The 138,427-nt window shown below is 32.9% G+C and overlaps 7 protein-coding genes across 8 annotated transcripts; 3 read left to right on the forward strand and 4 right to left on the reverse strand.

The window, feature by feature from the left end:
* Nucleotides 1-16,508: 16,508 nt before the first annotated feature.
* On the reverse strand, nt 16,509-18,344 carry LOC132725702 (uncharacterized). Its single transcript, XM_060710887.1, has one exon. It carries the CDS (start codon nt 18,342-18,344, stop codon nt 16,509-16,511), a length of 1,836 nt encoding a protein of 611 aa, XP_060566870.1.
* Nucleotides 18,345-29,438: 11,094 nt separating this feature from the next.
* LOC132725622 (uncharacterized) lies at nt 29,439-30,935 on the reverse strand. The gene is made up of 2 exons (XM_060710772.1): nt 30,730-30,935; nt 29,439-30,602 (listed from the first exon to the last, which is right to left on the reverse strand). Exons 1-2 carry the CDS (start codon nt 30,882-30,884, stop codon nt 29,870-29,872), a joined length of 888 nt encoding a protein of 295 aa, XP_060566755.1. The 5' UTR covers nt 30,885-30,935; the 3' UTR covers nt 29,439-29,869.
* A 3,266-nt stretch (nt 30,936-34,201) lies between these two features.
* On the forward strand, nt 34,202-38,685 carry LOC132725623 (zinc finger imprinted 3-like). The gene is made up of 2 exons (XM_060710788.1): nt 34,202-34,388; nt 36,972-38,685. Exons 1-2 carry the CDS (start codon nt 34,325-34,327, stop codon nt 38,144-38,146), a joined length of 1,239 nt encoding a protein of 412 aa, XP_060566771.1. The 5' UTR covers nt 34,202-34,324; the 3' UTR covers nt 38,147-38,685.
* Nucleotides 38,686-43,016: 4,331 nt separating this feature from the next.
* On the forward strand, nt 43,017-90,824 carry LOC132725666 (junctophilin-1-like). 2 transcript variants are annotated; one of them, XM_060710846.1, is made up of 6 exons: nt 43,018-44,336; nt 71,306-71,329; nt 76,373-77,174; nt 85,602-85,720; nt 87,609-88,609; nt 89,604-90,824. In XM_060710846.1, the coding sequence occupies exons 1-6, from the start codon at nt 43,952-43,954 to the stop codon at nt 89,688-89,690; spliced, it is 2,418 nt and encodes an 805-aa protein (XP_060566829.1). In that variant the 5' UTR covers nt 43,018-43,951; the 3' UTR covers nt 89,691-90,824. The 2 variants fall into 2 exon arrangements, with proteins under 2 accessions (XP_060566835.1, XP_060566829.1); XM_060710852.1 differs by lacking the exon at nt 71,306-71,329 and having other exon boundaries at nt 43,017-44,336.
* Nucleotides 90,825-95,297: 4,473 nt separating this feature from the next.
* On the reverse strand, nt 95,298-97,915 carry LOC132725627 (galactose-3-O-sulfotransferase 2-like). The gene is made up of 2 exons (XM_060710801.1): nt 97,494-97,915; nt 95,298-97,060 (listed from the first exon to the last, which is right to left on the reverse strand). The coding sequence occupies exons 1-2, from the start codon at nt 97,514-97,516 to the stop codon at nt 95,608-95,610; spliced, it is 1,476 nt and encodes a 491-aa protein (XP_060566784.1). The 5' UTR covers nt 97,517-97,915; the 3' UTR covers nt 95,298-95,607.
* A 4,738-nt stretch (nt 97,916-102,653) lies between these two features.
* Nucleotides 102,654-114,428, reverse strand: LOC132725684 (large ribosomal subunit protein eL13-like). The gene is made up of 5 exons (XM_060710863.1): nt 114,296-114,428; nt 112,096-112,346; nt 111,810-111,983; nt 107,541-107,700; nt 102,654-102,763 (listed from the first exon to the last, which is right to left on the reverse strand). The coding sequence occupies exons 2-5, from the start codon at nt 112,339-112,341 to the stop codon at nt 102,696-102,698; spliced, it is 648 nt and encodes a 215-aa protein (XP_060566846.1). The 5' UTR covers nt 112,342-112,346; nt 114,296-114,428; the 3' UTR covers nt 102,654-102,695.
* Nucleotides 114,429-123,938: 9,510 nt separating this feature from the next.
* LOC132725636 (snake venom 5'-nucleotidase-like) lies at nt 123,939-136,188 on the forward strand (the record flags this gene model as incomplete). Its single annotated transcript, XM_060710814.1, is given in 9 exon segments — nt 123,939-124,049; nt 128,988-129,193; nt 130,242-130,328; nt 132,043-132,182; nt 132,756-132,881; nt 133,459-133,581; nt 134,101-134,266; nt 135,419-135,514; nt 136,021-136,188. Coding segments are annotated over 8 exon segments (1,075 nt in total), but the record flags the coding sequence as incomplete, so codon positions are not given.
* Nucleotides 136,189-138,427: the final 2,239 nt, after the last annotated feature.

The following is a 138,427-nucleotide window of genomic DNA, read 5'->3' on the forward strand; positions in this document are numbered from 1 at the left end:
ACAGAATTATGGCCCTTTGTTGATTTTTTCACTTTATACCATATAGACATTTTGTAAACGCAACTCTTAAACCGGATGGCAGATTTTGCTTAAACTTCCAGGGATGAACAACCTTAATGTGTAGATGGAAGTAAAGGAAGGAATTTTTGCTGTGACCAAATTTAACAGAATTATGGCCCTTTGTTGATTTTTTCACTATATACCATATAGAAATTTTGTGAACGCAACTCCTCTTAAACCGGTGCACATCTGCACAGTGGGGGCATCCGTGTCTTTATTTTCACAAGGGAAGAAACAACAAAACGGTTTATTGTTTAAATATTTGATTTATAATGTTACCTTTGACTTCTACAAATATTATAAGCATGGCTCGGCTAGTTATGATGATTTTTGACAAGATAACACCTAGTAAAAACGGTTGTGCTTAGCAGAGGTAGATGGTTATATCGGAAAAAAGGGGGATAAACTGAAATTTAACACCTACAACTGAGAACATGGACGCAACTTAATGAGTTTTTCAATAATGCAATCATTGTGTTGCTTTGCGGTCAAGGTCATTAACGGTAAATATAGATTTATCTTTATTATCAAAAGCTGTTCTGAAATAATAGACATCTTGGGTCAAGGTCATATGGACTGCATCATAATGTTCGTTTAAATCTTGATCTTTCCTAAACAAACCTAATTCAATCAAGAGTTTCAGAATAATGGTCACTAAGTTGGCCAAAATGTTAATATATCGACATGTAAGATAGAAGTTTCACAGTGAATGTATTTGCACAACAAATATTACGAGACTTAATCAAGGAGACTTAGGTGAGCGATTTAGGGCATAATGTCCTTGGTGAATTAAGTAATTATTTAAGCTCGCCTTGCTTTAGCGACGTACTTTTGGGAGGACTTCGTTGCCATCAACGATATATTACTTATAATAATAATAATAATATCTTTATTTAAAGAAGGTTACACATTAAGAATATACAATAACAATCATATATATCTTATTTCCAATGTGGCCTTCTGAAATAGAAAACAACAACAACAGGACATGCATAGGTAGAAAAATGAATGTATAATATGTAATTTTTAGAATATTACAACTCATATACTTTCGACAGACACTCAACAATTTGTTTTAACATATACGTATATTGCATCATTCGTTCGTTCGTTCGTTTTTAAAATTTAAAGAAAAATACAAAGCATATCTTGATGTTCATATGAATGAATGAGTGAATTAATGAATTAATTAATTAATTAATAAATGAACGAACGAATGATAAAGAAGTAACAGTAAAAAATAGTATTTTTTTTAAGGAAAAGTCTAAGTTCAAGGGGAGATAAATCTGAAAATATTGGTGCTAGAGATATGAACCTTGTCACATAAGATGTGGTTGATGATAAGGAACATATATTTGAAGTTTGAAGTTGATACCTTAAGAAATGACAAAGTTATAGTGAAAAATATTTTGCTGCACCAAAACTTTAATCTGAAATCTGGACGCCGACGCCGGGGCGAGTAGGACAGCTCTCCATATACTTCGTCGAGCTAAAACATCAGTTTATGAAATCTACAAAATAAAATTTGTCCGAGATTCGAACTTGTAACTTTGTGGTCACAATTCCGTCGTTCTTATCACAAGGCCTCCGAGCAGTATTAATTGATTAAAATACTGAGATCTAAGTCACTATCATTAAAATCCAACAAATTGCAGAAACTAACGAATAACCTCCAGAAAATTAATGAGTCACAGGTCAATATATTATCAAACAATATGTACAATGTTCATGATGAGGTAAAATCGGGAAATGCTGAAATAGTGTACGAACATGTACCTGCCACTTCTTAATCACCATTCTCCGTTGTTGTTGGTATAGTAGTTTTCACTCCAGATGACGCCAGTAAGCCACACTGAATTTAATAGAGCTCAGTTCAACCACTGCATCGTTCCTTGCCAGACTGTCAACCAGTTACCCTGTTATTTTATATAGCTGCCCTCCCTTTCGCAAGGAAACTGATAACTTTTGAACATGCCAGGGCAGGGGTACTGTGCGAATGATCGTAGAAAGGATGACATGATGAATCACAACCAAAGTGACCTGCAACTGGCCACCCGATTCACAGCCCAACGCTCTTTCTATTGAGATAACCGGACGGTACATAAAACAGCTAAACAACAATGTGTACTTTGCTAGATACGATTTCAAACATTCTTTTGTTGGGTACAGTTTTGAACAGATCATTAGAATAGGTCTACCACAATGATGTAAAGTTTTCATGACACACATACAATGTACGTATATTCATGTTCCTAATAACTTTTCCTCAGTGGTCATTTAGTGCCAAATTAATTTGTATTTGTTACTATATTGATTTAAGTATAATTCCATTTTATACCAAAAGTACACGTCCATTTTAACTGAAGTATTACTTTACCATATGTCAACATTGTTATTATAGCCCCATAGTGACCGAAAAGCCTGAAAGTATCACCTATAAGTATATTGAAAGACAAATGGGGACGATTATTAAAATACAGAATATCTCGAAAACTAAAAAGAGTCTCGGACTTTTTGTGATCGTTTCTACAGTGTGTTTCTTGGTGTATTTTAATAAATATAGAGTATCCGAAATAGAATTGAAACCTTGCAAATTGATGACGCTTAACCCATGGGACGAGTCTCTCAAACCCTTTATGAAAAAGGAGCCATCAATTATTTGTTCAAATCGAAAGCAGCTAATGTTTGTTGATAAAGGATTTCTACAATTTAATGAGACGGTGATGGAAAAATATCATATAGACACAAGATTTGTGAAATGTTTTTACAGTAACTTAAAAAGAAATGGTGGAGATAAAGATGTTATATTTGAAGATGAGGTTAAATTTGTGACCCCAATTTTCATTAAAAGTCACGTGTTTCGCGTGCGCTGTTTAGATGTGAATGATAATGAATTTTATGATTATTTACACTTTAATCCTGTCTGGAACAATGATGTTAAAGTGGTAGACGATGTTGAAGATGAGGGCGAAAGTAAGCTCAGTGTGATCATGGTTGGAATAGATTCTGTTTCGCGTTCGCATGCTATTCGTAATCTACCAAAGTCTTATAAGTTTCTGTTAGAAGAATTCCATGCCTACGATTTTGAAGGTTGCAGTAAAGTTGGTGAAAACACAGGTCCAAATGTATTTCCTTTATTGACTGGTCAATCTAATAGAAATTTCCCGTTCGTGCTTCATTTGCGAAAACATGCAGATGCTTTACCCCTTCTATGGAACGAAAAAGTTGTAAAAAATAATTTCTGAATTAAAAAAATAATAACATACTGTTGCAATGGTTAAAAGGCTTTTCATGGGTTGTTCTAATTTCAAAGCATAATTATACTGTTAATACATTATATGTTACTGTAATCTCAAATAAAGAATCAGAGCAGTGAACAAAATATCGAATGTACGATGACGAACAGGCAAGTACACGCCGACCAAAACTAAAAAGTACGAACAAGAAAATTATATGATGTCGCGTTCTGGCCATTTTGTTTCCGTCGCCATACCTTCGTGTTTTTTCTTGTTTTTTTTTTCGGATTCCTTCGTTCAAAAGTCTACTTCTTATCATCTAAAAGTAACCCTTCAGCTTATTGCGTAAAATTGTTGCCTGCTTGTCGTTTATCTCCCCTGAACTGAATGGTATTGTAATCATCGGCTCTTCTCATGCGAAATTGCTGTTCGACGTCACTAATGATAACAATACAATACAGTAACATTACGATACGGACACGACACGATACGTTACGATACGATACATAACAATACGATACACTATAATCCATTACAATACGACACGATGCGATACGACACGACACGGTACGATAAGTTTCGATACGATACGATATTTCTTTATTTCGTCAAAAACAGCAGACAATGTTAGATAACATTTTGTTCTAATACATGTATAATATGTTTATTACATGCTTTTCGATGGTTTATAGAAATATATCAATAAATTAAAACAATTTGATAATTTCACTGTTTTGAATTTAAGCCCCTTACGTTGTTTCAGTGAAATACCAGCGTACACAGAGCTGGAAACCAACTTAATAACGTGACGTCGTAAATGACGTCACGTTGTATAATTATTTGGCGCGCTATTCATTTATTATTAGGTAAAAATGTCCTTTTTAACGTTTGATTGCATGTAATAAAAAGAAAATTTGTTTAGTTTAGTGTAAGATCGAAATATATTTCACCTCGTGAACACCAAAAGTTCACGTTTCACTCGTGGCTGCGCCACTCGTGAAATATACCTTTTGGTGCTCACTCGGTGAAATATATTCCGATCTTACACTGAACTTAACAAATATCCTCTATATAATCTATTTCCATGATGCCCCCACCCCCATGCAGAAAAAGTACTCGGCCGAAGTTAAACTACTTTTACTTGCGTAGGTTATTTTTGTAGGTTATTTTTGTGGTTTGTATACATGATGAAATGATAGCAGTGTTTGCTTAAAGAAACTAAAAAAACGACAGTTATTATTTTTTTCAAATTCTTAGTAGCTGAAGGACTATTTTAAACACGGAAAATAAATTAAAAAAAAACAACTAAAATTAATAAATCTTCAACGTAGAACTCACTTCCTGTTTTACAGTATTTGTTGTACATGTGCTTAATTATTACTTTTTTACATTTATATTTACAAAGGACGCCCCTGTTTATAAATAATTCTATGCAGCTTATTTATAATATCTACTGGTAATGATCGAATAGGCAATCATAAACTAAACCTCATGTATGTCATTTTAGATGAAAGCAGAATTAAATAAAGCATAACAAAATACTCATACTTCTATTGAATGGTTAGATCTAAGAAGCACCGCAAGTTACCTTTCTAAATGAAACTGTCACGTCTCGGTATGAATACCTTACATTGAATTATTGATACACACATTAATATATGCTCCATTGATATTTAAAATGTAAGGAAATTGTGACATTCATATTCAAGGAACAAATCAATGATCATAAAGAATTAAGAAATTATTTTTTTTCTCAAAAATGGGCATGGAAATAGAATTTAAAGAAGCCTAAAGGTGTCACCTTCCCACTTAGTTTTTATCACGCTACATGTTCGTCTAAGGATATAGATCTATTCACAATTAAATTATTATCATTTAAAATTTATTATAATGAGAAAACAACAACAGCAAAAACAACAAAACAATCACATTAACTATAAAAAAAAGATGAGAGGACAACAAGAACCCACTAACAAGAAGTTGATATCAGTATATATACATAGGACACCTAGATGTTAGGGGCCTCCGTGGCCGAGTGGTTAAGGTCGGTGACTTGAGATCACAATTCCCTCACCGCTGTCTCACCGCTGTAGGTTCGATCCTCAACCGGGTCGAAACGTTACATGTGAGGAAGCCATCCAGCTGGCTTACGGAAGGTGGTTCTACCCGGAGGGGCACCTGGGGTCTTCCTCCACCAATTAAAGCTGGAAAAATCGACGAAAAAAATCTCTGCGGGACGCTCTAGGGTGGCTCGACTTGAGTGTACGGTCGCCCATTTGGGCTTTCCGGCGGCGACCTTAAATAAACGCATTAAAAAAAGTAAAGAAAACAAATAAAGTACATGTTATTTATCACATACCGTGGCGCTTTTGCGACTCTATAGAAATGGTATTACACTGCTGTGAATGTTACTTTGCACTTTAAATAGTTTTTATTTTGGGTATTGATAAATAGAATATAAGAGGTTCGCATAATATAATCTTATTTAGCTCATTCATTAAAATTCAGATTAAACTTTCACTTATTTAATATCCTCTATTTACGCTACAATTCACACGAGGGATTCTACATCTGGGATATTTGACCTTTACAAGCAAGCTGATGTACCTTTTAACGTTTTGAGTAAAATCTGCTTCAAACATGAAAAAAAAATACTGGGCAATAGTAACACTTTTATGAAGTAAAGCGTTATTGTTCTTTTGCTCCTGACACCTCATCTATGAAATCTACCAATCAATTCTTCCAGTAGAGTTTTGATATATATATATTCCGATGGAGTTTTTATATACAATTGTCTTCCAGTAGAGTTTTGATACATATATATTCCGATGGAGTTTTTATATACAATTGTCTCCCACTAGAGTTTTGATATATATATATTCCGATGGAGTTTTTATATACAATTGTCTTCCAGTAGAGTTTTGATACATATATATTCCGATGGAGTTTTTATATACAATTGTCTTCCAGTAGAGTTTTGATATATATATATTCCGATGGAGTTTTTATATACTATTGTCTTCCAGTAGAGTTTTGATACATATATATTCCGATGGAGTTTTTATATACAATGTCTTCCAGTAGAGTTTTGATACATATATATTCCGATGGAGTTTTTTTATATACAATTGTCTTCCAGTAGAGTTTTGATATATATATATTCCGATGGAGTTTTTATATACAATTGTCTTCCAGTAGAGTTTTGATACATATATATTCCGATGGAGTTTTTATATACAATTGTCTTCCAGTAGAGTTTTGATACATATATATTCCGATGGAGTTTTTATATACTATTGTCTTCTTATGGAGTCTTGACATATCTTCCAATGGAAATTTTATACATTTTCCAGTGGAATTTTCATATATATTCAATTGGAGTTTTGATATATCTTTCGATGGAGTTTTGATAAATCTTCCAATGAAGTTTTAAATTAGTATCCCTAAAATTTTAAGTCAAGAGTAACTATTCTTATGCAATGCAGTCATTTTAAAGAAATCTATCCATCTATGAAGTTTAAAGTTGATACGTCATATACTATTCAAATTGTAATACTGACGAAAATTATGCATAAAACATAAACAAAATTGTACATGTGCCTTGCTGCAGCAATCGCATCTCCCCGGTCCTTTCCGTCAGACTTCGGACCTCGAACACAATATCCAGTAACGCAGGAATATGGAAAGTCTCGACTGTAAACGTTGTTATGTCCAAATAGCAATGTATTGAGTCAGCCTTATACAATATATTATGTGGAACCATCCTGATCTATAGTCAACTGAACAATATATGATGTCAATGTGTCTTTATATGATGTCAATATATCATTATACGATGTGCATTTTTAAATATATTATGTGGAACAACCTTATATAAGGTCAAAATAAGTTTATATTATGTCAATCTGTCCTAATATGATGTCTGTCTGCCATTATAAGATGTGGAGTTATGAATATATTAATTGGAACCATCTTTATATAGAGTCAACAATATATGATGTCAATGTTTCCTTATATTATGTCAATCTATCAATATACGATGTGCATTTTTCAGTATATTATGTGAAACCATCCTCATATAGAGTCAAAATACCAGTATATTATGAGGAATCATCCTTATATAGCGACAACTTAGCAATATATGATGTATATAGAGTCAAAACAACACTTTATTATGTAGAATCGTCTTTATATAGAACCAACTTAACAATTGGTCAGCAGTTTTGACCTCAAGTCTTGAGATTTTTATCACGTACGCTTCAACAGTCCAATCGCAACTACTCGGCCCTTTCCGTCAATCGCAACTACTCGGCCCTTTCCGTCAGTCTTCGGATAAGGACCTCGAACACAATAGTATGAATACACAGAACGGATGCGGTATTCCGTTGTAACCTACGCTAAGAAACTAAACATGTAAACAAACAGTAATTTAATGCTGGGAGTTGTTGACAAGTTTATTTCCAATATATGTAGTAATAGTCCACCTAAAATAAGTGAATTCATAGGTACAAAAGCAAACAATACATTATTTATATTTACTTATATGGCTGTAGAAACCGAAAGTACAAAAAACCAAACCTGTTGACATTCAGTCGGATTTGTTTAAAATTGAACATCAGTGGGCATATTTAAATTACAAATTGTTGTCAGACATGTTTTCAAGAATAAGAGTACCGGAACAGACATAAGATGTTAAATATATACATTCGTTTTACATTATCTCTGTTTCTGTTTACATCTGTAAACCACGTGGTAGAACTACTTTCAATCCGTATTGTTTCCGAGGTTATTATAGATAATAGCCGAAGCAGTTCCGAATGCCCTTTCCGTCAGTCTTCGGATTATAGGGGGCAGGGGACCTAAAAATGAAAAATTTTGTATTTCAGTGTGACCAGAAACACAATTCCAAATATTTCAAAATCTGTTTCACAGGCAGATAACCAGTTGCACAGCATTATTCAATGATATATGACATACATTGAAGAAAATAATAGTTTGCATGCATAGCTCCTTCAAAAAATGACTGACAGCAATTTATATTTACCCCCACCCAGCCAAAATCACACCTAAAATATACCAATATAGGCAATCTTCATGAAGGTGCAGCATACTCCAGAATCCGCCCCATTCCTTTAAAAATATCAGTAACACGCAGTGCAAGCTATGGCATTTTCAGAAATGACAAATAAAGTGTCTGTCATACGTTTAGATTTTTCACAAAATTTATCTGAAGTTTCTTACTTGTTTGGCGCCAACTGTCAAAGCTTGATTTTTAACTTTTTCAGCTCCATTCGGAGAGTCAGAAATACATACAAAGCTACCAAAATGCTTAGTTTCGGGTAAAAACCCATAAATATATCTCATTTCCTACACACAAACAAGAAAGAATTACAATGACAGAGAAATATCAAAAGTTATCAGTACCTTCAAAACACCATGTCTGAGTTATTAAAAAATTTGACCGGGGCCATCATTCGAATATGTCCCCTGCCCCCTATAGATAATAGCCGAGGCAGTTCCGAATTTTCAACAGTCCCCGCCACGAACGGTGCATAGTGAGATAAAACCCGGTGAATTTAGTCCCACCAAGCACACGATATAATGATGTTTGCACTTCATATAAAGCAGCGGTTGTATAATAATAGATTCACATCTTATTCCAATATATCGTATTACAATTTATTAAATTCATGCATATAGATATAAAAGTAAACAGTACATTATTTGTTCCCTGCGGTCTGGAGACCGCAGGGTATTGGTACGCGTTTAACTTTTGAGGCATGGAGGAGCACGTGACCTGTTTTCGGTACATGGAGGAGCACGTGATCTGTAAACCGTATATGATTGGTTAATTGACCTTTTCGAAAACCCAGCTAAATACCGTTTGCCGGTACGTTACGGATTTACCTGTAGGGAATTAGTCCGAATTATACCTAATTGAGAACAAAAAACTATTACGTGATATTTCTAATTTTAAATAGAGATATTTTCTGCGTAAACTTGTGTGTTTACTTTATTTATTTTTTGCTCGGAATTATTCATAAAATGGGAGGCCTATTTAATCATTTTCTTAAAAAGAAATAATTGTTTTATGTTCGACCTTCTCCGGTTTTCAACGGTCACCAGTTTCCAAAGACCTTATTCTATATTGATCGATTATTGTCAACTATATTCCTGATACAAACCCCCCAAATAATGTTGAAAATAGTTAAATGAAATATCTTTATATCATTAAAATGTTCACCGCAGGAAACCATTTTACTTGTACACCTCTTATTATGGATTACAAAATGTGTACTTGTTGGTACATCAGTGGGCGCTTTCAGTTTATTTAATATTGTTTGATATATTTTCAATAATAATCTTACTAAAATATGCTTTATTTATTTATTATTTGTTTATTCTTTTGGATGTCAAGTATATGCATATATACATGTATTATGCAAAGATTACACTACATGTAAACCACGTGGTAATATTAACTCGGAGATTATTATGAATAACCGTCGATGTGTTCCGATTGTTGCTACAGTCACATTAATTATAACTGTGTGCTAGATTTTATTTGTATGACGCTTGACAACGCACAATAACCCAATCAAAATAACTAATTGCTAAAGAAATACCCGTAATAATACATTGATCAATGTGAATGGCTCAGTATTACAATTAAATGTAAAGATCGGATTACAGTGCGAAAGAGACACACGCGTTTATTTACACGGGCGACTCGAAATCGAACTATTTAACTTTTCTTAAATATTGCGGATCGGACTGGCTTCTTCTAAATGTGGAATGTTAAGAAGTAAATGAAATATCACCAAAGTTTGAAGAATATAATAATTTACATGTATTATGTAAATGTTCTAATTACATGTTTAAAGGGATACTCAGGCAAAATAATGACAAAAATATTAAACTGATCTTATGTACTCAAATCACACTAGAATGAAGTTGCAGGATGAATTTCTGTTTAAACTCCATATACATTGTATTTTGGGTTTAACTCGTAAATATATCTATTTATGTTGAAAAAAATTTAGGGGCCAATAGAATCACCGAATATTTTTAAAACAAGTCATGTGACTTGAACAAACCACAGGTATTGTGGATATTGTATGATTGAAACAAGTCTAAGACATTCATTTGACATGTTTTTAACGTTTCCAGAGTTCACTTTGATGACTATTATGAAATCCTATCTCTCTAACCTGACCCACAGGGGTCAAGTTAAGAAACCACCATTTTATTCCTTATATGGAGAAAACAATTGTTCCTTTGACTGTCTAATGTATTCATTTTGAGGGCATTTACAGAATAATGAATGAAAAATTCAAAACTAAGAAATGAAAATTTTGCCTGTGTCTCCCTTTAAAGAAAAATCAAAATATTAATTACGCTAGTGTGTCTCAAGCAAAAAAGTATCAACCCGAAGCCTTCTCTGAAAAGTCGCCATATGACCTATACTATGCTGGTGTGATGTAAAATTCAAACAAAAATAAAAATAATCTTTAGATGACATAGATTGTATTATTTACAAATTATTGACAAAAGACTGTAGTCGGAATATTGGACAATTTTTCTAATCAATAAGGATCAATTAAAACCTTATTGTTAATTCACTGAGATAGGACACCGTGAAAATAAGCCTAGTGTACACAATATTTATACAATGTATCCATGGGTTAGTCATGGGTGAATGATCAGATGGTAATGCAAAACCATCATGAATTTTGTAAATTTCTTAAGTTTATATAGAAATTCAAAAGAAGGCTTATAACTGTCCAAACATCTTGAAATGAATGGGGTAATCCTGTTTACTTTTATTCACACACATTATTTTGAGAGAAATAACAGTTTATACAGTTAACCCTTTCCATGCTTTTTATCTTAAACTGAAATGTCCATCTTTCAATCTGAACAAAATCATTATTAATGTAAAGGGAACATTACAAATGAGCCGCGTCATGACAAAACCAACATAATGGCTCTGCGACCAGCATGGATCCAGACCAGCCTGCGCATCCGCGCAGTCTGATCAGGATCCATGCTGTTCGCTTACAGACCCTATAACAAGTAAGAAAACTGATAGCGAACCATGCTGGTCGCAAAGCCATTTTGTTGGTTTTGTCGTGACACGGCTCAAATATATGCTGTCTTGAGACTCTGATCATAAGGTACTGATCGTATGGGTAGATTCAGTTTAAAGGCTCATTGTTGACTCGTCGACTACTAATTGGCACGCGATTTATCAACCTTGTATATTAAGGTTCAGCTTTTAACTGGCCAGTGTCAAATTTATAAGCTATAGACAATCTTAAAATTTTGTACAGAATATTTGAGCTTCAAAAGTTGTATCTTGGTTTATTATTAAGTTTCAGTCGCTAATAGATTGCTTCTGCTATTTAGTTGAATTGACTTATGAATAAGCCTGTTCAGAAATAAGTAAATGCATTTTTATCAAGCATATTATATATAACCTTAACTGAAATTGTTAATAACAGAGACATTTTTCATTATTACTATGAAATAACTTATTCTTATTTCAACAAATACCAATGCCGAGATAAAAACTCTCTTATTTCATTGTATATAATTCAAACGTCAATTTATATGAATGTATTTTAACAAAAACTTCGTAAAAATAATATAAGAGCAAAGACGCATATATATAGTGCTGTTATGATAAGTAAAATGCAATGGCAACGTACGGGGTAATCGATAATTTAGCAAATTTCACCAATCATCTGAACAATAGTGTTAATGGACCTTTCCGGTTTTTCGTAGCGGAACATTTAGCCACACCTTTTCCATTCATTGCTAGGTTAACTGCTCACACACAATATCACAAACAATGCACGTGTTCTTTTGTGCAAACCAGGTCAACCAGTGACTATGTATTATCTCAGTGTAGCCATTGCCAATTTACATAAAACTGTAAACACTGGAAAGGTCCAAACGGCTGATTATGTATCATAAATACATGTTCTCAACTTTTTACGCAAAGACCAAAATAAATATACATGTACTTGAATACTTTAAAATAGCTCGCGGCTGTTATTATATAGAATAAGTCCTATTAAGAAAAGAAAAGAAAAACGCCAGTCCGGATTCCCACTCTAAATAGAATAAAAAAAAATTGTCCGAAAGCCGCCCTATTAAGTATTAGCACATTGTTTATTTGGCTCTATGGATTGCATTTAAACACAGAGCCCTGTCTATGAGGCATTATAAATTCGTTATTAATTGTGTGGTTATATGATCGCGAATAAACAGCGTTAACATAGACTTACTTTTTATACATACACATAACATTTTAGTGTAATCGTAAACGATTTTGAAGCAGTATGATCACCTCAGGCACACTTTCCTAAACAATAAAAACTTATAAAATATAAGAATGACATGAACATGAACATCACTCTTCTGAATGAAAACGAAATTATTCAAAACGAATGAAAATGTATTCGTCATACATTATGTACAATATACGCCGTGTAGGATGGTCTTGAATTCTCTTCGTAGCACCGCGGTACTTAATTCGCTCGAAAATTGTAATTATTTTACTGGTATTAACTGTAAAAGCTCCAGATCTACAACAAATCTAGGTTAGTCGGACGTATTCATATAGCCATATCTTTCCGCGAAAAATGCTGCCTTTGTAAATTGAATACCCATTATGTGTTAGCATAGCCAGAAAATATCAATTTTCAAGGATCTTCTTTGTTTAAATTTGTTAACGCTTCTAAATATTTTATTCAAATCACCCAAATTTCATATTTCAGTGTTGAACCCTTTGTTTACTTCAGACTAGCAAAACAGAAAACGGTATAAAGAAAATGTATATTTTAACCAAAATTGGTATGGATATGATATGATTGTCAATGTATTTGTGTTTCTTTCTTTCTTTCCTTTATAAGGAAAATACATAAAAAAACAAAAGATAAAAATACAACTAATATAGAATATGTACTCTTTCGCTACACCAGACTTTTAATTCAAGACATTTTCCTTCTATATATTAATTATATGGTATTTGTGTCTGTAGCAGTGACATATAAGGATCATTCCTCTGTCGTCCGTCTGTCCGTCAGCCCATCGCCAAAACGTGTCAGGACTACTCCTTAAAACTGCTCAGGTGCATTTATATAAAAAACTTTATAGGAATGACCAGTGTCAAATCTAGTTGTGTATATCGTAGGCATTTACCAGTTCGATGATTTTTGTTACAGTTATGGCCCTTTAATATTTTTTTTTAAAAGACTTTGTCTGGACTATTTTTTCTTAATTTGAAATGAACTGTACAGAAATGATCGGTACCTCAAGTACTTGCGTATATAACGCTGATATTCAAGTCGAATAATTTATGGATGATTTATGGCCCTTGAATAAAAACGCGTTTGGGCCCGTTAATGGTGTTTGTGTCGTGTGATACACAGTAGTTGATGCATGCTACAATAGATACCCTCTTCGTCGCCTGTCTATCTGTCCGTCTGTCTGTCTGGCCATCACAAAACTTTGATTTTATCATAGCTATAACCCTTTTACTATTTTCATGTTTTAAAGTTTTATTCGGACTTCTTCTCTTATACTACTAATGCAATTTGAGTAAAAACTTTGACAGGACTGGCCGGTACCTCGAACTTGTGCGAATTTTACAGGATTTGCGATTAAAAGCTTTTTTGGCTGAATTATGGCCCTTGAATAAAAAAGTTTACGCCTGTAAATGATTTTTGTGTCTCCTGCAAACTGTTATTTGCTATTATTTTGCGATACATGTGATCACTGATTTACTCGTTTATAAGAAATCATGCGATACATTGGATCATTGATTTTCTTGTTATAAGCAAAGTCTTTTAGGGTCTATGTAACAATGTTAAAGGAGCATGCCTCAAGATTCATGCTAATTTTCGTGAAAGATTGAAAAAAAAAGTTTAAACACTAACATATTGTGAAATAAACGAAAAATAGAAATTTACACATTGCAAATGACAATAAGTTACAATCCACGTAAACTACCAATAATTACCAGTTCAAATTAAGGAATATTTGGTGATATATGTATATACTGCAAATTCAGTCATTAATCGCACATAACATGTACATTATTACTTGAATCTTGATTCTTATTTCTTACTTTAAAATCATCGTACATTTGTTCTCAAATTTTTTTTTAAATTAGTTTGGCTCATCTGGAAGCATGCAACTTTACGGCTTAGAATTACCATTTTAAAGCCATATTCTTAAGGTCTTGGGATAAATGTCGATTTTCATTACAATTTTCGTCACTTTTCTTTTGATGACAAAGGATGACAATGATATTTTGACAATTATTGCCATGCGCCTGAGGAATGAGGAAAATTACTGTACATGCCTATACACGTAGTCGTGCTAGATCGCCATTTATAGCTAAAAACATCCATTGTTATACAGTATCCAAACAAAGCGTTTCCAATACTTTCTGTTTACGATAATCGGAACTTGAAAAGTGATCTAACGTAACATAATGCCGTACTATTATTTACGTAGGAGCGTATATTGATCAGTTTCAATAGGTCCGACTTTGGCCTTGAAAATACAACAGATTGCTAATTGGAACAGAACATAATTTAATTTCAGACTTAAGAAAATTGTTGTTCGTCGTGTAACAATAAAAAAGAATGAAAATGTTACAACATACAAAATTTGCATGGCATATTTTACCTTTCATATAAATAACCATTAACCTAATGTCTTAATGAACTTATCTATAGCTAATACTAAAGACCGGTGGGGACCGGTTTCAACTTCATGAATTCACGATTTCAAATTCACGAATTCACGATTTTAACTCCATGAATTCACGACTTCAACTTCATGAACTCACGGTAGTTGCAATAGCTTCCACATTTGGAGTTGTACATTATCACGTTTGGGGATATTAAAATAACAATTTGAAATTGTTTTTACGTAAAAGTATAAAACATGGCCAAATTGAACGGACATACAGTCTAGCCTGACTCTGCAATGGTAGCAAAGGCGTAGGAATATAATCATGAATGCCGATAGGCCCAAGTGATTAATTACAAGGTATTTGAATGAATAAGCAGTGCATTATTATACTATAAAGCAAGATTTTTTTATCTTTCTGTTCTAACTACATTGAGCGTAGAAGACATGTGGTTTATTGACGCCTTACTGACGTCATGACATGTACGCATCCTACTTTTGCATATATCGTGTAATAATTGCCTTGATTGTCTGTTTGGTGAAGCGTGTTAGAATCTGTGAAAATTAATCAATTGTTATAACGATTTTTAACATGTTATATGGCACAGTATAAACTGTAGTAAGTTTATATGGTCTGAGCCGTTTAGCAAGGGTTAAATAGTACAAATGCTTACAAAACCGTTTTCATATACATGACCATATAAACGTTTTAACATCTCGATAAACTAATTAATACGTGTATATGTACATGTACGTGTATAGAATATTAAAATTGTGTAATATAGCACGTGGAGCACAAGCAGAAAAGTATTACTGAAATGTGTACCCTTTGAAACAGTTCCACTGCGTATCATTACTACATTTGAGCCGTGTCATGACAAAACCAACATAGTGGGTTTAAGACCACCATGGATCCAGTCCAGCCGCGTCACGACAAAACCAGCATAGTGCGTTTGCGACCACCATGGATCCAGACCAGCCTGCGCATCCGCGCATCCATGCTGTTCGCTTACAAACCCTATTACAAGTAGAGAAACTGATAGCGCACAGCATGGATCCTGATCAGACTGCGCGGATGCGCAGGCTGGTCTGAAAACCATGGTGGTCGCAAACGCACTATGTTGGTTTTGTCGTGACGCGGCACATTTGTATATGTACGTAGTTGTCCGTCATTATAAGTATTCTTTAACAATGACTGATAACTTCCATTTTAGACATAAAGTGGACATTCATTACAATAGACCGTATTCCTTAAAGGGCACATAATAATAATGATAACAATAATAATAATAATAATAATAATAATAATAATAGTAATAGTAATAATAATAATAATAATTATAACTACATTTTAAATATAAATGTATGAATTCCCTTTGTATATTTTTAGATTTATTGTACTATTATAGGACCTTGAATAAAAGCATCAAAGCAAATATTATATATAGATGACGTCACAACATAACAATTTTTCCACTTTGAAAATGTGTCACTTGATGGATGTCATGTGTATTTAAAGTTCTTGCAATAACAGAAAGGTTTCAAAAAGGAATCTTCAACACAATATGATTGATTACCATATCTATCTAATCGGAACGGTTCTTCAATCATCGTCATTTCGTCCTTGATCCCTTTCGGGCCAAATTCCGCATAGTCTACAGTTCCTTCAAATAAAGCGTTTCCATGATTCGTATGAAACAAAATGAAATAACGACCAGTCTGGTCTTGTTTTGTATTAAAATTTGATAGTAATTTATTAAGTATTCCTTTAGGAGCATTTGGTATTCGACCAAAGGTGTCCTTATCACTCATTGAGTACGTAACTGAAGCTTCTGTCACATTATGAAGAGAGAGGATATCACATTCACTTTGATATTTTGATAAAATATTATTTATTTCGTTGACAAGAAACTTGGCTAAAGAATAAATAAATCCATTGTTGATGGAAACAGGCACTTTATCATCGCACATGCAATACCTTTTTTCTATACCGGCGTCAAGACATGTTCTTTCACGAGGTATCTCATAGAATATATTCCTTCTAATGATATTACCGATCATGGTTGTGTTCTTTTGTTTGGTGAAGGCAACATCATGAACTAAATCGAATGTGGTTTGATATATATCATAAACAGAGAGAAGTCGTTTGGTGTTCTTTAACATTGTTTCGTGTATCCAACTGTATTTTCTTTTCAAATATTCAGGTACGTGTATCATAAGCCATGGTTTGTTACTTTCGGCCCTGCCAACATGGGTCAGCGAAGGTCCGCCACCTCGATATCCATGGTCGCTTAACAGAATCAAAATGGTGTTCTTTGTTTGGTTTTCATATTTCAACCATTTAAGAAAACCCAACAATCGGTTATCCTCATGACGTAATGTGGTGAATGAAGAATGACTAGCTTGGTTATTCCATATAAATGCATATTTTCGTTTGTTTTGGTATTTCACTAAAAATCCTTTCAAGTATTCTATTTCTAATTCTAAGTAGTTATTCACACCATAACAAAATTGAGATGCTTTCCGCAAGTTCTCGATGATTTTTGGCACAAACTTGTCCATTCCGAGACCAAATGGACGGAAATAGAAGTCTGTTGGTTGATCCTTAAATCCACTTTTTCCAGTTCCTGAAAAGACCGCAATGTTGTTCCCGTCTTCTGCAAAAAACGTGGCAATCTGTTTTTTAACAATGTTTTCATTCCATATGATAGGCAAAGAATCTGCATACTTACGCAAATGAAGCACAAATGGAAAATTTCTGTTAGACTGACCAGTTAATAAAGGAAATACATTTGGACCTGTGTTTTCACCAACTTTACTGTAACCTTCAAAATCGTAGGCATGGAATTCTTCTAACAGAAACTTATAAGACTTTGGGAGATTGCGTATAGCATGCGAACGCGAAATAGAATCCATTCCAACTATGATCACACTGAGCTTATTTTCGCTCTCATCTTCAACATCGTCTGCCATTTTAGCATCATTATTCCAGGCAGGATTAAAGTGTAAATAATCATAAAACTCATTATCATTCACATCAACACAGCGCACGCGAAACACGTGACTTTTAATGAAAATTGGGGTCACAAATTTAACCTCATCTTCAAATATAACATCTTTATCTCCACCATTTCTTTTTAAGTTACTGTAAAAACATTTCACAAATCTTGTGTCTATATGATATTTTTCCATCACCGTCTCATTAAATTGTAGAAATCCTTTGTCAACAAACATTAGCTGCTTTCGTTTTGAACAATTATTTGGTGGCGTAATTTCTTCTATATATCGCTTTAACGATTGATCCCACGGGTTAAGCGTCACCAATTTGCACGGCTTCATTTCTAATTTCGATAATCCATGTATATACGTATATTCGGTGAAATAAACCAAAAAACACACAAAGCAAACGGTCAAGGCAATTCCGAAACTCTTTTTAGTTTTAGAGATTTTCGGTAGTTTTAAACACATTCCCATTTGTCGTTTCTCAAATAACAAATACCTGGTGCTGAAATATTTATACACAACTAACATACACGATACCGTTTATATATCGTATCCGTGTGCTAAATTTTAACTGCCTGTGTAGCTGAAATTAGTCGCATTGTATTGGTATAAATAGAACGTAGTCACAGTAAATATTAAAAACTTGGTCAAATTTAAGGGTTCACTTGTCGTGGGTTGACATGTGACAACATATAATATTACCCATCCTACCCTGTTGTATTATTTACAAAAAATATTAGTTTCAGTATTTGCCGTAACTTGAGATTTACATTTTTATTTATTTTCTTCAGCTTTGTACAAAATGCGTATTATATGCATGTATATATGTGACATTATTTGTAGAAGTAATTATTGACTCTGAAAAATCAAATTATGTTTTATTGCCATTCATTCTTCAAATATTAAGGTATTATTATTATTATTCTCCGCTGTAGTGGAAGAGAATTCGGTCACAGTAACAGTAACTCGTACAATATGTTAATATATAATCTCCACGCAGTAACCTCCCCTTCTTTTGTCGTAATACTTATAATCCGGAAGTACAAAACATTTATTCGGATTTGGATATAATCGTATTTAAGTTAGCATCCTTAAAATTCCCTAAATATAATTAAAATCAGCTCCTAAATCACGCTACGCATAAGGATCTAACATTCACTGGCTGTCTGATATTGTTCTTTTTCAATTTATGTAACCATTTGGATAATATATAAGTTAGGTTATTACATTATATGATACCAATTCTTCAATGTATGGTACCAAAGTAGCCATATATGGAACCAGATGTCCTGATATGAAACCGAATTATAAATATATTAATTCATTTTTACAATATATGAAACCAATTTATCAATGTATGGAACCAAAGTAGCAATATATGACTTGATTATCACTTTATATGATACCAGTTCTTCAATATATGGTACCAAAGAAGCCATATATGGAACGAGATGCCCTTATATGAACCGAATTATCAATATATTATGTCATTTTTACAAAATATGAAACCATTTTATTAATGTATGGAACCAAAGTAGCAGTATATAAGTTGATGTTACATTCTACGATAGCAATTTTCATTATATGGAACCAAAATAGCCTATTTCAAGTCAACATGTCAAAGGCCGAGGTCACTGGGTTCTGTTATTAATTACAATGCATACACTTTTTCATGAAATCAATTATTATTTGACTGGTTTATTTTTAAACTTTGTGAGTAGATTAACCTTGATGTGTCCTACTGGCCATGCCTATTTTTGATCAAATATAAAGGTCGAGATGAACTTATTATATTTTCTGATCGGAGATCAGTAAATACAAAGCGGACATTCAATCCCTGACACAGAAGTTTCACGACAAACCTAACAACAAGTAGTTCTCAAAAAAGCTAAAAACTAGCGATTTAAAAGAAAGAATTATATTTTTATTTTGTTACAAGTATCCAACAAATTACAATGCATTCAAAGTTTAAAAGTAGCGTTAAGTTATAGAATTGTCAATAAATGCACAATCACAAATTACGCGGATGAATATGATTTTCATCAATGAAAATGCTATTTTTAGCGATGTCGATTACCGAATACTACACAAATAAATCTGACTGCCGAGTAGTGGAATATATAGATTCTACATGTCGGACTGTTTGGGCGAGAAGATTTTCGCTAAATTATTTACTTCAATTTTAAACAGTAGGTTTATCCTGAATAAAATACCTCAAAATTAATAAGGATTACAAACCCGAAATGCAATGGAAATTCTAAATTTAGAATCACTTGATTTTATTCAAGCAATGTCTGTATAACTTCTTCGTGGTGCAGGGATTAAGCGCTCGTTTCGTGTGTGAGATATCTGCAGTTCAAATCCCAGTCGAGGCAACTTTTTTTAATTCTTTTTTAAGTGTCTTTGTTAAAGAAGTAGTTAGATATGCAAGGATAAAGTGTGGCTGTCATAAAAATGAACATAAATTATTTTTTGATGCAACTCTAGTTATGCAAAATTCCGTATGTATCAAACTCTGGTGCCTTGCAAGATGAATTATTGTAATTAAAAATAAACCTATACAGGAAAATACATACGGATATACAGTACGATTTAGATTACAAAGATCAGAAAATACCACAGAGCTTGCAGCCCTTTGATTTTTTAATGGTCAGTACGACCCAGTAGCTTAAATTATGATATACAACTCGTACATATATAACGATAAGTTTTGCCTGCCCAGCCCATTTTAAGTGAATGTGACGTTAAATTCAAATATTTCCTTATTTAGAAAATGTGCAGTATGCAATCAGTGAAGCACGCTGGTCTTTTGACAGTTCAACAAGGAATATTGGCGCGAAACTGTAATACCGGTGCAGGGATGGAATACAGCCTTTAAAAAGGTCCCATCAATATAATGACATTTTGGTTCCATATATTGCTACTTGGTATCATATATTGAAAAACTGGTATCATATTATGTAAGAATCAACTTATATATTGCTACTTCGGTTACATACATTGATAAACTGGTTTTATATATTGTAAAATTGATTTAATATACCAGGTATTGATAATTCGGTTTCATATATGGGCATCTGGTTCCATACATGACTTACTTGGATCCATATATTGAAGATCTGGTATCATATAATGTGATAATCAACTTATATTTTGATACTTCGGCTCCAGACATTAATAAAATTGTTTCATATATTGTAAAAAGGAATTAATACATGTATATTGAAAATTCGGTTTCATATAAGGACATGTGGTTCCATACATTGCTACTTTGGTACCATATATTGAAGACCTGGTATCATATAATGTAATAATCAACTTATATATTGATTCTTTGGTTCAATAAATGGATGAAATGGTTTCATATATTGTAAAAGTGAATAAATATATTGATAATTCGGTTTCATATAAGGACCCCTGGTTCCACACATTGCTACTTTGGTTCCATATATTGAATAATTGGTATCATTTATTGTGATAATCAACTTAAATATTGATACTTCGGCTCCAGACATTGATAAAATGGTTTCATATATTGTAAAAATGAATTAATATATTGATAATTCGGTTTCATATAAGGATATCTGGTTCCATACATGACTACTTTGGTACCATATATTGAAGAATTGGAATCATTGATTGAGAAAATCAACTTACATATTGCTAACTCGGCTTCATGCACTGACGGTATATGGTTTCATATATTGTAACTGTGGATTAATATAATGGATTCCCGTTAAATAAGAAGGTGTTTTCAAGTCATATGTAGTCGAAGTGAACTTATATATTATCCAAATGGTGAAATAAGTTGAGAAAGAACAATATCAGACAGCCATGGCTTTCCATATTCATCCATATCATGGTCTTTGTTTGTTTGTTTTGGGTTTTACGTCACATCGATACAGTATAGGTCGCCATGGCTTTCCATATTCATCCATATCGTGGTCTTTGTTTGTTTGTTTTGGGTTTTACGTCACATCGACACAGTATAGGTCATATCGCGACGTTCAAGCTTTACTGGTGGAGGAAGACCTCAGGTGCCCTTCCGTGCATTATTTCAGGCACGAACGGGCACCTCAGTAGAACCACCGACGTTCCGTAAGCTAGCTGGATAGCTTCCTCACATGAAAGAATCCCTGTCGGAATTCGAACCCACAGCGGTGAGGGGCAAGTGGTTTGAAGTCAACGACCTTAACCACTCGGCCACGGACACCCCAATATCGTGGTCTTTCAAAGGCGGCCTATCATTATTTTGAAAGCGATGCGGTTTCTAATATAACAATTGGAAAACCAATACTGAGTAGGTAATTTTCACGATGACGTTATCCATATAGTTGACAGGTATTTTTTTCTGATATTTCAACATTTTTTTTCTAACAAAAAACAAAAATTTGGTTTATTTCCACGGATAACGGTATTAAAATAGTTTGATTGCGCATGTTATTCGCCTATATGACTGAAATACTGTTGGAAAAGGCGTAAAATGAAACAAACAAACAAAAAATTAAATCTTACATATAACTGTTATATAATATGAATTTCACAGGAATCTCAAATCCATTCAATGAGTCACAATCATGATTGTTCAATGAAAAAAGAACTAAATTTCATTTTAACAGTTGAAATTTAATAATTTAAACTGAGCTGTACTATATTTTATATATTGCAAAACAGGAATTCATCATGATATTTTCATTTCTCATAAATTTACATGTTAACAAACGAAATGTCAGCAGCCCTCTGTTAGGATGTTATACATATTCTAGAAGGTGTACAGACATAATCCCCTTCGGACAAAATTCCCTTTCGCATACCCGGACAAAATCCCCCTCATGGGCGGACATTATCCCCTTCATGTGTTTGCACGGCTGGACAAAATCCCCTTACCTACCCAGACAAAATCCCCTTGTTTCATAGGTTTCTAATGTATTATTATGCTCTATAAAAATTGATTTTGTCTGACATTCATTTTAGAATGGTAAGGAAACAGATTGAACAAAAATATTCATTTAAAGGCATTTATTTAAGTAACTTATGGTACATTATGCATTTAGAAAATTGTTAATAGTCTTCTTCTACCTTATATACAATCTTGAATAACTAATACATTTAAACTCGGACACTCCAACTTGTTAAAATCTTGCAAAATAACTGTGATGATAAACCATTTTGTTGAACATGAAAATACAAAATCTACAATGTACTGCTCCGCAAGTTTAAATTATTGCTCCGCGCCCACAGGCGCGTAGCTATTTGTGTTTACTTTTTTTTTTGTCCATGGGCCCGGATTTGATCAATAAATCCTTTCGATTTACAGCTAAAAGTAAATCCGCATTCAAGAACTCCTTTCGATTTCTATATTGTTTTCCCCGTCGGTGATTCGCAGCATGTCATATAAATGAATGAGAACCGGAAAGCAGTTCTGCTGTACATGAATTCGATAGCTATAAATGTTCTGATTTTTGACACTTAGGTTATAAATTTGTTATTTCCCTTTTTTAGTAGTACATGAAATTATAATTTGTTACATTTTGAATTACATTTACACGCAGCAAGTATACTATTAGTAATTGAATTTGTCAATATAAAGAATATTTCAGGCATAAGACTTTAACAATTTTGCTTTTGATAATTATTTTTAATTTATATTTATGAAATTAAATGTTTAATAATAACATGTTGATATATTGGTTGTTTTGAAATTTATATATTCATATAGCATACCACTTTGTGAAAAAGAAAAAAATTAAGGTTATGACTGGTGACATGTTTGGGGGTCCGTACTCGACAGCGAAAGCTGCATTTTGTGGCCTTACGAGCTGATGGACCCTCATTAAGCATAGGCTATAGATAGATATTATGATAACAACAGAAACTTTGATCTGAAGTGTAATGTTTTTTTTGAATGGTTTTAAAGCAATTCAACAAAAATATATATTGATCTCCCAATAAATTAATTAACAATTGTTTTTTTTTATATATTACCAATGTCAAATAGCTTTCATATCTTTGTCTCGCACGAACATGATGTTAGTGAATTTCCTCATACCTGCCTAAAATTCAGGTAACAGTCTTCTATTATATTGATAAATACTGTATCACCATGTAACGCGTGTATAACAAACAAAAAAATTCCTGAATTTGGTCTTTTATAATTCATCCCATTTTTTCATTCAAGAGTGTGTTCTACTTTCAGTATTGAAAGAAACCATTTTTTTTTAAATTTGACATGAAAAAATGCATGTAATATTACTATATTATAGTATTAGTCCCTTTTGTTACTATTTGTATATTTGTTACAATTATAATAATAAAAAAAAACAACAGACTTTGATATTTTTATCATCTTATGTTACTGACTACAGTAGTGACACAAACAGAACACAGTACAGTCATGTCACATAACATTTACAAGTCTTGTAAGTCTTGTTTGTATTCAATGGAATTACTTTCCTTACCAGGTAGGCATCAGTGAAAGCATTTTTATATTAAATATCTTTCCCCTCTTTTTAATTATGGACAGTGCATAAGATAAGTATAATTATGCAAAAAATGGTTTACAAAACATTCGGAAAAAATCTACAATAGTACTTAATCTGAATATAACATGACCTGTGCGTAGGAATGATTTTGTAAGGTATCTGTAATGAGCACATTTTTTTTTGCGCGGAGCTTCTCAATTGCTGCATTGCAGCAACATTTGTACTTGTAATGTAAGTTATTCAAAATTGTATATAATGTAGAGGAAGAATGTTAACAAATAAGTAACGATTCGCCACAATAACGATTCACCACATAAGGATTTGCAGCAATGAAATAATGATTTGCCACAGTTAAACAACGATTTGTCACAATATTATTATGATATGGAACGCCTGGACTGTCTTATGTGTAGAATGACTGATATACATGGTTAAATGCCATTCTGTTGAGTCCGAGATATAATATGCTGGGTCAAAATCCCAATATACTGGGTGGAAATCCAAATGCGCTCAGTTATTGAAGTGTAATGTTGTGTGCTGATTACATTTTATTCAGTCAAGTCAATGTATTGTCGGGTGCATTAGTCGTTCTGTTCAGTTCTTAAATCAAACAGGCATGTGGTAACACAATTATGTTGAGCTAAAAAGATATGTTGTAGGGTGTGACAGTTGTTATGTTCGGTTAAAATAGCTCTTCTCATCATGTTCAACCATGAAAATCAACAGTTGAGTGGTACTATCATTTCGTTTGGCTGAGGCAGTGTATTATTGGGTGATACTTTTATTATTTTCAGTTGCAATGACATGCTGTTGGGTGCTTTATTCAGACTGTTCAGTCGTGAAATAGAACTCTTGAATAGTACTATCATTATGTTCAGTTCAGATGATATACTGTTCGGTGCAGAGGTCATTCTGTTGAGTAGTGAACACAAAATGTTGTGTGATACCGTTATTATGTTCAGTTCAGATGATATACTGTTTGGTGCAGAGGTCATTATGTTCAGTAGTGAACACAAAATGTTGTGTGATACCGTTATTATGTTCAGTTCAGATGATATACTGTTCGGTGCAGAGGTCATTATATTCAGTAGTGAACACAAACTGTTGTGTGATACCGTCATTATGTTCAGTTCAGATGATATACTGTTCGGTGCAGAGGTCATTTTGTTCAGTTCAGATGATGTACTGTTCGGTACAGAGGTCATTATGTTCAGTAGTGAAGACAAACTGTTGTGTGATACCGTCATTATGTTAAGTTGAGATGATATACTGTTCGGTGCAGAAGTCATTATGTTCAGTAGTGAACACAAACTGTTGTGTGATACCGTCATTATGTTCAATTCAGATGATATATACTGTTCGGTGCAGAAGTCATTATGTTCAGTAGTGAACACAAACTGTTGTGTGATACTATCATTATGTTCAGTTCAGATGATATCCTGTATGGTGCAGAGGTCATTATGTTCAGTAGTGAAGACAAACTGTGGTGTGATACCGTCATTATGTTCAGTTCAGATGATATACTGTTCGGTGCACAAGTCATTTGACAATGCGCTGAGTGGTCAAACAATTATGTTGGTTTCATTCGGATATCTTCGCGCTAAACAAGATGGCGGGCGGGGGCACCTAATATCCATAGGTCACGTCGAGGCTTATGACCACTAAATTGCCAAAACAATTTTCTTCCCCGTAAATACCATCGGGAGCTTAAAAACGTTATTTCCATAAATTGGACAGATCGTATGGCATATTTAATACCCAATGGGTATTTTATCAAGTTAATTTATGACTGTACTATACTTTTACAGTCATAATGGGCACAGTTTATAAACTTAAAATATGGGTAAGGGTAGCCTGTTCAAGTCACACATGACCACCGTAAATAAAACTTGAAATATATGTGTTGGTAACTTTTTAGACTCACAAGTCGACATATCAAACGAAATTTAAAATATGAAACATAATATACAAGTAAGGCAAACCTATTTGAGACACACACGGCCACAGTATATGAACGTTAAATATAAGTATGGAAACCCCATTTGAGACATACATGACCACAGTAAATGGAACATTATATATAAGTAAGGGTAGCCTAATAAAGTCAAACATGGCCAAGTATAAAGAAAACTCTATATAAGTACAAATACAAATAATACAAATAACAGACATTTATATAAAATGTTCCATATACTTTAGTCATATGTGACTCATATAGATTTCCCTTACTTAAAGGAACTCAACTGAGGTTTATAAGCCTAGAAACATGAAGTTTCATTTTTTCACATAGATAAACATGAGCACTTAAAACATAAATATTAATAAAATATAACCAAGAAATATAGAAGAAATACATTGAAAATCATATGTTTGTGCTATTCTCAGTCCGATTTGAGTGAAAAGCGGTTAAACGCTTTTCAATTTTGGGTCATTTTTCACTATTATAATAATTATTCTGGAAAAACTGAGCAAGCTTATGATCTATAATTGTGCACATAAGTTATTAGTATAGATCTACATCAAATGGAGTAATAATCTCAAAAAATTATTTCCAGTCCCATCATGTCAAAAAACCTCAGTGGAGTCCCTTTAAACATAATGTTCCATATATTTTGGCCTAGTGTGACTCAATAAGGTTATCCTTACTTATATAGAATGTTCTTTATATTGTGGGTATGTGTGACTTTATTGCGCTATCCTTACTTATATTTAATGTTCCATATACTGGCCATGTGTGACTCAAATAGGTTTCCCTTACTTAGATAAATTATGTTCCATTTATTGTGGTTATGTGTGACTCAAATGGGTGACCAACACATATATTTTAAGTTGCATATGCTGTGGCCATATTCGACTTTAATAGGCTACACTTACTTATATGCTCCATATACTGTGGCCATGTGTGATTCAAATAGGGTTCCCATACTTGTATATGATGTTTTATATTTTAAATTTCGTTTGCTGTGTCCATTTGTGACTCTTATAGGTTATCAAACAGATCAATCTTAAGTTTTATTTACAGTGGTCATATGTGACTTTAACAGGCTACCCTTACCCATATTTTAAGTTTTTTATACTGTACCCATTATGATTAACTAAATAAAATACCCATTGGGTATTTAAAAGTCCAATTAACGTTCTTAAGCCCCCGATGATATTTACGGGGAAGAAAATTGTTTTGGCAATTTAGTGGTCATTAGCCTCGACGTGACCTATGGAAATTAGTCGCTCCCATCTTTTGCCCGAAAATATCCGAATGAACCCAACATAATTGTGGTATCACACAACAGTTTGTGTTCACTATTGAACATAATGACCTCTGCACCGAACTGTATATCATCTGAACTGAACATAATGATAGTACCAAAAAACCACTGAACATAACGACCTTTGCACTGAACAACGCATTGACTTGACTGAAGAAGATATAATCAGCACACAAGATAATGATAGTACCATTTAAGATAATGATTGTACCATTTAACAGTTCTATTTCACGACTGAACAGAAGTAATAAAGCACCCAACAGCATGTCATTGCAACTGAAAATAATAAAAGTATCACCCAATAATACACTGCCTCAGCCAAACAAAATGATAGTACCACTCAACTGTTTATTTTCATGGTTGAACATGATGAGAAGAGCACCAAACAATATATCATTATAACCGAACATAATAACTGTAACACCCTACAACATATCTTTTTAACTCAACATAATTGTGTTACAACAAGCCTGTTTGTTTTAAGAACTGAACAGAACGACTAATGCACCCGACAATACATTGACTTGACTGAATAAAATACAGTCAGCACACAACATAGTACTTCAATAACTGAGCACATTAGGATTTCCACCCAGCATTTTGTATCTCGGACTCAACAGAAAGACATTTAACCAGGTATATCATTTATTCTTAACATAAGACAGTCCAGGCGTTCCATATTATGACCATAATTTTCTTAGCTTGACTGGTCTTTAAGTTCAATTAAATCAGCATTTTTGAAAATAATTTGACAATGACAATGATCATGTTTCTTAATATTAGTAATATGAAGTTATGGCCACCAGCGGGAATTTTCAATTTTTCTAAGTAACAGGAGTACGAGAAAATTACTACATGTTGAAATTGATATTGAATTAAACCTATACATGTACATTTGTTTTAGGTCTTGTCCATAATACAATATCTTTTCGTGACCTAGATCTTAAGTTATATATTTTGTTGTCGGATAAAGTCATCAGTTCTGTCATAAGTCGGTGCCATGTTATTTAAAGTTTTAAAAACAAGCACCGCCGTGTGGTATTTACATCTGTCAAGGAACGGTAACCAGTTAAGAGTTTCGAATAGATTTATTGACGGAGATCTTTGTGGTTGCTGTAAAATGATTTTAGAAATTCGTTTTTGTAATTTACAAACATTATTTATGTAGTTTGTGTTTCCTTTACCCCATATAATACAACAATAGTCCATAATGGGCAATATATATGCATTGTAAAACAATAATTTCATATCAAAGTGCAAAAAATACGATATTTTTTTCAATAAGGCAATTTTTCCGTTAAGTTTTTTACAAACAAAGTATTTCATGGTCAACCAAATCAAAGGCTTTCTTTAAGTCTAAGAATACAGTCCCGATAATTTTTCCACTGTCAACATCTTTTAACCAAGTATCTATTAAACTTAAAAGGTGGAATTGTTCACCATCATTGTAAACGGAAACCACATCATAAATGAAAGTTATCCATAAAATCGACAACATTGTAACATTAATGCAACTGTTGGTTTTTTTTGTTGTTGTTTTTTTGTTGTTGTTCTTTTTTGTTTTGTTTTTTTTACAAAATTTGCATTAATTTTTTTTTTCAACCGAAGCACGTGTAAAATTCTTTGTTATGGACATAGGAACACGGCAAGGCCAATGAAATAAACGCTCTGAAAACCGTTAATGAAAATTATCACACATGTATTAACCGAGATATATTTACATGTACTTGTTCACCATTAAGATATGAACCAATCACAAAATGAATATTATGTCAATTCTTGGTTGAGCCCCTTTTCAAAATTTTAGCTTTTTCAAAAGGTACAATTATGTCAAACTTTGTAAAATGGATTTTCACTGTACATATTGCGGACAACTAATCAGATGATATAAATAAAATAGATGGTGTAAAGCTATCAATCAATAATCGATATGAGCTCGATATTTGAATATATTGGTAAGATTTTAAAATCTCATAAAAAAAAATCTTCATATAATCTACAATTGAAATTGAATATGTTATCCTGAAAAGACAAGGCAAAATATGCCTAAAAATGGAGCTCTAGTCGAATGCTGGAATTTATGCGCATGATGAGATGTCGGTCTTTTTTTACTTCAAAAAAATCTAAGATCATCAATAAGTTGCCACACATATCTGTCTTTATCTTCCAACATATCGATGACATCCTCGATCATTTTATGCTGCTTTGCATTTTCAATCTCGTATACAGAAATCTGTTCAGTGGTCATCGTCAGATACTCTCCCCAGCGACGAATGAGCAACTCGGCTGTATATTGTATCAACGTGTTTAATTCCCTCTCAACTTCTGCACATCGGTTTACCGTTTTCCATTCATTTTTACTGACCGATTTGATTTCATCACATTTTTTTGTCCTTTTCCCCTTTCGTTTTCTTCCCTGCTTTTTTGAACGAAACCTGGTTAGTTCTGTTAGACAATCCTTAGCTTTGTTGCTTAAAAAATCACTATCTGCTGTAGCATTCTTATTCCTCGAAACACCTGCGCCCCCTTTGAATCCTACTGTAACCACCTTTCCACTTTCACTATCAAGGTCTTGATTTTGAGTTTTATTACCTGTAGACGGTCCTGGTAATTCATCAACAAACTTCACTTTCCTGATGGTTGATTTTGTTTTTGCAGAAGATAAGTCACGTGAATCTGTATTAGTTTTTTGTATGTTTTCCTCATATGTTTGGCCATTTATTACATCCAAAGACGTCATGTTAACCATACGTTGAAATACTTGTTGAATAGAATCGGCGTTTAGAGAAGGCACATCGTCTTCATGGTAAGAGTTATCATCTGATGAGTCGTCTATTTCATGTGAACTAAAAAAAAACCAAATCATTTTATAAATGTCTGAATTGTTTCTATATGTGAGTTTAAGTTCAAACAAACGTATAAGAAGATTATCAGAATGAACATTTGTATCAAATAAATTAAAAGTTGACTTACTCGTTCTGTTTGAAATCTTTCGAAGTGTAGACATGGTCGTTGTGAATTTTGTGCAACAGTTCTGTAGCGGGAAACAATGACGCTATTTCTTCTTTTGTAAACTCTTTCAACCCCTCGTCTGAGTTTCTGTTAGCATTTTCTTTCAGTACCCGCATCTTCCTAATTCAATATTTAACCGTTAGATTTGGCGCGTTAATTGCTGTGTCAAAACAAATTATCACTACTGACGTCAATGACATGCGGACGTCGTTAATTCATGTGGAGCTATATATCGCTTTTCCGTGCTCGATTAGTAGGGATTACAGTCCTGGGTGTGGCATTTATTTTCATTTATGATTTGATTGAAGGCAATGATATATCTGACGCATAAGTCCGCAATTACTGACTCGAGGGTGTTAAGCATGATATGAAAACGTTCGAAATTAGCATGTTCATTTATCCAGAATACTTGAATTCACGTAATTATCTGCCCCCAGATATTGATGAGATTGATAAGTTTATTATTCAAATTCGACAAGGTCTCATGACTCGTGAGGATATAAAATACAACATATGTATATCACAAGACACTGTGCAAAGATAAATATGCAAACAAAATTTTAAAAATAACAACGGAGAATATTTGTACAATCAATTGCATGTTAAAATATCTTGGTAATAATAATAGCCTACTGTACATTTATAATAGTATTTAAGGTTAACATATGTATGTGGTGTATTCTATAAACTATCCTTGCTCTTCAATTTCACAAAATAACTATGTAAATTAGATCTGTTAAAAAATTCATTACAAAATAGGAATGTCCTGAGATTGTCAAAACGAAACACAAGACCGTTAACTGGTGCTTATCTACATAAGACAAGACAAGTAAATGATACCATATTTAAAATTTCATTTCAAGCAAGATGTTTCATTTTATTTAACATGAATACAACATTTTCTAGAGCTAGATGCTTTTTTAAAGATTTTATCATTATTTGGAATCGAACGTAAACCTTTACTGCTTTTTTAAAAAGCTCTTGATCCAATATTATTCTTGGTAATTCACCATTTTTGTCTTCAATCTGATTCCATTAAATACCTCGGGCTTTACAGTTCACACATTTAAGTAGAACATTTTTAAAAGGGCAAAAAAGAGGAAAATTAAAACTTGCGCAAAGCTATTCTCTTAAACTTTGCTAGATTAAAAAGAATAAAAAAACCCCAAATAGGTCTAGATGAAAAATGGATGAATTATCCAACTCTTAACCCTTTCCCTCATGAGCATATTGTGAAAAATGGCCGTTTTCACTGAAAAGCCTCCTGTTACAAGTTCAAATTGCTATGAAACTATGAAAAATGCTTCAATACTAATCAAACTTGGCACAAATGTCGACTGGACCATTGCCTTTGAAACGACATGCTCAGTCTTAAATTTCCTGTTACCATGGCAACGAGGGGACATCTCAAAATTGCCAAAAATCACTATTTTGCCTCGATTTTTTCCAACAAAATTTATTTCAAAGTGCTGCAACTTCTCAAGGGATTGAGATAGAGTCAAAGGCTTTTCAGCGTTGGTTACACGTTACCTCATGATCGACCTGGGGTCATTTATAGCCTCTCACAAGTCCAAAATTTTCTTTACGATGAGGGGGACTCCGCCCCCCTTCAAACCCCCCAAACGGCGGCGGCGCCGAAAAAGTGCTCACTTTTTAAGCAACATTTCTCAAACCCAAATAGATTTTTTTTTCACTATTTCAGGCCTAAAAAAAGGGGGGGGGGGTCGAAAGTGCGTTGTTTCGCGTATATATGAGGTGAAGGGTTAAAACTTACAAAATCAAGCATACCAACACTTTACTTTAAATTATTTTTGTTCCTTCATATTCAGTCAAAATGTTTTGCAAAGTTTAGAAAAATTATGTGTAAAAGATTTTTCTGCTATGATTCATCTGCTGATTTTTTTCTCCCAAAATGGGCATAGCATAACTCGAAGAAAATCATTTCGCATAAGCTACAATATAATGAAATATGTCACATAGAATTTCAGCAAATCTTGTATGTACCATCAAAGGTAATAAAGTAGCAAACACAATTTTGAAATAAAGCCATGGATTTTTTAGCTGCTCTTTCAAGAGAGCAAGAACGAAGTTGACCCTAATTCTGTTCATTAACTTATTTCAATTATAGATCCATATTTCTCTTTAAAAATTCATGAAAAATTTAAAGCACCATGCCTCGCTCCAGATTCATGCTTATTTTCATGAAAAGTTTGGAAATGTTTTTTGAATGTGTAATATTGTGAAGTAACCAAAAGGACGCAATTTACATATATTCTTTTATATATTCTTTTATTTCCTCCAATATTTGAAGAGCATAACATATATACATATAAAATTACAAATATTTACATGAAATGATAAAAAAAGAAAACATTTTATGATAACATAACATTAATAACAAGTAAAAAGAGGAAATTTTTTAAGACTGCACATGTCGAAAAGAAGTACAGGGTGAAAAATTAAGGAAACTTTAATGTTATACAACAGGTGTTATATTTGCTGTCATATTTTCCAAATATATCATATAAGCATGTTTCTTATAGTAACATTAGGCCTATTTACAGCATTGCCTTAGATATAATTCTAACATATACTGTGACATAATCATGATTGACACTTACAAACCACGTAAATATCTAACAGTGGTCAAAATATGCATTAATAGCCCTTACTGCGTTAGCAACTCAGTAGAAATATAGTTGTAAATACCGAAAAATCAGTCATTAATCGCACTTGATATACTGTTAAGTATTACTTGAATCTTGAAACTTCTTACTTTTCCTTTCATTTTTATACATTTTTTTTAAGTTTGATCTTATTGAACTATTTTGACTTATCTGGAGGCATGTAGCTTTAAGAAAATTCTCTCTTCCTTCTTTGCTTTTTTTTAAAATATGTATCTTTCGTGATCCCGAGCTGAAATTTGAATAATTTGAGAGATCTAGATTAGGGACTCTAATATACTACAATATTTCAAAAACACACACAGTTGTCACTTGATCCCTAGTCGCGTTCTAAGCATTATCCATTACAAAAACTGATCTAGGTTTCCTAATTATTGGTCAAACATTCTCTATAAAACTGTCATAGGTATAGATCTAAACGTTCTTTTTTTTCAAAAAGCGGACATTTTTACTGCATCGTTTTACCAGTCCATCACCACTACCATCACGTTACCTAGGTGGAAATTAAGGCGAGATGGCTTTCTCGTGATTACTCATTTGACTCATGAAACGGCATGATTGCAAAATTTTTATAAATATTATATGGTTAGATCTTTACGTATCTTTATTCTTACAGAAAAACTTGTAGTTAGAGTGAATCTTTTAGTAACTTAAAAATGTTTTACAAGAGATTTAACCCTGCTTCGTATTAGAGCTTAAATTATCAAGACCGTTGTATTTGATGACGTCATAACTATGTGACGAATTATGCCGCGAGAATCTGTATGTCAAAACAAGTGCTATCGTTAACGAACAATTCAATTCAGCCTGAAAAAAAAAATCAAAAGAAAGGACTGTTTTAGAAGCAAACTAGGTCGGCTTATTATCTCAATATGCCGAAAAGTTTTCTATTCAGTGTCAGAGATTACAGGGAAGGAAGTTACAGCGGAGGAAACGGTAAATATAAAAAATACTCTATTTTAACATTAACTTCCGGTTTATATTTGAACAAGTGCCCGTTATATATAGTAGAAAGAAATTGATCTAGTTTTTCTCAGGATTTTGGGAACATGACAAGGGTCTCAGAATTGGAAATTTTTTATTCATTTTAGATTTAGATTTTAAAATTTGGAAAACTTGCGCTGTGTTACATGTAGATCTATCAAATAAAGTACAGAAATCAAATATTTGGCTCCTTCAAGTTAGTTCAACTCCAAAAATACAGTATATTTCTCTTGAATAAGTCTACATTTCAATATTTGGAACATACAGATCTCTTGAATAAGTCTACATTTCAAAATTTGGAATACACAGTAAGCCTAATAATACATTCTGCTGTGGCATTTTGAAATAAAGATGAAGGGAGGAAAAGACGATTATTTTTAATTATTTTTTTTTAATTAGGAATTTCTTCATAAGATTGGAAAAAACGTACTTTTTGTGGATCAATATAAGTTCGATCATCAAAATTAGCAACAAAAAATAAAACAATAAAATAAAAATAATAAATAAATTAAAAAAAAATAATTGAAAAATAAATGAATAGAAAAATGAAATTGAGAGAAAAGAAACATCAGCAACCCTGAACACAGAAGTTTGTGAATACAGTAATGCAAACGACATTGATGTAGCAATAGGGCTACTGTACTGCAGTATTTGGGTAATTTTATTTGAAATTTTGTCAGTTTATAAAAGGCATTTCCTTAATATTTGAAAGGGCCATGCAGGGTAAAAATTCTTCCTAATTTATAAACTTACTGTATTGCTTTTATAAACAGAGTAGGAAGAATTATACTGTGCATGCAGTACCCTAAAAAATATGTCTTCATGGTTACAATAATTCTACCTGTGATCATTAAAACATCCTGGTTTCCTCATAGTTTATTTCCTAGCATGCTGCTGGAAAGCCTGTATTGATATGTGCATATGTGATAGTTACCCTTTGTCCCCATTTGTAGATGTCTAAACCTTGTGATGAGGGATGCCTTGCAATAAGAATTCTATTGCCTCGTCGATAATCATTATGATTTCCATTTCTTTTCTTTTTTAAGAAAATATTTCCATATAATTATTCTGTGAAAATTTTCAGAAGATTTCTGCCTTTTTAAAATGTGCACCTTTCCTCACCTGTTTTACAGCAAAAAAGATGTATTTGCCTTGCAATATGTATATACATGTGTGATTTTAATATAAGTATTCACACAGGTTTCAAATCTGTAATCACTACAGCCTACCAAAAGACCTCTTAATATTGAATTATTCTGCTCTACTACATATACATTCTTCCAATGAGCATACACATTCGGCGTGGGATGGCCATGTTGACATGGCTCTTGTTGTTATTATTATAATTATTATTATTATTATTATTATTATTATTATTATTATTATTATTATTATTATTATTATCAACAACAACGAGTAAAGTGAGGTCCCGATATGTGGTTTTAATCACAAGTCTCTTGTATGAACAAATTATTATATTTCACATTGGTGTCCAAGTATATAAAGAATTAAACAATATGTCCTCTCAATATATCCGAGACCTAGTAACCATATCTTATAATCTAATATCAATATCTCGCAGAAATTTAATTTTGTCCAGCAAACCACGTATTAATTATTTTAATGACAGTTTCAATACTATGTCATGGTCAGAATAATAAATAGAGTCTTTATTACCTCCGTTAGCGGAGAGCGGCCTGTATAGTAGTCAACATTTACACAAATATATGAATGTTAAGTATGAATAATTTCAAAATATAACCAAAAAAGTGATGACAAGACATAATTATCTCAACATTAACATATATATGTTATTTGTGTTTACGATGGTGTATTTTCATGCGTATTTTTATGTGATACCTTCTTTGAATAAAGATATTACATGTATTATCATCATGATATTTTATTATTATATCCTAATATATGAGATTACTTGCATCTAGAATAGGTGTAACCATACTATTGAATTGAGCGAAAAGTTTATTTTTTCGGAAAATAACCATATGACTTCTTAAATATGGAGATAGGAAGCATTGGACGTTGTGCTTGTGCACATTATTTATTCTGTGCTGAACTTCACGATAACCTTGGTATCAAAGTCCAATATATTTGTAACCAGGTCTAGCCTTAAAATTGTATTACTAAGCGGTACCCAATTTCTAAAAACCATAAACTCAGGTTTATTCCATCCCAGTATTTTTTTCATAAAATTATCTGCAATATTTACATACGGATGTTTAGCAAAATTATATTACGTGGAACAAACACCTTTAAAAAAGAAAAAGAAAACAGGAGAAGCATTATTTGCTGTCTATATAAAGTTGGTCCTTGTGAAAAAGAATATTTGCTCCCAAGACGATTTAAAAATGAATGCTAAGCAATTCCGACTTGATCTAAAGGTGAAAACAAGTGCGCTACCATGTTGTTTAATATCTTTTACGGAAATCACCCTTATTTCAGATATATTTAACAATAAATTTAACTTCATGCTTATTCATCTTGAAAATGCTTATGTTAATCTTTGAATAATTTCAGAATATAACAAAAATGTGATGACAACACGATCCGGATTATCCATCAAGAAAGTTTCATCAGACTCTAAACCAAGCTCAAACTCTCAACCGCAGACGTCTCAGAAAATAGAAAACGGCGGAACAAAGAGGCACCACCACCGGAAACACAAATCACTGAATCATATGTCAGTTGTTACCAGGTTTCATCTCTGTCAAAAGATCCCAGAGCTCGACCTTCCCGGAATAAATCACAAAGAATCGCTCCACCACATTGACACATATTCATGCACAGAGGTTTTTAAATTTGATGATGACGACGATACTGACGAATCTGACGAAGATGACAACGCCTTAGATGATTTTATTTTAAACATGGCAGAAAACATGAACAATAACAGAACCATGAGTGCTTGTGAAATCCTAGCAACGAAAGAGAAATGGTTGTTAAGCCGTAAAGATAAAGGATCGAGTTCGAAGGAAAGTAGCAGCTGTCCCCTATCAAGTTATTTTGCCAAAAATAGATTACCGGAAACAGTAAAAAGTTATAGCCTCCACAAAAATGATATAAACGGAAAGATCAGTAAGTATGAAAGGAAGACTGGAACAAACGGGGAAGAAGCTGTACACTGTATCACAGGAAGCGATAATGTCAACAGTGATTTTGACAGCGATGACACTTCATCTTCTGTCTGTAGCGACACTTTTTGCGACATTGATAACGCTCCTTTACTGCAGGTTTCCCAAGGCAGTACAGACCAGGAATATGAAACAAAAATATTGAAATTGAGAGATGCACAACTTAAAGTTAAGTTTATTGATGATATAAATGGACGTAAGGTTATCAAATGTACTGAGTGTGAAAAGTGTTTCACATTTATGTCCGGTTATATGACCCATTTAAGATCCCACATGAAGGCAAAGAGTACATGTTTCTTGTGCGGCAAAATATTTAGTAGGTCGTGGCTTCTGAAAGGTCATCTGCGCACGCATACTGGGGAGAAGCCGTTTGCCTGTGATCAGAAAGGTTGCAACAAGAGTTTTGCTGATAAATCTAACCTCCGTTCTCACATGATGATTCATAACGTGACGAAGAAAGATCACAGGTGTGACAAGTGTGGTCGCACGTTCGCACAGAAACGCTACCTGCATAAACATATGCAAGAAGTTTGCCGGGAAATAAGCCGCGTTGTTTCATAATTTCTCCATCAGAACAAATGGTTCTTATTATCTAACATGCAAACATGTTTAGAAATTCAACAGTTTTCGCTATTTTTTGGCTTTCTGTATGAACAAAGTACACCAATATGTGCTGAACTTCACTGCAGAAATGATTAAAAATGTGTATATCACTTATCAATTTTTTAAAGAAAGATTTTCTTTTCATATATTAAGAGATCTCATATTGAACAGACACAGATACCCGACTTATTTATCAAGTTAAATGTCTTTGAAACATTTTAGTTAATTGTCTACATAATTGTAAAAACTAACATTATTTTTTAGTACATTATCTTAAAGTTTTCAAAGAGTTCACAAATAAAAACGGCCATTTTGACCAAAGGGAGACAATACTGTAGCGGATTTTCAACAATTTAAGTTTAAACCCAAACGTGGTTATCTCAGTTACTTTGATGTATATATTTCTTACTCAACATAAATTATACCCTTATATTAAATATTGATATTGTATATGAAAATAAGTTCCTGATAAAGAAATAAAATATGTTTACCGGAAAGACTAATTGTTTTAATTTGTAGAAATAACGTGATACGCTCCTGTAAACACTCTAAATATTTAAACACGAATGGGACATTTATTACAACGATAAAAATGGTTTTCAAACAATTTTTACATATATGAAAAAATACCGTATACCATCAAGTCTCAATAAATTAAACTTGATGGTATACGGTATTTTTTATGTATGTAAAAAATGTTTGAAAACCATTTTTATCGTTGTAATAGATGTCCCATTCGTGTTTAAATATTAAATTTGTTTTGATAGAGTGTTTATAGGGGCGTATCACGTTGGGGGGGGGGGGGCAGGATCTGACCCCCAAGCGTCTGTGTTGTTGATTGGTAAGGGGGTGGGGGGCATTGGTTAAGGTTGAATATGGCCAACAAACATTGACTTGCCTACCAAATACTGCAAGGGTACAGAGATTCTTACAACAGTTATAATAAAATTTTTGTGTTTTGTTATGATTCCAAAATAGAGAGTATTTAGTCGCCGTCTTGTCCGTCCTTCTGTGCGTCCCTCCATTCATAAATCCAATGATTTATGAACTAAGAAGGATACATTTTATTGGTTTATGCGGAAAAATGCCACAAAAAGATCAAAGAAAAGGCTCATAAATAGGCCCTTCTGTCCCTCCATTCAGTCGAGAATAGCTTGAAAGTATAATTGATTGAAGTATTTGATTAAAACTTCACCTGAGGAGACGTGTTTCCAAAAAAATATTTCTACCTACTGATTTAAAAAAAAATAATATTTTTCTAAGGTTAGTAATGCTTGTCCGAAGTTAAACTAATAATTATTTCATGGAAACTTCACAGGTTATAAAATATATTAAGAGGATGTGCATTTCCAAAGAACTATAATTTCATAATCAATCACAATGAAAGTGACATGCACCGTCCGGGAATCGAAACCAGGTCACCCGTTTCACAGTTCAACGCTCTACCTATAGAGCTTACCGGACGACGTTACAAAGTTTTTTCAATTATTTCCTTTAATGATGCTTTATAAAGCATGTCCGCAGAGATTAGCGGGAGAAATTACAAAAAAATATGAGCCGTGTCACGACAAAACCAACGTAATGCGTTTGCGACCAGCATGGATCCAGACCAGCCTGCGCATCCGCGCAGTCTGATCAGGATCCATGCTGTTCGCTATCAGTTTCTCTACTTGTAATAGAGTTGGTAAGCGAACAGCATTGATCCTGGTCAGACTGCGCGGAGGCGCAGGCTGGTCTGGATCCATGCTGGTCGCAAACGCATTACGTTGGTTTTGTCGTGACGCGGCTCATATAGTAATAGGATGTGCAGTGTCAAAGAACCATAATTCTACAATTATTGAATTATTTCCCTTTATTATACTTATGGTTTTCGAAATAACTGATATCTCATTGAAACTTTACACATTTTTATAAAGAATAGTGAGAGGAAGTGCGGTGTTAAAGAACTATAACTCTTCATTAAGTACTTATAGTTTCTGGATTTTCTCCTTTAATAATATTTAATATTGCCTTATCCGGAGAGGTATTAAAGCTTCACACAATGACAGAGAAGAGCAGTGCCCAAGAAACATAATTCTACCTAATAGCTTGATTTTGAATTATCTCTTTCATATAATGCTTGAAATGTTTAAAAATTCTTGTCTGGAGTATAACTTCTTAAATGACAATTATCCCCCTTCTTGAAACTTACATATGCTGTACACTTTTGCTAATACATCCATTATTCATTGACTTCTGTCTTTCATATTTGATAGGCATATACCTTGGGTGGTCTTTTATTAAACTTTGGTTATGATGGGGTTAATGGGTTATTTGAGTCAAGGTCTCTGATGCTAAAAATAGATTTTATTTGCATCTTTGCTCATTCAGCTTTTGTCCATTGACTGATGTTTTTCAAATAAGGTAGGTGGATGGTTCGTCCTCTAACTGTACATGTTTTAGGTGGATAAAGGGAAACTAAGGTCAAGGTCAACTTTGTACGTTTGCATAAACTGCGCTTATTCATTGACTGGCGTCTTTCATTATTTGGTAGGTAAATAACTTGTGTAACTGGGCCTTGGAACTTGTTAACTGGGTCAAGGTTAGGAGGCTTACACTTTTACACTTTTGCTTATGCAGCCTTTTTATTGACTGATGTCTTTCCTATTTTGGAAGGTAGATACCTTGGGTATTCCTCTAACTGGTTTATTTGGGGCTAAGGTCACGGGTTCATAAATTAGATAGATTTGTTTAACATTTGTGCTCTTACTGCCTTGACAGATATGCATTGAAATCCACTGACATATGTACACGTTCGACCATCCATCGCCTAAAGCGATACTCTTGTTCTGTATAAGAAATGAGCCGCGTCACGACAAAACCAACATAATTGGTTTGCGACCAGCATGGAACCAGACCAGCCTGCGCATCCGCGCAGTCTGATCAGGATCCATGCTGTTCGCTATCAGTTTCTCTACTTGTAATAGTGTTTGTAAGCGAACAACATGGATCCTGATCAGACTGCGCGGATACGCAGGCTGGTCTGGATCCATGCTGGTCGCAAACCCTTTATGTTGGTTTTGTCGTGACGCGGCTCAAATATTTTCAGTGTAAATGATAATAAAACCCTGTAGAAAAATTATTATATCGACAAAACTAACGTTAACAAATATCTAATCGTGTTTCTCTAAGACTGATGAAACATATTAGCACATTTACACATAACATAACTTACATGGAAAATTACGATGTATAATAAAGTCCTTTATCTATGTGCATGCAATAAATCGAGGTAATATTATTTGTATTGATGTTTTTTCTTGTACCCTGTGATAACGTGCATGAAGATTGGATTGTTTTCATTACCGTTCCATTATATACATCATTATTGCAACTAAGTCGTCGGCATACTTTGTTCTTGATTAATCCCAGGACGCCGACTCGTTAACTATATAACATACCTTTAGAACTCTGTGATTATTACTTTTTTTTTGCTTTCATTAACAAGCATTGTCTCACTATACATTCTCAGCTGGGACAGAAAGATCACTCTGTAATATTTTTTTTCCATCCCAAATCGAATGAAATCGATTCTAATGACGAGTTTGATAACGGTGTTTAATTACGGAGATTAATTGATGCTGTACCGGATTAAGGATCTATGAATAAATATCAACGAATTACCTACGAATTACCTACGAATTACCGATACATGACCTAGGATGTCATATATGTTTAACCCCCATCGGACGTATGTTAATGATAAAACATTTGGTTAAAGGCCAAATTATGGAACTTAATTGCACTCTTGAGAAAACATTATGTATTGTTAAGAGAATTATGACGATGTTATAATATTACTTCTGGTTACAAAATCACCCATTTTCAAACTGAATCTGATCATCTTCATTTTATAAACATGTATATAACAGGCCATTATATGAAAGGCTCATAGCAGTACCCCGAGTCAGGTTCGAGCATACATGACTATGTGCTTGTTCAGATTACTTTTATCACCATACACGACAACCCTTGAACATGATAGGTTTTAATAAACATATTCATAGACACCTTTTTTAAACGAAATAAAAATATTTAACATTTACATTATGATAAATAAAAGATCATAATTTATTCAAAAAGCAAAAATCAACTAAATTTTTGACATCGCAATGAAGTGGAGTGTGACATGATCATTTTTTAAAATTAATTTTATAACATTAATTTTATAGTTTCAAACATTTTCTTTAAGTTTACATTAAGTGTTTCTCGTACAGTACAGTGTACTTACAATACGCACATTATGAGATTTTGGAAATAATTGATAAAAACTAAACTAATTTAACTGTTAAATGGTTTAAAATAATTTTAACATTTGAAATTAAAGCTTTTTTAAAACTGTAACATTGGCTTAAACTTAAATATTACGCATATATTTGTGTGCCTGGAATTAAATGTATCAATGAAAAACATCCAATGAGCCACCATTGTAGCGTACACTATGCAATTAAGATAAATATTTAAACACCGCTCCTTGTTAAATAATAACATTAACATCAGAAGCTTGAAAAATGAATCATTAGTATTCAAAGAATTTAAGGTAATAGTATTTTCAAGCCCTTTTTTCCAAGAAAATTAGGAAAAACTTGAAAGATACCTTGTTGATATTTGACGGAATGATTGTTGGTCAGAACAGCACTATTTGAATAAGTAATCAATTATTCATCTATACATACTGAACAAAAGTGTTATCTAGTGTAGAATCAATGCAAATGAAATCTAGAGCGACGTCTGATTAGAGCGATATTTTCCCATGTGCCTGAGCTGAATTTTCCGATCGACTCGCAGTAAACGCGTAGATATTGAACTATACTGAACATAACATTCGCGTGAATTGATGGAGATTTCAATATGAGAGAACCGGTGTAGTTGTTGTTTTTTTCTACTGAACGCGTTATCCGTCAATAAAGTGAGAGTTATAACTATGAGCTAATAACAAAAGGATTATAATGACCTAAGATATATCAGTACTACGTTCAGTGCTCATCACTTAATGTATTCTACTTTGATGTTTCAGCTGTATTATTCTCTGTAGAAGTGCTGGATACCCAATAGAAACCGCCAGCCTTATATGGAAGGCAGGCGCCTATGCAACTCAAGAACAGAGTGGCATAGACGCATGGCTGAGACTTTCGCATAATTTATTCGTTCTGAAGGGAACTTTTTCGTAGCGGTGTGTTGTCATTTTTCACGTGGAATATGTACTCTGTCGCCGAACCCTTCCAATGTATTGATTTAATAGGTTTACCCCTACCCAGGGGCCGTAAAATCCTTGGATAAAGGGCCGCTAGGTGGATATCGGCGCCGTGCGAGTGAGCAGTCTCGCTTACTGAGGAAATAAATTGGAAATGTAGTGTTTCGCTCAAATATACCTCAGTGAGATTTATTTATATATGAAAGTTAATGTTGTATGCCGCTCGTCGTCAGTTTTAAATGGATTACACCACTAAATTATGACAACAATATTTTTCGGAAGTAAAATATAACTCCGTGTTATACAAGGATACATTTATTTCAAAATATCGGAATATTTAACTGGATACTCATACACTTAGTTTTTCACGACGGATTATTAATTAAGTATTTTTACACTGTTTTTGTTTTGTTATTTCCATTTTTCCTCCTATAATCCTCACGTTCCGATGCGTTTTATTGGATTAAGAGTTAGGAAGGCCTGGGATTCGGGTTTGGTGTTTATTTTAGAGTGACCTTGACCTTGACCAGATGACGCAGGGCGGTGGTCGCTTCGATTTTGATGACGGAGGGACGTACTGTGGTGGATGGGAAGAGGGAAAGGCCCACGGGCATGGAGTATGCACGGGTCCGAAGGGTCAAGGGGAATACTCTGGGGCGTGGCAGTTTGGATTTGAAATCTCAGGCGTTTACACATGGCCTAGTGGCAACACTTATCGAGGTCAATGGTTTCAAGGAAAACGGCATGGGTTAGGAGTAGAGACTAAGGGTCGCTGGGTTTATAAAGGTGAATGGACACAGGGATTTAAGGGCCGTTATGGTGTGCGACAGAGTACTTCGTCAGGGGCACGGTATGAGGGCACCTGGACAACCGGCCTTCAGGACGGATACGGATGTGAAACCTACGCTGACGGAGGTATGTGTTTTTATATCTTATTATATACATGTTAGAAATGTGTTGTTCTTTTTATAATAATCTTTGCACATTCTAAAAACATTTTTCTCCATACCTTTTTTATTACAAACCCATTCTGTGTTATATGTTGTCGCATACTTTTATAATATTTCATATTGCTAAAAACTGTCAAAATTCAGTATCTCATTAACAAAATTTAGCTGTACATGTGTCAAAAGTGTTACATTACAATCCATTTGTCAACTCGCGATGCCTTTTAATATGTTAATGTAGCTACCGTTACCAGATATATCTAAATTATAATGTGGATAGCCTGGTATAAAGCTGGAAGTTATACGGACACCTACATCATGGACACGATATTTCTCTCTCCCTCTATCTTTCATATTGTATTTGGACACAATAAATGATGGCTGTTCTCTTTTGTATATAATGGCATAGCTGAGGAGATATTGATTCAATGCAGCAGACGACAAGTTTCTAGGTACACAAATCAATATTGTAGAATCCACGCGATAACTTCTAAGTGTTTTGGTGTTACAGACTTGTTGACAAGTTGCTTTAATGTCACGACAGGGGAAAAGTAAGGGAAGATCCACTGTTGATTTACATATTAGCTGACATATTGTTTAAATATTATATGTGAATTAATTGTATGACATTAAATGTAAGATATGCTATCTATTGTCTTACACAGAGTATACGATGACATGATTACATAACAATGTTACCTAAAGTAGATATTCTTTTTAAAAAAATACTTCCTATAGTTGAAGATCATAAACAATATTAACAATGATACAGTCTGAAGAGAATTATTGTAAAACGTGTATCGTGGTCACAGTTTATTTCAGTTTATTTTATACTATAAATGTAAATATAAGTATACTGTAAGCCCATCTGTTGCGAAAAAATCTAATATATAGCTATCCAGTGACGGATGGTAGAAAACAACTTCATTCATTAATCGAATCCGTGTGTGTGCTTTTTTAATATATATAAAGTACAATTAATGAAACATTTAACTTCGTCTGCTTTAATATGTACAGAATTGTTGGTATTCTTGGCAAAAAAACCCATCCATTTTTGTTCCAAAACGATTAAATGTCGATACATGTACATAAATTTGTTTTCCCGATTGAATACATATCTAAGCTCGGACCTTTCATTAATTAACATCACTGAAACATTTTGGTGCTAGATATCTTGTAGGGAGGGGATATATTTCCAAGTCTGGTCATCAGAGACAGGTTCGACATTTTTTTCTCAAAATTACTCAGTGAAACTAAAATATACTTAACTCTGGATGAAAATAAGCGATCTTTTACATACTAGAATTTCGTTTTCGTTTTAAAACGATAGAACAATTTATTATACATGTATATACATTTGTATGTAAGTTATTTTTTTTAATGGAAACCTTTTTAACGCTCATTGTAGCATAATTGGTTTTCAACTCAAATTCATTCGGACATTGTCTATTTTGTCACCTATCATTATATGTATGAGTGTGTTATATTTTTAGAAATCGTAAATGTATGGCTTTTTAACCATAAGTCATCTTCAATATATCGTCAATCTCTGGAAAAAACATCACACAAATGATCATTATCATGACATACTTTTACTTCTTTAATGCATGCAGTCATGAACTAAATGCTTTAATGCTTTAAAATGAACGTAATATAAATATATAAATACGATGTTATAAACAGCACATTAAACTTGTGCAGCTTCTCATTTCAACAAGAACAGAAACACGTGACAAATTTAGTTGCACTGTACCTGGGTTATGATTTATTGATAGAGAGGAAACGATCGATCGTTTGTATAATATAGATCGCTTAAGCTGATCAGTAAATTATCAATGCACAGCACGTGCGCTGTTTTTTTTGTAGTACACATGTACCGCGCATCTCTACTGTGGATCATCTGATTATTATCATACATGTTTTTGAATATCAAAACCGAAGATTTTTGGACTGAAACAAAATGTTTTAAGTCCAAGGTAACGAAAAATGGGCAAGATTTACCTGAAAAGTTTTCCTAGATATCCGGTTATTGTCAGTTTTTTCCATCATCAACTTCACATAAACGTGTCAGTCAAATTAACACGGAATGGAGCGGTTGCCTCTAGTGGTTCCAAGACTTCTGCCTCTCTGTCTAGGGGTCCTGGGTTCGAGTCCTACTCGGGCCATGGTCATATGACAAGACGTGACAAGACGTTGTGAGTTACAGGACGGGATTATAAAGTAGATAAAATAACTTTATGTATGAATGGTAACATGCTTTGTAATAACTTCAAGTATAAATTAACATATAATTAAGATTTTCAAATGAAAATAAAGGAACAGTATACTTCTCTTTAATGGCAAAAAATAGTTCACGAAATTCAAAAACAACTCAAACAATTAACGAATAAAATGAAATAATTCATTTCAATGTTAAATGTGTATACATGTGGATCAATTTGCTAAAGTCAATTTGATGATTTTTATATAGATTTACTACACCAAGTATTAACCATTGAGATAATTTTGCAGTGTATATTTTTATGTTAATATGGTTTTTTATTAAATACAATGTACTTCGAACCATGTTACACACCGATGAGCTAGGAATTTCAAGTAATTATTGCGAACTTGCTTTTGACATAACTTTCCCATATCTACACATATATGACAGAGAAACAAATAATTGACTTCAGACACATAAATCAAACATGTTATTAGTAAAGCAGGGAAACAACGCCGGAGAATGTGTTGTATATGATAAAACTTTTTGCCAGGGTGTACACCATAAAATCGACCAGTCATATGAATAATTGATGCCAATAACTGCAGAAAGAGGTCACCATGTACAATTATTGAGTTATCACTATTCTCTGAACATGATGTAAAATCACGAGCAGTAAATAACTTCAATTAATCACCTATGCTGACTTGATTAAACTATTTTCTAAAACAATATAAAGATAGTCCGGTACTGTCGACTTTTTAACTTTTGGCTGTTACTTTCTTCTCCCACGAAAGAAGCGGAAATTTATACTATGGCCACTAACATAGCTGGATATTGGAACGGGTATTATTTTGTAACTCTCGCAATTATTTTTAATTTTCTCATTTCATTTCATTTTATATCAAATTTATTTTGTTATAACGGAAGCATGCAGAGATAAATGTTAAAGGGTGTTGTCAGATACATAAGGACTGATTTATAGAGGTAATCAGACATACAAGGACTGATTAAGAGAGGTAACCAGACACATAAGGACTGATTTAGAGATGAACAAGACACTTAAAGACTGATTTGGAGAGGTAATCAGACATACAAGGGACTGATTAAGAGAGGTAACCAGACACATAAGGACTGATTTAGAGAGGAACAAGACACTTAAAGACTGATTTGGAGAGGTAATCAGACATACAAGGACTGATATAGAGAGGTAAAAAAGACACATAAGGACTGATTTAGAGAGGTAATCAGACACATAACGACTGATTTATAAAGATTGTCAGACACACAAGGACTGATTTAGAGAAGTTATGAGGCATAGAGGGATTGATTAAGAGAGGTTATCAGATACCTGGGGATTGATTTACAGAGGTTATCACACATACAAGGACTGACTTAGAGAGGTTACACATTGATTTGTTTAGAACGGTCAACATTCCTCAAACACATCGGGAATAATTTAAAAAGGTCATCAGACACAAAATGCGAGTATCATATTATTTGTTTAGACGAAAATGATTTTGCAAGTTGTAATGCAAAATATGCAGGTTTATATAAATATATATGTATATGTAAAAGAAATCAAATGACTCGTTTTTCAGACTGCATTTGCTTTTCCATGCCTTGTCTGAAATTAGCAGACCCGCCTTTTCTCAAAGGAATGATAATATCACGACAATAATAGTAATAAATGGTTTGACATTTCACGAAGTCGTTTTTTTACTTCTTTAAACTAGATGTTAAATATTGGATGACAAATAAAGCTTGTTGTGAAATAAATTTTACTCTCATCTTATTAAAAGTAATATTTCCCCCCAGATTATTGATACATAAAGATCATCATGCAGCAGACGAGATTTCATTATAAATTTCAAGCTTGAATCTTAGCAGTCTTGTTTTTTGTTTGTTTGTTGTTGTTTGTTTTGTTTGTTTTTTTAACTTTTTTATATTTTTGCTTTTGAAACCCGCATACATTCATCTATATGGTCCGTCTAACAGAACTGAAAAAAATGTAAAAAGCTGAACCTATGCGTTTTTTATGTTGATGTTTGTAGTTTTAAAACCCCAAACTCCATTGGAATTGCTTAGCTGTCAATTATTTATCCATACAGAACATCTAATTTAATGAGAAGAACAATGCAGTTGGCAAATTACGATTTTAATTCCCAAATGATTCCAAAATATTCGCATACAGTCTTCTCAGTGAAAAACATAGGCTTGGATATCGAATTAGTATTTGGGAACGAATGGTTTGACTATTGGTAAAATAGCATGAAAGTTGCGGGAGGTCTGGTGTTTTAAAGTTTTTGTATTAAGATCTCGTGTTGGCACTAACCCAGTCTATCTCAGCTAACATCTATATAACGGAAGATCTCTTAGACTGATATCTTTGAACATCAACATATACTATATAACACTAGATAATGGCTAACATGTGCAATCATGGCCAATTGTTATTACATGTTCATGATTTTACACAAGTCTATAATCTCTATATTATTTTCTCTCAGATTTATCATTCATGGAATAAGTCTATTATCATACAAACATGTACAGGAAGTTGTGGAATGATAACAAATAAGAAAATCGAGGTACAACTGAAAACATCTTGTATATTGCACGTTTTTTTTTTCCAAATATGAAAATAAAACTCCAGTTTAAAGATGACTAATGGAACAGGACATAGATTTTTGACCCCTTTTTCATTTGACCTTTGAATAAATGTAACAGATCTTTCACAAAAGTACATGCTCACATTCATAATAAAATTTTCTACTTGTGAATACTTGAAGATGTACAGTCTGCAGTCTGTAATGTTTTATAGATATGTATATGAAATGAACACTTAGTAATTGAGGTGTCGTTAATACCCCTCCCCCACTCCAATCCCCCACCCTCACAAAAACAACATACAAACAAACAAAAACCCACAACAACAACAATCGGAAATTAGATTCGCTAATTTTCAAATAATGTTAAATATATTTTATTCATTATATGCATATTTAGTTATTATATAGAGGTGGTTTTTTAACAGAGGTTAACCAGTCTGTACGTGTTTGATATTTTCTTATTAATAATAACATAATAGAGATTCATGAGGAAAGAGTGGTCGTGAAATTAGACAGTGGACTTTCGGAGGAGGTTTTGTTGTAGAAGTGGTCTTTATCATGTGAGCGGTATTAATGGAAAGGGTGATTGTATGAAAGTAATTGACCTTCGTAACAGTTCTCAATGTCATGGTTGAATCAAAGGAAACATCAATCACTGAGTTATGAGATGAGTAACAAATAAACGAAAACAGATGGCGGGGAATGGGAAAGTTATATTTTGACGTTCATGTCCAAACATCGTAAGTTGTTCCGGATGTCAGATACTGAAGGTGACTGTAGATAAGGACTAATATTACAAGGTTATAATTATTGCAACTAATGAACAAGAACCACAGTCCAACATTTTGTCGTCAAGTTATTATTGAAATTAAAATTTCAGAAGCTGATTTTTACCAAAAGAATTTTTGAACGAGTACTTGAGAAGTTTTCCATAGATTTACGGAATCATCTTATGCTCTTTCATCATATAAGAATATATTCGGTTTATATATAAAAGTATAATTATAAGATAAAATATTACAGAAAAGAACAGTCCTTTGAGTTCCTTGATTCCAGCACTTAAAGTGTTGATAATTGAGTACCACTCAAGCCTGTGCAAGGGGGCGTGGAGCATGTTGCACTTTTTCTTTATCCTTTATGTACAGACTCAATCAAACCGAGTCTGCAGTTTTCATGTTATTTTGTTATTAATGCTTCCGAGGGATCACCCTTTTTCCAGATTTTTATAAAGAATTACCATTCCTTTCTTTCGTTTTTTTCAGTTTTACCTCAGTAAATTGCTGGTAGAATTGTTTTCAATGTGTATTTATTATTTTTACATACATGTAATAGTTTTAATACGACTACAAAGGAACGAACGCTCTTGTAACATACAATACAGTTTTCTCGGTTCCCATTTCATCCATTTAATACTATTTGAAGAACCTAAAATATCTTCGAAAAAAAAATTTGGGGTGACCTCCACCTATATTGTTCAATTCTTGAATCCTCAAAACCTGATTTTTAGTTGTTTGAGAGCACAATTAATATAAATGATCAGTCTATTATGAAATAATTAAGAACAAGGCAGGTGCTGCAGTCATGTTTAAATATTTTGTTGTTTCCGTTCACCTCGACTTTATACACATGTTAACTCGTTCTTAGTGACCTTGAAGTTCAAGATATATATACGAGATTAAATTGGAACATTGGAACAGATGGTACCTTTTTTATAGCGAAATAAACCTGGAAGTATGCGATTTTTATATCTGAAAATCTCGTAAAAATAATGATGTCTGTGAATGCAACAGTAGTATCGCAGTGTTGTGTAAGCCGAGTTTTTAAGAAATTAATTCATACATTGAAGAGCATTTCAGACATTTCCCAATATAACTGTATTTCTTTTTTATGAAATGTGACTTTCCGAGGTTTCTTTCATAGATGCGTCATAAACAAATGACCGGAATTATGTAAAATTTAATGGAAAAACACGAATGTTCGAACTGCTGACGCAATCATATAATGTGCAGTGATATCATTTTAACGTGCATATCGTAAATTTCATATATCATATACACTAAACACACATTGGTGATTTCCGCCACATATAAACGCCAGCATAATTATAAACATTTACTTAGCAAATAAAGTATGTCACCTAAATGTCACTGTGTCAGAGATCGTCCATTTCACAGAATTCTACTTATTTAGAAAGTCAACATTAAACTCTGTAATTTGTCACATTAAATGAACAAGCAGGTTGTAGACGACAATTGAAAAGTTTGTTGATGCGCGTGATTAGTCAATGGCGACTAGAATGTTCATCGATCGTTATCATCCCAAAGTATCGTCTGCTGTTATGCATTATCTTTTTTTCTGCCAATGCAAGAACAACCGATCGATGGTTAATAATTACAAAATAAATACAAACGTATGTTGGCAGTCACAATTTATTGCACACTACTTGATGCCAGATAACAGTGCTGTTATTGATGGATTTTTATCGAGCTGTGGTCAATACATTAATGGTCAGTTTGCGCCCGTAAATATTTTCACCTTCTACAGTATAAGACAACAAAGGGCAAAAAGAATATATACTGTCGTTTGCATTTAAATGTCGTTTTATTTATTTCAAGTTTTATTTGAACAAAACTAGACTAAGTAATGAACATATCTGACATGAGTTGAGCAATTACAAGAAGATATATTGTTGATTAAATTGATTTTTTTTTGTAAAGGTCTTTGTCAATTTTGAAATACCAATGCGATACAAATTCATGATAGGATAAACGTTCATTGAAATATCGTAGAAAGAACGTTGTGCCTGGATGGCTAAGGTTGCTGACTTTCAACCACTTTCCTCAAATCTTTGGGTTCGAATCTCACAAGTGGCATTAAATTCTTTGTTGTGATAAACGTACATTCCTACAGAATATTTGTTGTTCTGCCTAGGTACCGTGCTATGCATAAAATAATGTACAGAGGGACTTTTATCAGTAAAGCCGGCACGCCGCCATATGAACATAAAAGCAGCGTCTGTGTGTCTTGTGGACGTACCCGTAAAGAACTTGCTTTTATGTCAAAAATTGATCCATTTCTTAAAAATATGTTGATTTAACTATCAAGATAAATTTGTTGTTTCATTTGGACATGGGATCAAGATTTGTTTATGTTTTATCTACCTATTCTAATTTATTCATGGGTGTAATTTAAGAGAGCAATGCGGCATTTAAACGAAGTTGAATTTCTGGTTTTTCAAGTTACGAGATTGAAATCTTCTGATATTTAAGAGTTATCGTTTAGTGTAAGATCACTTGTAAACTTGAGATTTTATATTTAAGATCATTATCACATATCATCTAGTGTTTTTTAGGGGGGGGGGGGAGAGAAATAAATATTAACATGTTAAGTTACCTTGTTATTTACTGTACAGAAAGAGTCTGGTTAGCCTGCACTGATAATCAGACTGGCTTTGATCTATACCGATGTTAAAAACTTTTCACTTTTGGTTCCAAACAGGATGAGGTTATATTACTGTCGAAATAAACGTACATCATAAGGCAGTCATTGCACGTGATTTTCGTGTTACGATACATCTTTCTATCATTCAGTTTCTTGTACAATATATTTCTCTCTATAATTCGAGATATAGCATGGATTGTGGCACTCGACATTCTGGACCAATGTTCACTCTGACATTCTATCAAGCTTGTGTTAATACAGATCGATACAAATGGCAGTAAAGTTGCACAATTTCATGTTTATTTATTACATCCTATAAACGTATTCTTCCTGATTACCTTCCTTTGATAAAACGTGCCAGATATTTCATAAAATGTAATGGGAAAGATATATTTATATACCGGTATAATTATGATTTAAAGAGGTATTTCATTGACAATTTTAAATTATTAAATTTTCCAAGACTAGGTCATACTGAAGATACAAGTTTACAATAATTGTATGTGCTTTAGTCTTAATATATTTCATGTAATATTTTGCTGTTGTGTGTACGTAATTTGCGTTTTCAAATACTTAATAATTATGATATTTATTAATTAAACTAAGATATATTGTATATTTTCGAGGAGCCGGCATGGTGAGGGAGCTCTTTTTAATGAGAATAGCTGTTTAGTGTGCGGATCGTCCTTTACTTTTCTACGGGGAATGATTATCACTCATAACTGCCACTTAACCGCCTGCTAGCTAGAACTACATTTACCAGAACATTGTTATACTTACGCAGATTTACCTGAAAATTCCTCATTACTGTACGAAAAATCGCCTATATTTGATATATTAGTAATCGTGATAAGTTGTTCTGGCTGTGGAATTGAAAGGAATGTTGTACATGAGCCTATGCGTGCTACTGTTTAGATTATATTGTGGCTCACCGCTGATGATATTGTTTATAATAAATACCACGAGTTCTTTTTTCTATGGCATCTTGATTCGTCATATGCAGTATTTCGCATTTCTGTTAATCCAGGGTTGTTCATGATGTTTTATATATACCGCAGATTTTATAATTGAAAGCATATGGGGCATTGTCATAGCTTGATTAAATTCACGGGAGTGGGAATATACACTAACGTTGTCCGAACCTCTATCGTCAGTTTGTATTACTCTTTCCTTTCTTCTCATCATTAGTTACCATTGAATTCTTTTCTGACTTCCTGTAAAATTAATCAGTAGCAAATAAAACCTGTATACTGTATAATTATATGCATGGTGTTTAAGTCTGGGTGAAAAGTTATTATAAACGAGTGTTTTGTTCTTTGGATTTACTTTGCAAACGTCTTGCCAGCACTGCATTTAGCTGAAACTTTAAATTACAGAAGAAATGCTCTGATGTATTTTGCTAGGAAACATGGCCGACTAAAACAAACATTAAACATTAATTGGGGATGTCACGTAATTTATTCTTGAAGAATAGTGGAATATTTCTTTGCGCGAGAATTTTCCCGCTTTCAGCCATTTATCTCCGATTTCTCCCGAATCCGGTAGTTAGCAATCACTAGAATAATTTAAATAAATGACAATACAAATCGTTCTCAACACGCTAGGAAAAATTATATCTCTTCATAACAAAAAATCGAAACAAGTGTAATATATATGACACGCGCGGCTCTGTTTAAAGACAGGAGATTGAACGCGATAATCACGTGCAGGTTTATCATCCTTGGTAGCTTTCTATCTATCAACAAATACAGAAAGTATCATGGGTTTTTTATTATGTTAATTTCAATGAGAACTTTCTTTTGCCAGAATTATTCTCAAATCTTTCTTGCATGTGTTTGGTTCAATGCAATTATTGAAACAATAATAAATAAATGAAAAAAATCCAAATAAAAATGACAATAAAGTATCATTCTGAAGATCAACTGATTATTGAAAATTCATTATTTAAGATTCATAATGAAATACCTTTTGTTCCATTTCTTAATTCTTTACCACCTATTATTAAAGGCCTAAAGACAAATGAGCTGCGTCACGACAAATCCAACATAATGCCAACTCTATTACAAGTAGAGAAACTAGTAGCGAACAGCATGGATCCTGATCAGACTGCGCGGATGCGCAGGCTGGTCTGGATCCATGCTGGTCGCAAACCCATTATGTTGGTTTTGTCATGACGCGGCTCAAATGATATAAAACACGCACTTCATGCTAACAAAAATGCCCGTTATTTAAAAGACTCCGTATACAAAACTTATGACTTTTGTACAAAGAGAGCAACTTTTATATTGACAATTATACTGAAAACAATTTGACTATTTCCCACAAAACACATTTTCTTTTTCAACTAAAAAAATCATCAGCCTGATATTATTATTAAAATTTAGCTTGAGCGAGGCCTTAAAATTATATTTGTTATACATGTATACATAAAATCGAAGACGTTAGTTAACCTTGTTGTTAATTGTAATCTGTGCATGACATTTTTGAAATGTTTAATCAATGAATTACCATCAATTAGGTACACGTATTCACAATAACCGTGGAAATTATTTGAATTATTGCTGGCAAAAAATAGCCACCTGGTAGACATACGTACGCTGAAATGATTGTAATTGTATATAGAAATTCTTTCACGAATTGATGATTACATTTCATTGATAGAAAACTGAAGAAAAACAACAATCATGGATCAAGATACAACACCTGACAACACTTTTATGGATAATTGGGTGAAAATTGATTCAAATTTGTTTTGCTTACGTAACACATGTGATCATAATTTAGTTATACCTTTACAACAAATCTTGCTGATATTCAATCAAGTTTTAAATTCCAATCTGATCACGTGATCAATGAATTAATTCACGAGCAAGTAATTGGAATCTGAGATGATTCAAAGAGCACTTGAAACAGTTTACAAGCCTCTACAAAATGTTCATTTATAAAGATATGAGGAAATGCATTAAAGTGAACCAAAAATATCTTTAAGCAGTTTGAAAATAGATATAATTGCTGTAAAATTGACTACATGTCAATGCAAACTTGGCTGTGTATGTAATTTTTGTTTGTTTATAACGAACGAATTGATCTCTTGTATGCAGAATGCTTATAATCATGTGTTGCCTTGTTTTAGTTGTTCTTGTCCGCTTAGTAACTATAAATGTAAACAAAATAGTAACAACATCAAGTAAGTGCCGAAGATATTTTAATAAACTAGGGCATGACTTTAAGAAAAGCATTCTATCCAACTTAATGAAGCTTGAAATGTTCATGTTGCGAATTTACCCAGAAACATCACTGAGAAAATACCCCAATCATATACATGTCTTATATAGATATACATGACAAATTTGACATTTGAAAGTGTTGATAATTGCTGTACAGTCACTTAAACATATTATAAGTACACTCAGTGAAGATATGTTATATCTCATTGTAGGTGAACACAGTATGAATTTGTACAGTGTGACATTTAAAACACTTATAATTCATAAAGGAAGGACAAAATTAAATTACCAGTAATACGGAATGCAGCTTCAGTACATTCTCTTAATTCTCTTATTCAAATTAGACACATTCTGAAAGATTTACCTTAATATCAAATGCGCTTCTGCAATATAAGTATTTCACTTAAAGATATACATTTTCTCATCCTAAAGGGATGCTTTCGATTCATAGTTACCGTCTTATAGTGCAACTCGGGGGGGGGGGGTATTGAAGTTGGGGGCGGAGGAAGATAAGATTTGCCCGCACACTTCTTTACCGTCTGTATGTGAGTTTGTCCTACCATCTGTTTGTCTGTCATTTGTCTCTTTGTCTGTCTGTTGTTGGCAAAACATTGTGACATTTTATGGTCACTTCAGTTTTTTTCGGCCATAACCTTTTGACACCATCTGCCTATTCTTTTGTATGTCTGTCTTTCTGTGTCTGGCTGTTATCAGTTCTAACTACTATTTAATGGAAATATCAACAATATATCAAAGCTTTTGGAACCTTTGCTCTCAATGAGCACATAACCTCTACTGTTATGAGGTAAATGAGTAGCATTGCTTTGAGTGTTTGATAAAAATCTTATCTAAGATGTTTAAACTTTTTCCGAGATCATAACGATGACAATCTGACCACGGGGGAGACGGCGTTAGATATGTCCCCTCTTGATTATTTCGCTTATTGACTGTACTTTTCGACGAAGTGCATGCTTTTCGCCGCATATAGCATCCAGAGAATAACTTTGGTGCACCATTCGTCTTTAATTAGGTTGTGCTTTTTCGAACCTCATGTTTTAAAAGCTTTATTTATTTATAAAATTATATTTTTTTGCATATAAAAGATAGTAACAGAAGCAAATAAGCATCTTTCTTTTAAGATTGAAAAAATGCAGTTTTAAGGGCAATTATAACTGGACTTACAGCATTTTAGAAGAAAAAAATAAGTGAAAGTAAGTTTTACTATTTTTTGCTGTAATGGTAACGTAAAATGAGCCGCGTCACGACAAAACCAACATAATGGGTTTGCGACAAGCATGGATCCAGACCATCCTGCGCATCCGCGCAATCTGATCAGGATCCATGCTGTTCGTTTACAAACCCTATAACAAGTAGAGAAACTGATAGCGAACAGCATGGATCGGATCCTGATCAGACTGCGCGGATGCGCAGGCTGGTCTGGATCCATATTGGTCGCAAACCCATTATGTTGGTTTTGTCATGGCGCGGCTCAAATATATTAATAGCCAGTTTGTTAAAATCATATTTTTACAGACGAAATGTGATTGATATAGGCGTTACCTACATAACTTGCTTTTATTACCCTGCATTGAAAGATATAAAATTTATCTTGCTGCTATAAATAATTTAACAAACATTCACTACAAATCCTTTCATAACTTCCCATGTAACTTTACTTTTTCAAGCAGCAGCTTTAATCCTTTTAAATATTTTGTTCAAAGGTACATTTTTTCACATGTAAACCATATATCGAGAAATTGGAATGTTCGTCTGCTTTCCTCAAACTAGGAGATAATGAAAAGATAATTTTAGATCTTAGGAAGTTATCTTTTATAAATGATATCTAAATGATATCTTGTAATTCTGAAATCTTTAGGGATAACAAAGTCAAATACCCGCGGCACATCATTTAATAACTACAGCATATTTCTTACTCATTTGATCCAATCTCCTTTACTTCAAATGCTCACCTTGATAAAAATACAAGGCTTTTGATATACTTTGCACTCAGTTTCTCTGATCGTTTATTGGCATTAATTAGAATTGCAGATTTTTGAATCCAGTGGGTGGCTCCCAAATGTGGTTTACATCAAACTAAATTCCATAAGTCCCGTTACAATTCCGTGCTGTTCTTGCTATTTTGAAATTAGTTATGTATTAAAGATACCAAGCTTCTCTCATGTATAATCATACATCTCATATTTGACGACTTTAATTTCTATTTATCAATGTGTTTCTTGTTTTTCATGTCAATATATAGCTTTCGTCATTTTTTGAGCGTTTGAGAACTAATTATATACATATATGTACACAAGCTCAATCATGAAATAATTAACATGTATGTGTATGTCGATTACCCGTTGTTTTTTAATAGAATGATTCTCCCGAGTTTAGCTGTGTTCATATAAGTAAGCCAACATAAAATTTACACCACCCCAGCCCTAAAAAAGATAAATAAATAAATAAATAAATAAATAAATAAATAAATAAATAAATAAATTAACAAATAAATATAAATAAATACAAATCAAAATAATAGAAAGTTAAAACAAATGAAACTTATGGAAAATATTCATTATATTATATTCAAGAATTTACCTGTTCCTTTTTACTCGTTAATTTACTTTACTTGTTCATTTATCGTTATTCTACTTTACTTGTTTATTTACTTTATATGTACTTTTACTTTACTTGTTCATTTACTTTACGTGTTCTTTTACGTTACTTCTTCTTCTACTTTACTTGTTCATTTACTTTACATGTTCTTTTACTTTACTTGTTCATTTACTTTACTTGTTCTTTTACTTTACCTGTTCATTTTCATTACCTGTTCATTTACTTTACCTGTTCATTTACTTTACCAGTTTATTTACTACGTGTTCATTTACTTTACTTGTTCATTTACTTTAAATGTTGTTTTACTTTGCTTATTCTTTCCTTTACTTGTTCATTTACTCGTACTTTACTTGTTCTTTTACTTTACTTGTTCATTTACTTTACTTGTTCTTTTACTTTACTTGTTCATTTCTTTAACTTGTTCTTTTACTGTTTTTTTTTATACTTGAACGACACATCCGTATATTTTGACAAGTTATACATGATTTATATGGAAAGACAGTACCTAAGACTATGTTAAGTATTTAATTTGCAAAACTGGCAGAATTTGTTCTTGTTTTCTAAAAAAATCCACAAAACTGTGGGCGTGCAACTTCAGTCAATTGGTTTATAATGGAAGGTCTGTAATACTACAATTAAGTACGTTTTTTTTTTAATATCAGGCATAACAACAACTCACGAAATAATTATATATGGATGTTGTTGGCAAGTGTTTGATACATGATCTCATATCATAATTATATAACAAATAATAAAATGTTCTAGAACAAAATATTATTATTCACCATACTGTATAAATGTTCATAATAAATCACTTAGAACGTTCTTAACATTTTTATAAGAATATCAAAATGATGCCTTTCTATTGTTGTTATCAATATTTGAAATACTTAGAAAATATTAATATTGCAGACTAATCCACTTTAAAAGTTGTGTCGTTTGCAATAGAAACTACGAGCTGGTACAGAATCTAGTATTGTTTGAGTACTCTCTAATTAAAGAACAATGAATTTATACATGGCTTGTTAAACAGATAAACTGTCTGACCATTGCCAGTGAATATTTATACATTTTAAAATAGTTTTGTAACAGAAAGGCAACTTTCCTATGAATATCCTTTATTTACTGGTGGTATGACACAAATTACTGATTCCACATTTTACAGTGTTATATCACCTCAAGCATAGTCATTCTGATGGATGCCCCGATTTTTAATCAATCATTTCTGACTAAAAGTGCATGTATGGTTTGTTTTACGGTAACTAACATACAAAGTAACATATTTATAGTCATGTATGGCCAGGGGGCTGTGCTAGATTACAGACACACCAACAAAAGACAACCACTTTTTTAAGACTAAACCAAACTCCCTCAAGCGAATTCGCTTGAACAGATTGGAAGCTATGTGATTCTTTCGTCGTTAAAGGTATGTTACTCTCAAAGTAAAGAAACAGAAAAAAGGGATATTAAAGAATGACTTTATTAATCATAATGATAAGATGCTTTGAAGTACAATTATTTCGAGGAACACTCATCCTTTAATCATAATCGTTTTATTCACCTTGTCTCCCATGTATAAACTATTCTCTGTTACCATGGTTACCTTTTACAATATTGCCTACCGATCTCACTCATTGTTGTGCATATCTTTTAGCAAATAATATCTCAAACAGACATAAGCATGTAATATATGTATATTCCAGAAAACCCGTGCTCTGCTTTTTTGCTTTGCGGAGATGCTTTCAATAGTATTGAAACAATTTTCTGTAAACTGCGTACTATTTGCGTTGAGTACTATTTATTTTGATAATGAAAATGTGAACAGAATGTGGAAGAGTGCTTTATTTCCAACTAAATGAATATTCGTACTTGTATGACCATCTTTTTGAAAAACATGTATTACCCGAATTTGTTTTACTCTCTGAGTTTATAGGGTTTATTGTTGCTTTCTTTTTCCAATTTACAGTGTTACTTATGTACTCTTAAAATATATGCCTAGTTTTTCCACTCCTCTGCGTGCTTGTTTCATTCAAGAATACTTTATAATATACCTTCTTAGAAAGTCGTTTTTGTTTTAGGAAAAGTGGCAGTACATTTAGGCCACCTGAAATAAAAACCTTAATAATTTACCATTTTACGTTGACCCTTTTTAGAATATATGTTGATGTCAATATTATATTCTGTACCATTTGTGCTTTCCATGTTTTCATATACTGAACAAATTTTATTTTATTTTCTCGACCGTAGACTGTTCGTTTTCGCATTGACTTCCGGTATTGTTACGAACTATTTGCCGTACTTTTCCCGGTATTATCCGGACAGTTCATGCATGTGCTATGTCATTACTAAGATGAATATTAAAATTAGATAAGTGTTGTTTTTTGTGCAGACAAAATTAGAGAAATATTGCTGACAAATTCGTACTGAATTATCTAATTATGGCAGTTTGTTGATGTTTAATTTAAGTGTAATGGTTAGTAAAGATAGCATGTGTAATTCACATTACTTTCTGTTCTATAACCGAGCACGTATCACGACAAAAATAAGTTACAATTCTGGGCATTACGAGGGGAAATTTCCAAGTTCAAAAAAAAAAGTTCTCTAAGAACAACTGAGGAAACTGGACAGGTAATCTGTTGGCTAATTCATTACACAGCAGTGATAATACTTTTGCATTTATGGAACACTCAGGAATAATCCAGAAATAATTCAACCAAGTTTGAAGTATGATATAACATGTATAATAATTGAACAGTAAACGTTCGTGACCATCCACGCAGATTTATAAAAGCTTCAGTATTAACCCTCAAATATTATTAAGTGGGTAAATATCTTTTTATGGGTTCATATCTTTTCCTAAAATCTTCTTTCGTCAAGTTTTTAATGTAGTAAACTCATACATTCAGGTCGTTTTGCATTTATTTAGTTAAAATACAGTTCATTTTTTCACCTAGAAATCTGAATACTTGTATACAATATTCTTCCAAAGAAATTATTTTATTATTCACTTGGTTGAGCGCTTTGTCCCGAAATCGTATTTATTCCGCAAATTTCATTTCTGATTGAAGTAATATGCTGATAGTAACCACAGCTGATAGGATTGAAAATTAACCTTCTCCATCCAGGGAATTCATGTACTATTGATTTTCTCTTATAAATATAAACTAGGTTATATTTTTGATTTGTAACATATTTTCATAACGAAAAAATAAACAGAAATGTTGGCCAACGTAAATTTTAGGAAGACCTCGCTTTGCCTTCGTAATCTGTTATGAAAATAAACACATTAGCAACTTATTATGGTAAACACTTTGATATTATTCTTGATAAGTAAAAACCTTGTTGGACAAGACTTGATAATGTTAATACCGTCTGAGGAGAGAGGTTGTAAAAACAAGAATATTACATACTTGAGGGCAAAATTACTTGCAAAGCCTGTAATATCGAACAATATTTTTTTGTGAATAATATATCTGAAATAGGAAGAACATTTTTTGCGCTTGTTTTCGATTTTGTCAAGATTTTGGTTTATAAATCCATTTGTGCAATGATGTAATGTTATGTCTTTTTTGACAGAAAAAAGTTCATGGTTTACTTTTGATAAAATACTGGATTCCTGTTACCTGTAACATAATTTATTGCCATTCATTATTCTAATTGGGTAATGGTGATGTTCGTTATAAGCAGTGGTTCGCTTTATAAGAGATTCACTATAAGTAGATTCGTAATAAATGTATTTGAATGATTCACATTTGCTACGTTTTGAAACATGCCTATTTGAAAGTATAGAAGTGCCATAAAAATACAAATGCATGCTTTAGTTAAATGTTTTGAAATGAAATGAGCCGCGCCATAACAAAACCAAAATAGTGCGTTTGCGAACAGCATAAATCCAGACCAGCCTACGCATCCGCGCAGTCTGATCAGGATCCTTGCTGTTCGCTTTCAAACCCTATAACAAGTAGAGAAACTGATAGCGAACAGCATGGATCCTGATCAGACTGCGCGGATGCGGATGGTTTGGATCCATATTGGTCGCAAACTCACTATGTTGGTTTTGTCATAAAAATATGACCATCGAAACTTGCATTTAGAACATAAGATAGAAAAACGTTCTACATTATTTCCGAAATGATATTGTATAGTTTTATGATCAGAACATTGTGTCTGCCGACCGTCATTTTCCCGCTCCGGAAGCTATGAAACCGATAGCAATGATGTCGTTTTATGACGGACTTTATTGATCAATCTCCCTACTTACTCTAGAAATTCTCTCGGCTTGTGTGAAATATGTCACGCTGATAGCGGCTTTCTTTCATTAATTATACATCCTTTGCAAACAAGAACTGACTCGGTTTTGGTTATGAAATGTCTTTTTTCTCTCCTTGCTCATTTCGCGAGCGAGATGAAAGCTACGATATTTTTTTTTATTAATCTGTGGTTAAATTACTGAAGCATAATTCAAATTATATAGAATAATCACACTTTTATGAGTTTAATTATGAAAAATTTGGTCAGTTCCACCATCAATGTTCCTTGTTATATATACATAAGTAAAGCTGTTAAAAATAAACTCTCAGTGTACAATATGACAGTGTCAATCAAACAATGATAGTAATCGTTGAAGATAAACAGCACGATTTCTTTTATTTGTGTCATCTTGTTGGCAGCCATTACCACTATGATAAGCAGCATCAATGTCATTGAAACGTTTTTGAAATGGCAATCAGAATGTTTAAATTTACAGCAGAGGTCTTTGCCTTGTCATTACATTCATCTTTATATAATTGTCTTTAAACTTCAGCTTTACATATCAATCTGCTTGGTTGTTGTCAACATGCGGCTGTGGATAACTTAGGTCTGTTCTTTAAGTTGTATTGGCGTTAAAATTTAATGTCCTGTTTTTCAAATGATCTGAGTTTAGCTGTCTTATTTATGTCTACCTTCTTGAGTCATTTTTACATATTAAAGCATTGTAGGCATGTAGCCTTGTTTGGACTCGTTAGGCTCACCTGATTTTTACCAGCTCAGTAACTATTCACTCATCCAAATACCCTCTTACAACAACAACAACAACATTATTTATATGAATATAATTATTAAAACCAGAATATATATCATTAAAGTATCACAAATCATGGGGAAAAATCGAACTTACTTGCCATACGTGAAACATACATTACACTTTAAAGTTAACTTAATACCTTCACAGTTACAAGTACTTGTGCTATAGTCAAATGCATCGTGAATATAAATAAAATACTTCATTGAAAATGAAAGGTTTGCACCCACCCTTTCATTGTTTTAATTTTTTCTTTTTTGGTTTCTGTTTTACGTGTTTTGGAAGAATAGAATTCGTTGTGTTTTTTTTGCCTAGATGGTAGTATGAAAATCCCAAACTGACATATCAGTTTTCGATTGGATATTTTCATAATAACAATTGTGGGGTTCACATGTATGCAACAATCGTTGATTGAATAATATGTTCGGAATAGATTATGCATGTATGATAATCAGTTAACCATATGTTATATGTCATTTAAAATAAACTTTCTTATATATACTCAAAGCAATTCTTTTCTATCGTTGTGAAATTTCTAACTTCTAAGCTTTTTTGGGATAATATTTTGATAATTTCACAATAATAATAATAATAATAATAATAATAATAATAATAAAAATAATAATAATAATAATTATTATTATTATTATTATAATGATGATAATAATAATAATGATAATAATAATAATAATAATAATAATAATAATAATAATAATAATAATGATAATAATACTAATAATAATAATAATATAATTTTTTTTATCAAAACACGAACTACATTTGTAACGATTAGCCAAAAGGATCTAATTTTGTTTCTAAATTATCAAGTGTCATAAAACTAGATCGAGAAAATTGTAATTTTAATATTTTATTGTTTTGAATGAAGACAGCTTGAATATGTTCCCATAGTAACGGAAACCATATTGCTGGCTCCAGCTGTTATTGATCTTTCATATTGCTTAGACGCTCGCATATTGATAGTCAGACGCTTGCATATTGATATTAAACGCTTACATATTCAGAGAAATATATTTCTCGCATCGTTTAGTAGATAATTTGTCGCCCGCAATTTACAATCCTGTTAGAATTGATTGACCTGTGCTGTACAGTTTTCAGTTAATATGCATTTGATTTACTCGAGTGGCAGAATCTGACTTTTCAACATCGCTGTTATTATTTGGGTCGCAAACATTCGCTGTCTATCGATTATTGGCTAAAGCTGTTATTATCCTAACATCGCTATATTTTTGTAATGAACTTGCCTGGCTTTGAATTGATAGTTTAAGGGATATAAATATTAAAATCAAAATATTTAGCCAAATATAAATATAAAGTCCGATAAGCCTATCAGGCTGGCTGGACACAGGGTTGGTTTTTATCGCTACAAGCGCCCCGAAGAGTTAGACAACAGACAGCATCTGGTGATGTTAGAGATGGCTCATGTGTTTGATGTTGATTTAGATAAACACCAAAGTGAAATAATACCATTATTTCATATATCTAAGATCTACTGTTTAACATGATTTGCAGCAGGCCTATTGAACTGATATTGCATGAAGCTAATTGGAAGAAAAAAAGAATTTTGAATGATGATGACTTATAAGAAACCGACAATTTTATCCTTGGACTTTTCGTTCTTGTCATATATAACATGAAATGTCATTTTATTTGGCAAACAATGTTGTTTTAGAGTATTCAACTTTGGTTTGATTTATTAGTATAATGATGGTATGATCTTAATTGAATGTTAGAGGAGCGAATATGTTGAAATATTTCTGATTATTTTACTCCTAACTGTGTTTGTGATAATCTATCAAGGTCTTTATTTTATTTATGAAACATTTAGATATACAATGATAACAAATGGTGATTGAGAATGAAGATAGACTAGATAAAAACTTAAAATAAATCATTGTAAGTGGTCGTCTGCTTATATTTGATATACTTCTACAATAGCTTACGTTTTTATATCAATCTAAACTAAAGATATTTTTTTTTATAAAATTTGGGCATTATTGCACAAAATATGACAATGATATATGCCGCTTATTTGTATTTAAATATAATATTTTGCTGATTCTACGAACATGTAGTCAAATACTCTAGAAAAATAACATTTTCATTAACTAATCGAAAATATGTGTAAGCGAAAAAACGTGTCTAGAAAAAATGTGAAGAAAAAAAAATACAACAACGTGAGTACATTGTTTTGTTTTAAACAAACACTGTCTGGTATTGTATGGTAGAATTGCATGTGAAACATCAATAAAAGACTTTAATGCGACACTTTACTTGTAACTGGATAACTGTAGGAATTACATCTGGGAGATGATGGTGAACAATTGACATACGATATAGATGAATAAGTTAAAATACATTTGTGTAAAAGAAACGACTTGAGCTTATGTTTAATTAGTATAAAAAAAGATATTGCGTTAATTGGCACATCTTAATTGTAAATATCAGTTGTACGTTACACGAGCATCTGTTAAAGAAATATTGAAATACACGTGAGCTTAAACTGTGCGATGGTATAGAGATCTGTTTTTACAGTTCGAACAAACTTTTTTAAATTTTTACAAACAATCTAGATGGATCAAAATTGAAAATTTCACAGGTGACTGCCATGCGGTTTATTTTTTTAGAAACACATGGGAAAAGCAAGAAAGCAAAATATGTATATTTGCATATGTCTAACAATTTGTAGTAAAAACTATATTCAAGTTGAAGCCATTTTGATGCCAGCTATCGTTAAAAGTGAAAATCTGAACGTGAGTTAATCTCATGATTTGTTTTTCCTACGAGCGTATGTCTTATCTTAAGATACAATTTATTAACTTTGTCGTCTGCTAAAGCCGTGTTGATACAGGGGCTAAAGAGGCAATAATCAACTGATGCCAAACGACAGATAATTGTCTATTTGGGCATTTTAAGATTGTTATGTCGGCAAAATATTGACAAAATACGGAACAAGGCCAAAACTGCTGATGGTAATCATGATTTTAATGTTTATGAACGAGACGCTTATATCGGACAAGATGTCAAAAATTTCTGAGAAATTCCATCAAATGATGTATCAATGTCAATTGAGGAACAGAAAGACGAAAGAAAAAAATGAAGAAGTTCTTAAAAGTAGTGCTGATGTAAGAAATTACTGATATGTAAAAATATGGGTTATTGTACCATAAGTTTGATTTTTTTCCGTTTTGTTAGATTTCATCAATTGCATATAATTCTACGTTTAGAACAGTGGAGCATTGACTTTAACACCAGGTGAAGCATGCTGTCAATGATTTAAGACCCCCACCAACCGCGCTTACATAACTAGTAAAATGCTATCCCCTCTCCGTATTCTGTAATTACTTAGCATTACCCCTTGTAGAAATGGTATGACACCCTCAAGTAAAAAAAAACAAAACACTGTTTAATGATAAATCCGTTAGAGCGGTTATGCAAAAGAAAATTGCTTAATGTTGACAAATGAACATTAAACGACATTGATGTAATGTATAAATGTTCAAGTTCCAGTCATATATTCTTTATTTCATTCATGTCTTTGAGGTTTGTTGTGAAAATCAAGATCATGGAAATCAGTAGCTTTCAAATAATGCACGCTTGATTACTTATTGGCGGATAGTTAAAGATTCCGGGGACATCGTAACGACCGAATATTCATAATAGCTCTATTAGTGGGCTCATTTTATTCCATTCCCTGTCAACTAGACATCTAAACGTCTCTGATGATACATAAGAATTGAATTTCATTATTTATATTTGATGTGGTCTTTACACAATGTTTCCATGTTTAAAGCGTTTCTGTGTTCCTTTTATGTTTTCATTTTTCAATTACATTACCAAATATATATTTATGAACAAATTTCAAGAAGAATTCTTTTGCTTTTCTGCTTTTTCTGTTTAATACCTTAGATTAAATCGTACATAAGTAGTATTAGGCTATATATTTTTAAACAAACCTACCTCTTTGATATTTATATCAGACCTGAAAAAGTATCTCTAGCTAAAAGCTTATTTTATATATCTTTATTTTAGTCTTATGTGGTTACGCTTTTATACATCTTAAGTGTTGCAGTACAGCCGAACATCTCCGACCATTTATATTTATACAAATTTTAAAAATTGACTGTGTTTTCATGTTTGCGTTTTCTTTTCACGCCTCGTTCCTGCAGGAACCTCGCCCTATATCCGGGGCGTTGGTGGTGAGTGCGACTTCATTTTAGCTTATACACTGCAATGTGCTTCTTTAATAAGTCTTTTACCTTTTTTGTAGATTTTGTTGATGTTTGTCTTGATAATCGGTCATCTTTTAGCTTTGATAATGTCAAATATTGCAGAGTCTTGCCAAGCTTCAAAAATTCTTAACTTCTTAAAATATAATTCAAAATTGCTGACCAATAAACGTGTTAAGACTTTGAATAATTGTTAAGCAATATCTCATTTTCTTGAAGAAAAAAAAACCCTGACATTTTAAGACATAAATTTGTATAATTTTTTTTTCTGATTGAATTCATTTTGATGTTTTTTTTTCCACATACGCACATTGCAGTTTTTTATTCGATATTTATATTTAATTATCTTTCACTCTTTTTTCTTATCAAATAGCACTGCTCCTTCCCCCATGTGTGTACATATGTGCTCATGTCTTGTTCACTGTGTCGTCCATTTTACATCTTTTTTCCTTTTTCTTCCGATATATTTTCAAGTCTTTTGTCTAAAATATTGTAGAAAGTTCAAGTGTGGTGATATGTTAAATTGAAAATCGTATTAACATGTATCAGGTACAGAAACTGCGAGTTATTTTGTTAAAAAAAAGATTTAAAAAAATCTGATTAAAACCAATGCTTTCCAAGACTTCTTGAATCAAGGACTCGTTTCTGTGGATGTAAAAATTATGTTTATCAACACTGCTATGCGAACAAGTAAATTCAATTAATATCTTGTAATAATGATGTTTGGGCAGCGAAATATATTAATTCTAAATCAAGAATTACAATATACATGTATTTTTGTTCTGTACTCTATATTTTTGTTGTAACAATTTTTTTTGACTCCATTATTGACAGAAAAAAAATGTCATGATTCCAATCCGTTAATTTTGCGTTATGTAGTTTTCTACATGAATTAAATTAAAAAATGGCGTACCATATATTTTTAGCAACATACATTGCCCTTTTTTTGGAGGAAAAATCATCGATGATTGCAGAACACGTTTGCCAATGTCAGTGCTCATACGTGTTATACCTTATGTCAAGAAAATTAATTCACTCCAACTTTTCTTTTAGTAAGATAAAATTTCATATATTAATATTTGACGCGCTTTGTCAGCTTTTCTAAATTTCAATATATCACTTGTTATGTATGTAAATGATTGACAAATAAAGAACACGATGATATCTATAATTAAATGTCTGTGTGATAGTCTGCTCTTAGATTCCTCATAAAACAATAGTGTTCAATAACATTGATCAGCTGCATTTAGCAGACGCGACGATTTTTATTTGTTTGGGTCGTCAGACCAAAGAAATAATGGTAGCGAAATTTCGGACCCTGATATGCTTATTCGCAAAATCCGAAAGTAGTCCATCACGAATTCCTCGAAGCGGTTACTTCCCTTTACAGTACACTAACGCCGAAAAATTAAGAGAAGATCACTGCGTAAAGATTGTCAAATGACATGCGCATTAATTGTCAAACCTCCGAGGGATGAAAAATAGTTCCCGATTGATCGAAGGTTTCTAATATTTTGTAATTCTTTAACATTTCTGCAAATTACCGGTAATAGATTCAAATAATTTCGTTACGCGGATGAGAATCATTTCAATCAATGAAAATTGCTTGGCCTTTTCCCTAAAATTCGAATTATTTTGATCGCCCAGGGTTTTTTTTTCATTTGAAAGACCCTGGATCGTCTAAATGAACATTTATTTATTTTTTTTATATATATCTTTACGTCTTTATTTCTTTCTGTCTGTGTCTAAGTGATCTGCAGGTGTCATAGAATCTACATAAAACTGGTAAAAGAGGGGGAAATAGTGTGGCATGTATACTCGTTCATTTTCAGATGAATATTCCCCCAAAATTAATGATTTTCTCAAAACTAAATATAGCAAGTTTTGAGTATAATTCCTTTTTCTTGATTATGATGCACGAAAGGTTATGTTGATGCGGTTTCTTTTTATGTGGTTTTTATAACATTAAGCGAAAGGAAATCTTTCGCGAAAAGTTCGTACTATACCTAGAGATAAGACATCTCCGCATCAGGTGAAGAATCTGGCTGTTAAACAATTACTCAAACTGTATCTGACAGTTATCACCCGAAAGTGACTATAACACGTGCATATTCATGTTTTATTCGTGCCATAATACACGCTTTACCATTATATAAAATCAACAATCATTTGACGCATATATACAATATTTGCACCAGTTAACTTTTTTTTGGTGAATTTAAGAAGCAATGATAAAGATTTTAGTAAGATAATATAAGAATATGCGTTTAAATTAATGATATGCATTTCTTAAATGGATTTGTCCAGCTTCCAATTTTGGAACCGTCGATTAATTTTACTGGTCACACTGCACGAAGATATAGACTGTCCTCGCTATATGGATGAGACAGCGACTGAATTCTGTATAGTGCTGACTCATTAGATATTTTGAAACAAATAAATGACTGAAATACGCACACTGATAATGATAATAGAAAGTACAAGAACAACAAAGTCCTATCTTTTAATATTCCAGGTATATAGCTCAAAAGCTAGGCCGGACGTGCCTGTTAAATATTAACAAAAACATTGTTACTTATTGTATCATTCGTAAAGATCGGGTTTTCATGCAACATGACATGAAGACTTAGGTGACCAGATTGGCGTTCCAGTTCTAAATGAACGCTACTTAATATGATTTTTGGTTTTATTAATTTCATCGTTTATTTATTTTCCATCAAAAACTGATCTGAATGTCCGATTAATTTAAAGAAGTAAAATGTTTGTTGTAAGAGATTCTGCAATTGTAACATTTCCACGTGTTTTATATTTATACGAGGAGTTGCACGTTTGTGCTGCAAACGTTATGTCTAAATTATTATTACGAGGACATTCTGTCTAGTTTGCTTAGAACTTGTCAATTCTTTGTCATAGAAAGAAGAAGTTTGTCATAGTACAGGAATGGCCTCTCATAAAGAAAACACTATTATCATGGGGGTAAACATGCAAGTTTTTAACTTCTAGAAATATACTTGCTTTTTCCCGTTGCTCATTTATTTAAGACAGGAAACGAATATACTGTAGACACGTCTGAAGTAAAATATTGACTTATTGTAAGAGAAGTTTGCCAGAGAGGGTGCAGTTTTACGATATATTTCTTGTACAGAAACATTTCCGGGATGAAAATAGGCTGAAACATGCTTGTTAATATAATTAATTTGATCTCCATAGTATAAACTCTTGCTTCAATAGGAACATTGTTCGGAATATGTTCTAAAAAATTTCACCTTCAAGTATAATCATTACATATAGAATTTCGGCTGAATAGGGCTTCTGAAAATAAAAGATATGTTTGTATGCAGTTAATATGATAAGCTTGTTAACATGATCAAAATTGCTTTTTGATATGTTAAGGCTATGAAGCTAAAGAAAATAATACAAAAACTTGTTACAAAAAAAAAGAAAAAAAAGGAGAAAAATCATGCAAATTAAAAGGCATATTTTTGTTATACTCTATATCTAATGCCATGTGTTTTCTTTCTATTTTAAGATACATTTACAGAAGAATGCCGAGGTATGTGTCTACAAAAATTTTAGCATGATGCGTGCATCTCAATAACACAACTGTAAATCAGCACAGTTTCGCGAGGCTATTTCTTTCACTATCTTATTTGAACTTCTTTTTTTTGCAATATCTATTGTTCTTTGGAAATTTGACTAAACTTTACTTTGACTTAAAAATTTCATCATAAAAAAAATATATCCGCTTTTTAATTTTTAAACGCTGAGCTTGAGCTTTTCTCTTCACTTAGTGATCTTTACCGATTTTGCACGACATTCATCGGCATTCTCCTGTATCTTCCGATTTTTTTCCGGAACACTTATAATTTTTCTTAAAATTCTTGGCACTTTACTGTGTAATCTAATTTTTAATTTCCGCTTTCTTACAATTGCATATAATTTGTGATTTTTATACACATTTTATATATTTAATTCATTTTAAATATAATTTGATTAAAAATGTTCAGCACGTGAAAAAGTCTGATTTACAGTAAGTCGCCCATGCCCGAAATAAATTCTCTTTTTTATGTGCAAACGCTTTGATTTTATTTGTGAGTTTTTTCTTCTTATTACCTGAGGAAAGATGATGATTCATACATTATAAGAAAATTAGATAGTATGGCATTAGAGATTGAGCACATCATGTATGATATACAGCATTTATTAATCACTAGTTCACTTTCTTTATATTTCGAAATGTATCTGTCACTATATATTCACTATCACTTCATATCATTTAAAATAAATAAACAATGAAATAAATTACAATAAACGAATAGTTGGCTTAAAACTAGTTGCTGGTCTGGCTCGTCAGTTATGACTATGGTTTCAGCAGGATATAGTACAAAAATTAAAGTAATCTCGTAATTGGTTCTTGTCAAATGAATGTTGTTGTTTTTTTTAATCCACAGGTAAATATTTGTGAACTTATGCTACAGAACATTTCTCTCCAAAGTGTGCATAAAATGGGAAAGCACCTTAACAAGTATCATACGCCAAAGATGGGGGGGGGGGGGGGCAAATGTTTTTAAAAAAAAGTCCACTTTACCACTTTATAGTATATAACCTGGTTCGTATACACCGGTGTGCATTCTTTGATAAAATTTGGTTTTATTGGTATTTTAATGAATATTTTTGTACTAGTTTTCAAGGAAGTTATATTAAAACTTACAGTATTATAACCACAGTAAATTCAATAAACGTATTCTAATTGTATTTGGGATCAATGGCAGCAAAAATGAAAAGGTGGATTTGCTGTAACACGTATAACATATGTATGTTTCTGTGTGGTTTTCATATGTAATTATCCTTACTGGTCGCGTTCACGATTATATATATTTATTCTCTCGTTTATTCTTTGGACTACAATTCAATCAACATTATAATACGTGATTCATGAGATTGCATATGTGATTTAAACTCATTTGCTGAGCTTCTTTGATCACTCAGTCGTTGTCGTCGTCGGCGTCGTGTAAAAAATTGTTCAAACAATATTGAATATGTCATAAAAATAGGAATACCTGCTGGTCATAACAGGGTCTTGCTGTACGACAACGGGAATTATTCTGGAGTCTACAATGTTGGAGTTCTGCTCCTTTTTAACGAAGAATATTTGTCAATATCGCTTATTTAGCAGAAAAATTTCAAAGATTATCAAGACATTGCGTTTCAGATTTTTTTGAACTCACGCTCGATGAGGCTTGCACACAATATATTTTTACTAAGAACTAAGTTTAAATTGGAGTTATCGGTCTTATTTACCAGAACCATGAGCATTAAAACTAAAGAACGTCAACTGTTCTAATTTGTATGGGTCTTGTCTGTTAATAGATTGGCGCTGAGCTTCTTAACAGGAAGTTCACCGCGTACAACAATTCAGTATTCGGCAATACACGTACATCATGTATGCTATGATATTTCCCAGAAGGTAACATATAGGTGATCGTTTCAGCAGGAGAACCCTCGACGAGGCCAAAACATGCGTTCACCTATGCATTTTTTTCTCTCTTTTCTTTCTCTTTGAAATTACCTATTAGCTTAACAGTTGAATGCCCGCACAGGAATTTTTCAAGATCGATATGTTTCATAGTTAATGATAGTTAACTCTGATTTATTGTTTATTTTATAGTCAGACTCCATTGCGTGCTGATTCGCTTATCATCAGTTTTCACGAGCTACATTGAATTCTTCATTCCTGTGTTAAGAAACAGTTTCATTCAGTCGTATTCAGTCAAGAAAATTGTCTTTTCATCGTCACTATTATTATTTCTTAAATCATCTTAAAAATCTCTGAAAAGTTCGCAGTATGTGGCTTTTATATTATTGACATGAATTGTACTGAATTATACTTGCATCTGTTAAGCATCTAAAATTAAAATGAAAAACAATGCGAGTTTACTATGAAACAATTAGAAATATTGTGTTAAGTATAAACCTTATTCAGGGGAAATAAAACATTTATAAATTGTTTGGTTTTATTTTAATGGTTTAATAAGAGTCTTTTTTCCCTCTTTGATCTGGTGTCAACGCAGCCATTTGATCTCGTGTCAATGCAGCCAATGAATATAATGGTCCTCATCAATAAGTAAATAACAAGAAATTTAATAAGAAAAGTTTATCTTCTGAAACATAGATCAAGAAATCAACATTTGAATGATAGAAATGAAAATATACATATATATATTTTTTGAATTAGTTCTTGTTTTACTCTGCCACATATGCAGGTGAATAAAACTCTGTTATAAGATTCTTAAAGACTGAGAATAATAATTTAAAATTTCTCGGATTATATTCTCTATTAATAAAGCTAATTACCTGACAATGATTTGGATTGGATAATAGAAATAATTCATAATAACGTGCACCGCGAGATTTGGCGAGATGCCACGTGACCTCACCACATGTTAAGTGCAGTCACGAAATCTGACTGCGCGCCAAAATTCCAATGTTAGATATGAGGGGAAGATGTAGCGTGTATGATAATATCAGGAGTTTACTGAATGTCTATTAGAATGGAAATAATTATCGACAATACACATATTACAGACTTTTGTACACTATTCAATCAGTCAACAGCCATTGCTAGATCTTACGCATACTGCTACATATGTATAATATAGTATGGCAATTCTATTACAATGTGTACATACATGTTCTACTCTGAAAGCCGTATGTTTATATTTTAATATTCAAAACATCTTGGTTCCCAATTGTATCCTGACATTTTGTTCGGTGTAAGTCAAAGATCACTGAACACTAAACTATAGCATGTATGTTATGAATTGAATATTTTTTAGATATAGAAATGTTTCTGTAAATTAATACATCGACCGGACTACTTTTTTGCTGAATTTTTCATAATAACACAGGTCAAATAAATGAAATGCATGAAAGCTGCATGTTCCCTTATCCCTCTAATTTAACACTGATTGAATTGATTACGAATAAACAATCAAAGTGTCTTATTGTTTTCGAATCTCTGATAAAAAAGCATGCTTCAGCGTGTATTATACTCTTGAAAATGCTATCATTACTTCTAAACTTAAGACCAAAATTGTGCATAAATTCTGCAATATTTGATACATTCCATATCTTATATTAATTTTTTTGTACCAGTTCATATAATTATCTGATTATTCACGGAAAGTTACGAAGAATGCCGATATTCAACGGGTGATCGTATAATTATGACGTATAATTATGGTACATTAGCTCCTCTTGTCATTTATATAGACAGTTTTATCTTCCATACCTTGTGCATTTAGCTGTAAGCTGTTTAACATCGTTGTCTAGAGAAAAGTGCAAGCTTGCAGAATATATTACTTCTACCTGCTACTATAAAATTATCGCTTTCTGTTAAATTACAGACTTCTCGAAAAGAAACAAATCATGCGAGCTTATAATAAGCGAAAGTATATTAATTGAATGATGTTTATAGACTTGTCGACCTGTTTTTTCCGCCTTTTCCCCTCGAATGATCTCCTTTTATTTAGATACAGCTCTCACGATATTATGAAACTTATTGCGGTGGTTAATTGAACACCAATGACGTCATATTGCCTGTGCGATAAGAGATAACTCCGAAAATATCGTGCATTTTTATAGATTTTGCTTGCTATTCTCGTGATGATTAGAAAAATAACACAGTTACAAACATAGATGATAGCAGTTCAATGTCGCAGGTGCTTTATAAAGACACTGACTCTCTTCATTTTACTTGTAATTATAGAATCAATAAAACATGAACTGTTTACCATGGACACAAGATTGACGCTGTGTCGAGGACCGAAGACATTGCAGTAGTAAATCAAACTTAGAATAGATAGATAAATGACAAAAGTATAAGGCTATCATTTTTTGTTGTTTAAATATGTTGATTTACAGTTTTAGTATACCTGCCATCAATATAATGTAAAATTCCGGCACTTCTCACAACTGTTTATTTCGAAAGTTGTCGGAGGACAGGATGTCATTAATTGCTGTTGGTCGCACAGACGCACTTATACATGTACAGTATAAACTCTGTAGAATGACCCTCTGTTGAGCAATAACCTCTATACAACAACGATATTATTCCGATTTACACTGCAGTTCACCTCTGTATAGCAAGACACTCAGCAACAACCCAAACATTTCTCTCCAAATGGATATTGCTCTGCAGAGGTTATCCTGTATAATAATTATCTTTATCAGTCACGGAAAGTGACGAAAAATTCCGAACTTTATCGAGATTATGATAAATACATCCCTAAAAGCCACGAACACTTTTTATACAATTTCCAGCATGATAGTTTTTACAGTTTTGACTAAAAATTAATTTCTTGAGATAGAATGCCAAGTTTTCTGCTTAAGTTTGAATCACGTAACCTTAATTTTATTGTTGGATTGTGGAATTTGCATAAAAAAACGACACAGTCATGAAAATTTAACAAATTATTGGTTTTACACCATAGAATTCAGTCATTTTATACAAAATGATTTAAACAATAATACAGTTTTCAATTATTTTTTTTACTTTATCAAGATGTCAGATAATGCAAAATATTTTATTTTTCAGGCTCATACCAGGGACAATGGTTGAGGGGGATGCGACACGGTTATGGCGTCCGAAAGAGTGTGCCTTATGGTTTAGCTTCACACTATCGACCAAAGGCTCTTCGGGCGTCACTGACCTCCCTTCGAAGCGAAAACGAGGACGAACAAGTTGTCAAAAATCGGGATAAAAAGCTTGATGAAGCAAGAGGTGGGTTCGTTTTGAAAGCCCGCAGCGACGAGACACCACCTACTCGTCGTAGATCTTTTTTCGATAAACAGGGGAGATCTAGTTTACGTAAAACTTTAATGTCGGGTTTACGTTTAAAGAAACAAAAAAGCACAGGTGATATAAATGATTCCCCAAAACGTCAAACAGGTTCTGTTCGCAGCACAATCAGCAGTCTAAGTCATGTAAGTGCCGAATCCACGCAAAGTGGAATGACGAACGCATCAATGTACACCGATAGTAATTTAAGTTTTGTAAGTCAGGATGACATCACTGACGTCAACGTAACGGAAACGTATATGGGTGAGTGGAAAAACGATAAAAGATCAGGATTTGGTGTCAGTGAACGATCTGATGGATTAAAATATGAAGGGGAATGGTTTAACAATAAAAAATACGGATACGGTGTTACGACATTCAAAGAAGGTACAAAAGAAGAAGGGAAATATAAAAATAATGTGCTTATATCATCAGGAAAGAAAACTAAATTGTTTTTGATACGGACTTCCAAGTTGAGAGAGAGAATAGACAATGCAGTATTGTCAGCTCAAAGAGGTGCGCAAATTGCCCTACAAAAAGCGGATATAGCTATTACTAGGTATGATATAAAACTTATTACTATTTATTATATTGAATTATATTCAATTTTCAGGTATTTATGTAAGAATTAAATACCACGATAAAAGCAGTCATATTAATTAATTAAGAATTCCTGCCAATATTGTATGCAACGAAAATATTCTAGATCTTTTAAAGGGACTCCACTGAGGTTTAAAGCCTAAAAACATAACATAAATGAGCTGGGACACTTTAAACAGAAATATATGCAAATATGGTTAAGAAATATAATTTGAAATAAATTGAAAATCGTATTTTTATGCTTTTTTAAGCCCGATTTGAGTGAAAAGTGTTAAAACGCTTTTCATTTTTACAATTTGAATAATTATTCTGGAAAAACGAAGTGCGCGAATGATCTGAAATTTTGCACAAAGATTAGTGGTCTAAACTACATCAAATTGTACAATTATCTGAAAAAAATATTTTCAGTCCCATCATGTCAAAAAAACTCAGTGGAGTCCCTTTAATATCTGTGAAATATTGAGTGAATTTAATAAACTTAAATATTGGTAAGTTTGAGAATGTGTATTGCTTTCACATTCATATCAATGTATGATAATTTACTACAAGCATTTTCAGTTATGTATTGAAGTACATGCACATATAAAAGTCGTCTTCTTTCAAGCAACAGTGCACAGTTGCACTCTTAATTAGCACGTGAATTTGGCTTATTTGTTGTTGTTTTTTTTAATGAAAAAGATGATATCTTAAAAAATTTCCCAGACAAAAGAACTATCCAGTCAAATATTCGCTTTTCAAACATCCTTTGTCAATGTTCCAATTAAAGCCATAATGCATTCGTTAGTCAAATGTCCTGGTCAGTGTCCCTGTTAAGGCCATTCGTTATTCAATTTCTCAAACATCGTTGTCAGTGCTCCAAGTAGGGCCATTTGTTTGTCAAATTTCCTTGTCAGTGTTCCAATTAAGGCCGTACGTTAGTCCAATGTCCTGGCCAGCATTCCAATTAAGGCCAATCGTTTGTCAAATATCCTGGTCATTGTTCCAATTAAGGCCATTTGCTAGTCAAATATCCTGGTCATTGTTCCAATTAAGGCCATTCGTTAGTCAAATATCCTGGTCATCGTTCCAATTAAGGCCATTTTCTAGTCAAATATCCTGGTCATTGTTCCAATTAAGGCCATTTGCTAGTCAAATATCCTGGTCATTGTTCCAATTAAGGCCATTCGTTAGTCAAATATCCTGGTCATCGTTCCAATTAAGGCCATTTTCTAGTCAAATATCCTGGTCATTGTTCCAATTAAGGCCATTTGCTAGTCAAATATCCTGGTCATTGTTCCAATTAAGGCCATTCGTTAGTCAAATATCCTGGTCATCGTTCCAATTAAGACCATTTGCTAGTCAAACATCCTGGTAATTGCTCCAATTAGGGCTATTCGTCAGTCAAATATCCTGGTCATCGTTCCAATTAAGGCAATTCGTTAGTCAAATATCCTGGTCATTGTTCCAATTAAGACCATTTGCTAGTCAATCATCCTGGTAATTGCTCCAATTTAGGCTATTCGTCAGTCAAATATCCTGATCATCGTTCCAATTAAGGCAATTCGTTAGTCAAATATCCTGGTCATTGTTCCAATTAAGGTTATTCGTTATTCAAATATCCAGATCATCATTCCAATTAAGGTCATGCGTTAGTCAAATATCCTGATCATCGTTCCAATGAAGGTCATTCGTTAGTCAAATATCCTGATCATTATTCCAATTAAGGTCATGCGTTAGTCAAATATCCTGATCATCGTTCCAATTAAGGTCATTCGTTAGTCAAATATCCTGGTAATTGTTCCAATTAAGACCATTCGTTAACCAAATATCATGGTAATTATTCTAATAAAGGTCATTCGTTCGTCAAATATCCCGGTCGTTGTTTCAGTTAAGGCCATTTATTAGTAAATTATCATTGTCAGTGTTCCAATTAAGATAATTTGTAAGTCAAATTTTCTGTTCAGTGTTCCAAGTAAGGTCATACGTTAGTGTAATTTTCTGGTCCGTGTTCTTATTAAGGTCTTTGTCAGTAAAAACAACCTTGTCAGTGTTCCAATTTAGATCATTCTTTAGTAAAATATCTGTCAGTTTTTAGAAAGATGAAATGTTAGTCAAATATCCTTGAGAATGTTTTAATTTAGGTCATTCGTTAATAAAATATCCCTGTAAGTAATCTAATTAATTAAGGTCATATATTATTCAAGTCATTCTTTAGTCAAATAACCTGGTCAGTTTACTAACGAAGGTCATTCTTTTGTTAAACAAATATCAGTTTACTAAACAATGTCATCCATTTGTCCAATGGTCCGGTCAATTTGCTTGTACAGATCTTTTATCAGTTATAATGTCAGTTATTTTAACACATGCGGTGATTTATTGTACCCATGATTTGTCAAATAATTCAAACAGATTTTTTTCTAATGATACAATCTACAAAGTTTTTTTACCAAAGTTTTTTTTTAAAGATAATTTGGTGATATAATTATATTTTCCATGACAACGTCTGTTTCTATGTTTGTATCTATCAGATTATTTAGTAAAGCCCTTTTTGTCAAATGCATTATATAACGGCAAGGATCGTAATCGTGATCGACAACAGTTGGTTGTCAAATATTCTGGTCAGTGTTCTAAGCAAGGCCATTCGTTTGTCAATTAACGGTGTCAGTTCACTAACGAAGATATTTATTTGCTAGTCAACGGTGTGCGTGTTAAGACAAATAAGCAAGTTAGTTTACTGATGAAGGTGCTTCGTTTAGTCAATTTACTTACAATGGTCTTTCGTTGGTGAGGTAATCGTGCAAGTTTACTAACGTAGATATTTAGAAGTCGAACAATCTGGTCAGTGTTCTAATCAAGGTCATCCATCAGTACAAGGGCTGTCCCAAAAAATCATGGTCAGCAGCTTTTAAATACAAAATACTCAACAAGGCAATACTGAGTGTGTACATGCAAAACATGAGCAAGATATTGCACTCTTGTCAGTTTACTAAAGGGATTGCTTCGTCAGTCAAATAATCTGGTCAGTAATGTGACCTTTGATTTATCAATTTTTTAAAAAAAATTCTATGTCATATTATACGCATAAAATTACTGATCCGGCGAGTGACATATGCTTTCCATCTGTCAAATAATCTGACAAGTTATATTATATGTATGCTTGTATCTATCAGGATTGTCTTGTAATTAATGTAACTAATCATCACCTTATGTCAGAAATTTTTATGGCAAGAGTTGTGGTAATATGTTTTCTCAATCGTGCGGAATTCAAATGATTTGGCTAAGATTTCTCAAGTAGGTGATTGTCTGTAAAACAATCTGGTCAACGACTGTCTGACCAGTCCGGGTCATCATCAATGTTAACATAGATTTATATTTTTGTGCTTGTTGATGTGATCGGAGTAAACAAAACTTTTTTTCCCCCAATACTTATAATACAAGAAACATGACGGAAAAGCCCGATGTTTCACGGATGAGTTTAACCAATTACAAACCAATCAAAATAATTAAGAAGTGCAAATTGAATCAGTCAGCATGTACAACTTGTGTTATGCATCTACGTACAGATGGAATAGATAAAAACCATACACATTACCAAAAGTATTTTTATAATCGGATGTGTGCCAAGAAATTAATGGTCCATGATTTCCTCTGAAAGCTGTAGACTGGTACTCACTCTCTAAATGCTAAACCAATCTTTTTACATTGTAACAGAATTGAGCCATGTCACGACAAAATCAACATAATGGGTTTGCGACAAGCATGGATCCAGACCAGCCTGCGCATCCGCGCAGTCTGATCAGGATCCATGCTGTTCGCTTACAGACCCTATAACAAATAGAGAAACTGATAGCGAACAGCATGGATCCTGATCAGACTGCGCGGATGCGCAGGCTGGTCTGGATCCATGCTGGTCGCAAACCCATTATGTTGGTTTTGTCGTGACACGGCTCAATTGATGTACAGACTGAGCTAAGGCAGCGCCGAAAACGTTACAGAACACGACTTTTCGGTTATTTATTTTGTAATGAATACTCACTTAAAAAAGGTAATTGTTTTATGAGACCCATTGAAAACTTCATTGATAGAATTAACTTTACTATACGATTCATTATTATTTAGGCTTCCATTCTTTAACTTTGATTTTTTTTAATAAATAAAATATGTGCATTGTCTCTATTGATTATGCTTCTTGTTGCTAAGGTAATTTATTTTCATTTCCGTAACGTAAAACACTACCAAGACATAACTTAGTAATTAACACCTCCGTTTTGCTAGATTACTCGAGACCTTGATACAAGAACGTACGTATTGTATGTTTTAACAAAAGCAGTAATGACGTCATTTAGCATACCAATCTCCATGCGAGTAATTCTATGAATGAAACAACAAGCAATAGAGAAGAGAAAAGATGTTAAATGAAACGTAAAGAGAAGAAAACCCGACATTGATGAAGTGTTTTGTATACGCTCTCAACACATAAATCAATATTTCTAAAATGGGAATCTTCTTTAACAACAGACAAAATTCATTTACATTTTCTGAACACGTCTCTAGAGTGACATTAAAACACTGTTAATAACGCAAAATAAACCCCTTTGGTCATTTTAAGTGCATTTAGCTTTTGTATTTCTGTTGATTTTAGAACTTTGCTGAATATTAAATACAACGAATACTTGAGTATAATTAAATTTAATTCCATCTGAAGTTGTTTTTCTCATACATCACACTTTAAGGAAATCAATATTATAATAAGTATATAATTATATGAGTATATACATACATGTATATATATCGATCAAAAACTTTAATTCGCATGAAGAGAACAGTCTAGACCAACATTGAAATGTGTCTTATTTTATTTCTATAAAACGTCTTTCATTTTCTCACACTTTCACAAAATTATTTTGCCGAGCTTTTGGCCAACTCTTTCGACATATAGATAATAAATCAAAGCACAGAAGGCGCTGAATTTGTTTGGGTCTCAGAATGTCAGAAAGGTGAAGGTTGTGAGATTATAAAACAATTTGTCTTTGTATAGTGCCACCAACGCTTTCCAGCGTTTTAATTGTGGTAGATTGGCTATAAGAATAATTGCAACACTGATATTCGGTCCAATGTTTATTTGACTTAAACAGTTTGAAAAAAAATGAGTTACCTTAACTGGGATTTGAACTCCAGACCTCTCGCTTCCTAAGCGAGTGCGCAAACCCCTCGGCCACGGTGAATTTATATGTGAGCGGCCTGAAGAAAACCATATTATTCTAGTTAGGGTTTGTAACGACGCTAACTGTTGTTTAACACTTGTGTAAATAATCATGGCGCTTACTATAAGCATGTATATCTATAAAGAATAAAACAATATTAGAAATCTTCGACCATTCGGGAATTATTTTGCTTGAATATTAATCCGCCTGTCATGTGACCATATTTACGCAGTGATCTCCCCTAAATTTTCCGGCCTAAGTGTTACATATAAAGGGGAGTAACCGCTTCAAAAAAGCGGACTACTTTCGGCACTTGCAATTAACAGCATTAGAGTCTGAAATTTCGCTACCATTATTTGTTTGGTCTGACGACCCAAACAAATAAAAACTAAAGTATCCGCATAGGAATATAGTAACTGAATTAAAGTCTACGATCCATATTTAATCAGTTTTAACTAACTTACATCCGGGCCCCTAGACACAGTTATCTAATTTCTAACCGCAAAATGCATCGCCAGCGTCTAACAGAACGCCTGTATCCAAGCGGCCGTCCAAATACGGCAAAAATATGGGTCATAAAAAGGTAAAGAAAAGAAACCAACAAAACAAAAACAAAAACACATTTACTTCGTTAATTCAGTTTTGTGTATTCAGTTATTTTTCACTTTTAGAAAAATAAAACAAACAGAAATGTTCATCGATTGCCTGGATATTTGAATTTTTATTCTTTTACGCACTTAAATTAAGTGAAATTATATTATAATTATGTTGTATTAACGCAGTACCTCACAGTTTTGCCTCAGAAGAGGTATACTAAGGTATATCTTGTGGCATGCTTGAGGTCTGCACTTTTACAAAGTCTTCCCAGTACAATGTCACGTGTGAGAGAAGATGATAAACCACTAGGCCAATATTCAATATAGTTGTAAGGGGGGGGGGGGGGGGGTAAGGGGGGATAAGTTTTGATGCTAAGTACTCTTTAGTCTTCTAAATGATAAATTATTCCTTTTGTTTGTATTTTTCATGGTTCCTTGTATCGTTGTTAAAGAAATGACTCTTTAATGTAAGAGACTGCAAACTGAAGCAGACGACAATAATTAGTGAGGAGATAGATAGACAGTGTCGTAACAGATGAATAATTCAGTTCCTGTTTTTACCGCATGAATATTTAACAGACAAGAAGGCGTTAAAAGTCTCCATCTTTTTGTAACAGCTCGTCAATGATAAACTTATGAGCTTGCAATATTCCATAATGTCCTAAAGAATCATATTTTAAAAGCTGTCATATCTTAAAACCCGGAAAAAGATCTCGTGGCAGAATTGATATAAGTAATTCCCACTACAGTATTTATAGAACTAGATTTAGATCTTTTTCAGTGATAAAAAAATCATTTCTCGACTTTAACTTAAAGTCTGGTTCGGTGCTATAGAAGTGTAGTCGTAGAAATATTTAATACATGTATATTATTTCACTCATGATTTTTTATTGTATATTCATTTAGAAAATAACTAATATTTTCAACATGAACGTGTAGCCAACATCATCAGAAAAGGTCGTGCCTTAAAGACCTATCATGACTCGCTCATTCTTTTAAAATGTCCATTGTAAGATACATAATATACAAAAATAACAGAATTTTATGCCATTTCAAGGTAAGAAATAAAGAGGGCATACATTTGTTGTACTGCTTGCCAATTGAATGTGATATCTGTATATAAAGGTGTACTATCAAAATACATTTTTAGTTCGTTGTTGGCCTTTAATAACTTGAAAAATGTATCGAAACAGCATACAGGTGATCATTAATGACGTCAAAAGTACCTCCCACCCACCTTATCAAGACAAATACATTATATTTATAGTTTTCTATTAATTCCCACTACAGCAATATAACACAAAAATAAATGTATCAAATTTACAATTTATAACTCTACAAGACAGAGTTGCCTAACCAGCCCTCACATTCTATAATAGTCAGGTATTAAGCGGTACACCTACAGATATGTTACCATGCCAACATATTGTTGACATACGAGAAATATATTTTTCCTATGTCGAGAATATGTTCAACCAATTATTTGCACGTGTGAATATACATTTAGATATATGGTACCGTGTCTCACTGAGAACTTATTACTGTTCAACTGTCATATATAACAGTCAAAACCGTTATCTCACTGAGTGTAATCTAAAAATATAGTTAACATTTTTTTCATAATTATTTTCTTTCAACAACAGAAATTGATTCTTATTTATAGTTTTAGTTCGCACAGAATAGTCGTTTAGAACACAATTCTAACACTCCTAAGTACCAACCACGTGTCATGCAATAGGTTAAGTTTAGTTTCAGTCTCTGAGCACTATCAGCTATGATAGGACGTGTGTCCAACCAAACTCTTTACTGGCTGGTGAGCACTGATAAAATAACAACTGATCGTTCCAGATTCTAAGCAGAAAAAGTCCGCGGTGAAAGTGTTAAGCAAATGGACGGTCTTGTTAAAGTATGATTACCCTGGTGAATGATTTAGAATTTATGATGTTTTTCTTATTCAAGTCAAAAAATTATAAGTGTATCCTTCGTGTCTTTAACGATTAAAAGGAAGTGATATCAAGTTCAAGTTATTCAGGTACAAAAGAAAGGAAAGACAGTCTAAATTATTTTTTTAACTCTTGATAATGGCAGCATAACCATAAATTATTATTAAGGTAATTAAAGGGACGTTACTCATTTAAGTAGCATAAACATTCAATATAGAGTTATGTACCTTCATGTTAGTTAAAACTTATCTAGTTATAAATGGTGTTCCAATGTTGTGAATTGAGCAATGCACTTTGAATGTTACATTTCAGAATTACTCCAATCTTTTAAAATCCAAAGCTTGTTTAATATAAGTTTTTGTTTGATATAAAATAAATCCCTTCTTTTGATCAACTTTTATTTATTTGATTGACTATTTTATGTGATGATTTTATTGACATTTATAACTGTTTGAGATTGGTTTGACCGTACAGACTAAGATTTAAACAACATGAATTGTTCTATTGAACGGTCAACTGGTCATGTGCATCTTCTTTTTTTCTTACCTTGTTTTCTTATCAGTTGAATGGGTTATTAAAACATGTCTGATAGAAACTGTATGTATGTAGTATGTAAATCAGTTGTACTGATATTGATAATAGATGTAATCATTTTGTTATTCAGGATGGCGAACGCTAGGGCAAAGGCGGAACAGGCTGATCAGGCGGCCCTGAAAGCCGAGCAAGACTCGGACACAGCTAGGTTAAAAGCTAAACAATATGCACCAGAATTTCACCAACCAGGTATATTTAAAATATCCATTATATTACTTACGCAATTATGTCTGTCGGTTTGACAATAAGTTTGTTTGTTTTGGGTTTTACGTCACATTGACACAGTATAGGTCATATCGCGACGTTCCAGCTTTACTGGTGGAGAAAGACCTCAGGTGCCCTTCCGTGCATTATTTCAGGCACGAACGGGCACCTGAGTAGAACCACCGACGTTCCGTAAGTTAGCTGGATAGCTTCCTCACATGAAAGAATCCAAAGTCCCTGTCGGAATTCGAACCCACAGCGGTGAGGGGCAAGTGATTTGAAGTCAACGACCTTAACCACTCGGCCACGGACGCCCCTTGACAATGAGTATTTGATTATCATCCCAGGAATCTTTAGGCGGGACATTTAGTTGTTTCTATGTCCTACACGTCTTTATTTTCTGTCTTCTTACCTCGGGTAGGGTGTAGGTCAATTTATCTTAATATAAGGCTAATACATTAAATTTTCAAAGTAAATTACGGATTTACAAATTAATTACAAATTTTATGTTAAATTAATAAAATATTTCAAATGCGTGACTAACGCATTAAGGGCTATTTATTTGCATAATTTTACCTTTATTTGGTTATTTTTTTGGATTGAAAGTGTCGTTTACAATGTGCAAATTTCTCTCTTTGTTCACTTGACAATATTTTTAAACACATTTTCATTTTTTTTCATGAAAATAAGCATGAATCAGGAGGCGTGCTGCTTTAAGTGACGGGAATAACATTACATTTCCCCAAACATTATTTACTATCCACTTCTATTCCGATGAAAATGAGAAGTCGACGGTTTACTTATATGTATAGAGTTTGTAAATTTTCTTTTCAAACATATTAAGTACGATAAAATATGGTTTTGATAGTGACAAGATACTCCATGACTATGCTCACAATAAGATATAACACGTTCTTCAAACGTATTTAAAGATTTTGTTTCATTTGAGGTACTTTTTACTGACAACATTAATTTTATTACCATTCTCCAAAGTATTTTGAAAAATGCTTACGCAAGGAAATACATTTTACCTCACATTACTACTTTCGTTATAGTTTAAATTTACATGAGTGTCATTGAAAAAAGAAACAGTACAAACATTTCTGATATAATTTTTAAACATGAATTGGTCTAATAATAATTTGAGCCGCGTCACGACAAAACAAACGTAATGCGTTTGCGACCAGCATGGATCCAGACCAGACTGCGCATCCGCGCAGTCTGATCAGGATCCATGCTGTTCGCTTAGAAACCCTATTACAAGTAGAGAAACTGATAGCGAACAGCATGGATCCTGATCAGACTGCGCGGAAGCGCAGGCTGGTCTGTTTCCATGCTGGTCGCAAACGCATTACGTTGGTTTTGTCGTGACGCGGCTCATTTATATATAGATGTAGTTTGTGATACATGTTCCGATATTATATATCTAATCATTGCCGATCATAAATTATTGTAGAACAAAATATTATTATTCATTTTATAAATGTTCATACTAAATCACTAAGAACTTAATCAACCTTCTCTTTTTCTTATCCAAACGTTACATTTCTACAGTTTTTATCCAAACTTTAAATACTTACGGGAAATGTAACCAATGTAGACCAATCCATTGAAATGCGTTTTCTCCAGTAGTACGAAATACAAATATTCAAATTTTCGTTCCCATTAAAATTTCATTATTTGCGTACTTTGATACAATGATAATTACATGTCACACCAGAGCGTATTAATCGTCATATTGCAATGGATAACAATTAATATGAACAACACACGTTAAAGTTTGTGGCACATATTCTTTTGCAGTTTTTTCTTCAAGAATACATATAGGTTTGTTTATTGAATAGTTATATCAATTTTTGTTATTTTATTTAAGGCACAGACATAATCAAGAAAAAACTTATGGAACAGAACCATAACGGTCAACCAATAGATGAACACTATGACTTCAGCCATATGGAAATGCAGCAGAACCACAATCCGCATCAGCGCTCAAAATCCATGATGATGCGGAATGAGGACGGTACACGGGGCTTATCGCCCTCCATGGCCATGGACCAAGGATTTGGTCCGAGTAGAAAAACTAGTGCACAGGCGGATTTTAATTATTTAAGTGTTAACAATCCTTTGCTACAAACGACGCCAAATTCCCTCAACCCTTCTCAAGAAACTGTGATTTCCAATCATTCTTCGCATAACCGGAGTCCTTCATTAAAAATAAGACGGTATAGCTTTTTAGCTGGCTCAAGAAGAGGGCGTGGCTTTAGTGAATTATTTAATTCCACTATTTTAAATGACCATTTTGATCAGTATTCGGCTCAACAAGACGACAGTGGCCTAGGAAGGGATTTTCTAACCCCGCAGGACCGCGTTTCCAATCGTGTACACCCCAGTGATACTTCTCCAGATTCCGGCGTCTCGGAGGGCGTGGACGAAGGGGCTCGCCCTTTTACTCGCCGTAGAACTCTACCATGTATAGTTAAAGGCGATGAAAACAGCGCCAAAGCAGCAGTAAAAGAACAGGCTCATAGCAGTGAAAATTTAGCTAGAAAGAATCCAGAAACTTACATCATAGAAAATGGTATTAGAAAAAGGGTAAAGGGGGTTACACGAAATCCACAGCCAACAAACAGAGCGTCCTCTAGAAGTGATTTACCAAATGAGTATAGAATTGAAAGCCAAAATCCAATGGCAAGGGCGGGTAAGCACGGTAGTCTTCCAGATATCACTGCCATTCAAAAGACAGAGAAGCCTTCTATGACAAGAGAGGAGGCTTATAAATTAAGCACCGCCCGAAGGGAGGAGCTTCGCAGACTCCAAGATTTAGCAGAGAGGCGCCGACAGGGAGATGTAACTGTTATTCTAGGAGATTTAAGGGTAAGATTCTTGCTATTTTATCTAACTTGAGCACATGGGTGCTTGTGATGACATGGTGTCAGTAGTCCGTCATTATCCACAAAAACCTTGAAACAACATCTCCTAAATATTTGGCGGATTTTAACATGGCAGAAATGACCTTTGGATGACCCTCTACAAAATGATGTAAATGGTTCCAGTCTGAGGTACAAGTAGGTCACAGGAACTAGAAATAACTTTAAAATGAAATCTTTAAAAAATCCCTCCTCAGTTACTAGAACTTCAATGCCCAGAGCTTTAGATATTTGGCCTTGTCGTCCTCTATAAGTTAAATAAATCTCACCTCTGAAGTAAGAACTGGCCCCTCAGTTTATAGAGTAATATATAGGAAAACATATGTCTTATTTTGTCAATAAAAATGTCTATAGTTTAGTTATATAGCATGTAGCATGGCCTTCTGGACATATACAAAAGCTATAACAAAAATCATATCCTACGGTCAAAATAGCTTCACTCCTCCTCTAACAATATAATGCCAATAGCTTTTGGATTTCTTCATGTAGCACCACCTTGTGGTTCTCTACTAAAATGATATAAATCATGCCCATGTGGTAAAGGTGATCCCGTCCTAGGTATAGACTTAAAAACACATTTAAGTCTTCATGTTTGAAACTATTTTGTTAAAAATTCCCTTTTAATTTCACTTGTGTCAGTATTATTGGATTTCAGAGGCTACCAGAATTCTTCTAAATTCATCATCACTGTAGAAGTTTCGATGCACAATCTCCAAACTTGTGGATTCCTTTTTAGTAAGGAAACTTTCCAGATTCGGGAACATCGGTGGTACTACTCAGATGCCCGTTCGTGCCTGAAATTATGCATAAAGGGGCAAAGCTGGGAGGTCGTCATATAACCTTCACAGTTTTGGCGCGGCATAAAACCAAACCCCCAAAAAGACCCAAAAATGTTAAAAATCAATTTTCTTTTTTAAATGAATAAACATTTCTGTTTTCAGGATTTTGTGCAGCAAAGACAGCTATTAGTTTTGGTTATAGCATTGAATTTGAGTTTAGCTACAATGTTCTTCAACCTGCTGTCCTGAGCAGAAGAGTCGTTTGGTCATTCCTACCCATAATTCCCTGATTTTGGAGGATTTCTTGTCATGTCACGTGACATGGCAAAAGTGTTGAGGTTCCAATGTGGCGTCTTGCCTTTGGAAGGAATTTGGACGAGAGGAGAGCTTTTGATAAATATGATGTCCAATTTATCGCACGAGTTGGTGTCAGAAGGAGGTTGTGAGAATTTTTTTCATACAGAAGATGTTCGAACTTGTTAATGCAATGCAAAGAATGGCAAAATATCTTGGTTAATTCCGAGTGAAAAAATAGTTTGCTTCGAAAATGTAAATGGAAGGTTTATATGGAAAGAAGGAAAAATAATTTCACATTGCATGAAATACCTTGGAAATGTGCTTAGTGATTGTTTTGAAACAGTAGGAAATTTCCATGTACAAGAAAATCATAAATGGCCAGTGTAACTGGTCATTCAAGAACGAACAATGCGAGCAATGGAATTTTTAGACCAAAGATAGTGAAAAATATTTACATCATTACTTTGTTATTCGTTCAAAGCACAGCGAAACCTTTAGCTTCACGTGCTAAATTAAATCGTTTGCAAACACGAGCACTTTCAGCCAGTTAATATACCTCCAATTTGCTTTATATGATAAGCTATATAGTTTGGTTATTTTCCAGTTGACCACGTGATTTCATTTACTCCATTGTATCAACACCAATTATCATTTATACAGTCTCATGTTTTTTTCTTACCAAGTTTGTTGAATGAATTGTTATAATCTATTATGCAAATATTTTGTAGAACTCCAGTACTCGGAAGTGAAATCATTTTACCCTTGCCCGATATAGAACAAAATATATATAGTATTTTGAAAAAAAAATTGTAGATTTACTAGATTTATTTTAGAATATTGATTATAGTGTTATATAATTCATATATCAGATACAATAATTATTTCAATAGATTTAAACAAATTAATATTTCCAGATATCTTTAGAAACAGTTTCCTTATACTATATAAGTATTAATATAAAATCATAGTTAATATAATAATATGGAACGCCTGTAGTAATGTTATTTCAAATATAACATATCTGAGTAAAATTTAAAGTTGTTGGACAATCAGTTTCAAACAAATCTTATATCAAAATCTTTTCTTTTTTTTAAAAAACTTGCCATCTATTTAACTGTAAATCACCTTTTTTGATTGGTTAATTACGGTATTCAAGTCAGTTAATTAAGATTAAAGGTTGCTATGCGTGCATGCGTTGTTAAATCTTTAGTGTTGGAAACCAATTCAATTCTCATTTTTGTTCAAAAGAACGGGATTTTTAGCTTGTTTGTCAAAATATTTTTTATTATTTTATTGTTGACTGCATTAACGAAGTTCATATGACCATGATATTTTTCGTTCTTGTATTTATTGTGAAGTTTCGTGTGTGTTTGTTTCTCTATAAAAGCTGTGCTTCATTTATACAGAAATGTTTAAAAACCAAAACATCATTGTGTAAATATTACTTGTTTCTGAAAAAGTTTGTTTGTGTACATGAATACAAAAAGAATTTATATACATGTTAATGTTACCTACACTTTATTGAGTTATTTATGTCTTTCAGGATACGTGGTTTTTCATACTACCCCTCGACTACATGTTAGGGAATGTTGTTAGTAAACATGAACTGTTTCTATGGAAGGCCGTTGCTGTACTCTTATTACAGATTTGTTAATTTGCAGGAATCATTGAAAATTAATATAGGTTTTTGTATAACATTCTACTCATTTGCTACATTTAATGTTTGCATTATAAACTAGCCATTTTAAAGGCTTTCTGAATTTAACAATTTTGAAATAATTATGCAGCACCGGCGTTCCATATGTCTCATATAATTTATTATGTTTCATTGTTTAGGATCCTCCTTTTTATTTATTTTGTTGCCGTTTTGATGTTATCTATCTGTTAATGCATTATTGTCCAGTTTTCCCATATGTTTATATTTCAACTTGTATATATTGGATATACTCTCTTAATTATCAAAGCACAAGAAGGTAGATTTTAGATTTTAAAAAATGACCTTTTTTGCCTTACACTTTAGAGAGTTAGTCGGCGATACTGGAAAGTGAATGCAAAATTAAAACACGAGATTGCCTGAAAAATAAAAATATTTATTTTAGTTTAAATACCTTGGATAATAACAGTTAAGTAACATATGAGACAAAATGAAATAAAATATATCAATGTAATTGTTATAGTTTTTGGACAGATTTTTTTAGTGGTGTTCATTTTGATTGCTAGTAGCCGGGCATCAGTATTACCTCAAAATCATTTTGTATCATAATGATACAATCCATATCTGCCATAATGTCATCTGTTAAATAGAGATGTTCTGAGGCTCATGCCTTCACATGTGTGAGGGAAAAAGGCAAATCTACCGGATATTGTTGTTCACTTTTTAGTATCAAGTAATGACGTCATGAAGGCCCCTCTTACTTACAACCAGAAATACAGAATAAATTTAGATTCTTCTAACAACAGTGTTTTACCTTTTTCTGTTCTTCCCATTCAAATTTATGTTAACTTTAATTAAGCCGATCAAATAATGACATTTCAAGTACAGCAATTACATAAGGTATAGGAACATACATGTATATGTTTCAAGTTTATGCAATTCCATAATTTTCTACACTTTTTCCATATAGTCTACCCTATCAAGTGAAAAGTGCAATGAAAAAGCCAGGTTCATGTTACATATTTTGATTGCCGTCCGCGTTGACATTGAAGACAAGTGTAGAAAACAAAAAGAGAATTCAACAAAAATAGCATGTTTGCATAAAAGCAGACAAAACTCCAGTTACTGGTGACCCAACAATGACAAACATATTGCTTTTTAGCTCACCTGAGCATATGCTCAGGGTGAGCTATTAGGATCACTCTTCGTCCGTCGTCTGTCGTCCGTTCACACTTTTAAAACGACATCTCCTCTGAAACCATAAGGCAGATCATAATGAAACTTCACAGGGATGTTCCTTGTGTGAAGCCTTAACAAAGTTGTTCAAAGAATTCCATTCCATGCAGAACTCTGGTTGCCATGGCAACCAATAGGAAAAACTTTAAATATCTTCTTTTAAAAAACCCTAAGAGCTAGAGCTTAGATATTTGGCATGAAACATCTTCTAATGAGTGTCTACCAAGTTTGTTCAAATAAAAGCCCTGGGGTCAAAATTGGCCCCGCCCCAGGGGGTCTTTGATTTTCCCTATATGCATATAGTAAAAACTTAAAAAATCTTCTTTTAAAGAACCCAAAGAGCTAGAGCTAAGATATTTAGCATGAAACATCTTCTAATGAGTGTCTACCAAGTTTGTTCAAATAAAAGCCCTGGGGTCAAAATTGGCCCCGCCCCAGGGGGTCATTGATTTTCCCTATATGCATATAGTAAAAACTTAAAAAATCTTCTTTTAAAGAACCCAAAGAGCTAGAGCTAAGATATTTAGCATGAAACATCTTCTTATGAGTGTCTACCAAGTTTGTTCAAATAAAAGCCCTGTGGTCAAAATTGGCCCCGCCCCAGGGGGTCATTGATTTTCCCTATATGCATATAGTAAAAACTTAAAAAATCTTCTTTTAAAGAACTCAAATAGCTAGAGCTAAGATATTTAGCATGAAACATGTTCTAATGGGTGTCTACCAAGTTTGTTCAAATAAAAGCCCTGGGGTCAAAATAGGCCCCGCCCCGGGTGTTATTGATTTTCATTATATGTGTATAGCAAAAACTTAAAAGTCTTCTTTGAGAAAACCCAAATAGCTAGAGTATAGATATTAAGCATGAAACATCTTCTAGTAAGTGTCTACAAAGTTTGTTCAAATAACAGCCCTGGGGTCAAAACTGGCCCCGCCCCAGGGGTGTCATTGGTTTTAACTACATGTGTATAGTAAAAACTTAAAAAATCTTCTTTTAAAAAAACCCAATGAGCTAGAGCTTAGATGTTTAGCATGAAACATCTTCTTATGGGTGTCTACCAAGTTTGTTCAAATAAAAGCCATTGGGTTAAATTTGCCCTGTCGGGGGGGGGGGGGTGTAGATCGTTGTTTTTCATTATATGTGTGTAGAAAAAACTTAACATCGTGAAACATCTTCTAATGGGTGTCTTCCAAGTTTTTTCAAATAAAAGCCCTGGGGTTTAAACTGGCCCCGCTCCGGGTGCCTTTATACAGGTGAGCGACCTCAGGGCCATCATGGCCCTCTTGTTTGAAGTAGACTCATTTGATAAAGGTTTCAATAATTCTACACCACCCCATGTAAGCTGAGCACACAGTAAGATAAACTTTTTATTACTATGAAAGTTGTCCGTCACCCGTCTTTGCCGCAAATTCTTCTAACAACATCTCCTAAACTACACGATGAACGTTGACCAAACGTATGAAGAATGATTCTTCGATGACCCTCTACAAAAGTTATATGCAATGGGCAAGGTCAGAGCTGAAATACATGTATTTAGCATTTATCATCACCTTGTGATCCTCAACCTGAGTTATATAAATCATGCACCTTGGTCAGAACTGACCCCGTCTTGGGATTGCCACTTGATAGAGACTTGTACATGAAGCCTACTTAAGTCTTCCAGCGTGAAACTTAAATGCCTAGAGCTTAGATATTTGGCATGTGAGCCTCTATAAGATTTATGTAAATCATGTCCCTTTGGTAAAAAAATGACCTGTTTCGGGCACTTACTTTTAGTATAGGGAAATGTTTTAATAGTAAAATAGACAGCACAATGTCTAGAGCTAGATACATCATGATCCTAATGTTTATACAGCTATACAGTTTTAAAACAAACAAAAATGCACACTATAATATGAACGTGTTTAAACTCATCATGATATTGTCATAGAAGAAAGTGTCATAATCTTTAGATACAAATGTAGATATAGCGTGTGTACTGGTAACACTGTCAGATTGTCACTGTCTGCTTCAACAACTCATGTTTCTTTAAGACGAGACTCCAAAGATGCCGCCTTTCACACGCTAGTAGTTTCTTCCAGAATATCGCATTTCCTGTATGCGTCGTAATATCCTTTAAAACAGACTTTTGGAGATAGGGACAGGTCCGGCGTTTCCGTATGGAATTCCGGTGGTTATCATAAGTAAAAATATATCATAAACACACAAACAATTTATAAACACATGTTGGTCTTAAGGAAGTTACCACGAAGAAAAAAATGTCAATCACCAGACAGCCTATTCGTTGTATAATTATTTAATCTCAAAAAGTTTGTGCATAAATGATTATTAAAACAGATATTAAGACATGCTTGCAAATTGAATGTTACATATTTCGACATCGAAGTTAATATCAAATATCTATCACACAAATAGAGAACATAAGTAAAGGTTATCTTTCTTACCAAATATACCATATATGTCCCCAACCTATTGGTATTGTATATGAACAACTCCTATAGATGAGTACTACATGCTTGAGCATTGACGTGCAACTAAAACAGTTAAAAATCTGGAAACAAAGTAATCCTTCGGAGGCATTAATCACAACAAAATTACATGAAACTTGCAGTTAGTCTCATACTTTCATTAAAACACACAGAGGTAGGATGGTAAAATAGGGAGAAATAGAACGCACAAAGCGACAAAATTGAAAATGTTGCAGGCTCGGTTTGATTAAGCCTGTTCATGACCGAAAAGTTACCGTCCACGCCTTCTAGCACCGGCTGAAACAGCATTCAATATTTAATCATGGCAATGGTAATGGTGAAATTTTGTGTTTAGAAACATCCGCAGCTTTGTTCATCTGTGTAAAGCCCGTCTTCAATTTACTTATCAAAAATATACCGGAATTGGTTTCAAGCATTGTTCATGACATTTAACATATCAACTTTCTTTTCCTATATTGTCAATAAGTTCCCTACTTAAACAAATAAAATACTTTTCTATATGCCAAGCTTTCCATACATTTTCATTCGTATATCTTGAATAAATTTAATTTCAAATCTAGTGTACATGAAACAGTCTTCTCTTGTGATATTAAAGGCGCTGTCCCACTTACTTTCTGGAAATGATAAAATTTCTTTCTCTCTATGGCTACAAAAATTATGAACTTTCTCTTTTTCTTCGCTGAAGAGATTTACTTCTTCCTGAAAGTCTTCCCCCAATGCTTCTACCCTATTAAGAAATTCAGACAAAGCCCTCTGGTACAAGGCGAAATCTAAATACAGGTGTGCTTTCAAGTTTTTTATATCTCCCTCAGCGAAACGTCTGGTCTCGTGTTTGGCAACTAGTTGTTTCATGTACATGATGTCTTTAGTATGCCAGTTTAAAACTCGCTTTAATAGAACCAGTGACTCGTCCATTCTTTCATTGATCATGATAAGGTCAAACTCTGTCATAAGTTTAGTAATATATTCTTCTATTGCTTGCTGTAAATTCTCAGGTTTTTCTTTGCTGTTTGGAAACAAGCAAAGCGGGAATCCGAATTCAAATGCCATTCTATTATTTGACATGGAGTGCAATCCTTTATCATAATGAAACGGATTGGCTGCAAAGTCGGATAAATTTGCTGTCGGATACATGTTGAAATATCTAAAAGAAGATTCTAATCTGGTTATTGGGTCCCGGACAAGACCGATATAAGCAGTATCTTTCGGGAGAAACTTTTGAAATTGCGTTCGATTGTATATTACGTGACAGCAAAGTATTTCAAAATGGCGTCCTGCCGGTGGAGGAACAACATTTTTTTCTGTTAGTGAATTTTGATAACTGATCATGTTCGGAAATTTCGATTCAGCTAAAGATACATCATCATGTGCTAGTATGAATGTAAGATTTCTAGAGTCTCCAAATCTTAAGAATATATTTTGCACAGTTGAACTTCCAGTTTTATGAACTTTAAGAAATGCTACATGACGTTTTTCGGCAGTCTGCGTCACGCCATGTACGTGTATCTCTCCAGCAGTAGCTTTTGTTGTCGTTTGTGACTGTGTTGTAGATATCTGTTTATCTGCTTGAGGCGGTGCTGAAGTTGTAACTTCTGTTGTTGTTGTAGTAGTTGTTGATGCGGCGGCGGCGGCGGTGGTGGTGGTAGTGGTGGTCGTAGTAGTTGTTTTCTTAGTGGTGGTGGTGGTCACAGAAGAAGCAGCATCAGTAGTCGAAAAATCCATAACTTTAACAATATTTTCATCCTTTTTATTTGTTCCATCTTTGAATCCGATATTATTGCTCAATCCAATTTTATCCAGTTTTGGTTGACCTTTTCTCCCGCTGGGATTATTCTCCCCATCTTGGTCTAACATCGTCTGGAAATCGACCACTTCACGGACAACTTCTGTGGTTTTGTACCATGTCAACCAAATCAGAGCTGCAACAACTGACACCGTTAATATACTCCTGTAATTTAGAAAGTATAAAGACTGATCCAACATGTTATTATAATAGCGTTAAAGTTAACATAATTTCCACTTATGTTTTGCTTTAAACAGATGGGTCCACGGTTTCGTTTAAGTTCAATCATAATGTAAGGAAACCTTATTATCTTGAAATATAGCTGTAACATTTTGTGAGTGACTTTGTAGTCATAATTGTTACGATGACAATAGATTTTATACAAAGATACGTGTAAATGTCTCGTGAAAGCTCAAACTGAGAATTTTCATTTGAAAAATTAGTTCACTGTTTCTGTTCAAATTTTACATGGTAACGTCTATCCGGTAGTCTATAATAATTAAGGAAAATAGAATCTCATTTAAATGAAATAATATCACAAAACTCGCATTTACTTGTTATGACAATAGTCCGTCTAGTAAATAAATATTTTACTCACTTAACGTAGAATTGAAATCCCATCTGGAAGAGAAAAAGGGGCTAAAGTTTTCACAGATATTCAAAATTTAAACAAATCTATACGATATCACAGATAAGAACGAACAATTATCCTTAAATTACTAATAATTTCCTAACAGAACTAGTATAATTTGAAAGAATATGCATTGAAGAATCTTAGTGTAACACGTGGTTGTATACGTCCAATGAAATAATCTTAAATCAATTTGAGCAGCTGTCTCTCTGCTTGTTTCACTTTCCAGAGGAACCTAAATGACCAAAATAATCCTCATTGATTAAAACTTACATTTGGTTTAGTCCGGTTCTGTCTGGAATACTTGCCGCTTAATCCGACAAATATTTACATGGTCCCAAATCGCGTCAACTCGCGTAAAACTTTTTTTTTCATTCATCAAATGCCCGGTAAAATCGTTACACGCAAAATAGTTTTTCTTTTGAAACAATATCGAAAACATTTTTGTGAAGTAGATTATTAAATGGAAAAGCCTGTAGATTAATGTAAGTCACTCCATGTCCTGTATCACGTGATCGCTTTTGGGCCATCCTAGTTATATAGAAAAACTTTCACACGGTGTTTCTCGTCAGCCAGTCTCAAGAAATAGTATCACTGGACAACGTAGCAATTCTAATGAGAGAGCATTTTAAGATACTATAGTAGTATTGCTGGACAACGTTGCCATTCTTATCGGAGAGCATTTTTAGATACTATAGAAATATTGCTGGACAACGTAGCCATTCTTATGGGAGAGAATTTTTAGATACTATAGATCGAAGTATTGCTGAACAACGTAGCCATTCTTATCGGAGAGCATTTTAAGATACTATAGAAGTATTGCTGAACAACGTAGCTATTCTTATCGGAGAGCATTTTTAGATACTATAGAAGTATTGCTGGACAACGTAGCAATTCTTATGAGAGAGCATTTTTAGATACTATAGAAGTATTGCTGGACAACGTAGCCATTCTTATGGGAGAGCATTTTTAGATACTATAGAAGTATTGCTGGACAACGTAGCCATTCTTATGGGAGAGCATTTTTAGATACTATAGAAGTATTGCTGGACAACGTAGCCATTCTTATCGGAGAGCATTTTTAGATACTATAGGATTATTGCTGAACAACGTAGCCATTCTTATCGGAGAGCATTTTAAGATACTATAGAAGTATTGCTGAACAACGTAGCCATTCTTATCGGAGAGCATTTTAGATACTATAGAAGTATTGCTGGACAACGTAGCCATTCTTATCGGAGAGCATTAATAGATACTATAGAAGTATTGCTGAACAACGTAGCCATTTTATCGGAGAGCATTTTAAGATACTATAGAAGTATTGCTGGACAACGTAGCAATTCTTATGGGAGAGCATTTTAAGATACTATAGAAGTATTGCTGGACAACATAGCCATTCTTATGGGAGAGCATTTTTAGATACTATAGAAATATTGCTGGACAACATAGCCATTCTTATGGGAGAGAATTTTTAGATACGGTACTATAGAAATATTGCTGGACAACGTAGCCATTCTTATGGGAGAGCATTTTTATATACTATAGAAATATTGCTGGACAACGTAGCCATTCTTATGGGAGAGAATGTTTAGATAGTATAGAAATATTGCTGGACAACGTAGCCATTCTTATGGGAGCGTAATTTTAGATACAAACTTGTATTGCTGGACAACATAGCCGTTCTTATTTGACTGCTTTTGTAGATACTAGAAGTATCTTTGGACATTCTAATGGGAAACCATTTTGATACCATAGTAGTCACGCTGGACAACGTAGCTATTCTAATGGAACACAATTTTCAGTTACTAGTATTATGGCTAGACAACGTAGCGATTTGAATGGGACACCACTTTTAGAAACTAGTAGTATCACTGGACAACGTAGCTTTCTTTATTGGACAGCATTTTCAGATACTATAGAAGTATCGCGGGACAACGTAGCCAATCTAATGGGGCAGCTTTTTCGAATACTAGTGGTTTCGCTGGACAACACATCTATTTTAATGGGACAGCATTTTCAGATATTATAGTAGTATCGCAGGACAATGTAGCCCCGTTTTCAGATACTTGTAGTATGCTTGACAACGAAGCCATTCTTATTGGAAAACATTTTAAGATACTACAGTAGTATTGCTGGACAACGTTGCCATTCTAATGGGACACCATTTTCCGATACTATAGTAGTATTGCAAAACTATGAAGCCATTCGAATGGAACAACAGCTTTAGATACTTCAGCATTTTCAAATACTAGACTTGTGGTATCGTTTGACAACGTAGCCATTCGAATGGGACAAAAGTGTTAAATACTAAAGAAGTATTACTGGGCAGCCATTCTAATGGAACAGCATTTTCAAATACTTTTAAATTTGCCGTTATTCATATACACATATGTGTTATCTATAAACTGTTGTCGTAACTTCCCTTTCACTTTTATAATTGTGATAAATAATTACTTTATTTTGCTTTTATAAAGCCATAAATTAAGACCGATGTATTTTAGTCTTCGTGAACTTTGTACTCATATATGCTACCTTCTTGAAATAATAATTTCTATTTTTCATGTTTATTTTAAAATCAAAATGCTATTCGATCGTCATAATTACATGTATATTGGTATTTCAACGGTATCAGTCATTCATGATTCGTCATTTGAATTTTCTTTTTCAAAAAAAGTTATTGATAATTGTGATTAAGAAAAGGTCTTAATAAACACAAGCTTAAAAACAGAAATCTCACCATGTGGTGAAACATATATATATGTACAACCTAGATCATTTATATGGAAACCCGTGATACCGGTATATTCAAGGTAAGGCTTCTAAATAAATACTCAAATTTCGGGGTAAAACATGTCGTTAATAGAGACTTATTAAAATGCTTATATTCATAAATTCACATTTCAGGCGAGATAAAACATTTTTAACATAACTGGAATGTCAACTCGTGCTCGGCATCCCGTGTAACAATTTTTGGTCTGCAGATTTCCGGAAAAAATGTTTACTTAAAAAAACAAAGAGTTTTTTAAAAACAACTTTTACATATTGGGAAATGCATCGTGCAAACCGAACACTATCAAGTACTAAGGGAGATAATTATTTATGACAAAACTATGTCAATAACGGGGTTGTCACAACTAAGGTATTTTTTACATGATTCGCTCAAACATTTCCCTGATTCATGCATTTTCATGAAAATTTTGAAACTGTATCCAAAAGTAAAACAAAGTAAGTAACATTTACAATTCACAAAGAAAAGGGCCAAATTATGCAAAAAAAACCCTTACTGCGTTGGTCACACAAGAGAAATACGGTGATAAATACCGCAAAATCAGTGATTAATCGCATGAATCTTGAACCATTTTACTCTTTGTTTTAAGTTTTATATTTTTAACATGTTTGACTGTCTTGAAATATTTTGTTCATCTGGAAACATCAAGCAGCGTCAACAATTATTTTGTGAAAATGATCCAAAATAAAAAGCGTTCAAACAATTTTAATTAATTCAAGAATCGCACAAAAGATATTATTCCGAATACACTTCTTAAAAAATATCTTTCCATTTAAAGTGCCGATTGAATCAATATATAATGTATGAAGGCTCAGTAAAGTATGACATTATAATTTGTAACACCTTTTTAACTAAGCTTTTGTCATCGTAGTTTCACAAGAGAAGACTGAAATGCATTGTCAATACAGTCATGTCTGTATAAACTGTGACCACATGGTGAACCAATTTTGACCAAACGGGCAAGATTTACAGAAACTTACCATAAGGTGATTCTACATGCCAGGGCATAGTACTTTCAGAGAAAAATTTTTAAGACATTTTACTACCGGTATTTAAGTCTTTGTTAACTAGGTGGATCCCAGAACAGGGCCATTTTTTACCCACAGAAGCATGCCATGTATTATTTTCGTATATAAACCTATGTTAACTAAGTATATCCTAGGGTAGCGAACAATTTTGACCCAAGGGGCACGATTTATATAAATGTAGTGGGCAACAAGGTGATGCTACATACTCTGGGCAACGTAGTTTCCTGAAAAATTTCAAAAGCTTTCATTTTTTTAAAGTTTAGTTTAGCTCCTGTGAACTATTTATTTATCACTGAAATAATTCATATAGCTTTTACAGAGGACCACCAAGTATAATTCCTTTGACACTTGGTCAAAATCCATGAAGTGGTAAAGGAATTAAAGAATTTGTGGACAACAGGCAATCTGCCATCTCAAACGTTCACCTCTGAGCAGTTCTCAGGTGAGCTAAAAGCAAGGCTGTTAATCCTGAATTTCTAAAATTAACCTATTCAATTACTAGTCTTTTATTCTAATGCAGAGCTTGTCAATTTAGGGATATAAAAGTTGAAAAGTCAGTCAACAATCCACGAGGACTGTCCGACAATTACTGGTGGCAAAGGCAAGCAACTTCCGATTCCAGAAAGGTACAAGTCATTGTCATTATCAACATGAAAGGTAGGATAAATGTCATAAAGCTCATTGGGACACAAGATTTTGAAGTCCATTCATACGACATTAATTTAGGTACCAGGTAGAACACAATTACGTAATCAACTTCCTTTCAGGGCCCAAAGGTCTTCCTCAAATCAGAGGCAGAAATGCAGGTATATAAAAAGCAGTGCTTACCATTTAACAAATTAAACATGCTCCAATAGCCTAAAATGTGAGATTCTTGCATCGATAAAACATGGAACTTGTTTGTTCGTTTCATTCGCCTCCCCCCCCCCCCCAAACAGTATTTCAGTCATAAAGGCGGGTAGTTTCCTAACCATCGTTCCTGGAGTTACACCAGTACTAGATTACCTTCCTCCGCGCTAAACTACCAAAGCATTTCCCAGGGATCGAACCCACGCCAGAGAAGTAACTGGATTAGAAGTTATCGGCTCTAACCCCTCGAACATGGAACATAAAATGTTAAAGATACAAAAGATAATCAAGAAATATACCCAAAATTCACTTTAAAATCTATTTTTGTGCTTCTGGGTCATTTCGCATAAAAAAGATTAATCTAAACAAATAGAAAATGCATTAGATTTCAACAATCAACTATCTTCTCAGCTACCTTCAAGTTTGATTTTCAGTTGAGGTCAAATTAAAACACAATATAAATCAGTTTTTTTCTCTTTATTGAATGTACAAGTAACATCAAGATCACTTTTTAGGTTTAGCTGACGGGATATCTTCTTGTGCCTTTTCCTTGGCCTTCTTTTCTCTGTAACCTGTAATGATATGTTGACTTTATACATTGAAGTAATAACAAAGGTGTAATGATGTTATCAAATCATATCATTTTATGTTGCAAAGATGAAACTAACTGTTTTCATAAAATAATCAAGCTTGTTAATTCATTAACATTTCCATTTTTATAAGAAACAAGAGCACTGCAAAGATGGCAATATATGCCTGAGTATTAAAAAATATTCTGTCAGTGTTTTATCTTAATTCTCCTTATGATACTATATGACCTCCAACAAAGTGGAGGCATTTTTGACCCTAAGCCCATGATTCATAAAACTTTTATAGAGATCTACTAGGCAATGCTATATGCTAAATACAGAGGCATAGTATTCATTCACACAAAAATAAGATGTTTTTCTTATACCTTAGTCTACATACTGGGATCCTACATATTACCAGACAAAATATGATGGTGTTTATCTGTAACTTTTATTTAAAATAATAAAAAAGAATAGAATTATACCCAAATAATTTTGGGTTCTTAATACACGTAAACATTACTTTATCAAACTGAAATTAAACATTTGACCCTAGAAATGTGTCTTTAAAGTAGGGAATTATAAGAGAAAAAAAATTGCGTAGACAACTCAATTTACTGGACATTGTGTTTCAAAATTTTTTAAAGTCGTGAAATGAAATTAATCTTTAAACAAGCATTTGATAGTATTGCGGGCAATACAGTAGTCCCCTACCGGTCCCTCAAAAAGTTCTTTAATTGTCATACACACCTGTGTATTGCCATTTATAATGAATTTGAGGATGAAGTCTGTATTTGAAAATATCAACCACAAAACATAATAAAATAAGTTTGTCTATATCACAGTAATGTGTTAAGTTTCCATGCTTAGTAAGGAAATTATGTTTATACAACCTTGTCATATTATTACGATGTGGGATTTTAAAGTAAATCCTATAAGGAATGAAGAAGTTGGAGTGAAAATACCAGTTTCTCGAAAAAAATCTAAGTTCAAGGGGGACATAATTCTGGAAATAGTCTTGCTAGAGTATTTAACCTTCTCAAAAATGTCGAGTGATAATAAGAAACATATATATGAAGTTTGAAGTAGATACATTAGGAAATAAAGAAGTTATTTAAAAAAGACAACATTTTTTCCCCTAAAAAATCTAAGTTCAAGGGAGGTAATACTGATATTTTTTGTGCTAGAGTTATAAACCTTGTCACATATGATGTGGTTGATGACCAGAAACTTATATTTAAAGTTTGAAGTAAACACCTTAAGAAATAAAGAACATATAGTGAAAAAGCTGAAAAATTTAAATCAGAAATCTTGAAATTCAGGCTATTTGTTGCCATAGCAACCAGAATTTTCAACATAGGAAGAAAAGAAAAATATGTGCATAATCTCCAGACTGCCATCTACCCATATTTCAAGTTTCATAAAAATATTTTCAGTACTTTTTGAGTTATCACTGGATCCAGTTTATGTGTTAAATTTGCCATATTTTCAGACTATTTGTTGCCATAGCAACCAGAATTTTCAACATAGGAAGAAACTAGAAATGTGTCATCATGCCACGGATGCCCCCGCATGCAGCCAAAATTTCAGATGTTATAATATTTAGTTCCAAATTTGTTTGCACAAATTATTGTTTTCATTTTAAGTTCAAAGCCCTTAAAACTTTTCAACGTTTACACAAACCATTTTCATACAATGCTCAAGGCACTGAAATTATTCAGTCTTAACCTTTTGAAAATAGCATATTTCATATTTGTAGCCAAAATAATGGCTACATACATTTCCACAAAAGTATGAGTGCTGAAACTGAAAGTTCAAATTTTTTCCAATATTCAAGAAAGATAAGTTTGTCCAAAATCATTGAACCATGACCAAATTCAAACTTAAACTGCTTATTCCTAAGATGTATCTATATTATTTTCAAAGTGAAAGGATAATAACTCTGCCAAAAAATCATCGAACCATGACCAAATTCCAACTTGACCTGCCCATTCCTTTGACATATCCATATGTCAAATTTGAGTTGAATATGTAACACTGTTGGGTAGATAAGTAATAGAAAGAGCACCGAAACACGAGGCTATCTGATTTGTACGAGGGGGCGTAGCCCCCGAGTATTAATCAGATTGCCGAGTGTTTTGGTGTTCTTTCTCTTTTGTATCATAGTCAAACATAAAAGCACGTTCCCTGTTGTCACAATATAAAACCCCGGCAAAAATGAACCAATGAACGAACATCTGAATATGACATTTCTGTCGCTTTCCCTTTCTCTGCCGTCACAATATGTAAACCCCAGCAAAAATGAGCCAATCAATGGGCATGCTCTGGAGTGCGGGTAACTAATACCCGCACTCCAGTTAACGCACTGTGCATGTATATGTATACGATTTAACCCTGACACATTTTCAACAGAAAAGTCTCCAAACTATGATACAATGAACAGAAACTGTAAATTTCATATTATTTTCAAAGTGAAAGGGGCATTACTCTGCCAAAAATCATTGAACCATGACCAAATTCGAACTTGGCCTGGGCATTCCAAAAACATATCCATATGTGAAATTTGAGTTGAATGTGTTGTACTGTTGGGGAGATAATAAACAGAAACTGAAAATTTCATATTATTTTCAAAGTAAAAGGAGCATAACTCTGCCAAAAATCATCGAACCATGACCAAATTCAAACTTGACCTGTATTTTCTCATGACATATCCATATGTCAAATTTGAGTTGAATGTGTTGTACCGTTGGGGAGATAATGAACGGAAACTGAAAATTTCATATTATTTTCAAAGTAAAAGGGGCATAACTCTGCCAAAAATCATCGAACCATGACCACATTCGAACTTGACCTGTATTTTCTCATGACATATCCATATGTCAAATTTGATTTGAATGTGTTGTACCGTTGGGGAGATAATGAACGGAAACTGAAAATTTCATATTATTTTCAAAGTAAAAGGGGCATAACTCTGCCAAAAATCATCGAACCATGACCAAATTCAAACTTGACCTGTATTTTCTCATGACATATCCATATGTCAAATTTGATTTGAATGTGTTGTACCGTTGGGGAGATAATGAACGGAAACTGAAATTTCATATTATTTTCAAAGTAAAAGGGGCATAACTCTGCCAAAAATCATCGAACCATGACCAAATTCGAACTTGACCTGTATTTTCTCATGACATATCCATATGTCAAATTTGATTTGAATGTGTTGTACCGTTGGGGAGATAATGAACGGAAACTGAAAATTTCATATTATTTTCAAAGTAAAAGGGGCATAACTCTGCCAAAAATCATCAAACCATGACCAAATTCGAACTTGACCTGTATTTTCTCATGACATATCCATATGCCAAATTTGAGTTGAATATGTGCAACCGTTACTAAGATAATGAACGGAAACTGATGATGACGGAATGACAGAATGACGGAATGACGGAAGGACGGAACAGGGTAACACTATATGCCCCGGCCATTACATGGCGGGGGCATAAAAAAAAAGACGTGCATAATCTCCATACTGCCATCTATCCATATATCAAGTTTCATAAAAATATTTTCAGTACTTTTTGCGTTATCGCAGGATCCAGTTTTGTGGACGGACGGACTGACAGACAGACAGAGGGTAAACCTAAAGTCCCCACTGGTTAAACCGGTAGGGGACTAATAATCAGCAAGGAAACTATGACTATTGAATGGCAAGGTTAATTAGAAATAGATACAGCAGCAGAGGCCAATATATAAGGTGTAATTGAAATGAACACTATTATCTCAATTAAATTATTGATTCTTTATGACCCTTAAACGTATGAAACATTTTGATATTCAAATGGAATTCTGTTCTTTGTCATACAGTTTCCTTTTGGTCATCATGTAGCATGTTACAAAAGCCATAAAATCTATTTTATTTACATTTCATGTAGAGTTTCCTCCCATGGGCGTAACACGTTTCCTTATATGTTTTTTTTAATTTGCGTTTCTTTGTAAAAGACAACAACAAAATACTGTTTGGAATAAATTTCAAATTACTATCATTATTAAAATATGTTGGGATTGTCTTATGAGGTAACGTTGAGAAGAATTAAAAGTAAAACCTATCTAAAATAACCCATTACGGGCCTCCATATTCCGGCCTGCGCAGAACAGATTATTCCCCCGCATGACCATGTCATGAAATAACTTGTAAACAAAAGGGTATGCTAGTAAATAAAGATCTGAATCAACAATAGGTTTTGTTGTTATTTACTTTGAAATAGAAAGTGTGTGAAGGATTCAGACTGTATGATTTTTTAATTGAAGCAAAACATTCAGCAGGAATAGCTTTTGTCCGGTAAACTGATTGTCCGGTAAATATATAGGATCCCAGAAGAGCTAGTGACTCTTATGGTAGGGCCAATTTTGACATGTATGGGCTTTGAAGTTTCACAAAATTAGACTTATTGTTATGTTTTCCTATAAAGTTTATAGTGCACAACATTATAAGCCGATTTTGCATATAAAAATAATTTGTCAGAGTTAAATTTTTTTTTTCAAAGTTACAAATAACTTTATCTTTTATGGGGATATCTGAGGAAATGATCTGTGCTTTTACTGTTTGTCTGTCCCTGCAATGCCAGGCCTATGCAGTGTCTGTGATTTTGTTTGCCATAAAAATAGCGGTGAAATGACCAAATTTCAGTGTGGGGTTTTAGCCAGGGCTTTACCATCAAATATAGAATTATTAGAAAGTGCAATGAGAAATGGTAAGTAATTCTGATATTATTTGTCTTACCTTGAAGTCTCTTGTTAGCCCTAGCAGTTCTAAGAGCAACATATGGGTTGTAACGTTTTTCATCTGCAGTGATAGCACGGGCCTTTTCTCTGCGTACTGACTGTCTAATTGGCATAACTGCAGCACCGGCTAATTGAGTTGCCATCTTGATTTCTTCTTCCTGAAATTCAACATGAATGAAAACAATAATATATAGGTCTTTTGACATTCCCTTGAAAGAAAAGGACATTCTTTCAGTAACTAGAACTCCGCGAGTCGGATGTGTCGCCTTGTGAACAATATAGTCTAGGAGAAATGGCCAGGACAAAAATGAAATTTGAAAATCAACAAAGGGCAATAACTCAAAAAATAAGAAATGCAGAGCAGCAGTTTCTGTGCACTGCACTTCTTATCAATAAGATCTATCATCCTATTAAGTTTCAAGTCTAAAGCTTTTATAATTTATGAGAAATGGCCTGGACAAAAATAAAGTATGAAAATTAACAAAGGGCAATAACTCAAAAAATAAGAAATGCAGAGTACCAGTTTTTGTGCACTGCACTTCTTCTTAATGAGATCTATCATCCTATGAAGTTTCATGTCCATAGCTTTTATACTTTAGGAGAAATGGCCTGGACAAAATTAAGTATGAAAATTAACAAAGGGCAATAACTCAAAAATAAGAAATGCAGAGTACCAGTTCTTGTGCACTGCACTTCTTCTTAATGAGATCTATCATCCTATGAAGTTTCAAGTCCATAGCTTTTATACTTTAGGAGAAATGGCCTGGACAAAAATAAAGTATGAAAATTAACAAAGGGCAATAACTCAAACAAGAGCTGTCACAGGAGACAGCGAAGCTCGACTAATAAAATACTGGACGCAGTAAGGAGGACAAAACTATGAAAGAAAAATCAATTATGTATAATTATGTATTAAGTTATAGTAAAAAAATAACATTTGTTAACATAAATTCCAAGATCAAGGGGAATAATTCTCGAAATAGTCATGCTAGAGTTATGGACCTTGCCACACAACGTTTGTGTAATGATAAGAAATATATATTTGAAGTTTGAAGTAGATACCTTGAAAAATAAAGTAGTTATTATATTTCTTAAAGAAAATCCTAAGTTAAAAGAGAGATAAATCTGTAAATATTGCTTCAAGAGTAATGAACATTGTCACATAAAATGTAATTGATGATAAGGAATAAGTATTTGAAGTTTGAGGTAGATACCTTTAAAAAAATAAAAAAGTTAAAATAAAAGATAACATTTTTCTAGTAAATAAATAAGTTTATGGGGAGATAATTCTTGCAATACTGGTGCTAGAGTTATGAACCTTGTCACATAAGATGTGGATGATGATAACATAAATATATTTGAAGTAAGAAGTTGATCCCTTTAGAAATAAATAAGTAACAGTAAAAAATAATATTTTTATGGAAAATTCTATATTCAAAGGGAGATAAATCTGAAAATATTGGTGCTAGAGTTATGAACCTTGTCACATAAGACGGGGATGATGATAACGTAAATATATTTGAAGTACGAGGTTGATCCCTTAAGAAATAAGAAGAATCAGTAAGAAATAGTATTTTTTGAAGAAAATTCTAAGTTCAAGGGGAGATAAATCTGAAAATATTGGTGCTAGAGTTATGAACCTTGTCACATAAGATGGGGATGATGATAAGGTACCAGGGCTCACACTGGCTCAAATAAAATAATAGCCAATATTTTCAACTTAAAAAAATAATAGCCAAAAGTTCAGCGGACTATTCACGATTTAGCGATTAACAACATAAGCAGTTGATTAAATAAACATTACATATAAAACTTTTTCAGTTTTATAAGGATTCTCAAATAAACTGACACATTTGTGTATATTGATAACTACCTTTTTTTAAATAGAACCACAACTTTAATTGTTATTATAGAACAGAATAAAAACGTTATAATTAGTATAATTACTGTACAACAATAATATTAAAGATTCATTATAACTTTACATAATGCTGTTATCAGACAACTTTTTTTGTTTGTTCTAATCAAATTTTGTCAGCTTATCATAACCACTGTCAATTTCCACATTTCACACAGAACTGGAGTAGATCTAGGTCATATTAGCCTATAGAAATGACACAAGTTTGCAAACTCATTCAAAGAATGCAGCCTTTTTTCTGAATAATTTACTGAAAAATATCATCATCACCAATGTAATACAAATTTTCTGCCATAGTAGTAAAGATTTTTAAACAGAACAGAGCTTATTTCACCTTTAAATAAATATTAAAATTATCGGTGTCGCGAAAATATGTGACAATCGGATTTTTCCTGTTTTCTGAAGAAATATTCACAATTTTGGTTGTTGTGCAAATAGTTGTTTGGAAGTTTATACTTTTTAAATATTTTACCATTGTTTTCCACTGGCGATTTAGTTAAGTAGCTTAAAACAAAAAATATATCAAAATTTGCAATTACTGCAATTCACGGTAAATTTTGGGTAAGTCAATATCCAGTTTATCAATTTTAAAACGATTTTTGTGGCTAATTGACGGATATTTGATGGCTATTATAAATGCTGGACAATATCTTTAAAGTACTTATACAATTATACATCTCGCATGTATTTTATCACCTCGGGCAATATAGTTAGCAGCACGTGACCGGTAAAAAGTTGACACTCAATTAAATGCACCCCGCTGGTGTTAATTGGGTCTACTGCATACATTATCGATTTTTACACCTTATATAAACACTGTTGGAAGTAAAAAATAATCGCCAGATTTTGTAGCCAAAATGCAAAAATAATCGCCAATCTTATAAAATAATCGCAAATGGCGACTATGGCGACCGACAGCGTGAGCCCTGAGGTACATATATTTGAAGTATGAGTTTGATCCCTTAAGAAATAAAGAAGTATCAGTAAAAAATAGTATTTTTGAAGGAAAATTCTAAGTTCAAGGCGAGATAAATCTGAAAATATTGGTGCTAGAGTTATGAACCTTGTCACATAAGATGTGGTTGATGATAAGGAACATATATTTGAAGTTTGAAGTTGATACCTTAAGAAATGACAAAGTTATAGTGAAAAATATTTTACTGCACCAAAACTTTAATCTAAAATCTGGACGCGGACGCCGACGCCGGGGCGAGTAGGACAGCTCTCCATATACTTCGTATAGTCGAGCTAAAAATAAGAAATGCAGAGTATCAGTTCTTGTGCACTGCACTTCTTCTTAATGAGATCTATCATCCTATGAAGTTTCAAGTCCATAGATTTTATACTTTAGGAGAAATGGCCCGGACAAAAATAAAGCATGAAAATTAACAAAGGGCAATAACTCAATAAATAGAAGCAGAGTACCGGTTCTTGTGCACTGCACTTCGGGTCATTATAAGAAGCATGCATACCAAGTTTGAAGTCAATCCGACTTATAATGACTGACTTATGCTCTGGACAAGCTTAAGGGGACGCCGACAAAAGTAACCCCTATATGTCGCCTTTTTCAAGGCGACACAAAAAACTAACCTTTTCCAAGATTGAAAGCATTGTTTCATAATAATTTAACACTAATGATAATTTAACACTAATAATCTGAACTTCACCTCAAAAGGATAACAAATGCTCTTCTACCGACCTTTGGCATAAATTAAATCTAAAAACAAGTTCACAGGACATATATGCTCCTATCATGTGACATTTAAGTACAACCTTGACCTGGGTGTTACTCATGACGCACCTGACCCAGTGAAGACGTCTGCCAAATATTTTGAAAATACAAAATATTGAAGTTGTAAGTCAAAGATAGTGGACAAAGTTTGATGATCTTTGACCTCTAAATGCAATCTACCTAGGTGTGTATATGGATCTTTTGCATGATACATTGTCTCGATAGTGGTGAAAACATGCTAAAAATATTATCTCAACAATCCATTCAGAAACAAGTTATAACTTGTAAGGCAAACTGGATTTGACCTTTCACCACAAAAACTACCTTGAAGGTGCCAAAACAGTCTCACAGTGGAGAAAATATATGCTAAATATTTTGTAACCTTAGCCTTCAAGCTAGGGACCTAGCATTAAATTCAATAATAAGTTGTTCTTCCCCTCTTGCAAAAATACCATGTAATTATCTCCAAAATTGAAGGGAAAGACCCTACAATGAGAAAAAAGTTTTGTCTTTGGTATTATTAATCTGGACTTGTTTACTAACAATAAACATGTAATAATATTTTCTTAGGATGGCCTAAGAATTATTAGTGACTAAGAGTTGAGGATTTAACTTACAGTTGCATCACCCTTGGCTGGCTTGCTTGACTTCTTGGGGAAAAGAATCAATTTAGATTTGTACTCCTTCAATCTCTGTACATTTTGTTGAAGTGATTCCATAGATCTGTTTCTACGGCGATAATCTACAGCAATACCAATAGCCAGAGCTTGTCTTTTGTAAACACCAGCTGCCTAAACATAAAACACAATATTGTTAATATCCATTACTGATTTGAGATATATCAATAATTGATACAGAATAAATGATCAGTAATTTTCCAAATATAAAATAAAGCTTGTTTACCTTCAGTTCCTCAAGGGTGAATCCTCTACCAGCACGATTCTTTGTGTTGTACTTGATAGTTGGGCAACGGACAATTGGCCTTAAAGGTCCTGCAACAGGTCTTGGGGCAATAGTTCTAGCCTTCTTAACACGTGTAGCCCTACGCCTCTTCTTGCGCATGGGTTGATTGAACCAAGTTCTGACACGGTTCTGCCAATCTTTGTGGAAATGCCCATTAGGCACAATATTGTTCCTCTTGGGGGCCATGGTTGCTGAAAAAGACAAATGAAATGCTGGACTAATATATCAAAATCATTTTTCTCTATGACAGTCATTTTTGCAGAATCACCACATTAATTATTGTGAAACTTTTTGTTGTACAAATATAATAATTGATGGAAAATAAGATAATGACAATGTATCGAATTAAAGCAAGCTAGCACATCGGAAACTGGATTTATATATCTGTAAACTGTCAACATGTTGTTCAATTATGCTTGTTTCTAACATCACAAACACAAGTAATTGTTAAAATAGTTTATTTCTGCCTGGTGAAAAATGTTGACACCGAGAACTGTTATATTCATAACTTTCGTACTTGGATGTTGCATATCTTGTCTACAACGGTACAATACCATTTTTTTTCTTTTTTAAAATGTTTAAATTAAATAATTATTATTATATATGGATATTTTAATGCATGAATAACAATAATAAACGTATTTTAGTATTTTCAGGTCAAATCAATGAGACTAGCTCCTTTGGAATGAAATTTGCCTATCAATTAGCAACTTAACTTTCCTGCTTAATGTAATAGATTTTGAAGCATGCAGATGTAGAGATTTTCTTTAATGTGCTGTCATGGTGATAAGAATCTTTTAAATGCATAAGGAATTGCATCAAAACAATTTAGAAAATCGGAGATCACTTGAAAGCAATGAAAACAAAATGTGTATTGGCATTTTTTGGCAGTGTTCCCACTTACATTTTTCATTTGGGGTAGTTTTACCCCTTACCTTTGAAAACTGGGGGTAAAATAAAATTTCAGGGGGTACATAAATTTGTACAATAATTATATGAAATAAAAGAATAATTCCAAATCCATACATCAGACAATTATGCTGCTGTTTTCTTCACGATTCCCTCCAACCCCCCACCCTAGTTAAAATTAATTGTGACCAACACATTCTGGCATATATCACCATCTCAATTAATGTAACTATTTTTAAGATATTTTAATTTATAAACAGCATATAAATTGTTACTACACACCTTTGAACAAAACAAAGCTTCCTTTTTGGTGATATTTTTAATTAACAAAATCGGCATCGCGAAAATATGTGACAAATGAAAATTTGTCTGTTTTCTGCAGAAACATTCACAAATCCAGTTGCTGCTGATTAAAATTATATAAGAATTAATATTTTTTTAATATTTCAAGATTGTTTTTCATCGGCTATTCTTACAGGCATCGTAAAACAAAAATTTCAAATTTGTAATTTACGGCAATAATGCCAGTGGGGGGTCTGTAAACTTCATTGTCAATTGGGAGAATTTCTCACATTTCATCAATTTCAATGCACTTTAAGTAATTTTTGTTTTAGAAATTGCTCAAAAAAACTATTTTTTGAATTATACATGATTAAGGTTACGACTTTCTGTGCGTATTTTTACCCTCTTGCCAAAATTTCTGTACGTGAATTTTGTTATTTATGCGTAAAATACGCACATATGTGCGTAAATGGGAACACTGTTTGGTTTACTGACTAAAGTTTGTGCACGAGAAATTTTGAAAGGTGCATCATCTCACATTCATATCAACGGCTTAAGCATAATTCAATGTTAAAACAAATTATTCATTCTGAAGTAGAGAAAAGAAAAACAGAACTGTCGGTGCGACTTTACAGCTGCCACAAAATGTATAATCGAGACAGATGCACCAATTCAATAAATGTGGGTTGACAAGGCCGGAGCAAGGCAGAGAGAGCGGTCAGGTCCCTTATGGTCTATGGAAACTTATATTCCTTCATGTTAAACCTCTGCATAACCGGTTTATGTTTACAAGGACAATTTATTCTTCTTGTCTATTTCAAAACACAAGTAGGATATAACATGTGGTTCAAAGTTTATTTCTGCATCCTGCTGACAAATCTTAAGAACGGACACGGTAAGATTTACTCTATACACATAGATATAGATATAACCATTTACATGTCAATACCTTTCGTTCAACAACCAACCGGAAAAGGAAGTACACTTGTTTTTCAGAGTTAAATTCCGTAATCCGTACCCGGAAAGCTTACGGAATAGACGGGGAAAACTTGTCACCGATTATTACATTAGAGAGATAGGTGCCTCCGGTCCAGGGGTGTATTTATTTATTTATTTATTTATTTATTTATTTATTTATTTATTTATTTATTTATTTATTTATTTATTTATTTATTTATTTTCAATGCTTAATGTTACATATAACTTTTAAATATAGAAATTGCAGCACGACACCAAAACTAAAGTGCTTTTGAAAAATGAAAATATTAGCATTTTTTAGACTTTATGGGCCTAATGTTTAAGTACATTAAAATGTAGAATGTGCGTTGTTAAGACATAAATTACTAACATGTATATAAAAATCACAGCTAGAAATATGAATGGGACAAGCCAAATTGCAACTAAGAAGAGCGAAGATATTTTAAAACTATAAAAGCCATATTACAAGCTTTAGCTGTTTGGTAAAGACAACAATTAACTTTAGACATTCATTATGATTACATTTGATATAGAAATTAAGATGGAAATATCGAATTCGAAATTAGTAAATTAACGAGGATAATTGAGCAGAATAGATAAAAAATATTAAGTGATCCATGGTTATTAAGCTCGAAATTTAATATTTCTTATAGGTTCCTATAAACCAATAGAAATTCAGATGTGACCGGAAAAGTAATTTTTGTTTGCATATCTTCAAAAGTATTGAAAATTCACACATTCAAATATGGCCCAATTTAATGAGCGGTATGTACAGTAAACAAGTACATGTATATTAAAGATCCAGTATTGTCCAACAACATTGACCTGGCACTCTTGCATTTGAACCCATAGTCAGTAAATTCATTAAACGTTACTATCTACTTGAAAATCGATATGAATGTATATAACCAATTGTTAAATGGTCTAAATTATATATCCCTCTTAGCACAGTCAATAAGGGCTTTCATTTCAAGAATATAGACGTAGGTTCATAGGTTCGAATCCTGGTTCAGCCACATTTATATTTTTTTCTTTTCTTATTCTAAAATTGCCATTCCTCTCTAAACTCGTGCAAAACGTTTTGATTTGTGTGTGTGTGTATTCTATCAGTGTAGTATTTTTAATTTGTATTATGAACGCGGTGTCCTTTTTATCAATTAAAGAAAATGTAATGAAATAAAACATAAAATGGTATAAAAAAAAACACTTAAAAGCAATCCTAAAAACCAGATGAAGTAAAACGATTTCAAGTTAATTCTTGCAAGTAAATTTCCAAAAAAAAAAAAAAAAAAAAAAATGCATGTCCTCATAACGTGTTGTTGGTAAGGTATCGAACCAGAGAACTTCAGATCAGTTGTCAGGCGTCTATACCAATACGCCACAGCTTTAAATGACTTGTGAAGTTAACAAAGATATCGTTATATTCGTTAGATACCACTGTTTATCACTTGACCTTTACGGAAATTAATGAAGTGCCAGGTCAATATTGTTGGACAATATGTTGTGATCAAAATGGTAAATTGTGTGTGTTTGCGTTTGTTTACCCTCGCCACCGGAAAGTGACCATATGGGCGAGCAGAAAAAAATGGTAAACCACACGAAGAGAATAATATATATGTACATAATTGTGCAAATAAAACAATTTTCAAACATCGATAAATATGTAAAATATGAACTGCAAATATTTGTGCATATTATATAATCATAAAAATATATGCATTCATTTCTTATTGTAGTGATATAGTAGTCGATCGTGATGGTCATGTTTACAACTGCTCTGATATTTTTGTTGTTTTAAAACGCCTAATGGATTTAAGGGTGGATGAAAATCATATGTACTTTTTCAGTTTTCAAAGGAGTTTTCATTTTAGAAGTGTATATTTCTAGATATCATCTGATTTTGACGTTATTGTGCATTTTTTTAAAAATCCTCTTTGTTCTACTGGATATATATTGGATTTTCAAAAATAGGTTATCATTTGCATAGTGAGCGATAATCGGTGTTTTCACATATAACGGTGATTCTTGTATTTATGGATTAATGGATTAAATGGATTAAGCAAAAATAGAGATTTCGACCACCGTGTTTCGCTATGAATACAACAGGACAATACACTATTATAATTTGGTAACAGTACTTGTCTTTACACCTGAATTTTATAAATGTTTTCTAAATGTCGGATAATCCAAACGATACTCCTTATAGTGGCAAAAAGAAAAATAAAAACAAAAAGAGACGTAAAAGTGCTGTATCCCCAAACTTGAATAGCGAGCAACCAGAAAAGCGTCTTTCGGTAATGGCCCAAATCACGCCGCCAATGTATTCGGGATACAATCTGACTTCCCCACCTCCCTCACTTGGACCTCAGCAGTATTCTGGGCAACACTATCCTCCACATTTACAATTTGTTACCAACTCATCTGTGCAGACTCCCACTTCTGAACAGTCGGCCACACTTAACACCACAATTTCGCCTGGTAGTCTTGGAGATAATCCCTCATCCAGTGCTCAAAATGTTCAAAATCAATCATGGTTCTTGACATTATTGGCAGAGTTGAATGCAATAAAATCAAGCCAATACGCTTTAGAAACAAAGCTTTCTAAACTTGATAAAATAGAGTCAGATGTTCTCAATATTTCAAGCAATATGAAAAAAGTTGAAAACCGTATATGGTCTCTTGAGGAATCTATGGGGCAAACTACTACCAAATTGAACGATTTAGAAGCAAGCAGAAACTTTGACTCTGAAATGTGTGATGATTTAAAAAAGAAACATGAAGAAGTTATAAATGCTTTGAAGGCAGAAAAATCAAAAAGTGATGGCTTATTAAAATCAGTTGATGACCTAAGACGTGAGAAAGTTTCGTTGAAAAATGATGTTATTGACCTAAAAGGGCGTTCAATGAGAGATAACCTGTTATTCTACAATATTGATGAAGAGAAAGATAGAGAGGCTAGAAAGAAAGAAAATTGTTACAGAGAAAGTATTAAAGTTTTGTGTTGACAAGATTGGAATAATTGACGCATATAGATATAAAATTGATAGGGCGCATCGTGTCGGAAGTCATGAACATGGCAAAATACGCCCAATTGTTGCTAAGTTTAACTTTCACCAAGATAAGATGGAGGTGAAAGAAAAAGCAAGGCTCAAATTATCTGGAACTGATGATGGTGTAAGTGACCAATACCCTCAGGAGATCCGTGAGAGGCGCCAAAAACTTATCCCTTATCTTGTTCAGGCGAGAAAAGAAAATAAAACAGCAGTGCTTTCATATGATACACTGTATATCGATAATCGATCTTACACAGTGGACCGTCTCCCGCCAGGTCCTGTCCCAATTCTCGAGCGTCGCACTCGAGGAAACAACCTTACATTTCAGGTCGGGACCAGAACCAACATATGGTCACAGATAGTGTGCAGGCGTAGGAAAACGTAAGGAGGCAGCTAAAATTTCTCTCGTGGAATATCCAGGGAATTAAAAATAAATTAACTGATAATGACTTTTTGGACTTTGTGAACGGCTTTGATATTTTGATTTTGACAGAGACATGGAATTCAAATGTGTTAAATATTGACTTAAATAATTTTGAATATTTTTCATGTCCTCGGCCGAAATATAATAAGAAAGCTAAAAGGTACAGTGGTGGGGTAATTGTGTACTTTAGAAGTGAATTTAAAGGTCAAATTGAGTTAGTTTCATTAAATAACAAAGGTATAATATGGTTTAAATTACAAAAATCAATGTTTGCATGTTCAAATGATATGTTTTTTTGTTGTTGTTATATACCTCCTGAAGATTCAAAGGTATATAAACAATGTGAATCACCTTTATACGAATTTGACTTTTTTGAACAAATATCTGATGATATCAGAAAGTATAGTCGGCTTGGATATGTGACAATATGTGGTGACCTAAATGCTCGAACTGGTGAAAGACCAGATATGATTGAAAATATACACCTTGAGCGTTTTATTGATTTACCTGAAGAAGACGATATTCCTATAGGAATCCAAGCTCGAACTTCCTTTGACAAACAAATCAATAGTTTCGGTAATAAATTAATTACATTGTGCAAAGAAAATGCTGTCTATATTGTTAATGGCCGTCTTGAACCAGGTCATTTTACATGTTATAATCTTATAAGAAACTGCAAAGCTGCAAGTGTTGTAGACTACATTATTGCCGATTCAAATGTTTTTTCTCTTATTGATGTTATGAAAGTTCATGACCTTTCAGAATTTTCTGATCACTGTCCAATTTCGTTTTCAGTTTCATATGTTTATAACAAATCTATTGCAAATGAAGATATAACTTATGACAAAATAGTATGGGAAGATATCGATAATGATAAATTTGATTCATTATTGAATGAATATAAATATTCTTTTGATGACATTACAAATAATTTATCGTGTGATAACATTGACATTGATACTTGTATAAACTTGTTTTCTGATTTAGTTTTTGATATATCATTCAAAGTGAATGGTAAAACTATAAAGAAGAGTTCAAAAAGAAAACCTTCCAATTTTAAAACGTCATTATGGTTTGACAATGATTGTAAGCGAAATAAAAATGAATTTTACAGGTGCAAAAGATTATTTAAAGATGATCCGTCAGACCGCAATAGAATTTATTTTTGAATGCACGAAGCATTTTTTGTGCAAGTAAGCGCAAAGCTAAAAAGCAATATTTTTATCAGGAAAAGAAAACGCTTTCTAAGTTGAGCAAGACTAATACTAAACAATTTTGGAAATATATTAAAAAGTATAAAACTAAATCGAGTAATGCAAATCATGATGTTAGTTTACATGAATTTTGTTGAATACTTTAGTAATATGTCTAATACACAGCATGAAAATGTTTTTAACCCTGAAAATTTTTCTAACAGAACAGATACGGTACAGATTGAGAGTCTTGATTGTAAATTTAGTATTGATGAAATACGTAAGACAATAGCATGTTTAAAAAAGGCATAAAAGCTGTGACATTGATAAAAATGTAGCGGATTTTTTCATAGATTCTAAAGATTTTATTGCTCCTTATCTTGTAAAACTTTTTAATAATATATTTGATAAAGGTGAATATCCTGAATCTTGGAGTAAAGGCGTTATCATTCCTATTTTTAAAAAGGCGATCGTAAGGTACCTTCAAATTATAGAGGGATTACAATTGTCAATGTCTTAGCAAAGATTTTCTCATTAGCGTTAAGAAACCGCATAAATAAATGGTGTGAAGAGGAAAAAGTTTTTAATGAATCTCAGTTTGGTTTTAGAGATGGGCGGAGTACTGCTGATTGTGTGTTTATATTGCATAGTATTATTCAGAAAATACTTTCAAAAAAATCTAAACTTTATTGTGCGTTCATCGATTATGAACGAGCTTTTGATACGGTTATACATGAAGCATTGTGATTTAAAACTTATAGAATCTGGTATCAGCTGTAAAATGGTTAGAATGGTAAAAGCCATCTATCAAAACGTAAAATCTTGTGTAAAAGACACAGCTTACTTGACCATTTCTGACATGTTTAATGTTTCTATTGGTGTTAAACAAGGGGAACCACTCTCTCCTCTATTATTCATTTTATTTGTTAATGATGTAAAAAATATTGTTGATGTGTCACAATTAACAGAGACTGATTTATCTTTACTATCTGTACATATGTTGTTATTTGCTGATGACATAGCTCTATTTACCACAAACCCAAATAGTTTGCAATCCTTTCTTGATAACATTTATATATACTCGTTGCAGTGGGGCCTTAAAATCAATGCTGGCAAGACTAAAATATGTATTTTTGAGAAAAGAAAAACGCAATGCAATTATAATTGGTATGTAAATGGTGCTAAGCTAGATATCGTTAATTCTTTTTGTTACCTTGGTGTTAAATTTTACTATACTGGCAACATGAAATTTGCTGTTCAGGCTCTAAACGACCAAGCTCTCAGAGCATATAACAATCTTCTTTCAGTTATAAGTAGACTAAATCTTGATATAAAAACACAATTATCACTGTTTGATTCTCTTGTAGTCCCTATACTTCTATATGGCTCAGAAGTATGGGGAGTATATAATTATAAAGAAATTGATAAACTTCATTTTCGTTTTTGCAAGAGAATTCTTGGTGTTAGAACCCAGACATCAAATGCTGCTGTGCTGGGTGAGCTTGGTCGCTTTCCATTGTCTGTATTATGTAAAGAGCGAGCATTGAAACAATGGTTAAAGATAATGAAATGTCCAGGTTCACTTATGTATTAACATTTTTTCAGAATTAAAGTCATCAGAAAATCTAAATTCAAATAATTCCTGGACTTTGTCTGTGAAAAAATTGTTAAATAATTTAGGCTATGGATACTTATGGAATGAAACAAATTTTGATAATAACTATATGTCTGTATTAAAGCAAAGATTACGGGATCAATACGTACAAGAGTGGAGCGAAACAATTGCAAATCAACCAAAACTTAAATTTTACTGTTTGTTCAAGACAGAATTTTCTTTTGAAAAATATTTGACGGTGATAGATAAAAGTTCCTGTAGACAAACAATGTCTCGATTTAGATTGTCGTCACATAATTTAGAAGTTGAAAAATGGTAGATTTGTTGGAATTGATAGAAACGATCGTATCTGTAAAATGTGTAGTACTCATGTTGAAAACGAATATCATTTTTTACTCTGTTGTCCTATTTACAGAGAGTTGCGTAAAAGATATTGTATAAACTATTCCTTTCCTACTCTAAATAAATTTTATTTTCTTTTGTCAAGTAAAAATATAAGAAAAATAAGAAATGTTGCAAAATTTACTTCATGTGCTATGAAATTAAGAGCAGAATTTCTTGCAAATATGGCTGCTCCTTAAAATATCTGTTTAAAGTACTTTCAAGTTATAGAAATATTGTTAAAATAATCGTTTGATGTATATATGTTTTTGTATGTTATATCTATATTGTATATATTTCTGTTGTCTTGGCCATCATGAAAGTTATTGTAAATGGCCAAAGGCATTTTCTCATGCCGATTTAGCCAAAATAAACTGTATAACTTATTGTAACATTTAACTTAAACTTTATAGAAAATCAGTTTTTATTACCTCCCTTTATTTACATGGAATGTTAAATTCGGTAATATTTTTACAAATAATGCTTTTTGGAACCTACAATATTGATTAATCTTAATTTGAGCATCATATTTATGATTTAAAACCATAAAAAAATTGTTACAGGATCTTTAATAAATATCTGAATAGAAATGCATACTATGTAAGGCGGCTGGGGATATGGAAATAGACTCCGTCCGTACATCCGTCCGTCCATCCATTGCCTTTTTATGTGTTTTAAATGTCAGTGTATGAGATGACTATATCGTCTGTTAATTAATTACAATTCTCCATTCGGCCTCGATCTGTGGTTGCTTCTTGTTTGAAAAGGCTTTAGCACCTTTCCATTATCCTTCACGAATATAAACAAACTGAGTCTGCAATTTTCGTGTTATTTTGTTGTTTTCATAGCCTACAAGAAATTTCCCCTTTTTTAAAGATTTTTCTTACATGTACAGACTAAAACATCACAGTAAGTTTACATCATCAAAGAAATATGATGAGCTGTTCCCCCCATATAATTGTGGCAATTACGACAGAAACTCTTATTGAACCTTCATTATAAGCCATTCACTTACGTATTATGTCCATGTATTACGCACCATACTATAGTATTAACTTCCATTTATTTCACAAAAAAATGAATACTCATTCCAGCAGTAATCACATATAAATGTGTATTTGCTGGTGTCAGCTGAAAAAAGTTGCACAGTACTTCATATCAGTTTTGTTATATCTCTATTTCGGTGTCGATCGTTAATTCCAAAATATTTTAGTTTTGAGGAAAGTATGCCACCTACGGTATATTTTGTTTAGGAACCAGTGAGATTTTTTTTACTTTGCTAGATTTCTCACGAACAGGCTCAATACAACAGAAATAGCGATTTTCATCTTTGCTTTGTTTCCAATGCTCTCAAATTACTCCCTTTTGCCAAAATGTATAACACAAATTTTGTTTAAATTAATTCTTTCAAAGCAAATGATTTGTACAGGAATATTTATCTGAATTTATTATTATCAAAACATGTACTCATTTGATAGGCATTTATAATAAATCAACATTTTTTGTAGCATTTGATGTTTGTTATGTAAATTCGAACGCTTATTCAGGAACTATATACATGTATATAGCCCTATCAGAAAGTTCCATGTTTCACATTCCAAGATAATGTAAAATCAACGTGCAAGTTCAAATGGTATGAAAACAGAACTGTTTCATGGAACAGTTCTAATTTTTCAGGTCTAAATGTTACCTTTTTTAAAATACCTTAACAACAGTTTACCTACATCTACATTTGAATGTCATACATGTACTTTCACAATTTTGACCACGCCTCAAATTTTAGTCACTAAATGAGTTAAAAAAAACAACAGAAGACGGCAGCGGCTTTCTTCAATTAATATGTTTATTGAACTACTTCTAATAATAATGATAGAAAATAAGATTAGTATAAAAATATTGGACATTAAGACTACACAAGATTAAATAGCAATTGGTTTAAATGGTGTTGGTAGTTTAAACGACATCAAAAGATTAAACAGAGATACAGTAAAATCATTTTAGCATCAAGATCTCAAGATCATACAAAGCTAGACTGCTATAGATCAAAGTAATTTTCTTTATTACTGAGTGGCTTTATAAAAATGCCAACTTTCATTCTATTCTTAGTCATCTTGTACGTGTAATTCCTGTTTCTTATTTTCTATGACTATGCATACTTACTGTGATTATATAGCCTGTAGGTGTCTTTGAAACTAGTGAGCGCATTTTGCACTTTCAATTACAAACATTATGATTATTTAAACTTATATTTAAAAATCCCAACATTATTTCGAAGTTATTTCATCATCTTTTTTGTCTTATTTAAATAAAACTCTCTAGTTACATCTTGTTCTATTTTTGGTTCATAGGACTCCATTGGAAATAAACTTTTTAACTTAATGGGCTACAGTTACTGTAGCTATCCTTGTAACCATAGATCACCTTGACCAAAATCATTGTATTATTATTTTTTTAACCTGTATAAATATTTTTATCCTCCTAATAATATATTAACATCTTTGTTAAATTTATAGACAACAATATAAAATCTTATAACTTTGAGCATTTTTTGTGCTCTTGGTTATTATGATGTTTCATGCTTGTTGTAGTCATAATCTTATCTGTGATTTTTATAATTTTAACCTTTTTCTTAACTTATATCACAGTCCATAATTTAAGTAACTCTGATCTATGATTTTGCAAAAAATAAAACGACAGTAATAAAAATATATAAAGGCCTATTGGCATGTAGCTTAATATATTACAAAGTATCAGAAGTTTCTGATATTGAGATTATACAACACATTTTTATTGTTGAAAGTACAATATTATATACCGTATATTGGTATTTATCAAAACCCAACCTAGATCTGAGTTACGTGACGCTCTGGAAAAGCGTCTGGAGAGTATTAATGTCTTAAGGTTATTTAATCTTATATTTAACTTTTAAGAGCAATAGTCATGACTAAGTAGTTACAACGTATGCATCAAAAGCAAGAAATAAGTAAAAATTATGTAATTTACGTATCTGACTTTGCCGCTAAATAAAGATTTCGGTTCAAAACAAGTTAATACTTGAGGTAGAGCACTTTACACTGTGTCAGTGCAGGCATAGACAGCTAAAGATGCATTAAATGGTCACAGTTTAACCCGTAATGTATTTAATGCAGCTTTTTCCTTAAGCTTTTTCCTTACGTACTTTGTACTTGTTAGTTATAATTTAATGAAAATAAGGTATGGGATGCTCTGTCAGGCGTAAGAAAGTTGCTTTGTGATATAGAACACTGGCTTAGGATTCATGAAACATAATGTCATCACTAAATGCACCATCCTACAAAACCAGTCTGTGCGAAAGTCTGTTGGTCCTCGGACCTCGCCAGCTAAAAATCAGGAGGGCCGAGATAAATTTCGATACAGTCAGTCCTCATGTCCGAATAAAATTTTAGATGGTTTGAAACCGGTGCATAGAAAAACCGGAAAGCACCGGATAGCACCGAAATACCGGAAAGCACTTAAATTTCTATTAAAAACATATGAAAACGTTAATTAATCGGTTTGAAAGTGTTACCAATCGATTTATTAGATTAAAATCTTTCAGACAAGTCATTTTTATATTTATATACTGATAATTATTACGAGTATTTAGGAAAATAGATATATCGAGTGCTTTCCGGTCCTGTTAAGATACATGTACATTACCGGATAGCAATATTGTTTATCAAAGTTATACATGAAAACTTTATTTTATTGGTTTGAAAGTGTTACCAATCGATTTATTAGATCAAAATCTTACAGACAAGTCATTTTTATAAAAATATATTGATAATTTTTACGATTATTTAGGAAAATAGATATATCGTGTGCTTTCCGGTCCTGCTAAGGTACATGTACATTACCGGATAGCAATATTGAATATCAAAGTAATACATGAAAACTTTATTTTATTGGTTTGAAAGTGTAACCAATCGATTTATTAGATCAAAAATCTTTCAGATAACATGTTTTTATAAATATATATTGATAATTATTACGTTTGATTAGGAAAATAAGAAATATCGAGTGCTTTCCGGTCCTGCTAGGGTACACGTACTTTACCGAATAGCAATATAGTTTATCAAAAGTAATACATGAAAACTTTATTTTATTGGTTTGAAAGTGTTACCAATCGATTTATTAGATCAAATCTTTCAGACAACATGTTTTTATAAATATATAATGATAATTATTACGAGTATTTAGGAAAACTGATATATCGAGTGCTTTCCGGTCCTGCTAAGATACATGTACATTACCGAATAGCAATTTGTTTATCCAATTTTAATACATGAAAACTTTTTTTAATTGATTAATTAAGTTGACATTATTTCAATTAAAAATATTATGATTAGTTACACGATTTTTCAAATCTTGCTCATACCATATATCTGACAATGTATCATATTTCTAATATTTTATAGGTTGTGTGAAGGACAGAAAGAGGATGTGTAAAAAGTACCAATAAGTTATTCAACAGCATCGAACCATATTTTTTCTTATTATATTTTTATATCATGTAAAATAAAGAAAAACTTATAAAATTTTCTTTCAGTTATGTCTTTATTTTTTCCATACTATGTGTACCGAAAAGCAATGTGGTCATCAGTGGAGGACAGTAGTTGTTGTATTGTTTATCACACGTGCTAATCCTTGCTGATTAAAGACCTTGTATATTGTAGCACAAAAAGGTGATGATTTAATCAATTTGTACACAATTATGATAATTGAGAGTACCGACCTGCACATCAAAGTTGCATTAATTAGACACTGTCCTTTACATGCACATTAAATTAGATAATTAGGTTTAGGTCCTCACGGCAATTCTAGACAACAAGGTGAGTTTTTACGTACGCCCGACTATGTAATGGACGAAGTCACGGATTTATTATCTCAGAACAAACCCAAACAAGTCTATGATAAGTTAGCAGCCAAATATGATGAAGTTTCCCGTCCATCCAACATTCAGAAAATCCGTGACAGAAAAAAATATAAGACAAAGAGTCAATGAACCATGTCCTTAAACAGGCCATAGACTGGAAGTCCAAGCCATTGACTGACCTGGTTGAGACGCTCCATTCCCTGGTCCAAGGTCAATTTCTGGACTTGCGTAGTGCCATTATCGGTGCTGGTGAGTTCAGACTCGCACAAACTCATTCACAATTTCAACTCACCAAATCTGTGTATGTAGACATGACGGACGAACAGAGACGCAAGCATTTTGTCCGTTTTCGACGCCACCCGTATCAAAAGCCCGGTTACATGACATCTACGGACGGACAATCGACGATTATTGCACCAAGAAACCCACGGTAAAGAACCAGGTCAACGAAAAAGAAAAATTAACACTCGGACTGTTTGACAGTGAAGAAACCAAAGACGGGATAAATATCAATGCATAAATATATTATAGATGACCGCATAAGTAAGTTCGAGTTGTGTCTTAAGATGTCATTTATGCTCATCAGGCTATATAGTCAAGCCCATACTCGAACTTATATACTACAACACAATATATTGTGTATTGATATTTATCTATGACCGATGACATTGACATGACATTCATTTTTTTTGTCTGGAATTGCAATTACACAGTGCCTGAAAATTTATGTTTGGAAAACATATATGTTGAAACATAAATATTAAGTATCAATATCAATGTATATTATATAAAAATTTATATCACGACCGCATTAGTAGGTTCGAGTGTGTCTTAAGATGTCATTTATGCTCATCAGGCTGTAGTCTAGCCCATACTCGAACTGAAATGGATTTACCATTTATATAATATAATATGCATTGATATTAATATTACATAAAAAAAATGTAGGGGTCTGCCTAATGTATATATATTTTGTAGTTTTATATGTATATAATAATGAGATAGTTATTTGTTGATTTTGTTTTTAAAACATCACTATTTGTAAATATAATTAAATTAAAGTTTAAATGACATTTCAATATCATATATAAATACCTCAATTAATCAATCATTTAAATACATCAAGTTATTGTGTATTATTAACACCTCTTTAAATGTGATAATTAAATCAGCGTGTGTCCGTTCAATCAGCGTGTGCACGTGTAATAAACGAGGCGTGAAGTGTGCCTTGATTGATTTCAATATCATACTTTTTTTTCAATTATGTATGTATATAATTATGTTTGCTAAGTTCTGTTTTTATATCTGTTTATTTTGTTCTTAGTATTTAGTTTCGTTTATTTTTATTTATTGCACTGTTTATTGTCAAAAATAAAAAAAACATCACTGAAACAATTATTGTTCTTCTCTTCCTGCTATTTTTGAATCCTCTTGTCTTCCATATAGCTACAACAAATAAATATATTATATATTAGACAAGGTACATACATTTTAAATATTTAATATACCATCTGTATGTCTGAGGTAAGAGGACCAGTGCTTTTCGGTGATGTATTACTATTACTTCACAGGACCGGAAAGCAATAATGGAATGTGCAGGACCGGAAAGCACTCGATATATCTATTTTAATATCTATTTTAAACTTTTTTTATTCGTAATATTAATTATAAAAAAATAATGTCAGGGAGATTTTTTCCTAATAAATCTCTTGGTAACGTTTTCAATTCAATACAATGAAGGTTGTACGTTTTTTAGTGAAAATTCGAGTGCTATTCGGTACATATACTTAACAAAACCGGAAAAGCATTCTCAATTTCTTTAACATTCCTAAATAATCGTTTATAATAATCATAGTACAATTATAAAAACATGTTGTCTGGAAAATTTTGATATATTAAATCGATTGGTAACACTTTCAAATCATTAAAATAAAGTTTTCATGTATTAAATTGATAAACTATATTGCTATCCGGTAAAGTAACATGTACCTTAGCAGGACCGGAAAGCACTCGATATATCTTATTTTCCTAAATAATAGTAATAATTATCATATATATTTATAAAAACATGTTGTCTGAAAGATTTTGATCTAATAAAATCGATTGGTTACACTTTCAAACCAATAAAATAAAGTTTTCATGTATTACTTTGATAAACTATATTGCTATTTCGGTAAAGTACGTGTACCCTAGCAGGACCGGAAAGCACTCGATATTTCTTATTTTCCTAATCAAACGTAATAATTATCAATATATATTTATAAAAACATGTTGTCTGAAAGATTTTGATCTAATAAATCGATTGGTTACACTTTCAAACCAATAAGATAAAGTTTTCATGTATAACTTTGATAAACAATATTGCTATCCGGTAATGTACATGTATCTTAACAGGACCGGAAAGCACTCGATATATCTATTTTCCTAAATACTCGTAATAATTATCAATATATAAATATAAAAATGACTTGTCTGAAAGATTTGATCTAATAAATCGATTGGTAACACTTTCAAACCGATTAATTAACGTTTTCATATGTTTTTAATAGAAATTTGAGTGCTTTCCGGTATTTCGGTGCTATCCGGTGCTTTCCGGTTTTTCTATGCACCCGTTTGAAACTTGTAGGCCTGAGTTAGAATGAACCAACTTTACAGGAATATTATAATCAACATCACTAAATTACAGGCATATTGATTCACATCACTGTGAAGCTATGAACCTGGGACTTTGCATGTGGATTTTTTTCAGTTTTGTTAGAGTTATTGCCCTTGACTTACAGTAGTATAAATTTGCAATTTTCAACTTGTTCATGCATAGCTCAAAAAGTATTTCACTTGGAGGCCTGAAAGTTTACAAGAATGTTGGTCAGCATGTGTACTTATGCACCTTGGGGTTCGCTTGTGGATTTATTCAGTATTTGTAAAGTTTTTGCCCTTTACTTAGTAAAAGATTTTTAATTTTCAAAAAATATTTGACCTAGAGTCATAAGATTGACAGAACAGTGGGGCAATGGGGGCACCCGGGCCGTGTCCTATGGACACATTTCTAGTTTCATTCTCATGTTTATTTATTATTGAAAATGGTTGCACATTCTACTTTTAGAAAACTGATGTAGAAGAAAAATTAGAGAAATATCACCATGACAGAGAAAAAAGTTACGATTCTACATTTTAACGATGTGTACAATATTGAGCCGCAGAAAATTGAACCATCTGGTGGGGCAGCCAGGATGACTCATTATGTGAAATCATTAAAGGATGAAAATCCTCTTGTATTGTTCAGTGGGGATGCTCTTAATCCTTCTTTAAGTAAGTAAAATTCTCCTATATATAATGAACTGATCTCTTTTACTGTAACATATGAATATTCTTTTCAATAATCTAGAGAACATAATAGATCATTGTCAAAATTAGAGTTTATAGATCATTTGCATCATTTGTAATATTTTATAAGAATCAACAGAAATAGCTGCTTTATCTAGGTAAATAGGGTTAGGGTTACCCTAACCATCTAGGTAAATTATTTTTTGATAATGGTACTATGTATTAGAGAACAATATTTTACATGTAGATTGATATATATGTCAGGTTACAAGAATTTAAGTGACAATCTATGAATGGTTAAGCATGGTTAAGCACGTTAATGAACTTCTAAAGGTTCTTTCTTTTAAAAATAATTATGAATTACATTGATGAATTAACATGCCACTGAATAAATAATGGTCACAAAACAGTCAATACTGTCAAAAACTATAATTTATACATACATTTTGTATGTAACAATAGGCACACTGACTTTTTTAAACCTTCTTTTTTATGCTTTTAAGTTTTTAAATTTTAGAATCTTATCAAAAACTTCCAACACAGTTTCATTTATAAAGGCAGTTGGAAAAAAGAAGTCACTTCCAGTTTTTACATAATTTGTGTTCCAAGGAAAGGCAGTGTCATACCCTACATGATAGTGTCAGTAGAGTCATTGTTTAGGGAAAGATCATTATAACTGCATAAATTATCTTACTAATCATTGTCTAGTATGATAATGTACATATAACATTTTGCAAATGAAGTTTATTCAAATAAAAGTTTTCCTTCCTGATCTTAGCCCTTAACCTTCTGGCACCAAAAGTTATAGACCTTTGCTACAGATCTGTTAGCTGAATCTGTTCAATCTTGATATCCCCAATATTGATATTGGACAGTCTAAAAAAGGAAGCTTGAATGACCAATCCATAATACCATTTAAGAAATTCAAGAGTTAGTTTAGTCATGTTAATTAAGTGATTATAGAGTTTTGTGTAATTAAGTAAAGATGTATTGTATCACGTTAAATGTATATGTAATTTTGAATATTTTTCAGTGAGTATATTTTTGAAAGGTAACCAGATGATACCAATGTTAAATGCCATACAGGTACAATGTGCAGTGTATGGTAACCATGACTTTGGTAAGTCAATTAACATGTTTTAAATATTGATGTTAAATGTCTTAAAGGGACTACACTGAGATTATTTGAAATGACAGGATTGGAAATATTTTTTTCTGGATTTGTATACTATTTAATGAGCCAAATGGCCCAAAAATGAAAAGCGTTGCAATGCTTTTTACTCATATTAAGCTAAGAATTGCACTAACCATTAATATTCAATTTAATTTTGAGTATATTTCTGTATCATCATTGAAGAATTTTCATTTTAAGTGCTTCATTTTGGCAGAGTGGTTTCAAAAAAGTTGATGTAAAAATTTCAAGTTTTCTGTTTTAGGCTTTTTTTACCTCAGTAGAGTTACTTTTGATAAAGGGATTGTAAACATTAGCACATTTTTGTGATCACTTCTCTGTCGTCTGTCTGTCTGCACTCACAGGAGAGTAATTATGTGGCTAGAGGGACAATAGGTAACTGTTCTTTCTCTTTGATGTCATTCATTCCGTAATGATTTTATGTGGCTATTTTCTTTTGTGTGGCTAAAAAGAACAATAGAGAGAACAATAGAGTAGCCACATAATTACTGTCCTGTGAGAACGTCCGTCTGTCCGTCAGTCACAAAACTTGTCCGGACTACTCCTCATAAACTGCTGGTGCAATTTCATCCAAACTTTACAGGAATGATCAGTACCAAATCTAGTTGTGCATATTGTCAGTATTTTCAGGTTCAATGATTTTTGTCAGAGTTATGGCCCTTTAATAATTTTTATTTGTAAAGTTTGTCCGGACTACTTCTCTTATACCACTATTGCAATTTCAATGAAACTTTACAGGATTGATCTGTAGCTCAAGTCCTTGCGCATATTGCACGGGTTTTTCGGTTGAATGATTTTTGGCCGAGTTATGGCCCTTTGATAAAAAGGTGTTTTTTTTTTCTGTGTGTTGCCAGATAAACAAAAGCTTGTCCGGACTACTCCTCATAAACTACTGGTGCAATTTTATCCAAACTTTACAGGAATGATCAGTAACAAATCTAGTTGTGCACTGTCCGTCTGTCACAAAACTTGTCCCAACATGAAATTGGCCATCATGAGGCGACACATGTGATCACTGATTGCTCTTGTTGATACATGTGTGTTGTTCTAAACTAAATAAATAGTAATCAAGGAAAATACCTTTACATCTTCCTTAAAAATCTTTAAAGGAGCTCCACTGACATCCAAAAAACCTATAGAATTTTAAAATCTTATGTAGATCTGGGACACTCAAAACAAAAAGAAATTATGAAAAATGTAATAAAGAAATGTACCCATAATTAAATTGAAAGTTGATGTCTAGTGTTATTTTTAGCCTGATTCTTATTTGAAGAATTTAAACTCTTTTTACATTTTACAGTCAACTTGTACAATCAAATGATTATTTTGGAACAAAAGAATGAGCAAGTGATGTGAAATTGTGTACACAAGTTATTGGTATGGACCTTCATCATCAAATGGAATAAAATTCTCTGAAAAAAATATTTCCAGTTTCAAAACCTCAGTGTAGTCCATTTTAGGGAAGATATATGAAGAGGACAAAAGTAAAATCTTAGAAGTGTATGATTGCATGATTATCTTGATTGTTATTTCTATAAAAGCCCTGAGGGCCAAAGATCAGCAGTCATGGAAAATGAAGCTTATTAATTTGGCATAGTAGTTTCAAAAAAATTGATAAAATTGATGTAAATTTATTTTTCAGATTTTGGTGTTGACCATTTAGAGGATTTTGCGGAGCAGACAAATTTTCCCTGGTTGATGAGTAATATCACAGATAGGTTAACATTTAAACCATTAGCTGAAGGCAAAGTGAAACATATGCTAGACTGGCACGGTGTTAAGGTAGGTCAATTTTCTACTGTAAATCAGGTAAACATTTTTTATGTCATATACATGAAACTGAGAATTGAGTTTCTTTCGATGTAAGATCTTCACTTCCCAAAATTTTTATACCGATAACAGCCATGTGACAGCTATATGAAGTTGCCCCATACTTCATCTCAGTGTTATTATGCTTTTAGTTTATATAGAATTTATTTTAGTTTGATTGTGTAGGAAGCTATAAGCTTATAGACACACTTTCAAATATGTTCCTGGAACCAACCAGTACTGAGCAATAAGTGTAAAGTTTCTTGCTCAAAGAAACATAGACTTGCCCAAGACAGGGTTTGAACACATGCTGTCGGCGATCATTACATTACCAGCCCGACATGCCACCAGTACAATTTGGTAACTATTTATTATGTTTTATACTTAAGCAGGTGCTACATGCTAGTGGCATGACAGATGTTGCAGTTTCATTTATCTTTCTGGACAATTCATTTGGTGACACCTTCTTAAACTATAAAACAAAAATCAAAATACCATATTTTATATCATTTAAAGTAAGTGGAGAACTTTGCTATGTATTTTCAGATAGGGTTAATGGGTCTGGTAGAGGAGGAATGGATTGATACTTTATCTACTATAGACCCTGAAGATATCATTTTTGAAGATTTTGTAGAAGTTGGAAACAAGTTAGCTGCTGAACTCAGGGAAGAGGTGATGTGGAAATTAAAAGATTTTTTATGTTGTTTTTTTTTGTAGTGTATAAATACTTTGTTTTACAGGCAAGAAAAATTAATTTCAATTAACAGCAATTTTCTAAAATGTGCAGACATTTTTTATGAAAGAAGTGTATATTATTACCACAGATTACTCTCATCTGAAGTACACCACCTAGATAGTTATTTTCCTGTATATATGTATGTGTATCTGTTGTATAATATGCAAGCTGAAAGTTTTCTACATGGAACTTTACTTAAATTTAACTGCATTGACCAACATTTGAGAAACTCATGTACATGTACTCTTATCTGTAGAAATTTTCTGTACATTAGTGTGTGGTTTTCAGGTAATACTGAGCATATTTCTTTGTAAGCTTTTACATATCTTACTGTTTTAGTGCCCAAATTGATCTATGTTAGGAATTCGAATTCAAATTCTATGTTTTTAGGTGTTTGCATGTCCTGATTCTTTTGTTTAAGTTTTTATTTAAAATGTTTTGAATTTTTCATGTGATTTGATACATATGTTACATATGTATACATAATGTATACATGTATATCTATTTGAACAGGGCGCAGACTTGGTGATAGCATTGACTCACATGAGATGGCCAAATGACAGAAAGTTAGCCCAGTGTGTTGACGGTCTAGATATTGTACTAGGAGGACATGATCATGACTTTAATGTAGAAAAAGTAAGATTTTGCCTTCTTTAACCCTTCCACTAATGGAACCAAAAATTAGCTAGCCTATGACACTAGTATAGGCCTATACATCCTTGCATTCAGACCAGCCTCTATACTGTTGGCTGACCAACTTAAGTTTTTCAACTTTATATTCCCAAAAAAGATAAATGGACAGTTCAAAAATGGAAGCTGGACAAGTTCATTTAAGAATTCTGCAGGTTAAGAGTTGAGTACCATGTGGAAATTGAAGGTTGAAGAGTACTAAATCTAAAAGATGGTTTGATGGGATAAAATATAAGATGCTTAAAGAGTCATTTGAATGAAAATGATTTTAAATAAGAAATTTTGGAATAATGAATCGAATTGTGAAATATATGCAGCAAACATAATTGTAATATTATTAAGTTACCGTTAACCGTGAAATATATAATGATTAACTCTAATCTGTGAGAGTTGTACATGTCAGCCATTGGTTGAAATATATTAAATGAGAACAGATTTAAAAATGGCAATTGTTGATATTTCCAGGTAAATGGAAAGTATGTGATAAAGAGTGGTACTGACTTCCGTAACTTAAGTAAGATAGTAATGACAAAAACTGATGACAAAGTGGACGTTACAGTGGATTGTGTAGATCTAGATTCTAGTATCCCAGAAGATGAAGATCTGAAAAAAGAAGTCTTTAAAATAACAGGTTAGATGTTGAAAAATATTAATTTTAACTCTCTGAATATAGAATTCTGACTTGTGATAATGATGTGCCTAAAGTCAGCAGTGTAAAAACAGTCCTGCTTGATTAGACACTATAGCATGGCTGCTGGATGTAAACATTGTAATATTGAATTACCTCATGTTAAAATGTAACAAGTCTATGAATAGATCCCTATATGTCTCTGTCTTGTCTATTTCAATTTGATTATCAGATTATTGCATTACAATAAGAATTTCACCACAACATATTTGTTAACAAAAAGCACATGCCAGTGATTGTGGTCAGAGCAATTGCATTTATTATTCTACCCGAAAAATTTTGGGGGAGCATATAGTTGCTGGGTTGTCCATTTGTCCGTCAGTCCGTACGAACCCAGAGGTACTTGTGTGACGTGGAGATCAATGGGTAACAGTAAATTCTCTTTTTTATTCATTCCGTTTTTACTTGTGTGTCTTTTTTTAAGCCTTGTGTGACTAAAAATGGCAAAAAAGATCAAAGGAAAAGTCACATAAGTACCATTTTGTGAGTACGTCCGTCCGGCCATCCGTCCGTCCATACGTACGTATATCCCGAATTTGTGTCCGGCCCATAACTTTGTTATTTGAAGTCTGATTTTAAAACTATTTCACAGAATTGATCACCATATTGAGACGATGTGTCACGCGCAATGGATGACTACCTTGAAGGTCAAGGTCACAGCATGACCTTGCAGCAAAATCGTGTCAGGCCCATAACTTCGTTATTTGAAGTCAGATTTAACAATTATTTCACAGAAATGATCACCATATTGAGACAATGTGTCGAGCGCAACATTTGGGTTGTTTTTACACTTTGAACTTTGTCTGTGACATAATTCTGACACTACAAGAGGTATATACTCCTGTGTCCAAAACCTATTCGGGGAGCATCTCCCGGTTCAAGAGTACAGATGTACAAGATAACTCATTGTATAGATAAAATACTTACACATGTAATCAAGGTTTTTGTATAACTAGCAAGTGATGATGTATTTAAAAATGGGTTTTTTGTTAAATTTCAAAATATCAGGTAGATACTTTTTCTATAGGTTTTAATGTACTGTGTACAGTTCATTTATGTTTTATTGATGGTGTTCAAGTTTATCTTATATTTCAGCTGAAATAGACAAAAAGATGGACGAGTATCTAGGAAGCATGGGTGTATCAATGGATGGTAGATTCGCTTCTATAAGAACCATGGAAACCAATTTAGGTAAGGTTATATCTTCATCATTCTATTTAATTTTTGGGAAGTTGATGACTTTTTTTCATGCAGTTAACAATAATTCTAACACATACACCAATTTCTTTCTAACTTAATAACAAAAACAACTTAAGCTTTGGTCCTGGTACCAAAATGTAATACAACTTTTTTGTAATCATCTATTTTATCACATATCCGTGCCCATTTTGCGACTCCGTAAAAATGGTATTGCATGGCCACGTCATTTACATTATACAAACATAATATAAAGATGTGCTAAACTAAACTATAGGTGCGTCAATGACAAATTATTCTTTTGCACTTTAAGCAGTCTTTATTTTGGATATGTGATAAATAGAATATTATATTCTTGTAGGTTCATAACTGAAATTATTGAACTTGTTAAATAAAATAATATTTTGCTCATCAGAGGCTAGCATAGTGTAATTTATTCAACTTTTTCAATAAATACAGTATTGAGCCTACAGTCATTCAATATCCTTTATATATTGCAGGAAATTTTGTAACAGATATTATATTAGAAGCAGTGCCTGCAGATATATGTCTCATCAACTCGGGAACATTTAGATCTGATAGAATACATCAAAAAGGCGAGTTCCGACTGCGGGATCTTCTCACAATATTGCCATTAATGGACCCCCTTGTTGTCATTGAAATCTCAGGTAAATGTTTTATAAAGTTATACATTATAGACAGTATTGATACATGTTTGTGATTTCCTTTAAAGTTTTGGAAGCATTTAAAGAGGATGTATCTTTAAATGAAGTTTTTGTTGCTGAATAATTGAACTTCTAGCAGTCATATATTGTTAGTATGCATAATTTCTAAGGATAAGGTTTGCCTTTTATGCATAATTTTATATTCCCTGGGGACGAAATTATATTTTCTTTTAACCATGAACATGTAGTGTAAAAACATTGAACTTTTTTATAGGACAATTATTTTATTTGGTCAAGTAAAAAGAGGTTAATTCCAATTGAGCTTTCTTTGAAAATAGATAAGAAACTTTAAACAAGAAGTTTTTTACATCTACAGACATTGCCAATGTTTTTTTAGCTCACCTGAGCACAAAGTGCTCAAGGGTGAGCTTTTGTCATCACTCTGCGTGCAACGTACGTCATGCGTCGTGCATCCTTCAAAATATGGCGTCAAACTTTTCAAACAACATCTCCTCCTAAACCACATGGCCAATTGCAACCAAACTTTACAGAAATGATCCTTAGGTGGACCCCTTTCAAAGTTGTTCAAAAATTTAAATTCCAGTAAAAACTCTGGTTGCCATGGCAACCAATAGGAAAAACTTATATATCTTCTTTTAAAAAAACCCTAAGAGCTAGAGCTAAGATATTTAGCATGAAACATGTTCTATTGGGTGTCTACCAAGTTTGTTCAATCAAAAGCCCTGGGGTCAAAATTGCCCCGCCCCATAGCAAAAACTTAAAAAATCTTCTTTGAAAAAACCCAAATAGCTGGAGTTTAGATATTAAGCATGAAACATCTTCTGGTGAGTGTCTACAAAGTTTGTTCAAATAAAAGCCCTGGGGTCAAAATTGGCCCCGCCTTGGGGGTCATTGATTTTCCTTATATGTGTATAGCAAAAACTTAAAAATCTTCTTTGAAAAAACCCAAATAGCTAGAGTTTAGATATTAAGCATGAAACATCTTCTAGTGAGAGTCTACCAAGTTTGTTCAAATAAAAGCCCTGGGGTCAAAATTGGCTCCGCCCTAGGGGGTCTTTGATTTTCCCTATATGCATATAGTAAAAACTTAAAAAATCTTCTTTTAAAGAACTCAAAGAGCTAGAGCTAAGATATTTAGCATGAAACATCTTCTAGTGAGTGTCTACCAAGTTTGTTCAAATAAAAACCCTGGGGTCAAAATTGGCTCCGCCCCAGGGGGTCTTTGATTTTCCCGATATGCATATAGTAAAAACTTAAAAAATCTTCTTTTAAAGAACTCAAAGAGCTTGAGCTAAGATATTTAGCATGAAACATGTTCTTATGGGTGTCTACTAAGTTTGTTCAAATAAAAGCCCTGGGGTCAAAATTGGCCCCGCCACAGGGGGTCATTGATTTTCCTTATATGCATAGAGTAAAAACTTAAAAAATCTTCTTTTAAAGAACTCAAAGAGCTAGAGCTAAGATATTTAGCATAAAACATGTTCTAATGGGTGTCTACCAAGTTTGTTCAAATAAAAGCCCTGGTGTCAAAATTGGCCCCGCCCCGGGGGGTCATAGATTTTCCTTATATGACAGTGTATAGCAAAAACTTAAAAATCTTCTTTGAAAAAACCCAGATAGCTAGAGTTTAAATATTAAGCATGAAACATCTTCTAGTGAGTGTCTACCAAGTTTGTTCAAATAAAAGCCCTGGGGTCAAAATTGGCCCCGCCCCAGTGTGTCTTTGATTTTCCCTATATGCATATTGTAAAAACTTAAAAAATCTTCTTTTAAAGAAGCCAAAGAGCTAGAGCTAAGATATTTAGCATGAAACATCTTCTAATGAGTGTCTACCAAGTTTGTTCAAATAAAAGCCCTAGGGTTAAAATTGGCCCCGCCCCAGGGGGTCATTGATTTTCCCTATATGCATATAGTAAAAACTTAAAAAATCTTCTTTTAAAGAACTCAAAGAGCTAGAGCTAAGATATTTAGCATGAAACATGTTCTAATGGGTGTCTACCAAGTTTGTTTCAAATAAAAAGCCCTGGGGTCAAAAATTGGCACCGCCCCGGGGTCATTGTTTTCCTTATATATTGTATCGCAAAAACTTAAAAAATCTTTTTTGAAAAAAACCAAATAGCTGGAGTTTAAGATATTAAGCATGATACATTTTCTAGTGAGAGTCTACAAAGTTTGTTCAAATAAAGCCTGGGGAAAAAAACTGGCCCCGCCAGGGGTTTTT

The sequence above is a fragment of the Ruditapes philippinarum genome, unplaced genomic scaffold (assembly GCF_026571515.1).
Source record: "Ruditapes philippinarum isolate M1 unplaced genomic scaffold, ASM2657151v2 ctg912_1_1_1_1, whole genome shotgun sequence".
Lineage (NCBI taxonomy): Eukaryota > Metazoa > Mollusca > Bivalvia > Venerida > Veneridae > Ruditapes > Ruditapes philippinarum.

Excerpts from the sequence above, each read along its gene's own strand:
- LOC132725622 (XM_060710772.1), bottom strand. The coding sequence starts at position 30,884 with ATGCGGGTACTGAAAGAAAATGCTAACAGAAACTCAGACGAGGGGTTG. Across the intron at positions 30,603-30,729 it reads AAAGATTTCAAACAGAACGA|TTCACATGAAATAGACGACT; the intron begins GTAAGTCAACTT and ends GTTTTTTTTTAG.
- LOC132725627 (XM_060710801.1), bottom strand. The coding sequence starts at position 97,516 with ATGGGATTTCAATTCTACGTTAA. Across the intron at positions 97,061-97,493 it reads GGATTTCAATTCTACGTTAA|GAGTATATTAACGGTGTCAG; the intron begins GTGAGTAAAATA and ends TCTAAATTACAG.
- LOC132725702 (XM_060710887.1), bottom strand. The coding sequence starts at position 18,344 with ATGAAGCCGTGCAAATTGGTGACGCTTAACCCGTGGGATCAATCGTTA.
- LOC132725623 (XM_060710788.1), top strand. The coding sequence starts at position 34,325 with ATGCCGAAAAGTTTTCTATTCAGTGTCAGAGATTACAGGGAAGGAAGT. Across the intron at positions 34,389-36,971 it reads AAGTTACAGCGGAGGAAACG|AATATAACAAAAATGTGATG; the intron begins GTAAATATAAAA and ends GAATAATTTCAG.
- LOC132725666 (XM_060710846.1), top strand. The coding sequence starts at position 43,952 with ATGACGCAGGGCGGTGGTCGCTTCGATTTTGATGACGGAGGGACGTAC. Across the intron at positions 71,330-76,372 it reads ATTTACAGAAGAATGCCGAG|GCTCATACCAGGGACAATGG; the intron begins GTATGTGTCTAC and ends TTTATTTTTCAG. Across the intron at positions 77,175-85,601 it reads GCGGATATAGCTATTACTAG|GATGGCGAACGCTAGGGCAA; the intron begins GTATGATATAAA and ends TTTGTTATTCAG.
- LOC132725684 (XM_060710863.1), bottom strand. The coding sequence starts at position 112,341 with ATGGCCCCCAAGAGGAACAATATTGTGCCTAATGGGCATTTCCACAAA. Across the intron at positions 111,984-112,095 it reads TCACCCTTGAGGAACTGAAG|GCAGCTGGTGTTTACAAAAG; the intron begins GTAAACAAGCTT and ends TTTTATGTTTAG. Across the intron at positions 107,701-111,809 it reads CAGCCAAGGGTGATGCAACT|GAAGAAGAAATCAAGATGGC; the intron begins GTAAGTTAAATC and ends GTTGAATTTCAG.